Source organism: Berghia stephanieae, chromosome 4 (genome assembly GCF_034508935.2).
Source record: "Berghia stephanieae isolate SIO BIC M18660-M18661 chromosome 4, UCSD_Bste_1.3, whole genome shotgun sequence".
Taxonomy (NCBI): domain Eukaryota; kingdom Metazoa; phylum Mollusca; class Gastropoda; order Nudibranchia; family Aeolidiidae; genus Berghia; species Berghia stephanieae.
Window position 1 is genome coordinate 83,457,863 of NC_088363.1, and position 122,500 is coordinate 83,580,362.

At 35.4% G+C, this 122,500-nt stretch overlaps 4 protein-coding genes across 14 annotated transcripts in view; 2 read left to right on the forward strand and 2 right to left on the reverse strand.

The window, feature by feature from the left end:
• The first annotated feature begins 17,267 nt into the window (after positions 1-17,267).
• Positions 17,268-20,177, forward strand: LOC144971873 (uncharacterized). The gene is made up of 4 exons (XM_078912948.1): positions 17,268-17,424; positions 18,263-18,361; positions 18,478-19,153; positions 19,475-20,177. Exons 1-4 carry the CDS (start codon positions 17,268-17,270, stop codon positions 20,175-20,177), a joined length of 1,635 nt encoding a protein of 544 aa, XP_078769074.1.
• A 3,254-nt stretch (positions 20,178-23,431) lies between these two features.
• LOC144971407 (dynein axonemal assembly factor 6-like) lies at positions 23,432-34,039 on the forward strand. The gene is made up of 7 exons (XM_078912257.1): positions 23,432-23,572; positions 24,809-24,894; positions 28,096-28,171; positions 30,307-30,400; positions 31,052-31,148; positions 32,359-32,444; positions 33,313-34,039. Exons 2-7 carry the CDS (start codon positions 24,811-24,813, stop codon positions 33,437-33,439), a joined length of 564 nt encoding a protein of 187 aa, XP_078768383.1. The 5' UTR covers positions 23,432-23,572; positions 24,809-24,810; the 3' UTR covers positions 33,440-34,039.
• Positions 32,609-102,347, reverse strand: LOC144971406 (uncharacterized). Of its 3 annotated transcripts, XM_078912255.1 has the most exons (51): positions 101,883-102,347; positions 96,471-96,567; positions 96,002-96,125; positions 95,671-95,722; positions 94,427-94,490; positions 93,493-93,781; positions 92,668-92,882; positions 90,979-91,186; positions 89,478-89,577; positions 88,428-88,522; positions 87,403-87,540; positions 86,847-86,918; positions 84,799-84,857; positions 84,056-84,142; positions 82,917-83,261; positions 80,969-81,121; positions 79,894-80,028; positions 79,374-79,501; positions 78,266-78,330; positions 77,217-77,457; positions 76,999-77,083; positions 74,489-74,596; positions 73,308-73,374; positions 69,410-69,479; positions 68,947-69,099; positions 68,503-68,577; positions 67,765-67,911; positions 66,916-67,006; positions 66,448-66,546; positions 65,786-65,823; positions 61,670-61,816; positions 60,405-60,525; positions 59,171-59,277; positions 58,643-58,840; positions 57,993-58,106; positions 54,846-54,959; positions 53,593-53,686; positions 51,290-51,364; positions 50,874-51,026; positions 48,644-48,778; positions 48,269-48,415; positions 47,057-47,271; positions 46,571-46,763; positions 45,769-45,902; positions 44,796-45,067; positions 43,586-43,725; positions 42,224-42,346; positions 40,342-40,419; positions 39,475-39,622; positions 38,611-38,783; positions 32,609-32,748 (listed from the first exon to the last, which is right to left on the reverse strand). In XM_078912255.1, exons 1-50 carry the CDS (start codon positions 102,062-102,064, stop codon positions 38,635-38,637), a joined length of 6,639 nt encoding a protein of 2,212 aa, XP_078768381.1. In that variant the 5' UTR covers positions 102,065-102,347; the 3' UTR covers positions 32,609-32,748; positions 38,611-38,634. The 3 variants fall into 3 exon arrangements, with proteins under 3 accessions (XP_078768381.1, XP_078768382.1, XP_078768380.1); XM_078912256.1 differs by lacking the exon at positions 32,609-32,748 and having other exon boundaries at positions 36,452-38,783; positions 73,308-73,371; XM_078912254.1 differs by lacking the exon at positions 32,609-32,748 and having other exon boundaries at positions 36,452-38,783.
• A 13,490-nt stretch (positions 102,348-115,837) lies between these two features.
• LOC144971408 (uncharacterized) overlaps positions 115,838-122,500 on the reverse strand; it is a 47,478-nt gene continuing 40,815 nt past the window's right edge. For all 9 annotated transcript variants that reach the window (XM_078912262.1, XM_078912259.1, XM_078912260.1 and 6 more), the window contains one exon: positions 115,838-121,111. In XM_078912262.1, the coding sequence (XP_078768388.1) occupies positions 117,505-121,111 (3,607 nt within the window). In that variant the 3' untranslated portion in view covers positions 115,838-117,504. The remainder of the gene's footprint in view (positions 121,112-122,500) is intronic.

Consider the following 122,500-nt stretch of genomic DNA (forward strand, 5'->3'; position numbering starts at 1 on the left):
AAATTTACCAATCACAGTTGTGCAAAAACACAGTTGATACGATCGTCAGAGGAAAACTTTTGGAGATATTAACAGACATAGTAGACGAAGATGAGCTCCGAATAATCCGATTTCTCCTCAGCAACACAAAGATACAACCAAGATGGGGCCACAAAACAGACGCAGTTCGAAAGTAACATCGGGACCCCCCAAGGAGATAGTCTGAGCCCGATTCTGTTCACAATATACTTAGAACACGCTCTGAAAGAAGTTCGAAAAGTCATTCCAAAACCAACGACTCATATTGAGAATGCAATCCCTAGAGAAATCGCCTATGCAGATGATGTCGATTTTATTGGATCAACACCAGCAAATATAGACATCATACAAAATACCCTCATAAAATATAACCTCCAAGTCAATGCCAATAAAACCGAATTTACAACAATACCGAGGAACAAAGAGGAATGGAAAAGAACAAAGAAAGTCGGCTCACTAATTGGAGACACCGAGGATGTACAAAGAAGAAAACAGCTATCAAACGCCGCACTCAGTAAACTCACCAATGTATGGATTAGAGGTGACAAAATAAAGAGAAAAACCAAACTGAAACTGTACCGTGCTCTTGTAAAACCGGTACTTCTGTATAACTGCGGCACTTGGGCGTTGACAAAATCCAAAGAAGAACATCTGGATGCCTTCCATCGCACACAGCTAAGAAGGGTACTGGACATCAAATACCCAAAAAAGATCTCAAATGAATCACTCTATAAGATCACAAAAGAAAGACCAATCTCCCTTGACATTTTACAACAACGATGGCAACTTTTCGGTCACATACTACGCAGGGACATACCAGCTAACCAAGCCATGTCGGGATACTTCCAAAAACAATAAAATAATATAATCAAGTGGGGCAATTAAAAGTTTTACAATTTAAACTTTAAATTGAACGAAGGAGATATATGTGACTAAATAAATTCAATTCTTTTTATGTGTCCCTTCCAAAATGTCGTGGTCTAATGGGCGCTAGAGAGCTAACTCGACTATTTTGTAAAATAAAGATGTCATAGATGCCATAGAAAAGGCCCCCAGAATATACTCGTTACTTTTAAAATAAAGAACCATTGACGAGTTGGTTTATGATGATGTGGATATAGAAATGTGAAATTTAATGAAATGAATGTTCTTATAAATAAATAATGATCACAGTTACAAATGATAATAAATAGAGGTGCCTAAATGAGTCAATAAAATGGAGATAAAGATAAAGGGAGTAAATCTGACTCAGGAATGAACAACACAAAACAAACGACGTTTCGGCCCTTAGCCTTTTTCAAGTAAACACAGAATACATATATATTTATATTAGATTGTCATAATAATATAGGCGAAAAATTGTAAATGTATGTGTGTGTGTGTGTGTGTGTGTGTGTGTGTGCAATGGAAGAGAGAGAGAGAGAGAGAGAGAGAGAGAGAGAGAGAGAGAGAGAGAGAGATGACGTAATGATATAAAAACTATGTATATTTCTCAAGAATAAGGCAGGGGGATTATTGAAGAATACTAGACAGCAATAGTGTTATAAGTGGTCCCCTACCTCCGCTGTTAATATATTGAAAAAAAAAAAGAAAGAAAGAGAGAGAGAGAGAGAGAGAGAGAGAGAGAGAGAGAAAGAGATAGATAGATAAATAGAGAGAGAGATAGATAGAGAGAGAGAGAGAGAGAGAGAGACAGACAGACACAAAGAGAGAGAGAGAGAGAGAGAGAGAGAGAGAGAGAGAGAGACAGACACAAAGAGAGAGAGAGAGAGAGAGAGAGAGAGAGAGAGAGAGAGAGAGAGAGAGAGAGAATGAAAGTGGGAGAACGGGAGTGGAAGGATGCGTTTCAAAGTTATATTTAAAATAGAGGAGAGTGGTGGATTAAATTTAAAAAAATAAATAAATATATATAATAATTACTGAACACAAAACAAACTATATTATTCTAAAATAAATAAAGAAAGAAAACTTAGCTTGAAATTCCTCATCGAATCACTTTGTTGAAATTCGTGTAAATAAAAAATGATAACATGACAATATTACATACCTTCTGTGATCTTGAGGGCAATGCTGTACGGACTAGTGAAGTTCTACTTCCAAACAGAGACTACTTTCGGCAAGACCAAGATCCGACAATCTCGACAGCGTTGTTGCTAGTAAAGGTGACCAAGGAAGCCCCGGCGTCTTGATATGGGAAATCAAATACTGGAGTTTCCCACCAAATCCCGATAGTGAGATATAAATCTTTAAAATATAAGTGATATGACGATGGGAGTGGTCTGACCGTCAAGGCACAAGTTCTTGAGTGAAGTGAGTGAGGAAGATTAAATCAATCAGCTTTTATAATACGTGGCGACGTGACAAAAGGTAGAACGAAAAGTATTCACTAATTTGAAATGAATTCAAAGAGAAGGCTATTAAAGGAATGCGTATCTAATATTAGAAGGCAAAGTTTTTCTAAGCCTATAACTGGAGTGAGATGAACTCCGTTCTTATGTTTATATCATTAAAATAAAAAGTTAATAAAATAAATGTGAATCATCGTCACGTGACAGTTGTTACTGTTCTCTCTCTCTCTCTCTTTTTTTTTTTTTTAATGAGCTTTTATATAGCGCAATATCCACTAAACGTGCTCAAAGCGCTTTACAAGGGGTCCCTGGCCAACAGCAACACTTAACATCTAGAACGGGACATGACGCCTGTTAGGCGATATTACAGTTTTTCGAACAGAGACAACGCTGTTAACGGCCAGGTACTCATTTTACACCTGAGAACGGTGAGAGAATGTGAGTAAAGAGTCTTTTCCAAGGACTCATATTATATATATATATGTAATCTCTTACTTTTACTTTTACTTTTACACCCCTTCCGCATTAGGACAAGATTGTCCTGGGACAGTCCTGTCCCAAATCTGTAACATATATCATTTAGAGAAACCGACCGCACTTATTGGGACGAACCCAGGACCTTCCGATCCGAAAGCGAGTGTCATACCACTAGACCACATAGCCGCACAATGACTCAAATGATTAGAGAGGCAGCCGAGGCGTCCCGATCGGATGATTATGAAGCGAAAGGCCTTAAGTAAGTAAAGTATATATATATATATATATATATATATATATATATATATTTTCATATATATATTTTATATATATATATATACATACATATATATATATATATATATATATATATATATATATATATATATATATATATGTAATCTCTTACTTTACTGACGCCTGTGTTATACCTCGCCCTAGCTCAATTTGCGGCGCTGCATTGCGACTGACGCCTGGGTTATCCCAGTCTTCCCTTGGAATAGACCCTCGAGAAAAAATTCCCCTATGGGCTGAAAAAGGGAATTATATTTTTTAAAAATTTTAAACTGTTATCTGTCTGCTCAACGCTAGAGAAACATGGATAAGTTCCGGATTTATAAGCTTAGGAGGCAAGATGGCCCATGGGTTTGCGTGTTGTACTCTGGACTCAGAGGTTTTGTGTTCGATTCCGACCGAAGCCAATTTGTACTTTCTAGAGCAAGAAAATTTACTCCAATCACTGACTCCATTCAGGTGTAAAAGGGTACCTGTCAAGCTGGGATAGTAATCTGCGGTAGACTAGCGTCCTGTTCAAAGGTTTTCAAACAAATACGTTAATTGTCCGCTTCACGCTATTGAAACCGGAATAACTCCTGCACCATTGGCTACAAGGCTCTAAAGGACTTAATTTGTCTTACAATGAGTCCAAGTGGCTCAGAAGGACTTACTTAAAAATATTTTCATTGAGAATTCCCGAAATACATAACGATAAAGATAATTGATCCCACAAGTTACCGAATAGATGTGCGACCGGTTTTAGACACGTTACTGCTGTGTCACAAAGTGTGACACTTCTTAAATTATATTTATAAACACACGTTTTTAAATTGCCGAAAATGTTTATGTTGCTATGCCTTCTGTACGTGGTTTCATCACATGGAATTATTTTTTGAATTGTTCTTACTTTTTTATATTCAGAATTGAAATAAATAAATAAATTATAACTGTGAAATTGAATGTAAGTTTCAGTTTAATATACGAAAACAGATAAAATGGACGTTTCGGGTTTCCTCTTCATCAACAACACATGATGAATTAAAAACTACAGACGAATGAGATACTGTGGTAGTGGCGTTGTTAAGATGCATAAACAAAAACATTGATGGGCAGGAAATTGTATGCTACTTTGTGAGGAAGCGCGAATTAAAACAGAGCAATAGAAATTTATAAAAGGTGCGTAATTAATTAAGTCAAAAGAGGGGAGGCGGGGAGGAACTGTGTAATGCAGTATAGATAGTGAACTAAAATAAATTGTGGACTATTGTTGGAAAATAAATACAATGGAATTGGAAATAAATACAAAATATGAGGGATGTAGGTATTAATATATTAGTGGCATTAGCAGCAGCAGAAGCAACAGTAGAAAATAGTAGTAAGTAGTAGTAGTAGTAGTAGTAGTAGTAGTAGTAGTAGTAGTAGTAGTAGTAGTAGTAGTAGTAGTAGAGTAGATAGTAGTAGTAGTAGTAGTAGTAAGTAGTAGTAGTAGTAGTAGTATTTAGTAGTAGTAGTAGTAGTAGTAGTAGTAGTAGTAGTTAGTTGTAGTAGTAGTAGTAGTAGTAGTAGTAGTAGTAGTAGTAGTAGTAGTAGTAGTAGTAGTATGTAGTAGTAGTAGTAGGGATGCAGAAAATAAAGACAGGCATTTCAATTTTGACACGGCGCCGCCAAGTCTGGGACTTTTTTGTCCTAGTGCGGAAGGCTGCCATATTTTTCTGCTATCACAAACGATATGAACACGGGACTGGGACAGTCCTGTCCCGTTGATTTTTGTAGCATTTCACAACGGCTTGAGACACAACGGGACTGTTTTGTCCCGTCCCAATAGGTGCGGTAGGTTTCTCTAAATTCTATATGTTATAGATTTGGGACAGGAGTGTCCCAGGACAGTCCTGTCCTAGTGCGGAAGGGGTGTTACTGTACAGCTGTAGTCAGGCTAGTCGCCTTTTAGCCGGTCGGTGATGTCGTATTTTTTTTCTTCATTTACTACGTTGTCACACTTGGTTTGATATTGTTGCGTAGTGCGTGTGGCGGGGTTTTTAACCAGTCTGACGACAAGGTGTACCTGTGTTGACTCCATACTCTGTCTAACCTATCCTTGAAGGAGTTTAAGGTTGGCGCTGAGACAACATCTTCACTCAATCATGTCCCCTCTTGCTCTCCGATAGTAAAGGGAGGGCAGGTTGAGTTTCTTCAGGCGTTCAATATAGTCCAGCTTTTGTAGCTCATGATGAGTCTAGACATTCTACGCTGTACTGATTCTAGCAGTTCTTGTTTCTTTGAGTCTAGGGTGCCAGGCCACATTATTCCAGATGGGGTAGGATGATTGATTTGTATAGGGTGCTTAGTGAAGAGCTGTCCAGAGTGGTAAATCCCCTTCTGAGGTGTGCCAGTAGCTTATTTTGCTTTTTTAACTTGAATGTAGATGTGCTGCTTGAAGTTGAGGTCTTCGTCTATATTAATACCAAGATCCTTTTTCCAATTTTATTGATTCCAAAGAAATCTGTACACCCTTGGATATCATTGTATAGTTTGCATGGTCCGTATTTTTTCCTATGTGCATGACCTTACACTTTTCTGCATTGAACTTCAGCTGCCAGGAGTCAGACCATTGTTGTAACCTGTCTGAGTCAGCCTGTAGGGTGCATGACTCGTCCGGGACGCGAGTTTGGTTTTTTTTTTTTTTGCACCAGTTTGGGAACAGGCAGGTTTAAAAATGGGTCAGGGAGGTTCCTCCATGTCTACCGTCTCACGCTGATTCGTGGAGAAAAATAATCACGCGACAGTACTATTTTTACGTGTCGTTTTGACACGCAAGCGGTTTATATGAACCGTAGGGAAACTCACCTGATCAAGTCGTTGGGAACGCTGACTCCACGCGGACTCAACACTAGGATTGACCACCACTAACCTCCACTTGCAACAACTGCCACTACAGCTACTGCTGCTGCTACTACTACTACTACTACTACTACTACTACTACTACTACTACTACTACTACTACTACTACTACTTACTTCTACTACTACTACTACTACTACTACTACTACTACTACTTCTACTACTACTACTACTACTACTACTACTACTACTACTATACTACTACTATACTACTACTACTACTACTACTATTACTACTACTACTACTACTACTTTGTGCGGCTATGTGGTCTAGTGGTATGACACTCGCTTTCGGATCGGAAGGTCCTGGGTTCGAGCCTCGCTCGACGCATAGTTGAGTCCTTGGAAAAGACTCTTCACTCACATCCTCTCACCGTACTCAGGTGTAAAATGAGTACCACGCCATTAACAGCGTTGTCTTTGTCCGAAAAATTGTAATATCGCCTAACAGGCGTCATGTCTCGTCCTACATGTTAAATGTTGCTGTTGACCAGGGACCCTTGTAAAGCGCTTTGAGCACGTTAAGTGGATACTGCGCTATATAAAAGCTCAATTTTTATACTACTACTAATACTACTACTACTACTACTATACTACTACTACTACTACTACTACTACTACTACTACTACTACTACTACTACTACTACTACTACTACTACTATACTACTACTACTATACTACTACTCTACTACTACTACTACTACTACTCACTACTACTACTACTACTATACTACTACTAATACTCTACTACTACTACTACATACTACTACTACTACTACTACTACTAACACTGCCACTACTACTACTACTACTACTACTACTACTACTACTACTACTACTACTCTACTACTACTACTAATACTACTACTACTACATCTACTACTACTACTACTATTACTACTACTACTACTACTACTACTACTACTACTACTACTACTACTACTACTACGCACTGTTTTTATGCACCTCCGTTGGCGGTGAAGGTTAATTAATGAAAATGTTACTGCATACGACCATGAGGCTTAAATAATTTTAGATTGTAGTTTAGCACGCTGCTTAGTGATTACCGATGTACGTTTATACAATGATAATAAATTAAAGAATATTCACAATAATTTAAAAAATCAAAGGTAAAAAGAGACATGGCACACAAATACTGATCTTAAATAAATAAAGAATTTTAGAAAATTAATTTTTTTAAACACGATAAAAAGTTTTAGAAAAAAAAAGTATGTCTTTCTCAATAAAGTAAACTTTAAAAAAAATATATGTTTACAATGGGAATCGAACCCAGGACTTTCAAGGTTAAAAAGTCCGACAGCTTGTCCACTGCGCTACGGAGCCACCTAACTGTCCATCACATTTAATAAGGTCTTTCTAAGGCATACCTTTCGTACCTTCAATGCAACTTCTATTTTCTGGTTCTATATTTCGATTTTTTAGTTTATTATTATTTTTGTATAAATTTATTAACAAAAACATCCTACAGATGTCACAATATAACTTTCGCCATGTCCGAATAAAGAAACACAATATCGCTGATGAAATTGGGTGGAATGCGCATGCGTAACGGAGGTGCATAAAAGATACACCGTCAACGGAGGTGCATAAAAAACACTACGTTTTAAAAAAAAAAAAATTGTTGTTGTATTTTTGCAGCAGTTATAAATTTACCAATCACAGTTGTGCAAAAACACAGTTGATACGATCGACAGAGGAAAACTTTTGGAGATATTAACAGACATAGTAGACGAAGATGAGCTCCGAATAATCCGATTTCTCCTCAGCAACACAAAGATACAACCAAGATGGGGCCACAAAACAGACGCAGTTCGAAAGTAACATCGGGACCCCCCAAGGGGATAGTCTGAGCCCGATTCTGTTCACAATATACTTAGAACACGCTCTGAAAGAAGTTCGAAAAGTCATTCCAAAACCAACGACTCATATTGAGAATGCAATCCCTAGAGAAATCGCCTATGCAGATGATGTCGATTTTATTGGATCAACACCAGCAAATATAGACATCATACAAAATACCCTCATAAAATATAACCTCCAAGTCAATGCCAATAAAACCGAATTTACAACAATACCGAGGAACAAAGAGGAATGGAAAAGAACAAAGAAAGTCGGCTCACTAATTGGAGACACCGAGGATGTACAAAGAAGAAAACAGCTATCAAATGCCGCACTCAGTAAACTCACCAATGTATGGATTAGAGGTGACAAAATAAAGAGAAAAACCAAACTGAAACTGTACCGTGCTCTTGTAAAACCGGTACTTCTGTATAACTGCGGCACTTGGGCGTTGACAAAATCCAAAGAAGAACATCTGGATGCCTTCCATCGCACACAGCTAAGAAGGGTACTGGACATCAAATACCCAAAAAAGATCTCAAATGAATCACTCTATAAGATCACAAAAGAAAGACCAATCTCCCTTGACATTTTACAACAACGATGGCAACTTTTCGGTCACATACTACGCAGGGACATACCAGCTAACCAAGCCATGTCGGGATACTTCCAAAAACAATAAAATAATATAATCAAGTGGGGCAATTAAAAGTTTTACAATTTAAACTTTAAATTGAACGAAGGAGATATATGTGACTAAATAAATTCAATTCTTTTTATGTGTCCCTTCCAAAATGTCGTGGTCTAATGGGCGCTAGAGAGCTAACTCGACTATTTTGTAAAATAAAGATGTCATAGATGCCATAGAAAAGGCCCCCAGAATATACTCGTTACTTTTAAAATAAAGAACCATTGACGAGTTGGTTTATGATGATGTGGATATAGAAATGTGAAATTTAATGAAATGAATGTTCTTATAAATAAATAATGATCACAGTTACAAATGATAATAAATAGAGGTGCCTAAATGAGTCAATAAAATGGAGATAAAGATAAAGGGAGTAAATCTGACTCAGGAATGAACAACACAAAACAAACGACGTTTCGGCCCTTAGCCTTTTTCAAGTAAACACAGAATACATATATATTTATATTAGATTGTCATAATAATATAGGCGAAAAATTGTAAATGTATGTGTGTGTGTGTGTGTGTGTGTGCAATGGAAGAGAGAGAGAGAGAGAGAGAGAGAGAGAGAGAGAGAGAGAGAGAGATGACGTAATGATATAAAAACTATGTATATTTCTCAAGAATAAGGCAGGGGGATTATTGAAGAATACTAGACAGCAATAGTGTTATAAGTGGTCCCCTACCTCCGCTGTTAATATATTGAAAAAAAAAGAAAGAAAGAGAGAGAGAGAGAGAGAGAGAGAGAGAGAGAGAGAGAGAGAGAAAGAGATAGATAGATAGATAAATAGAGAGAGATAGAAGAGAGAGAGAGAGAGCAGACAGACACAAAGAGAGAGAGAGAGAGAGAGAGGAGAGAGAGAGAGAGAGAACAAAGAGAGAGAGAGAGAGAGAGAGAGAGAGAGAGAGAGAGAGAGAGAGAGAGAGAGAGAGAGAGAGAGAGAGAATGAAAGTGGGAGAACGGGAGTGGAAGGATGCGTTTCAAAGTTATATTTAAAATAGAGGAGAGTGGTGGATTAAATTTAAAAAATAAATAAATATATATATAATAATTACTGAACACAAAACAAACTATATTATTCTAAAATAAATAAAGAAAGAAAACTTAGCTTGAAATTCCTCATCGAATCACTTTGTTGAAATTCGTGTAAATAAAAAATGATAACATGACAATATTACATACCTTCTGTGATCTTGAGGGCAATGCTGTACGGACTAGTGAAGTTCTACTTCCAAACAGAGACTACTTTCGGCAAGACCAAGATCCGACAATCTCGACAGCGTTGTTGCTAGTAAAGGTGACCAAGGAAGCCCCGGCGTCTTGATATGGGAAATCAAATACTGGAGTTTCCCACCAAATCCCGATAGTGAGATATAAATCTTTAAAATATAAGTGATATGACGATGGGAGTGGTCTGACCGTCAAGGCACAAGTTCTTGAGTGAAGTGAGTGAGGAAGATTAAATCAATCAGCTTTTATAATACGTGGCGACGTGACAAAAGGTAGAACGAAAAGTATTCACTAATTTGAAATGAATTCAAAGAGAAGGCTATTAAAGGAATGCGTATCTAATATTAGAAGGCAAAGTTTTTCTAAGCCTATAACTGGAGTGAGATGAACTCCGTTCTTATGTTTATATCATTAAAATAAAAAGTTAATAAAATAAATGTGAATCATCGTCACGTGACAGTTGTTACTGTTCTCTCTCTCTCTCTCTCTCTCTCTCTTCTCTCTCTCTCTCTCTCTCTCTCTCTCTCTTTTTTTTTTTTTTTTAATGAGCTTTTATATAGCGCAATATCCACTAAACGTGCTCAAAGCGCTTTACAAGGGGTCCCTGGCCAACAGCAACACTTAACATCTAGAACGGGACATGACGCCTGTTAGGCGATATTACAGTTTTTCGAACAGAGACAACGCTGTTAACGGCCAGGTACTCATTTTAACACTGAGAACGGTGAGAGAATGTGAGTAAAGAGTCTTTTCCAAGGACTCATATTATATATATATATGTAATCTCTTACTTTTACTTTTACTTTTACACCCCTTCCGCAGTAGGACAAGATTGTCCTGGGACAGTCCTGTCCCAAATCTGTAACATATATCATTTAGAGAAACCGACCGCACTTATTGGGACGAACCCAGGACCTTCCGATCCGAAAGCGAGTGTCATACCACTAGACCACATAGCCGCACAATGACTCAAATGATTAGAGAGGCAGCCGAGGCGTCCCGATCGGATGATTATGAAGCGAAAGGCCTTAAGTAAGTAAAGTATATATATATATATATATATATATATATATATACATATATATATTTTATATACATATACATACATATATATATATATATATATATATATATATATATATATATATATATATATATGTAATCTCTTACTTTACTGACGCCTGTGTTATACCTCGCCCTAGCTCAATTTGCGGCGCTGCATTGCGACTGACGCCTGGGTTATCCCAGTCTTCCCTTGGAATAGACCCTCGAGAAAAAATTCCCCTATGGGCTGAAAAAGGGAATTATATTTTTTAAAAATATTTAAACTGTTATCTGTCTGCTCAACGCTAGAGAAACATGGATAAGTTCCGGATTTATAAGCTTAGGAGGCAAGATGGCCCATGGTTAGCGTGTTGTACTCTGGACTCAGAGGTTTTGTGTTCGATTCCGACCGAAGCCAATTTGTACTTTCTAGAGCAAGAAAATTTACTCCAATCACTGACTCCATTCAGGTGTAAAAGGGTACCTGTCAAGCTGGGATAGTAATCTGCGGTAGACTAGCGTCCTGTTCAAAGGTTTTCAAACAAATACGTTAATTGTCCGCTTCACGCTATTGAAACCGGAATAACTCCTGCACCATTGGCTACAAGGCTCTAAAGGACTTAATTTGTCTTACAATGAGTCCAAGTGGCTCAGAAGGACTTACTTAAAAATATTTTCATTGAGAATTCCCGAAATACATAACGATAAAGATAATTGATCCCACAAGTTACCGAATAGATGTGCGACCGGTTTTAGACACGTTACTGCTGTGTCACAAAGTGTGACACTTCTTAAATTATATTTATAAACACACGTTTTTAAATTGCCGAAAATGTTTATGTTGCTATGCCTTCTGTACGTGGTTTCATCACATGGAATTATTTTTTGAATTGTTCTTACTTTTTTATATTCAGAATTGAAATAAATAAATAAATTATAACTGTGAAATTGAATGTAAGTTTCAGTTTAATATACGAAAACAGATAAAATGGACGTTTCGGGTTTCCTCTTCATCAACAACACATGATGAATTAAAAACTACAGACGAATGAGATACTGTGGTAGTGGCGTTGTTAAGATGCATAAACAAAAACATTGATGGGCAGGAAATTGTATGCTACTTTGTGAGGAAGCGCGAATTAAAACAGAGCAATAGAAATTTATAAAAGGTGCGTAATTAATTAAGTCAAAAGAGGGGAGGCGGGGAGGAACTGTGTAATGCAGTATAGATAGTGAACTAAAATAAATTGTGGACTATTGTTGGAAAATAAATACAATGGAATTGGAAATAAATACAAAATATGAGGGATGTAGGTATTAATATATTAGTGGCATTAGCAGCAGCAGAAGCAACAGTAGAAATATGTAGTAGTAGTAGTTAGTAGTAGTAGTAGTAGTATGTAGTATAGTAGTAGTAGTAGTAGTAGTAGTAGTAGTATGTAGTAGTAGTAGTAGTATAGTAGTAGTAGTAGTAGTAGTAGTAGTAGTAGTAGTAGTAGTAGTAGTAGTAGTAGTAGTAGTTGTGTTGTTGTAGTAGAGTAGTAGTAGTAGTAGTAGTAGTAGTAGTAGTAGTAGTAGTAGTAGTAGTAGTAGTAGTAGTAGTAGTAGTAGTAGTAGTAGTAGTAGTAGGGATGCAGAAAATAAAGACAGGCATTTCAATTTTGACACGGCGCCGCCAAGTCTGGGACTTTTTTGTCCTAGTGCGGAAGGCTGCCATATTTTTCTGCTATCACAAACGATATGAACACGGGACTGGGACAGTCCTGTCCCGTTGATTTTGTAGCATTTCACAACGGCTTGAGACACAACGGGACTGTTTTGTCCCGTCCCAATAGGTGCGGTAGGTTTCTCTAAATTCTATATGTTATAGATTTGGGACAGGAGTGTCCCAGGACAGTCCTGTCCTAGTGCGGAAGGGGTGTTACTGTACAGCTGTAGTCAGGCTAGTCGCCTTTTAGCCGGTCGGTGATGTCGTATTTTTTTTCTTCATTTACTACGTTGCCACACTTGGTTTGATATTGTTGCGTAGTGCGTGTGGCGGGGTTTTTAACCAGTCTGACGACAAGGTGTACCTGTGTTGACTCCATACTCTGTCTAACCTATCCTTGAAGGAGTTTAAGGTTGGCGCTGAGACAACATCTTCACTCAATCATGTCCCCTCTTGCTCTCCGATAGTAAAGGGAGGGCAGGTTGAGTTTCTTCAGGCGTTCAATATAGTCCAGCTTTTGTAGCTCATGATGAGTCTAGACATTCTACGCTGTACTGATTCTAGCAGTTCTTGTTTCTTTGAGTCTAGGGTGCCAGGCCACATTATTCCAGATGGGGTAGGATGATTGATTTGTATAGGGTGCTTAGTGAAGAGCTGTCCAGAGTGGTAAATCCCCTTCTGAGGTGTGCCAGTAGCTTATTTTGCTTTTTTAACTTGAATGTAGATGTGCTGCTTGAAGTTGAGGTCTTCGTCTATATTAATACCAAGATCCTTTTTCCAATTTTATTGATTCCAAAGAAATCTGTTCACCCTTGGATATCATTGTATAGTTTGCATGGTCCGTATTTTTTCCTATGTGCATGACCTTAAACTTTTCTGCATTGAACTTCAGCTGCCAGGAGTCAGACCATTGTTGTAACCTGTCTGAGTCAGCCTGTAGGGTGCATGACTCGTCCGGGACGCGAGTTTGGTTTTTTTTTTTTTGCACCAGTTTGGGAACAGGCAGGTTTAAAAATGGGTCAGGGAGGTTCCTCCATGTCTACCGTCTCACGCTGATTCGTGGAGAAAAATAATCACGCGACAGTACTATTTTTACGTGTCGTTTTGACACGCAAGCGGTTTATATGAACCGTAGGGAAACTCACCTGATCAAGTCGTTGGGAACGCTGACTCCACGCGGACTCAACACTAGGATTGACACACACTAACCTCCACTTGCAACAACTGCCACTACAGCTACTGCTGCTTCTACTACTACTACTAATACTACTACTACTACTACTACTACTACTACTACTACTACTACTACTACTACTACTTCTACTACTACTACTACTTCTACTACTACTTCTACTACTACTACTACTACTACTTCTACTTCTACTACTACTACTACTACTACTACTACTACTACTACTACTACTACTACTATTACTACTACTACTACTACTACTTTGTGCGGCTATGTGGTCTAGTGGTATGACACTCGCTTTCGGATCGGAAGGTCCTGGGTTCGAGCCTCGCTCGACGCATAGTTGAGTCCTTGGAAAAGACTCTTTACTCACATTCTCTCACCGTACTCAGGTGTAAAATGAGTACCACGCCATTAACAGCGTTGTCTTTGTCCGAAAAATTGTAATATCGCCTAACAGGCGTCATGTCTCGTCCTACATGTTAAATGTTGCTGTTGACCAGGGATCCCTTGTAAAGCGCTTTGAGCACGTTAAGTGGATACTGCGCTATATAAAAGCTCAATTTTTTTTATACTATACTACACTATACTACTTACTACTACTACTACTACTACTACTACTACTACTATACTACTATATTACTACTACTATACTACTACTATACTACTACTACTACTACTACTACTACTACTACTACTATCTACTACTACTACTACTACTACTACTACTACTACTACTACTACTACTACTACTACTACTACTACTACTACTACTACTACTACTACTACTACTGCACTACTACTACTACTACTACTACTACTACTACTACTACTACTACTACTACTACTACTACTACTACTACTACTACTACTACTACTACTATACTACTACTACTACTATACTACTACTACTACTACTACTACTACTACTACTACTACTACTACTACTACTACTACTACTACTACTACTACTACTACTACGCACTGTTTTTATGCACCTCCGTTGGCGGTGAAGGTTAATTAATGAAAATGTTACTGCATACGACCATGAGGCTTAAATAATTTTAGATTGTAGTTTAGCACGCTGCTTAGTGATTACCGATGTACGTTTATACAATGATAATAAATTATAGAATATTCACAATAATTTAAAAAATCAAAGGTAAAAAGAGACATGGCACACAAATACTGATCTTAAATAAATAAAGAATTTTAGAAAATTAATTTTTTTAAACACGATAAAAAGTTTTAGAAAAAAAAAGTATGTCTTTCTCAATAAAGTAAACTTTAAAAAAAATATATGTTTACAATGGGAATCGAACCCAGTACTTTCAAGGTTAAAAAGTCCGACAGCTTGTCCACTGCGCTACGGAGCCACCTAACTGTCCATCACATTTAATAAGGTCTTTCTAAGGCATACCTTTCGTACCTTCAATGCAACTTCTATTTTCTGGTTCTATATTTCGATTTTTTAGTTTATTATTATTTTTGTATAAATTTATTAACAAAAACATCCTACAGATGTCACAATATAACTTTCGCCATGTCCGAATAAAGAAACACAATATCGCTGATGAAATTGGGTGGAATGCGCATGCGTAACGGAGGTGCATAAAAGATACACCGTCAACGGAGGTGCATAAAAACACTACGTTTTTTAAAAAAAAAAATTTGTTGTTGTATTTTTGCAGCAGTTATAAATTTACCAATCACAGTTGTGCAAAAACACAGTTGATACGATCGACAGAGGAAAACTTTTGGAGATATTAACAGACATAGTAGACGAAGATGAGCTCCGAATAATCCGATTTCTCCTCAGCAACACAAAGATACAACCAAGATGGGGCCACAAAACAGACGCAGTTCGAAAGTAACATCGGGACCCCCCAAGGAGATAGTCTGAGCCCGATTCTGTTCACAATATACTTAGAACACGCTCTGAAAGAAGTTCGAAAAGTCATTCCAAAACCAACGACTCATATTGAGAATGCAATCCCTAGAGAAATCGCCTATGCAGATGATGTCGATTTTATTGGATCAACACCAGCAAATATAGACATCATACAAAATACCCTCATGAAATATAACCTCCAAGTCAATGCCAATAAAACCGAATTTACAACAATACCGAGGAACAAAGAGGAATGGAAAAGAACAAAGAAAGTCGGCTCACTAATTGGAGACACCGAGAATGTACAAAGAAGAAAACAGCTATCAAACGCCGCACTCAGTAAACTCACCAATGTATGGATTAGAGGTGACAAAATAAAGAGAAAAACCAAACTGAAACTGTACCGTGCTCTTGTAAAACCGGTACTTCTGTATAACTGCGGCACTTGGGCGTTGACAAAATCCAAAGAAGAACATCTGGATGCCTTCCATCGCACACAGCTAAGAAGGGTACTGGACATCAAATACCCAAAAAAGATCTCAAATGAATCACTCTATAAGATCACAAAAGAAAGACCAATCTCCCTTGACATTTTACAACAACGATGGCAACTTTTCGGTCACATACTACGCAGGGACATACCAGCTAACCAAGCCATGTCGGGATACTTCCAAAAACACGGGAACCTTTTCAGAGGAAGACCGATCACAACACTCCCTGTGATCCTAAACAAAAACCTCACAACACTTGGACAAAGCATTAGTCTCATAACGGCAGGGGACCTTGAAAATCTGAGAACCCTAGCAGAGGACCGGCAATATTGGAGACACCTCACACAGGAAATACTGGAAACAGCCAAGGCGACCCGATCTTACGGTCGAGACGCGAAAGGCATCTAAGTCAAGTAAGTCAAGTTGTGCAATAATTTATCACCTAAATATAGTAATAGACCTACAGAGATGGACCCTACAATGCATTTGACTTGTGTAACGTACTTTTTCTGCATCTATCCACACTAGCTACCACTGTAGACACATCTCAAGACAACAATAGTGTGGTTTAATTTCTATTGCTAACTTAAATTTCAAACTTCAACTACAGTATTATAATATTATATCAAACCTTTAAAAAAAGTATGGTATCTTCTTCTCATTCTTCGTCTTCTTAACAATCAAAAATACGGTAGGCGTACATTGTGTAGTGTGTAGTGTAGGCTAGCCAACTGCACACCCCTTTGAACCTTGAACAACGCGCGCGCTGACCTATGGCCTTGTCCGACCTCTGTCATGGCTTTCCCATTGTGGCGATGCTAAAAATAGTGCAGGCTAGTTGGCGAAGAGGGTTATTCTCAGATGACATCACAAAATGGCCCAAACTGGTGCAAAAAAAAAAAAAATTAAAAAAAAAAAAAAAAAAAAAAAAAACTCGCGTCCGTGACCTTGGCAAAAATCTTCGTATCATCGGCGAATAGGAAGGTTGCTGATTTGACATTGTCAGGAAGGTCGTTTACAAAACATACGAATAATAGCGGACCAAGCACACTTCCTTATGGAATACCAGACAACACATCACCCCAATGTGGTTCTCTCTGTTTACCACCACACTTTGCTTCCTTCCAGATAGGAAATCTTTTACCCATGACAATAGATGTCCCTCAATGCCATACCCTTGCAATTTTCGAAGCAGTCACTCATGTGGCACTGTATCAAAAGCTATCGCAAAGTCCAAGTATATTGTGTCAATGTTGCCTTCTTCATCTAAAATCTGCGTCCATGTTTCAAGTACTGAAAGCAGGTTTGTGGAGCAGCTTCTGCCTCTGACAAAACTATGCTGGCAGTCACTAAGAAGCTGGTTTTCTTCAAAATGTTGGAGGAGGTGGTCTCGAATGATGGATTCCATCGTCTTACAAATTACACTTGTAAGGCTCACTGGTCTATAGTTGCCTCGGCATGTCTTCTTTCCCTTTTTGAATATTGGAGTGACATTTGCTAGCTTCCATTCGGATGGTATGGATCCTTCTTTTATCGATTGATTCATGAGTATTGCGAGTGGGAGTGCTAGTTCCTCAGCGCATTGCTTTAGTATCGCAGGTGGAATGCAATCTGGGCCACATGCCTTGCTCGGGTTAAGTTTAGATAATTTTTTTTTGACAATATCATCGGGTTCAATTTCAATAACACTGAGACTTTTTATGTTTTTTGCTTTGTTGCTGACTTCCGGTATTTTGTCAGTGGTTTCTTTGGTAAAGACAGAGCAAAAGAATTTGTTTAACGTTTCTGCTTGCCAAATCATTTATTATTATCATTATTATTATTATTATTATTATTATTATTATTATTATTATTATTATTATTATTATTATTATTATTATTATTATTATTATTATTATTATTATTATCAAATCGGACAAATCGGCAATGGGTGGTGGAGGAGAACGAAAACTCGGATACCAAACCCGGGAAGATGGATATCGTGAACCCTGGCAGGCAGTTCATCTAGAAGAAAGAAAACTTTGAAAATAAACTGACATATGGAGTTGCGCCTCCATGTATCTAAATAGCAACCGAAACCCAAATCATAAAGCTACAACCAAAATGCACCAGGGTTAAAGCCCCTGTCTATACCCATCCAGGACCTCAGGCTAGTACTAGTACTGCTCATGACGTGGCATCCCCAAACCCGCAAGGAAGGGACGTCACCGATTGCCGAAGGGTTACAGGATTCTTAAAATGTAAAGAATACAAGCAAGTTGGAACTCTCAACACAAGAACTTTAAAGGAAGAGTACAAAGAAAAGAACTCGCCAATATCTTCAACGATCTCAATCTCTCTATTCTTGCAATATCAGATCACAAGATTGTTCACACTAAGGAAGACGATATGGTCAAATACTGGAGGTTGGAGAACTGCACTCTTATCACTACCAGTGCCTGGCGAAACACTCAAGGTGCAGCTGTAGGAGGAGTAGGAATTTTAGTGAACAAACAAACAGAGAAATCTCTAGCTGAAGTCAGATCTGTCAACATGCGGATAATGGTAGCTACTTTTAATGGAAATCCGAACACAACAGTGATATCAAACTACGCGCCAATTGAGGGAAGTGTAGACTGCGAGACCCATTATAACAAACTCTCAGAAACCTGCAATAAGATTCCCAAGCACAACTTCCTAATTGAGTGTGGTGATTTCAATGCTCATATTGGTGAAAAGGATGCACCATTCACGTACCATGAAAGCACCAATAGCAACGGCTCTTTTCTCCTAGAACATGCCAACGAAAGTAACCTGGTTATCACAAACACGCCGAGGAGAAAGAAGAAAGGCAAGCTATGGACATACATGTCAGACATGAATGGTAGAAAAACACAGATTGACTACATCCTAGTGAATAGAAAGTGGAAGAACTCAGTCCACAATGTCGAAGCATTCAGTAATTTCATTAGCCTAAGAGAAGATCACCGTCTCGTATCTGCCACAATTCGCTTGAGTCTTCGAAAAAGCAAATCAACACCATCAAAAGTGAAGTATGACTGGTCCTCTCTAAAAGACTCAATTATACAGAACCAGTATACTATAGAGGTGAGGAATAGATTCACATGACTTTGTACGTGAGAAGAAGATCCAACGGAACGCTATGAGAAACTCATAAAAGCAAACCGGGACACGGCAGAGAAGCTAGTACCGAGGAGAACAAAAGTCACAAAAAGATCCACCTCTAATCACCCACTGATTGTTGAAGCTAGAAAGGAAGCTCAAGATGCATTCAACCAACACCAACAAACACCAAACTCAGTAAACGAAGAAAGGTGGAGGATATCAAAACAGAAAATACAAACTGTCTGTAGGGATAATATAGAAGAACGAGAGCTAGATAGTCTCATCCAGGAAGTGGAGAAAGCCGACGAGAGAAGCAAACATGGTGAAAGCTGGAAACTGATAAATAGAATAACTGGTAGGAAAGCAAGCCGACAAGGGATCCTCAGGGGTAAAACAAAAGAAGAAAGAAGACAGAAATGGTTCTCACTTTTCCAAACACTTCTGGGAGAAGATCCAGTCAGAGCAACAGAAGATGACGTAGACCAAGACCCAAAAGATATCTGTATAGACGAAAGTGACTTTACAGTGGATGAGATAAAGAAGGGCAAAGTGTCTCTCAGTGATGGAAAACACTCCGGACCTGATGACATCCCACCTGAAGTATTGAAGTACTGTGACTTAGATGATATCCTGTTGGAGTTTACAAATGGTTTACTAAACAGGAATGAAAAACCAAATCAGTGGTCGGAAATTGATCTTATTCCAGTCCCAAAGGGAGGAGACCTAAGTGATACCTCCAACTACAGGGGAATCAGCCCTGCCGCTATAGCTGCCAAACTCGCCAATAAGATGATCCTCAACAGAGTCCAGCCAGAGATTGACCCTCATCTACGTTCTTGTCAAAACGGCTTCAGACCAGGAAGATCCACGACTGCTCACCTCCTGGCATTGAGAAGGTTAATAGAAGGAGTAAAAAGTCACAAGAAGGCAATCATTCTATACGTGACTTAAAGAAGGCCTTTGACTCGATACATCACCCTACCATGATGAAAATCTTAAAAGCATATAGTATATCTCCTAAACTTCTCTCTGCTATTAAACTGTCCCCGCAGTTTTTCGCGCCGCAAATGGCAGCAGCCTCTTATGGTTCACACTATTATGTTATGACGATCGACCCAATCAGCAAAGTCCGGTCCGCATTCGTGCACCGTCGCAAACCCGCCTGGTAGCATCGTCACAACACACCTTTCGACTAGATGCTCTGCCGTCTCGGGTTCTTGCCCACAGCGTGGACATATTGGACAGGAAGTTAGACCCCACCGATGTAACGCACTTGCCGTTAGGCAGCTCCTCGACCGAAGTCGATTCGCAATCTTTACCTTGCAGTGGTGAGGGGGCTTGAGCCACACGGGAGGGCAAAGGTGTAAATCCCGGTCGACCGTCACGAGACCATCCCGGGTATCGAGCCAACGAGCCACATGGGCTGCTCGCCCCGGTGTGTGACTAAATTTGATCCAACCCGGTGCCCGAATAGCAGCCCTATCCCGGGCGCCACACTATTATCCTTATGCCGCAAATGGCAAATTTGCGGCCGCAAATTTCACCCTTGACCCCAAAAAGCAGCAAATTTTTATTTGGCCGCAAAAAGCCACAATTTTCGCCGTTTTTAGGCTAAATTGACGATTTTTTGTTTAAAAAAAACAAACAAACAAAAGCTATGAAAAATTGTGAAAAGACGGCGACTTTCAATGCTAGCATCCAAAATTGGCACTTAGTTTTCATGATATGATTATGATTTATCATGATTTTTTCCAGTTTTTTTCATTCAAAAACCCATTAGGCCTATATTGAAATATAAAGCAATAATAATAATGCTCAAAATTGGATAGTAAGTAGAGAATACAAATTTAATGTGTCCCCATTGGAAAATGGATTTTGTTTCTCTTTCCTTGTGAATAGTTATTTTTTTCCTCTCCTTAATTAGTTTTTCAAATTTTGAATTTTTTTATGCGATTGTTCACTTTGATTTCCCAAATTCTAAGAAGCTAAATAGTTAATTAAATATTTTGATTACTTCCTTCTTTTTTTTTTACTTACTTACGAGGAATTGTTTAATTCTATGCTTACTTATTATTATTATTATTATTATTATTATTATTATTATTATTATTATTATTATTATTATTATTATTATTATTATTATTATTATTATTATCATTATTATCATTATTATTATTATTATTATTATTATTATTATTATTATTATTATTATTATTATTATTATTATTATTATTATTATTATTATTATTATTACATCAATATTCTACAAAATGCCCTATTTGTGTCAATTTTTTTTTACCGTACATGTTGTTTTAATTGTTTGATTTTTGGGCGAATTTTGCTATTTTGATGGCAAATTTTACCATTTTTTATGGCAAATGTTGGCGTTTGAAATGGCAAAAAACCGCGGGGACAGATTAAAAGAATGTATGAGAACACACGGGCAAAGGTTATCTCTCCAGATTGTGAAACTGAGCTGTTTGAGATCAAAGCAGGGATGCTTCAAGGTGATACATTAGCCCCTATCTCTTTGCAATTGTCCTGGACTATGTGATGAGAAAGACCTACGCTGGCAGGGAGAACGAGCTGGGCTTCACGCTACATAGACAAAGAAGTAGGCGCAATTCAGCTATTATTGTCACGGATCTAGATTTCGCAGATGATCTGGCTCTACTGAACGAGGAGATGGACCAGGCACAAGAAGTCCTCAATAGACTTGAAACTGAGGCTGAACGAGTAGGACTGTGCTGTAATGCTAAGAAGACAGTTTTCCAAACCTACAACCAAGAAAGGCCAATTAGCATACAGGCAAAGAATGGAGAATGGCTGAAGGAAGTTGACAACTTCAAGTACCTAGGAGGTTGGCCCCAACGCAGTTCCTCTGATATTTCTATCAGAAAAGCATTGGCTTGGAGTGCCTGTCACAAACTCAGGAAAATCTGGAGTTCAAACCTACAGAGGGAAATAAAGAAGAGACTGTTCCTGGCAACGGTAGAGTCATTGCTTCTATATGGAGCAGCGACATGGACTCTCACTAAAGCCCTTGAGAAGCAACTGGTCGGCTGCTACACCCGTATGCTGCGGAAGGCCCTCAATGTAAGCTGGAAAGAGCACACATTATCAAATGAAGAGCTCTATAGTGACCCCCCCCCCCCCCAGTGACCTCGAAGATTCAAAAGAGAAGACTGAGACTTGCAGGGCACTGCTGGAGACACAAGGAGGAGATTGCAAGCAGTCTTGTGCTATGGGAACCACCTGAGCGAACCAGAAGCAGAGGCAGGCAGAATAAAACCTACATTGACTGTCTGCCAGATGACACAGGAATGGACAACACCCGGGAGCTGCGTACGCTTATGGAGGACACGACAGAATGGCGAAGACTTGTGGCTCATGTTGGGCGCCCCAAGGGGCGTCCTAAGTAAGTAAGTAAGTAAGTAAGTAAGTAAGTAAGTAAGTAAGTAAGTAATAATAATAATAATAATATAATAATAATAATAATAATAATAATAATAATATATATATTATATTATTTATTATTATTATTATTATTATTATTATTATTATTATTATTATTATTATTATTATTATTATTATTATTATTATTATTATTATTATTATTAGGACATGCTTCTAACCCTCCACTGGCTGCCAGTCCAGGCTAGAATTGAATACAAAATAGCCCTTGTTTGCTTTGGTGTATTTGTCTTCTGTACCCCTCTACATTCAACACTTACTCCAACCGTATTATTATTATTATTATTATTATTATTATTATTATTATTATTATTATTATTATTATTATTATTATTATTATTATTATTATTATTATTAATTATTATTATTATTATTATTATTATTATTATTATTATTATTATTATTATTATTATTATATTATTATTATTATTATTATTATTATTATTATTATTATTATTATTATTATTATTATTATTATTATTATATTAATATTATATATTATTATTATTATTATTATTATTATTATTATTATTATTATATTATCATTTTATTCTTCTATTTCTTCTTTCATTCTTCTTCTTCTTCTTCTTCTTCTTCTTATTATTATTATCATTATATAAGTGTTGAAAACTGACCTTCCCATAATTTAAAGTCGAAATATTCATTTACTTACTTGAAGAAAAATTGCGAATTAATTACCTCACTCTTTATTGTAGGAGACAAAATAATATGAGTAGACAGGTATGCGTCCTATGCAACGGACATAGACTAGCCGTATAGGATAAAACTGTTTTTTCCCGCTTACGTGAACATTTAAGTATCCGTCGAATAGAACCATTTAAAAGACATAATTTAAAAAAATATTTCGTCAGGTGAGAGTCATTTATAGTACAATAATCCCTGAGTTAGATAAAACGAAATGCTTGCTCGCAGTTCAGTGTATCTAGAAGACTAGTGGGGCCACCGTGGGCCGTGGAATCCTATTCGCAGTAATACTATTACTGCATTAATACTTACTGCTATTACTAATAGAAGCGTTCTACTATAAGTATTGGTCATTAATTATAATTTTTAACTGACTTTTGTCCCATTTAAAAGACAGTTTCTTGCTTTTACTGTTCTGCCAAAAACAGTGCCAGGAAAGTAGTTTCCATGAAGAGTGGAGGCTAAGTGAATAAAACTCTATAAATATAAATATGAAAACTGAAAACACCGAGAAAGGGGTTTTGAGATATTTTTACCTCAAAGCAGTGTCGTAGAAAGAAAATGGCATATCTCAAATATAAACAGACTAAAAAGGCAAAAGCTTCAGAGAAGCATTGTTGAGGGAGGCATTTTCGTAGAACTCTTTTTGGAATCTATAGATAAAAAAAACAACACAAATTTGATGAAGGAGAAAATTGGAAGAAGCAAATATGAGCATCACTTCCTTTCTTTTTGTCCAGAACCAGAAATATTGATATAAAATAATATTTTCATCCAAAGCACAATTCAGGACGCTCTGAGGTGTATAAATTTGTGACAACTGTTTAAATATAGGAGATGTCATAAAAAGACAAAATTAGGTATCATTATAATCCTTATTCTGCTGTAAATGGTGAACTACCTTAGCAAAAACTGCTCATCGAAATATGAAGTAACATCACTGGTTAGATCTGACTTTGAATGTTACTCACAGTCGACTAAATTCTGAGTATTTGTATCCGAGCGTGGAAAGAGTTGTTGAATGCGACAGCCATTGTTGTTATTTAGGCCGAAGAAATTTGATAATCTTTGTTTGAAGGTTTCTAAATCTGTTGTGTCCACGCATGATTCGGGAAGAGCGTTCCAGTCTTTGATGGTGTGGGTTGCAAATGAATATGTCAAGATGTTTGAGTTTGTAGATTGGTGTTTTAGTGTCTTTGATTGGGTTTTTCTTTGAATGCGTGAATGTTGTTGTATGTCTGGTTGATCTTTTGAGATGGCCGGCATTTTGTTTGTAATTTTGAACATAAGAGTCAGATCCAAGATGAAGTGACAATTAAAAAAAAAAAAAAAATGTATGTCTGCCACTTTGGTCCATAGTAAATGTAATCTTATTGTTTATATTTTAATGTATTTTGTTTCAGCCATGGATATGACACCGTCTCAATTGAATGCCATTGTTGATTTATTTAAAGAGCCAGATGATAATTATGACAGTGATGAAGACAAGGTAAGGTCCGCAAGCAGCCGGAAAAAAATAGTTGTTAAATTTAATAAACCTAAAGAGAAAAAAAAAAAAATTGGAATGCCAATTGCAATGAATATACATAGCACAAGTAAATTCACAAGTGATGGGTTCTGGGTATCTCAAACAAGACACAAAAAATGTCAAAAAATAATTTGATGACAACACAACAATAACTGTAGCAACAATAAAAGCTGCTATGTATAATTAGGTGCCACAAGAGACAATTTATAAATATTTAAAATGGGTTTATCGTTATTGAAAAAATGTTTTAGCTTGCCAATTGATGTAAGAAAATGTTCAATATGTAACTAAATACAAAAAAGATTTTTCATCCTTGTGGAACACATTTTTAGAGTACAATGACTGGATAAATAAAAGATAACAAGATTTTAAACAGACATAAATTTTTCCTAAATCTACAGTCAGTTGAAATTCCCCCAAAACACTTGCGAAAGTAAATGTTTTGGCCTCCAGAATGACGAAATAGCATATCCCATAATATACTAAATGAACGTAATGATCATACAAAATACCATGTAATTAGTACTCCTGGGAAGAGGTCCATTATTTTCAGACATTTTCTTGAAATGTTCTTTGCAAAATACAGAAGTGAACATCAGGAAACACGCAATTTTGTGCATCGGCAGAAAAATAGCTTTAATTACGATAAAAATGCATTAAAGATTAAATATCTCACAAAATAATACTGATATAAGAAAATTATCTCATGGTTAATCAAAATTGGCCTGTTCCTCCGTGACTTCTTGTTGCTATGCCTGTCAAACTATTGACATAGATGCCTTTTTACTATTATTTTATAGTATGAGTCGAGTTATTCGATCAACATAAAAAAATTAGCTTTTATATAGCGCAATATCCACTAAATGAGATGTTATGTGTAGTCGCCTAACAGGCTGTGTTTTTGTTGCTCCACAATATATGAACATTTTCTAATTTTTACTGGTGTTACACAGATTTTTATTCCGGACTTTATATATTCTTGTATTTGTGACACTGTGCTCTTTCATTCCATATAACTTTTGCTGGCTTCTAACAGGATTTTTAGTGATTTTATGTGATTGTTATTTCTGAATATTTAAAATGGATTTTATTGATATGACAATTTGTCACTAGGCCCTGTTATTACATTCAATGTTAATATTTATATTCACAACTCAATTTTTATACCAAGCAAATATTTGCCGTGAACTGTTTTTAAACAGTGACTATTTTCACCAACAATGTATTTATAGAAACCAATGAGGTGGAAGACGAATACAAAGGCCAATTATGGTGAAAACTGATCATCGGCCTACCCCTCGTCACCACCCACCAACACTGAAAACAATACAAGTAAACAACACAGTGACCAACAACGCATCCTTCGATAACTCACTTTCATCACATCAAAATCATTTCCAATATGACAACAACAGTTCATATCATCATTCACATAGTCACTCCACATTGCTGAGTAACAGTTCACACAGCAACAACTACACACAATATAATAGAGTAAACAAAGACAACCTCCACCAGACACACACGTGTAAAACACATAATTTATATATCAGATTTAAATTTTAACAATAAAGGTGATAGAGAGGAAATAAGAATAGTAAACGCCAATTCCCGAAGCCACATTAGCCACAGAAAGAAACTGCAACTGGAACAATTAATTGAAACACACAATCCTGACATCATACTGGCCATAGAAACTCACCCAATGATGACATCTAGAGTAATTACGTATTCAATGAGAATTATATGAATCCACCACCTTATTGTAAAGACTGTAAACTCGGGGAAGGTGGAGTGTTGATAGCTACAAAAAGTGACATTATAAGCACAGAAAAAGACGTTGATTCTGACTGTGTAATCATTTGGCCAAATTAACTTTTTAAAAAGGGAGACTTTCTTTTTGGCTGCTTTTATCGTCAACCAACCTGTGGTATTGAGAAAATAAACCAATTACAGCATCGTTAACAAAAATACATAGTAAAGGACCGAGTACTTGACTTAAACATAAAATTCAGCGCAAATCACCTCAGGTATTTTAAAGTAAGGGAACATGAAGGAAACATGAATTAAGAAACAGCTACAAGACTTTTGATAAACAGTGATCTGCTAAAAACATCAACAAAAACTGGGAACCTTTTAAAACAATGCTCATGAAATTGATTGACAAACACATTCCTAAGAAAAGGATAAGTGGAAGACCACATTTACCGTGGATGACCCATAACGTCTGATTAATAAAAAACAAAGGCGATACAACAAAGCCAAACTGCATAACAGAGAGGAGGACTGGAATGAGTTTCACAGACTCCATTGTGAATTACACACAGAACTTAAAAAAGAACATGACAAATATGTAAATAATATGCTTGAGCCAGAGACCATGGACGATAATCTAGATGGTAAAATTACGAACCGATTCTGGAGATACATCCGTTCTAGGCGTAAAGATGCTTCTAGTATACAAGTCCTTCAAACCCCTGATGGCCCAGATATGACAGACACAGAAGGAAAATGCAACATCAACTGAACAAACAGTATGACAGTGTGTTTACTATAGCAAACCCCTCAATGCCAATCATATGTAAAGGCATCATAACATCTGTGCCAAGAATCAACAGAACGACATACAATATACAAAAGCAGCTGCCACAACTAAACCCATCCAAGACAGCAGGGCCAGACCTCATACCAACTAGAATACTTAAAGAAGGCAAGGTGTTGGTGACATAGCCCCATTCCTGTGTACGATTTTCCAAGAATCCCTGAACAAAGGAACAGTGCCTACAGACTGGAAGCATGCTCTTATAACCCCCATCTATAAAAAGGGAAAACGAAACCTGGCTTCAAATTATAGACCTGTATCTCTAACTTCAGTTGTTGGCAAGATATTTGAACACATTATATTCCATTCTATCATGGGACACTACAGAAAAACATACTTGCATGAAGGAGAAAAAGGTGATTTTAAAAATTTGACGAATATTGTTTATATTTGAAAAATTCCTGACCTTATAGGACATGACACTTAAGCAGTGTAGAATAAACAAGAAATGATTTATTCTGTATTATGTAAATATTTACACCTCTTCTCCCCCCCCCCCCCCATTTAGTCTAGAATTGTAATTTATTGTAAGGACCAATATCAAACCATTTCTATTACAGCCAGTATCAGCCACAACAGCAACTCTAGGGCCAGGAAATATTGGGCCTGAAAAGAATAAAGAGGAAAGCAAAGAGGGTGAGTAGCGCTGCATTCGTATTTGTACATTGATTATAAGGTGTGGGATGGATAAAGCATTGTACCTTTACCCAGAGGACTTGAGATCAACCTCTAAATGTTGATATATCTTTTATTTATTTTCTTCCCTGAGCTTTTATTAGCTTAATATTCTCTGAATGAGAATGTCCAAAGCGCTTGACAGAAACCCCAAGCCAACTGCAACACATTTAGGACATGGTGATGCTTGTCAGGAGATAATCTAAGTGAGGAGCCTCCTTTAAGGACTCTGAATCTGAGCATTTGTATTTAAGGTGTCTAGATCTGTTGTGTTTGCACATGATTTGGGAAGAGCGTCCAGTCTTTGATAGTGCGGGGTGTAAATGAATAATTGAAGATGTTTGAGTTTGTAGATTGGTGTTTTAGTGTTTTTGAGTGGGTTTTTCTTTGGATGTATGAATTTCGTTGTATGTTTAGTTGTTCGGGTGGCCATCACTTTTAACATAAGAATTAGTCGTTGTTCTTTCCGTCTGTCTTGTAAGGGAGTTTATCAAACCTGTGTGAGCATATCTCTTATGGGGGCTGTAGTCCTTGTTTTGTTTGTTTTTAAGGGTTTTACGCCGCTTACAACACATTTAGGTTATATCAGCGCCAGTAAAAAGGAAGAAAATAGGATAGTAAAAAGTTATAGAATTACAATTAAAGCATCCAAGAAAAAGTAAGACAAAGGGGAACTGGGAACAAATAGGAAATAGATGTAGATTTGAATAGCATACTATCAATGTACTTAGTTTGAGATCACCAATAAGTCTCATCTGGACATATGCACGGTCCCCACTAAGAGGAATACACTCAAATGTTTACATTATAAATTCAAAATATAACAAATATAATAATACATAACAGAGAGATGATTTACAAGGAAAAAAAATATCATCTCTCAAAACAATAACAATGCATTTGACTGTTTCCCTCCCAGCCAGGACTCCGGCCAGGGCCAGGACAAAACCAAATAATCTCATTCCAAGACAAAGACAGAATGCAAGTTGGAAAACAGATATAAGGGGTTAGAAGACACAGTATGTCCCTCCCTGCCCACTATGGGAGGTCAGGAACCCCACCCAGGCTGTAGTCCTTGAAGACAAAATCTTGCAGCGCGGCGCTGGACAGATTAATTGCCTTCATATCAGATTGTTGGTGTGGGTCCCAAACTGTACAGGAGTAGTCTAAGATTGATCTTATGAGTGTTATGTAGGCAGTTTCTTTCAGGTTTGCATGGGAATGTCTGATGTTCCTTTTAATGAGCCCTAGCACGGATTTTACTTTATTTATTATTTTGCTGATATGTGCATGCCATTTTATATTTTATTGTATAATGATGCCTGAATATGGATGTTCTGTAACTGGTTCCATTGTGTGACCATTTAATGGGTAGTTGGATCTAAGTGGTGTTTTGCTACATGTTTTTCCATCTGGTCTAGGACTTTTAGTTATTGAAAATAAAAACGTTTTGTTTTTATTATTAAACAGATAAATTACAATGAAACGCTAAATGGACTGGTTTTATGTCAATCATTATCTGGATGTTGTGAGTTTCTACACACGGTAACAATTAAACTGATACAAAGCAATGGAAAAAACAATGGACCCAGTTTTATGTTAAAGCGTTTCAAGTCATTGACTGAAGCCATAGATAGCCAGAGAGTAAGTGCTAGTCCGTGTTCATGAAAACGGCCCCAGGTCTGTTTTGGACGACTCCATCACCATTAGTGAGAGTCAACCCCCCCCCCCCCCAAAAAAAAAAAAAAAAACAAAAAAAAAACGACCCTCAGGTCAGAAGCTCAGAGTCATACCACAAGACTGCAAAGCTGCACAACTTATCAATTATTGGTCACTTTGTAGAGCTGCATTGTGGCCGATGCCTGTATAAATTTGGTCAAATATTTTCAAGATAGATCCTAAAGACACATTTTTTTTGCATGGGGTTAGAAAAGTCGATTTTAATTTATCAATTTTTTAATAATTTTTTTTTAGATATAATATATTCTCAGTATCGAAATGAAGCCAAATCTGCAGCTAAGACTGAATTCTTCATGGATAAAAATAATTAATTTAAATTTTTAGCTCCAACTTTAATTTTTGTGGTATTTTTTCAGATACAAAGAAAGACAACAAAGATATATGGTGTGAGGAAGAAGTACCCGAGGGATCAGAGTTTGAGTCTTTGCATGATCCAAGACCCCAGCCAGAGTGAGCTTGATACCCAATGGGTCTTTTGTTAAACTTAAAAAAATATTTTAAAACTGAAAAATGAATGGCATTTTTATTTGACAAAAAGCATTGTGATAAAATGATTTTTTGGTGAGGTGTCAAATGCATTTTATAAAATGCTTTTTGGATCTTAATCTTAACCTTTGACTTTAAAAATCACGGCAGTCGTTTTACTTGAATGCCTTCTCTGACATTTTTTTCATGATGTGGTTTGTCGCTATGGTGTAGTAGGGTCTTGAATTTGTGATAGATTAGTGTCCTATCCAAAAGGTAGCAAGCCATTGCTATTGTTCATTTGATACAATAGAAATGGAGATAAAGTATAACTTCTTGAACCTGCTTAGATATATTTGCAAGGCAAACAACAGGTTAAGATTATAAATTTGAACAATTTTGTATCGCATGAACTAGGGAAGAATCCAACAAAATTTCACATTCAATGATCACAAGAAAAATCTCAATTTTTAAAGAATTTTGATAAACATCACTAATGACAACCTGCATTTAACAAAAGCTCGAATTCAACAAAATCAGATAGCTGGTTTGGTGACTACATTGTACATTCATTGCTTTTTTTCTTTTTTTTGTTTTTTATAAAAACGTGTTTCCTTTTTGGATTATTGTCTCCAGGTATGATGTGATGTTCAGCCAATCAGTAACAAGTGAAGATGTTTTCTTACAAATGGGAAACAAAACGCCAATGTCATCAAGTTGTGAGAACATGACGGTGAGATCACAGACAAGTCACCTATTAAGATTTGACTTCTTTTCATCTTTTGTGAAGTATAGGGCCTCAGAACAGTCTTTAACTTTCTCTGTCGTTGACCGAAGTCTTCATCTCTTCCCAAGTCAGACCTGAGGCTTTGATTTACTCTAGGTCTTCAAATTTAGTTGGTGTACATAAGTCTATTATATTATTATTGTTATTATTATTATTATTATTATTATTGTTATTATTATTATTATTATTATTATTATTATTATTATTATTATTATTATTATTATTATTATTATAAATAAATATTTTGAGGACCCAAAGTTTGCCAAATTTGAACTTTTCCTCAAAAGATTCGGATTTTTTAAATCTTAATTTTTCGGAAATTAGGTAAAACATGGTTATCTTGCTTATAAATAGATATTGATCCCATTTGCTTGTGAAAATATGGACGCCTAACAAGCAACAGTATGAAATGGAAATTTGGTTCCATATTGACTTCTGAGGGCCTACATCATGATATGCCATGAGCATGAAATTTCCGTGGAAATGCGTCATACAAGTTGTCAAATTTAGATATATTTATTTATATGCAAACAGATGTTTTTTATATATGTATTATCAAATGCAATTCCAGAACTTTCTACTCTTAACAGTTTAGTAATATTTGTAATAATGTGACGATGAAAAATGTTAGATGGATAAATCAAAGCTATTCAATACTGCTTATGTACATTGAGCTCAGACTTTAGGGAAAGCACCTACATCACATTGGTGTGCTGCGCCAATCATTCACGGATATTCTTAAGCAATGAAAATTCTTACTGGAAGCTTTTTTAACCAATGGAAATTCTTGTTTATTTGTGATTTTATTGTGGTCATGAATGATAAGATCATCAACTTAAGCGAGATCGACTTACGAGGAGTGTTTTTAAAAATACTGTTATATAGGATGAAAGCGGAGGGACCAAGAAAAAAAATCGACTTATGCAATTACGTAATTTTGAAAAACAACCACATAAAATGATCCACCAGAGTAAATAATGAAAGCAAAGCAGTCTTTCTTGAAACTTTTTCATTTCTTCTTATTATATAAATCAACGGACTCTATTGCTTCATATTAGAACATAACAAAATTGATTTGATATCATTGGGTACCATGCTGTTCTTTTTTATTGGTTTTATTTATTTAGAATTGATCTTTGGCTTCTTTTCCCTATAGGTGAAGATAAAGCTTCCAAACACAAAAATGGCTGATGTCGATCTCGATGTAAAAACCAAATTTCTTGATTGCAGAAGTCCAAAGTAGTAAGAATTTTTTTTTTCTATGTTGTCATTACTTGTTCAGATAGTGACCACAAATTCTCTCTATATCTCAGTGTATCAACATGTCAAAATGTGTCACTACATATTACCTTATTTTCATAGAATATAAAAATTCTAGATTATAACTATACATGCATTTTGTGTCAAGTGAATCCAGCGGTGAAAATAAAAGTTTCCGGTCAAATGCAATGTTTCCTTAATATCTCTCCAAACAAGACAGGAAACTTGGCAAAAAGGCAATGGCAAATAGACTGGATTAACTGTAGATCGTGATGTGTACTGCGTCCTGAAAAGAAAATTAAATAATTACACATACAAATCTTTTGGAGACTCAAATACACCAAATCAGACAAGGACTAGGAATAATAGGAAGAACACATCATGCACAAATCCCAAACACTTTAAACCTGGATCAAACAGATGTACAGCAAGAAATTTCCATGCATCCAAATTAATAAAACCTCACATTTCGACTGAAATTGATAAAAAACACTTTTATCCTGATAACTATAACTTTCCCAATAACTATAACTATCCCGATAACTATAACTATGAGAAAATGGAATTCATTGTCAAATCATGTCATCAGCAGCCTTCAGACGATTGGTCATGAGATGACCCCCTACCATCCATTATTTCGTGCCGTGCTACTACTATTAGAGATTTGCACTCCAGGGCATCTCATCTATTCAGATTCAGATTCACATGTTATATGTCTAGCCCAAAGGGTTATTTATATATCTATATATTTTAAAAATTATATCCTCCATAATATATGGCTTTTAAGTAATAATCTGTGCTTAAAATTTGGCTCTTTTTCTTTCTACAAGTGATTTTTTTTTCTTTCCAGTAAACTTGGCCTTCACCTTCCTCACCCTGTTGATCCCAAAGCAGGGAAAGCACAGTGGGATAGCAAGACGGACACACTGATTGTCACGTTACACATGAATAGAGAGTATGACATGTTTAATTTTTGATCAGACATTTGAGTTCTATTATACCCACCAAAAGTGTTTCACTCAATGGAAACGACAATAAAGCAAATTTAATTCTGGAAGGAGAAAAAAAAAAAAGAAAAGCAAAAATTATGAGTTTCACAAACTTTGTACATTTAAAAAAGAGAAATGAAACTGATAAAGAGGTTGTGTTGAAGTCAAGGATATTTGGCATAATATGGTAATGACCGAAATGCATGCTAATGTTGTAAAGTGTTAATTTTATCTGATATGTTTATTTGATTTGGTTTTTTAACATAGTTCCACAAATTGATAGATTTATTTCTGAATATATTAAATTTATTTGTATAGAGAGTTATAGTCTGACAGGCAGACAAGTAGACTGACAGACAGTAGACTAACAGACACATAAATAGATAAGATAGACAGTCAGAATTACAGATAAATGTTTAGATAGACCAACAGGCAGGTAGAAAGATATAGATATCTAATTTTAAGCAAATTAAAAAAAATGTTGTTTACTTCATTCTGAATAAGAAAATAATATTCAATTGAAATGCGATTGTACATATTTTCATGCAATATTTTATTTCTTGTCATTCAATAAAGATGTCAAGCTATTTGCAGTTTGTTATTTCCTCCTCCACCCCCCCCCCCCCCCCCCCCCCCCCAATATACAAAAAAAAACAAAACAACATGTTTTATCTGTATTTGTCTCATAAACAGTCCAAAGTGGTTGTGATCATATTGATATTGAGAATAGTATTCTTGGATTTCTAATTCAGAAGGAATTCCCAACCATGGAGCTACCACGGAACTGTGGAATGCGTTTGCGATGATTTCAAATGCAAGGTTGAAAGAATTTATTAAATAGACCTCTCTAATAGACTTAGTTATTTTTTTATTAAGATATATTGTTTTTTTTTGTTTTTTTTTAGTTTGAGTTCGAAGAATTATGAGTGTAGACACATACAAGGTGTTCATTTAATATTCCCTGATAAAGAGTTGGAATAGCTTGGCGTCTAGTTTGGATAAAAACAACGAAGGTTTAAGCAGCCCAATCGTAGATTATATACGTGGAAAAGTCCGGGAGACAGATACAGAAATCCAATCAATTACATTCTGTTAAAATCAAGATTTAAAAATAACATCACTGCAAAACGAGCCCTGGTGCCGGCATATGGGCTAAATTTTATGTAAGCGGACTAGATTTAGTTATTTCCTAGTCTAGTGACTTTAAAAAATCGGATTTTATGAACGTTTTCTAGTCTCTGACTAGCTAGGCTCTTTTCCAGAAGTGGGCGTTGTAAGGACAGTGACTAATTCAGCCAATTTTTGCTGGTAACATCAAGCTCTCTAGAGCATGATGGCAAGTAAGATATCAGCTTTTATACTTTCAATGCAAAAGATTTCCAAAGAGGAAATTAGCAACGCATCTATATAGATAATCTTTTGAACTTACTTTTGCCATGGTGAATCAAATCACGTGATATTGACTGTCAACTGATCAGACTACAATGATGTCCATGATCGACTGTCAATTCTATATTTAGGCCAATGGAAGTTTCATTGAAACTCAAATTGAACCAAAAAAACAAAACAGAAAGTGTGTTCTGATGAATCACATTATTTCAGTCTGTTACAATGCCAGCAGAATAACTTCTGTTTCCACTATACTTTCTAATCATTTTTTTTTGTTCTTTGAAACGAGCCCTTCCACTCTAAGTCTCCATTCACTCGCAACTTGTGAGCTGATTTGATTTGTTTTTTAGTTTTTACTCACAAAAATGTGTACTTTCGACGATCTGCCCTTTTCTTACAGTTTATTAATGCCAGTGTCAATAGCAACAGGACACTTTTTGCCTCTGTCATTTGTAACGATGTATTTTCCTTCCCAATTGAAGCTCTCTCAATCTAAAAACAGCTGCTATCTTGTCGACGCTAGGTGTATTTGGGTAACTAGTCTTAGACTAAGCTTGAAGTCCAGCCTCAGCATGACTAAAACTTGGCCAAACTGATTTTAGTCTGCTTGATCAACTCACATAATCGCTAGTCCGCGTTCATGAAAATAGCCCATGGTCTGATCATCACCCCATTGTAATGGAGATGAGACTTTGAAAAAAAAAATTCCCTTTATTCATCCCATAGGGGAAATTTGTCTCTTGAGTCTATTCCCAGGGAAGACTGGAATAACCCAGCCAAATAACCCATTGAACTAGGGCAAGGTGACTTACTCAAGGCCACATAGCACAGCAGCAGGTGATCAAACTTGGTACCTTTTGGGTACGAAGCAAAGACCGTACCGCTGAGCCATGCTCAGGGACCTTTCAATCAAACCAAATAGGAAAACAAGAGACAACACGGATATACTGAGGGACCAGGAAGTTAGCAGCTTATACTCAGTCGAAGGTATGAACAGCTATACGTTGAAGATGAAATCATTAAGGAAAAATCTGAAATTGAAAAGATTGATAACAACTGGAAGGCTTTCAAGACTTCCATAACAAAAGCAAATGAAATCGTATTGCCAAATCAAAGAAATGAAGCAAAACAACCATGGCTGAAGGATGACATAGTGGAGTTAATGAAGGAAAGGAAAGAAAAGAATAAGGATAAACTACCATATGGAAATAGATTGGGAAATAAAGAAGAGATATAAAGGAGGAAAGGCTAAATGAGAAATGCTTGGAGATCGAAAAACTCCAAAGAGATCTTTGTTCTGTGCTTTTCTTGTAGTCTTTGTGTATTTGGTTGGTGATGAGTGTGTTATATGTGTCGGGTTTTCGTTTGTAGTAGTCGATAGATTTGTCTGCGGGGACCAGTGTGTCTTGTTGTTTATCTTTTTCATGTCTGTGGCAAGTTGCTTTTGGATTTTGTTATGCGTTGTCCTGAAAAACAATATATATATAAAATCTTTTTACTGGTATAAAGTTACTGAATGACAAATTGTGTTAAACCTATAAGGACGAGACGAGAAAGTGTTAATTAATAAAAGGAGGAAACTTCAAAGATGGATGTTACAACAAATAAAAAGATAATGTATTCTCCAAATGTTTATTTTGTTTCTTCATCTTTCATAAAAAATCTCATATATGATGTAAATATGTAGTCGATAAAGTCTATTCAGAAGTAATAATCATATATATATAAATATACGGTATATGTATATGAAAAGTGTTTGGAGACAGAATATATCCACATTGCATACATATACAGACTCATGCACATCAGACACTCATTCACAAACGCACAATTTATGCCCTAAACAGTCATAGAAATTGTTTAAAAAACCAAACATAGTACAGCACTATATATAACTCCATTGAATTAGTTAAGCAGGAATAAATAAATTATTGAATTACTTCTACAACGTCTTATTTCACTTCCATGCTGCTTTATGGACTTGTTTGGGAATTATATTGCTTGGTTTTGCCTTGGCCCACTCTATGATCCTTAACCGAGTGGGTGCAGTAAAATGTATTATTCCTTTTATGTAGGATGATTTTTCCATTGTAAATCGTCTCTTTATATTTTATTAGGGGTATCGATATATCCGTTGGCATGAGAGTTCTCTCTTATATGGGATCATGCGCTTATGCCCGGAGATGTGCCTCAACCCCCTATCACCCCAAAGTCGTTTAGCACCTTAAGGCCTATGATCCGTGACTGTATCCTGATTTTTGTGTTACTGAATGAACAATATAACTGGTTTCTACCCTTTAGATAGGATGCTAGTCTGAAATAAAGACCTAGCCACCCATTATTTTTTATTAACTCCCTTTGCATGAGAGGTGAGTATTGTACAACCTGAGGTATCACAAATCTCACCAAAACCAAAACTGAAAAAAAACAAAAAACATTGATCTCTTTATTTGTTTTGTTTTTCTCGTCTTAAATTTACATCTCCGTTATGAGTGGCACATTCACAAATTAATCAGGGGAATAAGATTTGTCTCTCATTTGTTTTTATTAATACGAGAAATGTCACTGTCTGATAACAGTTGAAATAACTGACATTAAAGTGATTACGAGATTTAAACATTGATGAAGGCAGTCAGTAAAGAAAAATCGCTACATTGAAACCCAATCATCCATTCTACAGATCTTGGACAATTCATCAATGAACATGGCTTCATCAACAAGAAAAAACCTTACAGTATGGATAAAAGTAGAGTGAACTATGGTAAATCTGAAAAATTGCTCAATTTCATGGCCGCCGCTTAATTAGGATGATTTCTCGGGAACTGAGCCATCCCAATAAACCAGCTTGGACTGTACTTGACTTAGGCGTTGTATTTTATCCCATAATGAAAAGCACAAATGTACTTTACATCAACAATAAACTTAAGCTCTAAAAGATTGAAAAATCATACACATCTACACAGACAAAAACACGTACTCCTTCATATGAAACAACTAATTTAGTCATACTGATTTAAACAAAAAAGTGAATGCCTGTACTAAAATTAAAGAAATCTTAAATTTAAATATAAAAAAATAAACAGCAAACAAAGCAAATGATCTTAAACGTTTATCACAGATGAGGCAGTTTATGAATTACATTTCTGTCATTAAATATCACTTTTCAATTCTCAAATAAAACGATTAAAACAGTTATGCCCTTAAAATAAGATTTATACCAAAGTGGTAGATGTTGGATCAATTAAATTATTATTAATTGATTTCAAAAACTTCCAAATCGATTGATGTGCTTTTGAAACATAAAGACTATAATTTAAGAATATTATTGTTAAATGAAAATTATAATATAACAATACATTCTATGGGAAAAAAAAAATCACCATTGTTTTTCACCAGACATGAAATAATAGAAAAAAATCATATTAACTATAATCTGGCTTGAATATCAGCAATTTGAATTATTAATGTTTACCATTTTGCATACAGACAATAAACACAGGGTCAGAGTAACAGCGATATAGGAATCGCTTTGCAACTCACATCATAAATGAGGTGCTGTGTTTCTCCTCAGCTCACGAGATCATGTTCTTATTGTTACTAAGAATGGAGCTTACTACTTGAAAGAAAAAATCCTTCATAGGAATAAACAAATTTACAAAAAAAGCAAAAAACAAAAACAAAACATAAAATAAAAGAAAATACACAAACGTGAAAATACATGAATAAATCAATAAAAAACCGAAACAAATAATGGTCAATAAATAAATCACCAGAGACACTGTGAGATTTAAAATTTATGATTTCTTGACAACTTTGTTCGGTCTGCTTTGAATGTGAACAGCACGCTTGTAATCATCAATGGCTTCAGTCTGTTTTCCCAGCTTGCCTCGAACATCCGCTCTTCGCTTCAGCATCAATGGGTCATCGGGCTGCAGTTCTAGCGCTGTTAAACAAAAATACATAAAAAAAAGAAGTAAATAAGATAGAGTCAGCAGAAACTCAGACATTAAAACACTTGCCAAATATTGTTTCAAGATTTACATATAAAAATAAAAGGTATGGTTTTATAATAAATTATGTTATCCATTATGTTATTCATTATTTGTGAATCCAGAATAAAACCTTGTGAACCTTACACTAAAATATTAATTAAAAAGGTCTAAATTATATAAATTGAGTTTTATAAAATTTTGATAGAGGAGATATAAAGATATGATATTGATATGGTGCCATAAAAATCATAAATTTCATCGATAATTTTCATGTTCAATTCAATCACTTTATCTGGTTCATCCTGATACTTGATTGATGCACTGGATCACATACGATAAATTGAGAAGTAAATAATATTTGATATTGGACTATATCCACTAAATGTGCTCAAAGCGTTTTAGTAGGGGTCCCTAGCTAACAGCAACACTTAACACGCGGCACAAGACATGATGTCTGTAAGGTGCTATTACAATTTCTGTTCAGATCAGGTACCTACTCGTTTTACATTTGAGTACAGTAGGAGTAGGAGAATGTGAGTAAAGGTCGCCACTTTGTGTCACCCACAACAGGACTCAAACCAAGGACCTTCTGGTCTGAAGTGAGTGAAGTACCACAAGACCACAAAGCTGCACACTACTAACCTTTAGTATACTCTTTTTCTGCCTTGTCAAACTGTTGCAACGATGCATAGACATTGGCTCTGTTGAAATAAATATGAGCTGAGTATGGGCTTAGTTTGGCTGCGATCTTGAAGTCGGCTAGAGCTCCTTGGGTGTCGTGGAGGAGAACCTGGAATTTAAACAGATCAAATTGCAATGATGATCACCAACTGAGGCCACTTTTTAAAAAATTGAATGTAAAAACAAATGCATATGCAAAAATTGAGTTGAAGTTGATGGAGATAAATAGAAATTCATGACCAAAAGAACTGGTTATAGGTCATTGCCAGACCAAAAAAAAAAAACACAAATAAACCCCCAAACCCAACAGAAATGGCAATAGATACAACAGTTAAAAGTTACAACACCACAAGAAGTAATTAACAAAAATGAATATAACAGCTTCAAAAAAGAGCAAAATACCAAACACAGAACGTTTCAGGCTGAAAACCCTTCTTCAGCCAACAACAAAAAACTAAAGTAAGGCATTTCACCCATATATTCCTCATCCTTTCAGAAGCTTACATTAAATTTAAACGTGTAAAGCAATTTTGTCTATTTCCAAAAATAGCACTTCGCCTAACAGGCTACAGATCCCATTCTGTCTTAAATGTATACTGCTCCAAGGAGACTATTAAAACATAAAATTGTAAAGCACTTAAAACATGGTGATTACCGTAAATAACCAATATATAAATGTAATATTTCCCTTCAATTTTTCTTTCTGAAAGTAAGCAATACAAATTAAGTTATTTTCAATTTGGTCGTGCCATGGACATGGATAAAAATACCATAACAAAGCCCCCCATTCCCCTAAGATAAACCAATCATCGTTTGCCAGCAACTTACCTTAGTGATGGCTCTGTTCAAGAACGTTGATTCATCCTGTGGGTTGTACTCGGCAGCTTTCTTGTAGTATTCCAATGCCTTGAACAGTCAAAAACAAATAACTAAACATGTCATCCTTATTCATTCTCATCATAATGCAAACCATTCATTTGAGATGAATTAAAATGAAAAAAAAAACCTTTTAATTTTAAAATATGAATTTATCGGACTTGTCCACTTGCCCAGGACAACAATTAATCAAATCTTTCGAAATAAATAATTTTAAAATCATCATTTAAAAAAAAAAGACAAATCCATGAGATTAGAAAAAGCAAAAACGAGAAAAAATAGACAAATAAATAAATAAATAAACAAACAAATGAATAAATAAGAGAATAATTAATAAATCAATCAATAATTATATAAATAAATTAATAAGTAAATAAATGCATTACTAATTAAATGAAATTTTTTTTTAATGAAATAAAAAATCTGTAAATGAAAAAAATAATTACTATCTGTTCATTTTTTTCTCTCTAAAACTGATTTTATAGTTCTTAAAACATATGAAAGAAAGTGTAAGTGTTTACACAATATGCCGACACATTAATGAAAGAATTACAATGCAACACATGACAACACCATGCTTATTTTTCAATTGCCTGTGACAAGCACTGGATAGCCATGGACTCAGGCTATAGTTTTACAAAGGATAAGGGTAAACGTGTGCAGACAAGTGCTTGTCCCCCTCCATTCGTACCACTTCCCCACATCCTATCATGTTATCCCACGTGCTGTGGTGGTGTGTTTTGTTTTCTAAGGGAGTAACTCATGAGTGAATGATATTCATTATGTTGCCAACAAAAAGGCATGAATCTACGACATGGGTGCCAGCAGGAAGAAGTGCTGAAACCTGAAACTAAAATCTCGACACTTTGCCAAATCTGAAAATGTTCCTACTGAAAATGCAGCCTAAACTTTACTCTTATTTCATCACCTTTTTTATACCATTATTAAATGATTACACAGCAAACATATTGACACAATGAGGAAATTGATTGACAATTTTGATTTTAAAACGTTTTCGAATTTTTACCGATGCTATTAGGTTATTTTACTCAAAACACTGAAACCGGAGGTGTTTGACTTTGAGATATCGCGAAACCGGAAATCCGTCATGAACAAGAAAACTGGCACCCATGATCTACAAAATCAGAATGTGCAAACATTGAGATCATATACTTAGTCAGAAGACTGCATCACAGTTTGTGTCTCGTGTCTTTATAGCCACGTTCATGCATTTGCCGAAACATGAATTCGATAAAGTTTTCCGACTGTCCCAATTAGTTTGTCAAATGTGTTTTGCACTGTAATCAAAAAACAAATAACAACCCCCCCCCCCCAAAAAAAAAAAAAACCCAAACCCCCCCCCCCCCCCCCCCCAAAAAAAAAAAAAGAAACGAAACAAAACAAAATAAATAACAAACATCCCCCTCTCCCTATATAACAGATATATAAAATTCAATAATATATCTATCAAGACAATGTTTGTATTAAGACCAATACCATAATATACGTTGCATCCAAATAACATGATAACATCATTATGATATATGTGGCATCAGAGTGCAAAATTTCATCTTGTTATAAATTCAAGTGATGATAAGCATGGTCAATTATTGGATAAGTGACAATGATTACAAAATTCTGGCTTTAGCCTCACTCGAATCATGTTTTAATGTTAGAGTGCTGATGAAATGTCAAATATGACAAGGACATTTTGTTTATTTGGTCTGCTGGGAGAAAGTAAATGAAACATTGTGAAACCCATTGAGCATGGTAAATCCTTGGAAATATACGATATAAATATTCATAAATTTATTTTAAAAACTGCCTTACGTACCTGTTTGAAATGCCTTGTGTGGAAATACACATTTCCAGCATTGAAATAGGCCAGTGCATAGGTAGGATCAAGCTTGATAGCCCTCTGATAGTCTTGCATGGCCATGACCGGGTCTCCCATGAACTGAAACAAATTATAACTCAATATAAATTGTAGATGATGGTCTAATGAGATAAACCAGTTGCTGGTTTTTGAGTATTTTAGAGTGATCAGATTGTACAATTGATGTCTTTCTATATTCGGTTACATAATCTGTAGTCAGAATGTAATGTATGCATAGTGATGGTTTCTTCCTGCCTACATCTACATTGATAAAAGAAAGATAAAATTTTTGTGTCTCTTTGTGGGTCATCTACAGGGAAAACCAGACTGCCGTCTGCTATGAAAATTAACCAGTTCATTAGCATTTCTATCTTTCTGATGCAAGACATTGAGATTTCTGCAATTTAGGTTTATTTTACAATGGCCATATGAATTTTTAAATCCATTTTCTTTGATCCCTAAGATTTACAACACCGTTTTGACTGGAAATCATGTATCGGAGTACATAATATATTTTTCACTCCATTGAGTTTGGTGTGCATATATTTATTGCACCATTTGTTGTTCATTTTGTTTATGTTTATATTTATATTATTTTTTTTTGGATACGTTTATTTGGATGCCTGTGGTAGAGAGAGGAGGAAGGAGAAAGTAGTGACAAAGGGTGGGGATGTCAATGATTAGTTTTACATTGAAGATGTAGCATGTTTGCAATATTATATCTAAGTGATACTCGGCTGCTAGAAACTGTGGACAGTAAAAAGCAATAAACAAAAATGAATATAGCAGCTTCAAAAAAGAACAAAATATCAAACACTGAACGATTTGGGCTTAAAACCCTTCTTCAGGCAACAACAAAAAAAACAATAATATCAGCACTTAACAGAATATAAATAAATATAAATCGTACTGTTGGAAATCTGACAATTGTCGGAAGATTTACAGGCCTGATTATTATTATTATTATTATTATTATTATATATTATTATTATTATTATTATTATTATTATTTTTATTATTATTATTATTATTATTATTATTATTATTATTATTATTATTATTATTATTATTATTATTATTATTATCATTAAAAGTACCAAAAAATCCTTCTAGAGCTTTGGATAGGATGTGAGTCTATCCCAAAGTACTTTCCACCCAATCTAACAGATCTAGCCATCTTAAAATTGCTGGGTAAACAGTGGGGTCAGTAAAAATATCAACTACACTTGGAATTGGCACCTAGTTCATTGAGGGTGAGGCAAATGCTCTACCAACTGAGCTGTTGGGAATTTTTAAAACGAAGTTAGTAGAGGAACCCACCTGATTGATGACCCCTCTGTTTGTCAATAGTTCGGCTGTAGCTCCACAATTGATAGACCTGCTAATGTCTTGATAGGCAGCAAATGTGCTGCTCATTTGGAGATTGATGATTGCTCTCCCTTCCAGAGCTGGTTTGTAATCTGAGGAGGATAAAATGTCGCGATAATATCCTACTTTTACACACAGATCAAGCAATGCCTGCATATCACGTTAACATCTGTTACTTAACATTATTGGAGATGTTTGACTTTGGTCGATAAGAAATTGGATTAAAGTTGAAATTGACCTTTTCACTCCATTCCAAAACAAAGAAAATATCAAAACTTTTGCGACATAAAATTTCATTTAATGTTGTTACCTACAATTTTTCATTTTGCATGACTAAAAATAAGGTGTTTATTGAAAGTGATAAAAATACAGATTTTTGGGTCCTTTGAAATAAACCCCAGTAAGGTGAAGTTTTGAAGACCTTTCAAAGGGTAGACAAAAGCTTCTGAGTGAGATGGACATTTTGTAAAGGAATAGTAACTTTGGCCTCTCTCTCTCTCTCTCTCTCTCTCTCTCTCTCTCTCTCTCTCTCACACTCTCTCTTTCTCTTTGCCACAAGCAGATACATTACCATACTAGTCAACTATGACCATAAGAACAAAACGTAATAGATTTTTAAAAAAGAGGTGCCTATTGGATGTTCCATCGCAGTTATTTAATAGAGAAAAAAGGGTGTTGAGAATGTCTTGAGGTTATGAAATCCAAGTCTCCAGACTATTTATACCTATGTGACTGTATTCGTTTCAATGCCTTAATAAAGATGCGGTTACCCCCCCCCCCCCCCCTACATTCTTCATCAACTAAATTCAAATACTTTATCAAAAAAACAAAATTGGAGGACTTCATCATCACCATCATCATTGCCTTTTTCACCCTGGGTCAGGATATAGGCCATAGACAAACAGTTTCCATCCTCCTCTATCTTGAGCTAACTTTTGTATCTCGATCCATGTCTTCTTTAATCAGCTTTTTTTTAATCAGCTTTTTTTTAATCAGCTTTTTATCAGCTTCTTTAATTCTTCTCCATGTTCCCCGTGGCCTTCTCCTTGAGAGTTCCAGTCCAATACTTTCTTTGTTATAGTGGATGGAAGACTTAGTAAAGAAGGAATAATCAACACATATAATTAAAGATTTAGCACAATATCTCATCAATAAAACCTACTTGGTTTTACTTCGATCACAGCTGTGAAATGCTTCCAAGCCTGCATGAGCTTGCCTGAAACTTGTGCAGTGTAAGCCAGATTGATGCGAGCTGGTAGACACAAGGGATCCAGTCGCAGGGCTCTTTGGTAATCCCGTCTAGCAAACTCAAGGCCTCTCTCGTGGCCGTAATCCATGAACACATTTCCTCTGGCGATGATCCCGTCCAGGAAGTATGGCTTCAATTGTAAACAGTGAGTGAATGTGGCCACTGCCTCCTTCAACCTATTCAGTCTAATAAATGGTTATAAACATTCAAGTGATTACCAAGCTGATAGAAGCAGAGGCTTGTAAAAGGTAATCCGACAAAAATGAACATAACAGATTCGAAAATAAAAGAACAAAATACTAAACACACATTTCTAGTTATTGTCTTTTCTTCAGCAAATACATGGCAGAAAAGTCTTTGCATGTCAAGTTCATCTGGATTAAACATGATGTGTTATTGTATTAACTGTCTTTGTTATTGGCTGACGAATGGTTTTGAGCCTGAACCATTCTGTATTTAGTATAACAAAGCTGTTATATTCATTTTGTACAGTATTACAAAAAATAACAATAACTAATAATTAATAAATAAGTAGTCTTACGTCTGGTGGAAAATAAATATATCTTGCATTTATTTTAAGTGCTTACAATTGTTTAACTGCTTTGAAAGCTATTATAAGTTCTGTTTGACAAAACACCTTTAACAAGACGCAGCCATTTTTTTGTTGTTGACACATGTGACCAAATATCTCAATCGGGTATCATGTCCAGGTAAACCATGAGACTGAAAATTCTATTCAAATTCTTAATAAAATAATTTCTCAAAAATCAAATGTTTAATTTAGCTTATCAGACATCAATATTTCATATTCTTGCTATGAAAGCATTCAATTTTCTAAGAAATTTTCTTACAATTGGAAACATTTAATTTTTTTATTTGATCTTACTTATGGAAGCATAATCCCAGGGTGTGGTGAATTCGATGATCCTTTGAGCTCAGCTTTGCAGCAGCTTGGAAGTCAAATAAAGCATTCATGTAATCTTGTCTCTCAAAGTACAGTAGGCCACGGTTGATAAGAACCTTGAATGATACAACCACAGCAGTTTAAAGTGGGATGTTTCCATTATTTCTATTTTTTATTTTAGATGTGATATATTTTTAAGAGAATTTGCTGAATATTACATAAAAAGAGCATAATCTAGTCATGCATTGACAAAACATATCTTTTTTTCCCCATTTTGATACGAAAACTATTTACTTCATGAATAAAGATTAAGATGATCCCTAAATTTGTCAAAAAGTTTCATATTTCAATGAAGTCGTTGGTTCAAGAATTTTTGATCAGTTGCTTGCCATCTTAATACATAGATATGTATTTAAAACTTTTCTGACAAAAATGATAAAAATGTGTTTTGCTAGTGTAGAACAGAATATTAAAATATCAATTAAAAAATATATAAATCTATATATATATATATATATATATATATATATATATATATATATATATATATATATACACATATACAGATTTTTGTACTAGCATTCTTATAATATGTTACTGCCAATAGCCTGATTTAAGTGTCTAAAGTGCCTTGCACAAGGATGCAATGCTGGGGCTATTCATTTTGTCAACCATCTGGTCAATGACCATGCTTAACATTGCTTTATAAATTAAAGATGAGACACTGTACCGCTGAGCCAGTGACACCACAAACTGTATTACCAATACATGACATTAAACTTACTTTTAAACTAAGCATGGAGCCAAGGAGCAAAACAATCCCATAGTCGGTCAATGCTTTATCATACTGTCCATTCTCGTGATAACATACAGCCCTGTTGAAGAATGGCAGTGGGCACTGCGTATCGATGGCTGCAGCCTTGCTAAGATCAAGGATGGCTAGTTCATAGGCCTTGATGTGATACTTGAGGGACCCTCTGAAAGACAAGGAAAAAATATTAAAACAAATTTAAGACTTGAAAGAGACGATTAATATAAAATTTAAACTTTAGGAACAACATTAGACTGAAGAGTTTAGAATAATACAAACTTCTTTTTATAATACTTTGAATCAGTCTAAAAAATGTCAATGTGAAAGTCATGCAACGTTTTGTAGAGAAAGACAAGCTGAATATTATTTTCCTTTTTTTTCTCTCTCGCTTTCAAAACATAACCAAATTTTTACTAGGATGCAATTAACATTAGGATTTTTAAAATATCCTAATTTTACCGGTATAAGAAAGCTCTGACACTCTTTGGCTGTAGTTTGATGGCTTCGTTACAGTTAAGGATAGCCTTGGCGTATTTCCCTTTCATGCCATAGTAACAGGCACGACTAAGATAGGCTTGAAAGATCTTGGCATTGATGGCGAGGGCACGGTTAAAGTCTTGGATTCCTTTCATCTGTCTCATTTTGACTGCAGCTAAGCCTCGCTGGTAATAAGCCTGTACAAAAAAAGGGAATATAGAAGTGCAGTTGACAAAATAATCGACAAATTTGTCTCATATAAAATTGATTGAGACAAGTATGATAATTGCGATCTTGATAATGATAAACCAGTCAAATAATATAACATAAAAAATATCATTTTGAAAGATCAAATAAAATTAATAATAATAATAATAATAATAATAATAATAATAATAATAATAATAATAATAATAATAATAATAATAATAATAATAATAATAATAATAATGATAATAGTAGTAGTAGTAATAGTAGTAGTGGTAGTAGTAGGAGTAGTAGTATTTTTTTCATATTTTTCTATATCGACGTAGGGGTGTAAAACCACCCCATTAGATAGGAATAGGGTAACTCACATTTTTTCTTATCATTGGAGTAAGGGTGTAAAACCACCCCATTGGATATGAATAGGAATATGAAAATTGTGATAGACATCTCGTCTGCTATCTCTCTGCTTAAAAAAAAAAGAACATGTCAACTTCTACAAAATTGATCTTTCAATGTACATGTCTGAGGCCTTCAATATCATTGACCATTGCATCCTATTAACGAGAATTCAACGTTTATTTAGGGTAAGCGGGATTTGCCTTGATTGATTTATATCACACTTGATGGACTGCAAGCAAGCCGTAGGGTTCAAAAGGTCAAGGTTCGTCAGCAATAATGATGATGATAATTATTATTATTATTATTATTATTATTAAATCATTATTATTATCATTATTATTATTATTATTATTATTATTATTATTATTATTATTATTATTATTATTATTATTATTATTATTATTATTATTATTATTATTATTATTATATTTATTATTATTATTATTTTTATTATTATTATTATTATTATTATTATTATTATTAGTTATTTTTATTATTATTATTATAAATTTTCTTTTTCTTTTTTTTTTCCAGATTATTAATTCTTATGACTTCTAAAAGTAGACAATTAAAAAAAAAAAAACTGACGTCAGCGTGAGAAGGGTTGAATTTGATGGCAAAATTGAACTGCAGTAGAGCTTCGCTGTAGTTCCTCAGCTCCATATGACAGAGACCAGACAGGTAGTGGGCGTCGGCTGTCTCAGGTGGCCAGGGGTCTCGTTTTCTCCATGGTCTCTGAAGATGAGATGACATTAGAAAAATAAACCCCTCCAAAGAAATGGAAGTGTTGAATTGAGTTTTTTGATGACAATTATAATCGAAAATTGATCGACAAGTGATTAATAGAATAAGTATTTCAAGAAGATGATTCATGTTGCTTTAGTCAAGAGACAAGATGTAAAATTTTGATATCACAAATATGACAGTTGGGACTTCTACCATATCTTTGGTATCTTTACATACCATTTTTTCAAGAGCAGCCTTGAAGCTAGTAACAGCATCCTTGAATTGTTTGGCTTTCATATTCGTTTTTCCAAGCATCATGAAATAAGGAGCAATAGGTTTCAATCTGGACGCTTGGACGAGGGCGTCAATGGCCTGGTACAGAAATATGTTAAAAACAATATGAAAATAGTAACGATCGTATTCGTTGACATCACAAAATATTTTGGCAGTCATTTTTAACTTATCACAGAGACTTAAAATATAGAGGCAGGCAGAACTGGTTAGCATTTTTATTATATGCATATCAGCTATGTAACATAGCATCATTTGAGTTTAAGATCAGATCAAACAATTCTTTTGATCTGTTGTTATAAAATGCAATGCAGTTATTCAAATTGTTTTTAAAAAAGTCTTTCAAACCCAAAAGAAAGGAGCGAGAATCTATCCTGATTTTTACAGTATAAAATGAAAAGTAACGACTTTTTATACTTTTGACATCGTCAAGTACTTTCCACCTGATCCAAAACACTCAGTTACCAAATAACTGCTGGGTAAAGAAGGAACAGAAAAAAAACAAAAAACGTGACACAATCCAAGATCAAAACTAATATCTTTGCTTGTGAGAGCTATTCTTTACTAATTGCCATATATCAAAACCCTCACCCATGTAAAAGAATGATACTATTTCTGCTATAAAAAGATTGGATAGGTAGAGTGGTTAAGGCATTGCACTACGACCCGGAAGGTCCTGGTTTGAGCCCCACTTCAGGCACTTTGGTTTTGTTTTTCTTGGACAAAATTATTTAGCTACAATTTGTTCACTTTGGATAACAAGGGTGATCACTGTTGGCATCAGATGCTTGTTTGATGGGTTTTATATAATCCTTTATGGAATGCCTAGGCGATGGCACCTAGACAATGCCGCGCAGAAGGACGTAATTTAAAAAAAACATTTTTTTAATAAAAGAATCAGTCATCGACACATTTCTAAGATCTAAGTTCCTTATCAATTGCATTCATGAAAACATGTTTTTGTGCTCATGTTTTTGTTTAAAGTTTCAGGTACTTCATGGTTTGACTAAACATAAAAAAGAATGATACCAAATTGAAGTCAAATATCTTGAAATAAAATTCTAAATACTATAATCTAGAGTGTACGGAACAAGATGATATTTAAAGAGATTTTTGTTGATTTATTTATCAAGCTCTCTTACTCTTACTCTATATCATGAGGCACATGTTTACACTTGTTGTACACAATGGTTTTAGTAGCTTTGCTATAAACATTTAATTTTATTAGACTCTTTTATAATTGATTTGTTTCAAATGAAGGAAAACAATAAAAATAAGAAATAAAAAATATATCATTGTTGCAGAATACCCTCTAAACATTTTGACTACATTTTGGTTGAAAATCATATAAAACTGTGTGAAAGAATACCATTACTATTAGCAAAGAAAAGTGCCAGAAGACAATAGAGAATAAAAATTTTTCGCGGCGGTGGTGGGGTTTGAACCTGCGACCTTATTGGTACGACAACTCCGCCTGGCAGGTGAGAGCGTGGCTCTACCGTGTGAGCTATCCACGAACACAAAAATATTCGTTTAAAACTCAAAGTCATTACTAGATCCCTCTCTCACCCACTTCTTGAGACCGCCGATTCGTTCGTACACCACCATCGCGAATAATTTTGACCAGCAGTTAAGCTTAATAGCCAATATTCTCAACACAAACATATAGCATAAAAAATTTTTTATTCTCTATTGTCTTCTGGCACTTTTCTATTCACTTCATATCTTGTTGTTACCAACATAAGTGCCTGCTCCACTCACTTTTCTGAATTAAAAATTCACCCCATACACCGGAGCATACTCAATGTCTCAATCGTTTCTATGTTATATGTTTGTGTTGAGAATATTGGCTATTAAGCTTAACTGCTGGTCAAAATTATTCGCGATGGTGGTGTACGAACGAATCGGCGGTCTCAAGAAGTGGGCGAGAGAGGGATCTAGTAATGACTTTGAGTTTGAAACGAATATTTTTGTGTTCGTGGATAGCTCACACGGTAGAGCCACGCTCTCACCTGCCAGGCGGAGTTGTCGTACCAATAAGGTCGCAGGTTCAAACCCCACCACCGCCGCGAAAAATTTTTATTCTCTATTGTCTTCTGGCACTTTTCTATTCACTTCATATCTTGTCATTACTATTAGCACAACATTCCTGTAATGACAACATTATCTTTTTTACCTTGTCGTAATTTTTCAAGAAAGACTGTACCACCGCCTGCTGTGTCGGGGATCCTCCAAAAGTACTTGTGGGACTATCCATTCCTAATTCTGAAGCATGCCGAACACAGAATGCTGCAAGGTCAAGGTTACCCATCTCCAACACCAGCTGACCCTTTACAAAGAAACCAAGAATGAGTCGATTAGCACAAGAGAAAAAAAAAAGCACCATTAAAACAGTACAGTTCTTCTTTTTGTAAAAAAAAAAAAGGAGTAACAGATTTCGGTATTGAATGATTAGTAAAATCAACTTATATTTGTTTTTGTTTTTTTATTATCATAGTCAAAAGAAGAACAACCCCCCCCCCCCCCCCCCACCCCCATCCCCAAAATAAACTAATGGAAAAATAAAAAAAAACAAAAACAGAAACTTCTTACTCTGAACATGTAGTAATGGTGGATGTCGGGTCTCAAATGAATTGCTCTCGTATAGTCTTTTAAAGCATTTTTTGTCTGGAAGAAAAAACATAAACATAAACAAACAAACATGAATCAATAAGTTCTTATCATTAAAGTTTGAAAAAGATAGAATTCCCTTTATTCATGCCCACGGGAAATTTGTTTTGACGGTATATTTTTAGAGATGGCTGAAGTGCAGTGATGCTAATGAGCTAGAGCTAGGTGACTTGCTCAAAGCCATAGAATACGATGAGTGGTAATTGAATCCAGTAACAACTTGGTATGAAGCAAAGACTATTCTGCTTCGCCAGTTTTGTCTTTAAAAAAATCTTCATTAGGACATTACAATAAAAAAAAACAAATAAAACAAATGAAAGAAATAAATACTGAAACTAAAATATCAATCACTCTTTTCAGCTTCTTAGTTGATTAATTCTTTTCAGCTACAAACATTTGAGTTTGAATATAAATTACCAAATTGGAAAAAACTTGTGAGATGCATATCCTTATCTTTCCAAAAATTCTCCTCACTTGATTAAATGTGTAATTTAATAGTATTAAATGTGTAATTTATTAGTATTAAATTTGTAATTCAATAGTATTAAAGGTGTAATTTAATAGTAAATACTTATCAAAAATACGTATCTATTTACATTGCAGTCTGTAAAAAGCATTGATTAAAAAATGAATAGAACAACTTAAAAAAAATATTTGCAAACAACAAAAGCAATTAATATGGTAATACTTTACGTAGAAAAAAACAGCTGGAGAAAAAAAGCTCATCACATCTTTATAAATTCGACGTAAGAAATTATCATTTTTATTGATATTTCTAACAGTTAAAGAAAGGTTTCAGTCTAGATATTCCAGGTTAAGTTTTGCTTTGCTTTCATTAACTACTCCAAACTGATTTTTCAAATCATACATGCAGAAAATATGTTGCCTGTTATGGACAGAACAGAAAATTCTAAGACTTTTGAAACGGCAATCAACATGATAGGGCAATTAGTTTAATAGTTATACAAATTTGAACTTTGGACTTTTTTGATCGCATTTCAAATGGGCCAAAACCCCATTTTCAAATCCCGCTGACAGCATAAATTAGAATCCCAAACAACTCAAATTTCTTGTACTTACACTACACTACACTGAACATATACTACACTTCACTGAACATACACTACACTACACTGGCCAATCACCTAATTTTTTCAAGACTGTGACTGTATTGAAAAGTTAGAAATTATTGCATTAAAAATGCTAAAAAATAAAATTTGCACAATATTCGAACATGACCTAAAAATTGCAACAATAACCAGGTTTCAAAAATTCATTAAAAATTTAAATAAAGCCACACAAATTTAAATAAGACATCAAATGAAAAGCCAAGAATAAGTCCTATTGAATCAAATCAAATTAATTAATCAAAATTAGCATCTTCAACAGAATATCACTGATTCAATTTTGATAGTGGAAAAAAAGTGAGGAAGAACAAGGAAATTCAAAAATTCACAGAAACTTAAAGAATACAGTTACAGACATCAAAAACCAGTAAAATTAAAGCTTGTAATAAAAACTAACGGTTAGTGAATATTTAAATGAAAAATAACATAGTAGCATCTTTATTTGGTTGATCTCAAAATTTTGGAATGTTGATGAAATAAGGTGTTGTTCGTGACACAACTTTACAAAACAGTGTTGGAATGAAGGATTTCAAAGTTGAAGCGTTCCGTAAGTCAACTAGTTGAATGCCACCAATCAAGGGATCAGACTAAAATTTTGACACAAAACAAAACAGAGGATGGACTTTTATTTGATACAACTTTAAACGTTAAAAATAATAAAAACTTGTTATTTTGGTTTTTATTTTTTAAAAATGATATTTAAAAACTTAACTCCTGCAACCACAATTTTTAGTTATAATAAAAGATATGTCTTTTTTGCCATCATTTTGGTACCACTTGTGAATAAATCCAATCAATGGGGTGGTCCAACCTCCCTGGCGAGTGCCAGATGGGGTAAAATTTGGCTATCAAAACACTGTAATTTCTGATGAAGATTGTCTAAAGTGAATCAATTTAACATATATTTCCAATAACATTAATCAAACAAATTAGCACTTTTAAACTGTGATAGAAACATGTTTCTAGCTCAATTATGAAGCAAATGCCGGCAGTTTTAAAAGACCAATCAATATTTTGAGAGAAAAACTCCCGCTGACATCAAAATCACACAGTTTGGAGTAGCTACTTTTATATAATTTTTATTCACTACTGTCTTACCTCATGTATTTTATGATATGCCTCAGCTCGACACACATAGGCCCTGACATATGTTGGATCAACTTTGATTGCTGAGCTAAATTTCTTTATTGCTCTATAAAAGAAGGGGAGAAACAATTGAAAATAAAATCTGATGTAAATTATAAAATAAGGTATTTGCCCTCGGCACAGAATCACATCTGACTTAAAGTATATGTTTTCAGTTTCCTTTTTTCGGTTAAACAGAACCATCATCATCATCATCATCATCATTGCCTTTTTCACCCTGGATCAAGGTATAGGCCACAGACAAACAGTTTCCATCCTTCTCTATCCTGAGCTAACTTTTTTTTTTATCTCATTCCAGGTCTTACCACTTCTCTGCATATCAGCTTCTTTAATTCTTCTCTATGTTCCTCGTGGCCTTCCCCTTGATCTTCTGCCCTGAGGGTTCCAGTCCAATACTTTCTTTGTTATAGTGGAGTCATTCTTTCTAAGCGTGTGTCCAATCCACCTCCATCATCTTCTTCCTATTTCCTCTCCCACTGGTTTCTGCTGTGTTCTTTCCCATACTTCTTCATTTTTTATTCTATCCATCCATTTTATTCTGAGTAGCTTACGCATGCACCTGTTTACGAAAATCTGTACCCTCCTTATACATGCCTGTGATGCGTTCCAAGTTTCACATCCATACAATAGGACAGAACCATATATTAGGCCTATTGATCATTTTAGAATGATTAGTCAGATACAAGGTGAGCAGATGGTGACTAATAATACATTGTGCTGTCTTTATTTCCCGACTCAACCATCTCCTCTCCCTGCACCCATACACAAACTAACTAAAATAACATGGAACATGCACAAGACTAATGAAGGCCTACACAGTTTGATGCCCGATAACAAAATGGTGTAATAGATGGATAGAAATCCATGTACTTCACACATTACTAAGATTTTGTAAAAATAAGGACTTTGTGATATCAAAAATATGAAGTTGACCAAGTTGGAGCAGGACTTGGTGCATTCTGCACATTGCTGATAGCAAATCTAAGACTAGCCTCGAGGTATAGTTTGTCTAGAAATCGTAGCCTTGAGGTAGATTTTGTCCAGAAATCCAGAAATACCATTTAAATTTTTATCCATTTCAGGTTCAATTTAAAGAATGAATCTTTTTATTATTTTGTTTTCTCTTCATTTTTTCACTGATAAACGTTTTATAGACACAATTTACCCTTTTAAAAAAGCTGACAAAAACTTAAAACTCTCCGTACCTGTGATAGTTGAGATGTTTCATCATGTAAATAAGTCCAAGATTTACATGAGCGGCAGCAATATCCTTGTTGAGTTTCAGAACGCTTTCAAAGTCAGGTATAGAATCTTCAGGCCTAAAGTAAATAAAAAGAAGAAAAAAAATCTTTTTAATATGTGATCCGCTGCCTCAATAGTCACCGTTGACCTCAACACAAAGCTGCCAACGATGCACCAGTTATTGCATTGCATTGAAGAGGAATTCAAGTGTCAAACTTCGAAATCATTGAGTCGCCTCCACCTGCACCTCACCATCACTGCCAAAATTTGCTCCCTTAAGGTGTCTCTAAAGTCTTAAGAAAAGTAAAAAGTCACATGGAGCTAAATTGAAACTGCATGAGGGGGGGGGGGGGGGGGGGGGGGGGGGGAGGGGGTGTTCTACAACGTCAATAAAACTTCCTCTTTCATGCATTTGTCTATGCATTCTTGGTATCTAACGAGCACATACATTTCCAAGGTTTCTCAAATCATTTATCCGTCTTCTCCATATGAAATTCTAAGCCTTTGCAAAGTGTCTGATTGGATTATCCAAGATTGGCTCGATTTAGTTTGTCATTATTTTTTGTTGATTTGCTGATGCACTTAGTGAATGACCATGACAAGCCTGGGGTCGTTAATGTTGGTCAAATACACTGACATGGCGTTTTTTTGCAAAAATAAATCCCAAATTTTGCAAGCTAAAAACAGCAAAATTTGCAAAAATTTTGCAAAAAGTTGCGATTAATTTTCCTAAAAACCCATAATTCGTTCATGAAAGAGAAACGTATTTGTTTGTTTTTAAGGGTTTCACGGCGCTTGCAACAAATGTAAGGTCATATCAGCGCCAGTAAAAAGGAAGAAAATGGGATCTAGTAAAAAGTTCTAGAATTACAATTAAAGTACCCAAGAAAAAGGAAGAACACGCTATCAGTGTACTTATTTTGAGATTATCTAACTGTTTCATCCTGACACAAGCACAGGTCCCACAGTGATGAAAATGAAAATTTGTCAAAAAGGAGGAAAATCTACCGGCCCGTCAGTCAAACCCAAATCTAATGCAAATATAACATAGCTATTCATAATTATTTAATATATTATTAGTCCTAAAGCACTTCTGATCATTAGACACATCCTGACCTTTTGCAAATATAATTTAATGAATTGTCATTTCCAATTAAACATTTTAGAGGCCTATAATGTCGCCAACTATATCAAGTGATTATGACAAACTTTTGGCCAAAAGACCAGGAGGTATTTGTTTTTACATAACAAACCCGGTTAGTGTCTGTGTTATTGAAACCTTGTGATGATGCAGCTTATAAATAAGAATCTTTAATTAATTGCAAAACATTTTCCATCAAGAAATCAAATTTAAATTAGCCTTTAAACAATCATTTCTTAAATCGATCAGCCTAACTTATTATCTCTCTATTACCAAATGATATCTATAAACATAATATGAAGATAGAAGGGTGGATGAGAGAGAAAGATATGAGAGAGAGAGAGAGAGAGAGAGAGAGAGAGAGAGAGAGAGAGAGAGAGAGAGAGAGAGAGAGGGGGGGCGGGGAGAATTGATGAATTGTTTTATAATTAGACACACGTTGTACTGTTAACAAATTAAGAATAATCAAACAAAAACAAAACAATCAAAAAAAAAGAAAAAAAAAAAGACAGGCTTATAAAACTTATAAAATCGCCAAATGTACTATCATGCTACAGCTAAAAGGTACATAAATATTTACACCCATTTGCTCCATCCCCTTCCCTTTCGATCATCTTCTCATCCATGGCCACTATGTGTCTTGTCCCACTTTTGACATTTGGCGGCAGTGTGTCTAGACTAACGTCATAAGTAAAGGAGTGTCACCAAAATTCATGCAACTGAGCAGAGGTGTCAAAAAATGATAGAAGGCAGATTTTTTTTCATGAACTACCACTTAGCAGAAAATGTTTGACATGACAAAAACAACGGAACATTTATGAAAAAATCCACGGAAGATTATCATCAATGGTACCGACTAATTTTTTAAAAATATATATCTATAGATATTTTTATTTTGGTGCAAAATCTCGAAAATTTGCAAAAATTTGCCATAAATTGCAAATTTTGTGGCCGCAATGCAAATCAGCGATTTTTTGCAATTTTGCGTTGCGCCCGCAAGCGATGCAAAAAACTGCCATCTCAGGATACAGCATCAGTTCCAGCAAAGCCCTTAGCTCACCTTTTAACTTTTCGAATGCCAACACAGGAGTTGCCATAAACAAGTCTCAGCCATTCATGAATGTTTACAGGTGCACCACATCCCTCTCCGCCGTAAGGAAATCAATTACAGACCGCTGCATAATTCCTTTTAAGTGATTTCTTAGACTGACATGTTGGGTTAGAGGTTCTTTCAAATGAAATAATTTAAAAACACAAAATAGCAGCTAACTCAAATTTGGTGACATCATGATAGAATAAATTGCACACATTTTGATCTAAGGTATACACTGTGCGTTAAATACTATGATAAATATCTGATAGGCGTCAAGCCTATGTTGGGGTAAAGAAGATAAAGAAAATAAAGTTTTAAGTCAGAATCATCTGGATAAGTAAAAACAACTCACCTAATGAAAACCAGGCAAACCTAGGTGCCAGGAATTTAAGATGACCTCCCCCCACCCCCCTTTCTCCCCCAAATAAAAATATATTCATTTCTTTTGCAAACCTGATTTACTCATGCATATTTTAATGTCTATTTTAAAAAAAAGATAAAAGGCAACAGACAGCCGCCATTTTGGCAAAACTTTATCATACAAATAAAAGGAGAAGCAGAAATTAGACCAAAGATATCTCCATGAAATCAAACTATTTAAAAATAACAAACAAAAGAAAACAAAAAGACAAAAAAAAAACAACAAAACAAATATAAACAATATAAATTATAATGTACAACTATCGGGCAAGAATTGAATATATACAAATATCATCCGAGCACCAATTTGTCTAGAAATTCAATAATCAACTATGTCTGGTTGTTGTAGAATGTTGTCAAAAAAATTAACCAACCCAGCAAAATAAAAATAAAAAACAAAACCAAGATGGCTAAAAAATAACCCCAAACCCACAAGTATTACACGTCGGTACTTACTTTCCCAATGTATCGTACAGAATCCCTCGATGCAAGTAAGACATGACATTTTCCTCTGTATCGTTCAACAACAAAGACACACTGTAGTCTTGTAGAGCTCTTTTTGGATGGGCTCTGAGATATGAAAGAGGGAGCTGGCTGTCATATTTTACTTCACACATACTGTAGCAATAAGGTCATGAGTCAAAATGCACTTGGCATTAAACCGAAGACTGAACAGCAAAAGATACCATATCATAAAAACTCACCCCATTTCCTACTTGTTATAATATATATATATATATATATATATATATATATATATATATATATATATAATATATATATATATATATATATATATATATATACATACATAATGTTTTCCCCTTTTTTTCCTTATGTGTTGAAATCATTTATAAATTATAATACAGTTGTGAAATTCCTATATGCTATACATCATTATAATAGTAATAATAAATAACAATAGAAATTTCCATCCTTTCCATCAAATAGACTCATCTCCCAAATTATTGTCGGGTAGACAGAAAAGCCAGAAAAAAACATCACCCAAGATTGATACATTTTTTGCTATGTGAGTGATCTTCTGTGTTACAGCGATCACATTGTTTCACCAGGCAAAATAAAAAAAAAATGTTTATCATCTTTACTTTCGCAAGATGCATGCTCTTTGGTAGAAAGCCTGCCAGTTGTACGGGTCCAGATGTATAGCAGCACTGAGATCTTCCACTGCCGGCACCCAAGAGTTCATTTTGGCATAGGCTCTGCCTCGAAACAGTCTGGCTGTGGCGTTGAGAGGGTCCACCTTAAGTAGTTCTGTAAAGTCATTGATGGCATTTTGCCAGGTTCTATGTAAACGATAGAAAAATAAAATAAATGAAAAAATATGAGGCAAAATCTTAGGGTAATTGAAATCAGCAAAGTAGTACACTGAATGTTGAATAAGAGAAAAGTAAATATGACACGCACATCGAAGGTTAGTATTAAGGTGAATTCAGATTTTTATTCATAGTAATGGTAACATCAAATAAAATCATAGAAATAAACAGGAGACCCAAAAACACTTTTCTGTTTTAGTTCCATATAAAAAAAACCCCAACAAAACACAGGGACTGATCTTCTTTCATAGGGGCATCTACATTATGGCGATGGAGGAGAAGAAACAAAAAATGACTAACTCATTTTCAAAGTAGTACATCCCATGTTTCATGATGGCGTCGGTCCTTTGGGGTGATATTTTCATAGCTTTAGTGTAGTCTTCCATGGCCAGCAACATTTCACCTCTCTGGAAAAACAAAAGGAGCAAGGGGCAGGGCAGGGAAGGTATAGTTCAAGAATTATGAATCATCCAAATGAAATAGCTGGTGAACAGAAAAGAAAAAAAAAAAAAATCTTTATTGTCCAAAAAAGTGGCAATTTGTCATTTGGTTTACAGTGTTTGAAATTAAAAATACGATACATAGATAGATAGACAAAAATACACTAATAAAAAAAATAATATATAAACATCAAAATGAAGATGCAGTTTCATATCAGTTTCGAAACCCTATACATACTCTCACTTACTCACACTTACACACATCTACACATACACACACACACACACACACACACACACACATACGGACACAAGCAGAAGCATAAAAGCTTGGAAAGCTGTAGATTTATAACATTGATATTAATGGTCTTCTATACTGTGTTTCAAAAGCTCTGTCCAATATTGATTATTTAATTTTTTCACTCACGCTTTTTTAACACGTTTTCTATAGTTACAATGAGTTTCTCAAGCAATTTTCTACCAGTTTGTTGTCTTTAAAAATGAAAAACCTCACCTAGTCATGCGATGTAGTAAAGTCGATAAAATCATATTTTGACTTATAAGATAAAACTGTGCTCATCCAGAGTGTTGTTTTTAGCACAAAACACACTTGTGAGTACACGATCCAAATGCAGTATTACGTTTGAGATTCTAATGAAAACTTTTATTGTGGCTTTATTATTCAAAATGGTAAAGTTGGATAATTCAGCGCAAGATCGTGCAATTGGTATGATTAATTCTGGGATTGAAGTTTCTGTTGTTTGGCGTGTGAATAAATTTATAAGGATAAAGAATTAGGCTTATATAGCTTTATTTATTGCTTTAATCACGGGGGGTATGAAAGTAAATTTATATCTATTTGTTCTCTACTACTAGGAGTGAACCAGGGACTATGGGAAGAGGATATCAGAGGGAAATGAACCTGGTGCCCACTTCACATAGTCCGGCATCAATCCCCAGTGGTACCTATCTCCTATGGTCCCCAGTTAATTTCCCAGAGAAAGAGAGAGAGAGAGAGAGAAAGAGAGAGAGAGAGAGAGAGAGAGAGAGAGAGAGAGAGAGAGAGAGAGAGAGAGAGAGAGAGATGTTACTACCTCCTCATAGAGTCCAGCCCTTTGGTAATATGCCTCGTGATCCACTGGATTAAATTTGATGGCAGATGAATAGTTGATGATAGCCATAGTGATGTCCCCTTGTCTCTTGTAAATCTCTGCCCTGTTTTCAAATGCACAGATAAAATCTTTATTAGGGAGAATGAATTTCTTTCAGTTAATAATTTCTTTCACAATTTATCAATGATGGTCGCAATCCTGAGTGTTTTCACAAAAAGTATTTATGTGACCGTATGGGCCTTGGAATCAGGCTGGTTTCTGAATGGATGACAACAAACGTTAAATGGAGGTGCTGTATTCGGGGAACAAGAATTGTTCCATCACAATTATCCCAGGTCTAATCCAGGAAGGATTGACAGACCTGGACTTTGTGTGTATTTTGTATTGCTCAAATCCGCGATCGTCACATGGGACTTAAAAGATTTTCTTAAATAAGTTCATCATCATCATCATCATCATCATCATCATCATCATCATCATCATCAACATCATCATCGTAGTCTTCATTATCATTATCAACATCATCATCATCAACATCACCACCACCATTTTCACCACCATCATCATTTTTGCCATTACCATCACCTTAATTATCTTCATGATTATTCATCAGCACCAACATCACTGCCATCACCTTTCACCACTAAATATACTACCACCACCACCACCACCACCATCAAGACTAATATCACTATCAGTAACATCATTACATCACCACTTTGACCACCATCATCATCTTCAGCATCACCACTACCGTCATCTTCATTAACATGACCTAAACCACCATCACTATTGTCATCACCACCATCATGCCTATAAGTCTTGTTGACCCAGCTTAGACATGTAAGTCTTTGCCAGTGTCCTACCTCGGGTCTGTCTGTAAAAAGGCGCTCAGATTCAAGATGATTAGATTCAATTACAATAAATTGAGAATTGCCAATTCAGGAAAAAAGTAAAGCCTGTACTCTCGCACTGCTACACCAACATATTTACCACCAAAGCCTACATCACTTATCAGCAAATTTTACAGTTTCAAAACTATACTGAAATCCAAAATTTTACAGAAAATCAGCAAACTAGTAAATTATTATTATTCCATCTAAATGACCTTCTTTCAAATAGCATTAAATAACAGCGAATCAGTGATGATGATAATAATGATGAGGATGGCAGTGGCAGATCATGAGAACAGAACTCTGACGTAGCATCATAACCAGATGATAGCATTTGTTGAAAGTGATTTTTACATGGATCTGTAGGCTCCTGCATGATTCTTGTTCTTTTTCATGATAAAGTTGAGATCATCCAAAGCAGCTGACTTCCTATCCTGCAGAATGTACAATAAATGCCTGTGCCAGTACGCGTCGAGCAGCTCTGGTTCCATGTTGATGGCTCTGAAATGGAGGTGTGTCACGCTAAGTTGTTTAAGTGAAATGAAAAGTATTTAGCAACACATCTGAAATGGAGGTGTGTCATGCTAAGTTGGTTAATTGAAAAAAGAAACACAAAGCGAGAGTAGAAGAGCCTATCATAATTATGTTAAGGAACTTGTGAGTGAAGACACAAACAAAAAGCTCTGGAAATTTATAAAAAGTAGGAGGTGCGATTTGGTTGGTATTGCGCCCCTTGAGCATGATCATGTATTATACTCTGCCGGAAAGTCAAAAGCAGACATACTTAATAACCAATTCTGCTCTGTTTTTGCTTCAAAAGCTCATACCAAAATTTCCACTCAACAATTACAAAGTGAAGAAAACAATCACTACACTATGGCCGAAAAAATGTGACAGTAGAGGGCGTTTCCAAAATCCTCACCACTCTAGATCCAAAGAAAGCACATGGCCCTGACAAAATACCATCCGGTCTCTTAAAGAAAATCTATCCATGTCATTCCATGTAAACAATGTCTGCAGATCTTTGAGTTTTGAAATCAAAAGAATATTCCTTGTTAGAAAGTTTTTAACTAAAAATATCACAAAAAAATTAATGGTTTCTTTGGTTTTATCAACACCTGATTATTGCAACTTCCTTTTGTTAGGTCTCCAACTGGATTTGACTGGTAAATTACAACGGGTACAAAAGAAATTCGCCCCACTTTTGGAAAATGTGCACTGGATTCCTGTCCGCTATAGAATTGATTATAAAATTGCTTTATTAGTTTTCAAATGCATTAACAATTTAGCTCCTCTTTATTTTTCTGAACTAAAAAACCTTGAGCCTCGAACCAGAAGCCTTCGATCATTACGCGTTATCACTTTATTATCTATACCAAAAAGTAAGTTAAAATCTTTTGGTGATCACTTTTTTCAATATTATGGCCCTAAGCTCTGGAATACCCTACCGTAACCCATTAGAGAAATCGAGAATATCTCGAACTTCAAATCTGCTTAAAAAACCCACTTTATCAAAATTCATTTTACACCATGCCGGCTGTAATGTTTGAATACTATTATTTAATAAACTAGTAAAAAGCCCGCAATTTCGCGGGGAAAGAACTATTTTCATTCAATAATGTACCCACCATCATTTAATGAGGGCATATTGGTAAACAACGTTGTCTGTGTAACTTGGTACATCCCCCTGTTGATTTGGCCCAACATGAAGTGTAAGCTACTATAGCCTCTGACCCGTGACACAGCAACATATAGTTGTCCGTGTGTGAAAACAGGTTGTGGTAAGAAAGTCAACTGCGAAAATAAACCTGAAGTAGCAGACGAGAGCAGACTTGAAAGACGATCCTGGGATCGAGAACTTACCTTACAGTACAGTACTCTGGTGATCATGTTTGGTGGCGTTTGGCACCGTTTTTATGCACCTCCACTGGAGGTATACAAAAACGCACCATTTTTATGCACCTCCTTTGGCGCTGCTGGTTGATTAATGAAAATGTTTCTGCTTCAAGCTCGAAGGAAAAAATAACGATAAGTGTTGAATTGTAAGCCTCAATTAAATAGACGAAGACATATTGTGGACGTTTCTGATTTCCCCTTTATCAACAAAACACGACGAAAAAGACACTAAGAACGAATGAGAGATGTGTAGTGTGAATGGCGTAGATAAGGTAAATAGACACAAACAATGATGGGACGGGAAGTTTTTGAAAAACAACAAAAACAAACCAAAAAAAAAAAAGAAGAAGAAGAAGAAAAAAAGAAAAAAAAAACCCAATAAAATTACAAAGACGCGTTAAAACGAATACACTGATGATAATGATAAAATATTATAAAATGATAACAATCAATGTTTACATATAAATGCACATCAATAACACATTGAATGGTACCGATGTTGTTTTTTTTTTCAATATAATAATAAATAATAATAATAATAGATTAATTTAAGGTTTTAAATATATGTCCAGTAACTATAACAACGAAAATGATGTCTTTCTCAATAAAGTAAACTTTAAAAAAATGTCCACAATGGGATTGAACCCAGTACTTTCAAGGTTAGAGTCTGACAGCTTATCCACTGCACTACGGAGCCACCTGACTATTCATAACATTTAATAAGGTCTTTCTAAAACCTTATTTTACCTTCAATGCTACTTCTATTTTCTTGTTTTAAATTTCCATTTTTTTAGATTATTATTATTTTTAAAAATCTATTACCAAAGAAGTTAAACCTGGGTATTATCCACCCGAAACCATCACCTTGAAAGCATCAAAGGGGCAATAATAATACTTGATGTCATAAATAGAGGAAAACTGTTGAAAACTTAGTGTAGATCTGAAATCCTTAAAGTAATTAAGTGAATACATTATTTCGAATGCGACGATTTGCGTAAAAACGCCAAACTGACAACTTTTTACAGTGTCGAAATTGGTTGCTTTTGAGAGTGTTAGTTTGACTCAACGAAGTTTCAAACTGACTTTAAATTATAAAAGGAAATCAAATTATCTGTTTATCTATCTCTAAAAAATACATTTCTAATTTTCAAATCTTTCGGTAGAGTTGTGCGCCGTATAATTTTTTTTATTGACTCAAATGGCACAATGTTCTCCACAAGGCTAGAATATATTTTTTAAAGACAACAGTCTATACGTTTTTATATTTCATGTTCTAAACTGCATTACACAGTTCCTCCCCGCCTCCCCTCTTTTCAATTAATTAATTGCGCACCTTTTAGAATTATCTAGCATTCTATTTTAATTCGTGCTTCCTTACAACAAAGGAGCATACCAATTTCCTGCCAACCAATGTTTTGTTTATTCATCTTAACTACGCCACTACCACAGTATCTCATTCATCATTCATCTGTGGTGTTTCATTCATCCTGTTTTGTTGATAAAGGGGAAACCTGAAACGTTCATTTGATCTGTTTTTGTAATTAAATTGAAGCTTACATTCAATTTCACATTATTACTTATTTCTTCGAGCAGCAACATTTACATTAAATGAATACATTATACTGGGGATGTAGGAGCTTTCGGAATGTCTCCCCTTTACTTAACTTATGGAAAAACAAACATCCTAGCACCTTTACTAAGACTTATGACTAATCCTAATAGAAAAAAAAAATCCTCTGATCTCGAGCTAACCTTAATAGAAAAAATGATGACAAATTGAATAAATAAACGCCTGACAAAAGATCAACTGTGAAAATACAAATTGAATGAATACTGGGGATGTAGGAGCTTTCGGAATGTCTCTCCTTTACTTAACTTATGGAAAAACAAACACCCTAGCACCTTTACTAAGACTTATGACTAACCCTAATAGAAAAAAATCCTTCGATCTCGAGCTAACCCTTATAGTAAAAAAGACCCTCGGACTCAAAATGGAGACTGAAAATCAAAACAATGGTCAAAATCCATGTCAACTTTTGGTTGTTCTTCCTGTCGTAAAAACGCCAGACAACTTTTTACAGTGACGAAATTGGTTGATTTTGAGAGTGTTTAGTGTCGTCTGTACGTATTTTATGATATCTGCATGACTCAACGAACTTTCAAACTGACTTTAAATTATAAAAGGAAATCAAGTTATCTGTTTATATATCTGTAAAAAATACATTTCTAATTTTCAAATCTTTCAGTAGAGTTGTGCACCCTATCAATTTTTTTATTGACTCAAATAAGCACAATGTTCTCCACAATGCTATATTTTTTAAAGAAAGATTGCGTATTTTGTTTCAATATTTCATTTTGACCACCTGTCTTCGTCACATAATTCATTATATGGCTGTAAAGCACATTGAGATGTTTGATTCATGAAAAGTGCTCAACAGGTGTCATTCATTATCATTATTATTCAAACTATAACCCCGATTTTCAAAAGACTGATATCTAATTGACTTGATTATTTCTATAACTATAGCGACAGGGTCTTCAATTGTTGATAACTATCATGCAGTTTTAACCCACCTGTCTAAGTCTTCTTCTGCTTTCTTCAGCAATCCAATCTGCGTGCAAAGGAAAAAAAATAGGAAAACAATTTCTTAGTCAAAGCAAATTTTGGGCATGGAAATAAATTGCTTTTTTGTTTTTTTAAAAATCGAGTTGCCTCAGTTAATTATAGAAAATCAGTTGCTATCAGTAGTATAGACCTTAGGAGTATTATAATATTCTTTAAAATGTATGGTCCAACCCCAAAGAGCCTATCAGAACAGAAAATTGATGTGAATTTTGAATTAAAGTTGAATTACTTTCCAAATAATTGCTCAACAAGGTCAATGATGACATCAACATATTCATAATTTAACAATATTATCTTCCCATGTTGCCTTTATGATGGCAATTGACAATACTAAATTTAAGGCATTTAGCTTTATAAGCTAGTAGAGGTTTTATAAAGCACAATATCCACAAAACATACTCACATTGCTTTAAAAGGATCCCTAGCCACAGCAACACAAAACATGTAGGACAAGACTTTGCCTTTGAGGCAAAATTACAATTTCCAAAGACTCAACTATGAGCTGCTCAGAGCGGGACCCAAACCCAGGACCTTTCAAACTAATGTATTTCCTCTCTACAGCAAAGGACCAGCTGCAGGGGATGTCAAACAGTTAACTAAAATGACTCACTTTTCTGAGAAGAGCTCCACGCCGACAAAAGTCAAAAGCATTTTTGTTGTGTTTCATGTCAATCATCTGTGTCAGCTTGTCAATTTCCTCTGTCAAAATCTAAACAGAACAATAAAATAACACTTGTTTGTAAGAATTTTAGTAACCGACGCATTGAAGTTTCATTAAGTTTTATCAAATTATTGGGTGGTTGTTTGCTCAATATGTAGAGCACCCTTATCATCATCATCATCATCATCATCATCGTCATATTGTCATCATCACCATTGCCCGGTGCCAAGTCTGTTGTAAACATCAAAACCAAGACTGTAATGATTGACTTTTATTTATAGAACTATTTTGTGAATGACCAAAGGAAGATAATCATATAATATTTTCATTGAGATAGCTCACAATAGACTCCGAATAAGACATTGTCCAGGGGAATGTAATATTGATATGATAATCTTAATCCCGATTAATGCTTACATGATATATCTCTGAATTTTCTGGCGTATCCATTATTGGGGCTATTGCCTCAACATCCTGTGAAAGGATGTCTGAAATGGGATCCTTTTTCCTGTGCAATTAAAAAATTCATTATAATGTTAAATAATAAAAGCACAATTGAAGTACAATACCACTTCCATTAAGTACATGAAACAAAAGAGAAACGTTCCAGTATGCATCATGTAAATAATTTAAAAAATTATTTTGTATCCACAATAATTTAAATTTTACGATTGAACTGAAACAATAAACCATGAATTTCACTGATATTTAGAATACTTCTTAGACTAATGAAATGGCAATCAAAACATCACATTCCTTTTGTATAGAATTGGCTTATAAAAAAATATTATGACATTTTTGGTATAAATGATACCGTGTTTATCGCTTAGGTATTCTCAGTAAGACTATCAAATGTCAGATAACAACAAGAGTGACAAAGGTTAAAGGTTGTTCATATTATAAATGATACAGTGAATTAAGTGAATCGATCAATATTCACAGATAAGAGCACCTTAGATATTGGCATTAATGTGAGCATCTTAGATATTGGCATTAATGTGAGCACCTTAGATATTGGCATTAATGTGAGCACTTAAGATATTGGCATAAATGTATAGTAGAGCTTGGATATGGTAAACTACTCCAAGCAAAAAACAATAGTTTTCCATATCAGTAGTTCTTTATTCCATTGAAAGAATAGGGGAGTGGGGAGAAATGAGTCATAGACATGTGTTCGTCATTTCCATGAAATTGTTTTATGAGTATTTGTTACAAGCTTGCCCTATCTATAGTTTCAATATTTTCTGTAAAAACTTCAATACTGACGATTTTTTTTCTTTCTTCTCTTCCTTGTCCTCCCCTTCAACCTCTGCCTCTTCCTCTCCATCTGACACGTCTGGTGTAGGTGGGAAGACCTGGTCAAACCACGTGTTCCAAATTCCTCTCACCCACTCTCTCTCATCGTCGTTCTTCCTGAAACAGATTGGACAGTAGAAATCACTGGCTTGTATTTGTCTCTTATTTTTCAAAAATTAACTATTCCCAACAGCTTTCAACTTGGAATTTCCATATTTGACAAAGATAAATGCAAGGACCATTTGTGCCCACCCATCGTCTAATGTTATGTCGAGGTGAAGAAAATGTTTTTAAAAAAAAGGATATTCCTGATCCTATCCGTCTTTTAAACCTTAAATCAAATCAAATGATATCCGATGCACAATCAACTTTTAAACCTTAAATCAAATGATATCCGATGCACAATCAACTTTTAAAGCTTAAATCAAATGATATCCGATGCACAATCAACTTTTAAACCTTAAATCAAATGATATCAGATGCACAATCAACTTTTAAAGCTTAAATCAAATGATATTCGATGCACAATCAACTTTTAAACCTTAAATCAAATGATATCAGATGCACAATCAACTTCAAGTAAACAAAAATTAATATTAATATCACTCGGCCCAGATAACAATTTATAATACAAAGAAGTGAATTCAATTTGTTATTCATTTAATCAATTAATTATTTTTTTCTAAAGACAAGCATCCTACGACTTACGGCATTCTCTTTCTTGTCTTGTATTCATCAAAATTCAAAAGATCAGGTATGCTGGACTGGTGAGTTCTGATATGCCTGAAAAATAAATAGCAAAATATGGAGCAACCATTAATGTAGTCAAAGCAATTAAGTGATGCGTTATAAAAATATCTAATTTGAGTCATTTTGTGGCAAATACAAAAATCACTGACCTCGACGTATAAAAAAATTTGAAATTTATGTTTTAAAATGTTATGAAAACATATTCTTTTCATTAATGTCACTGAAAAAAGCGGCAATTTTTTAAATGCCTTTTCCAAAATTATTTATGTATCTTGTGAAAATTTTAAATGCCTATTAAAAATAATCAGCTATCTTCTAAAAAAAACATAAAAATTCAGAGATTTCAAACAATATTAAAGAAAAAATATGAAATACATTGGCACTTTCAGAGTCTAATCTCACCATGGAACCCGCAAGTCTCTTTCTAAAGCCCTGTGTAGTTTTGGCATGGACTCATGACGTGTCAGTTTCACCATTGGCTTGGAGACCAAAAATTTCTCTGCTGCTTCAATTCGAGCCATATCCAGAGGTCTGCCTCCCTTCTTTTTCTTTTTCCTATAAATTAGTATAAATCAGAGAAGGGTTAGCCCAATGAATTTTAATCATTATTCAAAGTAAAACTAGAGGTATTATACTTATCAAATACATCTAATGAAATACAAGCTATTGTCCATTTCAATATCAAAATATAACAATAAAACATTAAGTATCACAGACCTAGCCTTTGGAATTCACATAAAATTAAATCAAAACTTGTGATTGTGTAGAAGTTTCAAAACTTTGCACCACTCCATCACATTTTGATAAACAATAGTTAAGTACTTGACTAAATTGATATTGATAGCTTACAAATTTGAATATTTACTTTTTGGGGAGTATTACATAATTTCTTCCTGCTTTTAATGCTTGTTCAGCAGGAGTCAACTCTTCCTCAACTGTGGAATAAAATAAGCAATACTTTTTAAATGGGGTATTTCAAACAGATTTATTAATTCACAGAAAAACTATGGCATGCACTTGAGTAACTTTTTAAACTTGAAATCTAACACAAATATTCTACGGATTTGTATAACAAAATTAAAGACATTTGGTGATGGATCGCTTTAAAAAATACAGGCCGACCATTTTGATGGTGTCCAATGTGAAGCACTAGAAGGCCTTGGCAATGATGTTCAATAATTTCAAACATGATGATTTAAAGAAATCAACATAATTGAACATCCTAAATATCAAACTTGTAATACAGCAAGTGTTCACAATAGCCATGGCCACCAACCATGAATTGACTGATGAAAAAAATTCCCGAAAAACAAATTGAGTTGCCTAAACAACCATTTCAAACTAATGTATCAAAATACATTAATACAGTGAAGTTAGAAAATGTTAAGAAGTTGCTTTTGTTATGGGGGTAGCTATTTACTGAAAATCATGACAAAAATACTATTTTTTAATTTTTTCTCTCTCCAAATTTCGTAGCTGTATTTTGAGGATAGAGATCATCATCATCATCATCATTGCCTTTTTCACCCTGGGTCAGGGTATAGGCCACAGACAAACAGTGTCAATCCTTCTCTATCTTGAGCTAACTTTTTTATCTCTTTCCATGCCTTATGATTTCTCTGTATATCAGTTTCTTTAATCCTTCTCCATGTTCCTCGTGGCCTTCCCCTTGATCTTCTGCCCTGGGGGTCCAGTCCAATACTTTCTTTGTTATTGTGGAGTCATTCTTTCTAAGGGTGTGTCCAATCCACCTCCATCGTCTTCTTCCTATTTCCTCTTCCACTGGTTTCTGCTGTGTTCTTTTCCATACTTCGTCATTCGTAATTTTATCCATCCATTTTATTCTGAGAAGCTTATGCATGCACCTGTTTACGAAAATTTGTATCTTCCTTATACACATGCCTGCGATGCATTCCAAGTTTCACATCCATACAGTAGAATAGACTTCATGTATGAGTTGAAAAGTCTTAGCTTTAGTCGAAGGGAGATATCTTTAGTTCTCTGTTCAAAGACGTGAATGCAGCTTGTGCCTTTCCTATCCGTGCTTTCACTTCTGCGTCTGTGCCTCTATCCTTATCAATTATACTCCCAAGATAACAGAAAGTGTCTATATCTTCAAGTTCCTGATCTTTTACTTTGATCTGCTCTCTTTGACGCGTACCTATCCTCAAGACCTTTGACTTTGCATGGTAATATCTCAAACCAATTGATTCCAAGAGTCTATTTATAATTGTGGTTTTTGCTTGCATCTGGTCCTGGGTGTTCGACAGATGAGCCAGATCATCTGCAAAAATCTAGATCATCCAACTGTGTCCAGGGGTCCACTGTATCCCATTTCTTTGCCCTTTGGAGGTTTCCTTCATTAGCCAATCAATGGCAAGGATGAACAGGAATGGGAGAGCAAGCATCCCTGCTTGACACCGGTCTTAAATTCAAAGCTGTCCGTAAGCTGATATTCATGTACAACCCTGCAACTTGATCCTTCATACATTCCTTGATGAGGTTTACTAACTTCTTAGGTATTTCATAATGTGTCAGAATTTTCCACAATGTTGCTCTGTCAATATTGTTGTAAGCTTTCTCGTAATCCAGAAAGTTGACAATAAGAGGAGAGTTCCATTCTATAGACTGTTCCACTATGACTTGCTGAGAAGTAATCTGGTCGGTGGTTGAACGGTTTTTCCGAAAACCTGCCTGTTTGTCCTGCAGTTTAGCATCTGTTGCATTCTTAATTCTCTCGAGAATAATACGATTGAAAACCTTTCCTGGGATAGAGAGAAGAGTGATTCCTCGATAATTATTACAATTACTGTGGTCCCCTTTCTTTGGAAGCTTGATGACATCCCTCCTTCCAATCCTTTGGGAATATCCTGTCATTCCAGATCCTCTCAAACAGTGGGTGAAGGGCCTCAGCATTTCTTTAAGTATCAACTTTTAGAGCCTCCGGTGGAATCTGGTCTGGTCCAGCAGCTTTCCCCAATTTCATCTTGTTAATTGCACTCACAATCTCTGCTATCAATGGTGGATCACAGCTAATTGGTAGCTCGTTCCTTGCAGGCAAAATGTCAGGTGGGTTGTTTAGTGGTGCTTTGTTCAGAAGGCAGTTGTTCCCTCCATCGCTCAGATTGAGCCTCTTTTCCAAAAATAGTTTTCCCATCTTTGTCTTTGACTGGTACCTCTGGTTTCCCATCTTTTCCAGTAAGTATTTTGGTAGTTTGATAAAGGATCCTCATGCGTCCTCCTGTCGCTGCTGCTTCTGCTTTCTCTGCAAGTCTGTTCAAGAATGCTTCCTTGTCTTTCTTCACAGATCTTTTGACGTCCTTAGCTGTGGTTCGATACTGCTCTTGTGCATCCAGTCTTGAGGCCCTTGTTCAACTTGCATTCACTTGTTCCTTCCTTGTTCTCCTCTTTTCAATAAGGTCCAAGGTGATTGGACTTAGCCATTATTTATGTTCCGATTTCTTTACACCACATACCTCTAGGCAAGTTGTTATGTAGACTTCCTTGATCTTTGCCCAATGTGACTCTATATCTATGTCCTCCTCAAGATCAGTTGGAGGTTGGAATATATTACTCAATTGCAGTTTGAACTCCTCATTTTTTCCCCATCTAGTGCATTCACCTGGAATTTTCTTGTGTATGATATGGTCCCATGTTTTGTGGGTCGGAGCTTAAGCTTTGCCAATAGCAGGTGGTGGTCTGATCTGCCCCTCTCCGCACTGTCACATCCTCTAATGAGCATCTGAATCTTCGGGAGATACAAAATGATCAATCTGATTCTCTGTCACACTGTCTGGTGAGACCCAAGTTTCCATGTGTATCCTTTTATGGGGAAACACTGATCCTCTGATCACCAAACTGTTGAATGCACAAAAATTTGCAAATCTCTTACCATTGTCGTTCATCTCTCCCATGCCACGACAGCCCATGATACCTTCATAACCCACGTTATCCTGTCCCACTTTAGCATTGGCATCTCCCATCAATATGTTGACGTCTTTCCTTGGCAACTTATCAATGACTTGTAGCAGACTATAAAATATATCTTTGTCCTAATCTGTTACATCATTTGTTGGGCCATAGATCTGTACAATGTTCGTGTTGATATTCTTACTCCATACTGTAAAGGACGCCATGATGACCCTTTCTCTGTGTTGTTCCCATCCTTGTTTAGAATTATTCCTACTCCCTGTGTATGAATCCCTTCCCCTCTCCCTGAATATAAAAACTTCTTCCCAGATTGGAGGTGTTTCTGTGAGGATTGTATCCAGAGGGTTTCACTTACTCCAAGTATATGCAGCCTGTATCTTCTCATCTCAGTCACAACTTGCTTCATACATGGTACGAACATTCCACGACGCAATTCAAAGCTGCTTGTTTGGCGAAGACATCATCGGGTCAGCAGAATCCTTTAAGCTTTGTCAGTTGTCTTTCATAAATTCTGTCATTGCAGAAAGTGTTCGGTCACCCAAGCTGAAAAAAGAATTTGATTTGTCTGCCTAGATTTCTGTAACAATTTGACTTTTACGGAAGGGGTGTTAACCCTTCGACAACCCCCAACCTGGAGGACCAGGTGACTCAAAAAGGGGGAGTCACATACCATTAGTCGCCTTTTATGACCTGCTGGCTTGGCGTTGAGCTATTCTTGCACCCTCTCTGTTGAAGGACCCTGGACATCACACAGGGGCAGGACAGAGATAAAAAATCTTAATTTTTTAGGATGAAAAGCTAAGCTATTATTATCGAATGCATCAAAATGTTACCATTTGCAACAGGCTCCATCATAAATTCTTCTTCCGCATTTTCTGTAACAGGTGTAGGCTCGTCCTGCTGGAATGGTACATGAAAAAAAAACAAATGATGCTATGATAACGTGAATATGATGGAGGAAAGCATCAACCCTGATCATGCAGCTGTATACAGACTTTCCACATGGAGGAAATGGGACAATCATGCAAATGAAGCTGTTGAAGACCCGAGAGATGAATTGCCCTACGGAACTGAGCTCCCCAGGAATGACTGGGTAACACTGAACAGAGCATGAGCAAAACTCGGGAGAACAGCTGGAAGCATGAAAAAGTGGGGGGGGGGGGGGGGGGTGAAACTAGCTTGTGGACATGTCGATGCCCAGAGCAGATGATGGAACACATCCTTAGAGAATGCCAGGACAGGCTCAGCTGCACTGACCATGACCTAATAGTCTGCTCCCCAGATGCTGTGGAGTGGGTTTGGTGTTGGAGCGACAAGATATGATGATGAATGTGAATATAAATCACATGAATCTGTCAAGACATTTAATCCACAGCTTATTTTTTATAGGGGCAGGCCTGATAACTAGTTCAGTAGAATATTCTAGAGGGACCGGTATCAGTCTGGATACAGTCAAATTTTTATTCTTACCGTCCTCCACCTTGTTCACCCAGCAGATTGGGTAAATGAGTCTATCAGATCTGGCAGAAAGCACTTTGCAATAGACTCACATCCTTTCCAAAAGGTGGCTATCATCTGCTTTTGTCCTATTAATGCTACAGAAAATGGAATTAACTCAGACTCCAAAAGTCTCATGGCACTAAGTGACAATTTTTCATTCTTTAAAATGTAATTTGTAACTTTCTTTATCAATTTCACATTGTTATTTATTTTTTCGAGCTTCGAGCAGTAACTTTTACATTATAATGGAAATAGTAAAGCACTCATTGCAGTCAGGGCATGGTCCTCACTCGCTCACAAAGGCAATCCTCAAACCTGGGATCAAAAAGAAAGACCTAAAAAACTACTGACCCGTCTCCAATTTGTCATTTATCTCAAAAATTCTGGAAAAGGTGACGTTGCGACAGTTATCTGCCCATATCATCAATAAAGAAATGGATAAGGATATATACCAAAAAATTGTAACCATTTTGTGCAGTATCATAATGATTGCACTTACAGTAAATAAGTTTACCTCTTTCTTCTCTCTCTCTTCTTGTTCAAGTTTTTCTAGCTCATCAAAAGCCTCCTGGACTCTCATCTGTTTTTTTGCCTTTTCCAGAAGTCCTTTCTGTTCAGAAATCTACAACACAAAACAGAACATACTTTTAATAAGTGTGCACTTTTTCATACAAAGAGAAATAAGAATCAAACTGAAATATCAAAGACATGGATCTAAAGTCCATTATATACATGAGTTATTAATTGCTTATTAATATTTAGTTTCATTATACCATTTGCTGTATGGACACTAACAAAAAACTATTATCAAGTATAAAATAATGAACATTTGCTCATACGATTTATTTGAATAATTGTTCATGAATAATCCGCAATATTCTACAACATCCTCTTACCATTTAAGATTGCAAGAATGGTGGAATAGTTAAAAATCATAGTTTGGGAGAGAGGGAGTAATAGGCTTTTAACGAAATCGGGCCGAACGAGACGCCGAACGCCGAACCCGAACGGATATAGCCTTCTCACGTGACCATGAACGAGATCTGGATAGTGAAGACTCTCAAGCGGTATGCAGCATTGGATCTAAGGTCACGTGATAGAGGATAGCTTGAGTTGCTGTTGGCTTCAGCTGACAAGAAACGGAGAAGGAAAGAATGGAGACTACCTCAGGCCTCCCCCTGCCATGTGTTAGGGGAGGGGCAAGGTCAGTGTCATTCAATAGTATATAATTGTGCATGTGGCGCTCTATACGGAGAGAAAATATAAATTGATTACGGGGGAAGGTGGGGGAAGGGGGGGAGGTGGGTTTGACCCACAAACGACCGAGGTGTTGGGCTTCGGGTCACAGACGAGGTCCTGTATTCTCTATGCTTCGGGTAGACCATGATACGACATCAAAGGGAAAAGGCCGCTGGTACTTGGATGGTGGAAATGGTTGGGGGGGGGGGGGGGGGGGGGGGGGGGGTAGTGACAATCAGCATGGGATGTATTCATTAACATTAATAATATAGGCAATAGATGACCAGGGATGTGTATTGTTTGTGTATTGTTTGTATATGTTTATGTTTGTGTGTGTGTGTGTGTGTGTGCGCACGCGCGTGTGTGTGAAAGGGATTACACAAAAACACCTTTCTCTGTAGCTTCCAAATGATTACGTATACGATAAATTTGAAAACCACATTGTTTGAATCAGCTTGCAAAAAGGAGAACATTTATCGTTGTTTCACAAAAATAGGTGTAGAAATAAAAATTTTTTCTAGTAGATTGATTTTGAAAAAAATATTGCTCAATTTTTAAAAATTTAATGATAGTTTCTTTATTTTCTGGTCGATTTTCTTGATTTATATCTCATTTTTCAATTCTCAATGCGATGAGCACACTGATGTATCTCGTGTGATTCAAAAGCGTTGTTTGTTTTTTTATGCTGAGAGTCCTGCCTCACTAATTAATTCCTGAGCGTTGAGATGGTGACGCAACTATTACATACAAGACCTTGCAGTCGAGATGGCAGGGCTTTTGGGTTACACAACCACTATTTACCCATCGGTCAGCGGTACTCTTTGATGTATACAACACTCACCGCCTTTACATAAAGCCGCCTGCCCATAAATCAAGAGATGATCTCATAACTGTTCACAAGCGAACTGTCAAACGAACAATCGATGATTGGATAAGAATCTCAAGATCTCATATAATAAGGTAAGTTTTGGAGAGGTGATATCCCCCCACCCGTCATCGGACAGAACTTTCATTGCGTTATATCATTTAAGCTCCGCCTCCTCTTTCTATTCCGGAGCGACGAGATTAGACGAGAGGACGCGAGAAAAAAATGGTCACGTGTTGGGTAAGTCGATCTGTCGGTCTGCTTCGGCGTGTAACTATAACTCTGTATTATTATTCTTTGTGACCCAAATCTTAATTGTTTCATGTGAATCGCTGTATTTTTATTTTTAAATGCATGTCTTGGACAGAGAGAAAAATAAAGTGAGTAAATGTAACTCATATAAAAGGGGACACAAATAACGTTTCGGCCATTGGCGTTTGTCAAGAGACAAACAACAAGTCACAAAAATATAAGGCTACAAAAAAATCACATTTTGTCAGTGGTAATTTGTGGAGAGGGGTTGGATGTGGATGCAAGAGGAGGCGCAAAGTAAAGGAGAGGAGGATAAATGGGAGAGAGAGAGAGAGAGAGAGAGAGAGAGAGAGAGAGAGAGAGAGAGAGAGAGAGAGAGAGAGAGAGAGAGAGAGAGAGAGTGGAAATTCCTGTCTTGGACACCACTAGTATTTTGCTCATGGATTGATTCAATGTTTACGACAGTGTATAGAAAAGATAATAGAGTACTAATTAAGTATTTTGATTTCCTGCACTTAAAAGGATATACTAAATATATTTCTTGTGGAACTATCAAAGTATCGTCATCATCAAACTTCAGAAAATATGAATTCCAGATAAGACTATTCTCAAAAGTGAAATACAAACGTCCTTAAACGTTTAAAAGGTGTAAAATATCTGATACTGACTTCATGCATGGCACTGTTGAAGTCTTGTGGTACTATCAAAGTATCGTCATCATCAAACTTCAGATTGGGGGCTGTCCCTGGTCGTCTGCATGAATTAGAAAATAAAATATTTTATAACATTCGTGGAATCAGACAGTTAAATAAATATCAATCATACATACATGCAACATTTACAATCTTTACAACATAATTATAAAGTTAACTTTAATGGAACTCACTCTTGTTTTTCTTCTCTTTTCTTCTTTGCAACTTGCTGTGACTGAAACTCAGCCTCAAAATTTCCCTGAGTATCCAAAGTGTCCTCCCTGTCCACGGCTCCACCCCTGTCTGTAGCTGTTATAGTTGTCGACTCTTGGTCATCCCGACCCTCAAGACCAGCCAGATCTACATCATATGGCATGCCTTCTGCTAGAGTCTCGTCAATCTGGTCATCATCAGGAGTCTCCTCGGGGAAGTTAACTTTATAAAAAAAGATATTGTTACAACATTTAGATAATAAATAATATGAAATCAAATGTAAGCTTAAATTTAATTACAAAAACAGATCAAATGAACGTTTCAGATTTCCCCTTTATCAACAAAACAGGATGAATGAAACACTACAGATGAATGAGATAATGTGGTAGTGGTAGTGGTGAGGATATAAAGTATTATTTTATAATACAGAAGGCAGTAAACAATAATAATAATAATAATAATAATAATAATAATAATAATAATAATAATAATAATAATAATAATAATAATAATAATAATAATAATAATAATAATAATAGATGGCATTTATTTCGCACATTTTCATCACTGCACGTTACATATAAATATACAAAATTGACATATAAAATATATACCACAATGATATCAATAGCAGCAGTGTATGTAATATCGTATTAGTATCATGAAAATGTTACGGTAAAAAAGTAGTGCTTTGACAATGATTTAAATCTATAAATAGATTGTGCTTCTCTTATCCTTGTGGGCAGGTCCTTCCACACAAGGGTAAAGTGTGGGTAAAGGTACAATTGCCATAAAATTTACAATTATAATCATTTCTAAGAGTAAGCTTCGTTTTGTCTGTCGAGGATTGTAAATTCCTATTTGGTACATATATTTCTATCATGCTATAAATGTAGTCATGTGCTTCATCATTTAGGCTTTTAAAACAAAACAGATCAATTTTTAAAAGACTCCTTCCTTGACAGGCAGCCAGGGCAGCTCATACAGAATAGGCAGGGAGTGGAAACTTTTAAAAATTTCTCTTACTTACTTTTCATTCTTTCTCTGCTGTATAACGTCAAAGTCTCGGCTGAATTGTGTCGTTTCAATACAGTCCTGGAATTTATACAAGGAGCAAAAACTAGTAGAAAATCATGAATCAACATTTTTTTTTCATAAAAAAATCAAAACGAGTGTATGATATTCAATGTAAATATTTTCACTCAAAGTTTCCATTTAATTGCAAATCTTATCACATCTGAGGCATTCCATAAATCTGTTGTTGCTTTCTTGTTAATTCTATTTCCTCACAACTCTGCTTATCCGAATGTCTTTACAATCTTATTGAATATTATCTTTTTACATCGTTTATAGCATTCCATTTATATATTCATTTAGTATACATTATTTATTACACCAGAAGATTTACGTCTCTAAGGACAACAAGTTAATTAAGAAGGCGACTGATAAAATTATTGCCCATCTCAATCGGCTCTGTTCATTCTATTTGGACAATCTTGCTCCAAAATCTCATCTCATTCTATCACAATATAATGGTATTTGTCCCTTCAATGTAAATTTTAATATCAATACAAAATACAATTTTAAATAATCTGTCAAAATATTTTTACTCTGAAGGTAGTCAGTGTTTGTCTACCTGTTCAAGTGTTTTTGGTTCCCGTACTTTTAATCATTTTATCACCAAGGATGAATGAAATATAACATAACTATGTTTATATCTGAGTAAACATAAACATGGTATAAAAGGGTTACTTATTAATTAGCTCATCATGATGTGTATGAAATATACAATATAATAATAATAATAATAATAATAATAATAATAATAATAATAAATAATAATAATAATAATAATAATAATAATAATAATAATAATAATAATAATAATAATAATAATAATAATAATAATAATAATAATAATAATAATAATAATAATAATACATAACTCAATTTATGAAATTTGCGCATCCTCCCTGTTTTTTCAGCCAGCCACACATATGTCAGTTGTAAATATTGACACTATAAAAATCACTAAAAGGTTTATTGAAGGCTGCGTATCATGTCATCGCATGGTAACCAAATAAAATAATCTAGGAAGAATGGCAAGACATTAACATTAACAATGAGTTCATCCAAACCTCTGAATAGCCTCTAGATGATCTTTAGATATTGCTTCCGGTTCCTCTTCTTCACTACTGTCACTCTCCTCGTCCACTTTGACTGGGGCCTTGACTCGTCCAAACTCATCTAACTCTTCCACATTGTACTGTATTATAATACAAACAAACAGATATAATAAAACATAACATATTTATATAATACAAACATATATAATAAAACATAACATATTTATATAATACAACTCGATATAATAAAACATAACATATTTATATAATACAACCAGATAATAAAACACATAACATATTTATTACTTGTTGTCCACAAAATAATCAAAACCATGAGAATTTGCCTAAATAATCAACAATTTTCAACTTTTTTATGAAGTAAAATACATACAGTGCTTTGCTGAATAATAGGATTACATTGCACATGTGAAGTCCCCTTGTGTTAACCCTTAAACAGCAAGATTAATTCGTCTAGTTTGTGAAAATATCAAAAGATGGTTTTATTTTTTTTTAATTTGAAGACAAATCTTACCTGAGTAAACAACAACTCCCTGACCTTGAAAGAGGCTGCACCAAGTTTGGGAGGAGCTGGGTTCCAATATACTTGGGATTCGTCACTTTTGATTTGAACAGCGTCCCCAGCCAGCGTCATGTCAAGGTCACCCAACTGTGATGAATAGCAATGTGAAATTGAATGTAAGCTTCAATCTAATTACGAAAACAGATAGAATGGACGTTTCGGGTTTCCTCTTTAACAACAAACAGGATGAATGAAGCACTACAGATGAAAGAGATGATGTGGTAGTGGCGTTGTTCTCTGCTTAACAAGACAGTAATAAGGATAAACTCGGGTTTCAAAAAACAGTGTGGTTCTGAAGGACGATATCTCTCTTCAGTTGAATTTGGGGCAACTACTGTCAAAAAGGAGTAACATTGCCTCGAGGGAAAACTTTGCCCTCTGTAGACTTCAAGCATTTAAAGCATTCTCAGCCTTGTTTCAGTTATGTTCCTGTTAAAAGACTTGATTTCTCATTAAACGAAAACATCTGCTACAAAAATAAATATACTCTAAATAGTCAAAAGCCAAAGTGGTGAAATTGCCTCATTTGCTAGAATGTCATACTTTGGTTGACGGTCGGTATACACTTTGAAATAAACCATCCTCCACCCTAAAAGAGAGCAAGTAATTGTTTCACTCAATTTAATTCCAAAGAATCCTTTCAATCTATAGCTTAATCAAAGGCCCACACTAATGTCTGTATTTCATTATCATTGTGTCAAATATATATTTAATTCAGCTTTAACTGGTAATGTATCTTGTCAGCTTGGATGTGGATTTCATGTGATCAGTGTGAATATTTTATACAAAAAAAAAAAACAAAGAACGAAACAAAAGCGAATTCATTTATATGTATCAATGTATCGCACTGAAGTTCACCACAAGTGTAACATTAAAAATAACTCTATATGCTTCAAAATAAAATTTAAATGTTTTTCAGATGAGAAATGAAACAGACAGAAAAGAAATATCAAAGGACAAAGAGAGAGGTGGAATTTCTCTTCTTCTTGATTTTTTTTTTTAAATCTAAATTTTTCTCCATTCTCACCATTTTCTCAGCCTTCCCTTGCCAATCCGTCAGGTTATCCTCACCAACCACTTGATTTGCCTCCGTGATGACTCTTTGAGCAGCTATTTCTATTCTTGTCTCTGTATCAGCGGTTGATGCCCTCTCCTCATGGATGGGTTCTCCTGGTTTGAACTTTAAAAGTTAAAATAGAGGAAATCGAATTTATAGAATTCCAAAGGTACTTTCAGTGTATTTAATAACAATAAATATAGAAATGATTAAATGAGAGACGTGATAGCACAGAGCAGGACAAAGAGGAGGGGATTCATCGACAGCCTATGCTGTGAAAGAAGTGACAGAAAAGATAAGCCATAGAAAGAAACAATATTGATGGTTGCACTTTACATTAATTCTTAATATTCATTTATATATATATATATATATATATATATATATATATATATATATATATATATATTATATATATATATATATATATATATATAAATGCACATTAAAGGAAATGAAGTAAGTAGAAAAGTGCCAGGAGACAATAGAGAATAAAAACTTGGTGATGATGGGGATCGAGTCCATGACCTTACTGTTACGACAACTCCACCTGGCCGTGAGAGAGACGCTATACAGTCGACGCCGTCCATCACTCAAAAAAACAAAACAAAATAAAAGTCGTTTCAAATGTAGTGTCCTTCCAGTGTCTGGTTTTCAACGTTTAGAGGCCACGGGTTCAACACACACAATTTCCACAAAGTTTGTTTACATGCCAGCAGTAATGCCTAAGTTCTATTCTCAACACAAACATATAACATAAAGTTGATTGAGACATTGAGTAGGCTCCAATATTGGGGGTGAATATTAATTCAGAAAAGTGAGTGGAGCAGGCACTTATATTGACAATAACAGGGAATGAGGTGAGTAGAAAAGTGCCATAAGACAATAGAGAATAAAAACTCGAACCCACGACCTATATATGCAATCCTGTATAATACAGGTTATCTTTAGTGGAGGAGTTCGTACATTGACCTGAGTGAAGGTCACAGGGTCAAGCTACCTTTCGACGCATGGTGAGCGAGAAGCCTGATAGAGCAGGTGGATATATTAAAAAGGCTGTTTTATAATAATTGGAATAAATTGAAATCATGATACAATTTTCTGATGACCAACATAGTATGCTGATAATTGTTTTTTCCATAATTGACATATCATTTTTATGTTGCTACAGTATCATTATAATAAATGAGCTTTATTTTTATGGCATTTACAAGTATATATAACCCTAAAAAAACAGGAAATTAGAAGCAATCCAAACCCTTAATCTCTATAAGGTTTTGGCACATAACAGACATAACAATTAACAACTCACTCTGAACGTTTCGTAATTTTGACAACCAAATAAGCTTGGAAACAACTGTATTTCATTAGCTCTTGGTCAGTTGGGTCACTGTCTATCACCACCCCTTGTTCTGATGATGATTCACCCAGACAATGATAGTCGTAGTACAATATCAACTCTCCCCAATAACCACTAGCACTCGTTCTTATAAACAATCTTGTTTTATACTTGTAGTGTTGAAAAGGTACTAATGATGAATAGTAAGCTTTCACTAATAGTTTTATATATTGTAATTATAGTAGTAGAATGTTAAGTACTCTGTTCAGTTGTATTACACATTAGTAAAGTAAAATGATTAAATGCACGCTATTTGATTATCTGATGATAGAGATTCCATGACATTCCTCTGTCTGACGTGAGGAATGTTTTATTTGTGTAAACAGTAGAGACTTGGAGAAAATGGGGTTCCAGAAGAGTTTTCATTTTCCTTTCCTCATGTCGCATGCCAGCTGCTCTCTTCTCGAGTTTATGAATACTTGAATGGATTAACTCCCTACCCAAACAAAATCAAAGTAAATGAAACAAGTAAATTAAGCTTCTTGCGACCAATAAAAATAAAATCAAACACAAACTCACCCTATAAGGTTGCTGAGGCATGACACTGGCATACTTGTCAGGATGGTGGTACTTTCTACCAACATTCATCAATTCTTCAGGCAATTGGAATTCTGTTGTCATCTTGCAGAAGTGGTGAATGTTGTTGGGAGCGAATTGCTTTCCCTTCTTGACAACAGGCGTCTCTCGTTTTGCTCCAGCTGGAGCCCATGAAGACAGGAATGAGAGGGAAGGTGCATGGATATTTGGTTTGGATTTTGTGTCTGGTACAGGAACTGTCTTTTCATGCATATCTTTTATTTGCCCATGAACACTTAAAATGTCCTCTGCAGATGCTTCTGGTGGAGACAAGAGGTCCTCCCAAGCCTTTGAAGTCAAAATGAAATCGAGTTAATTTAATGAATATATTTTTCTAAAACCACAAACCAGTGGCATATATTAATTGGATCCTTATAACTCAGTTGGCACAGCATCTCCCATACAAACAAATGGACTGGTATCAGTCCCAGATGAAATTAAGCCTTATTTCTTTCCACCTTGCAGTAATTAAAATGAATAAATGAAAAATAAAATTCTTATTAATCATCCATATTGGGTAATTTGCCTTTAGAGTGTATTTCAAGAAGAGATTGAAATATTCCAGTTCACTAGAACAAGTGACCTAATGCAAGGTGGACTTGCTCACGGCCACACAGCATGGAGGATGAAACAACGATAACTCTGCCCACGCTACTCCCTTGTATCAAAATGCCCACATTCTGTTAGATCTGGTGGACATTACTTTGTAATACAGACTATCATCCTATAAAAAGGGTAGCAAGCAATTGTTCCTGACCGTTTAACATTAAAGAAAATGAGACATATTCCAGCTCAATGAGCCTAATGAATCTGAAGGACTGCTACCATTTCGTGACTCAGATGTGAAGAGATTGTCTATGTAATCTAGTGGTATGACAATCGCCTTCAGATATTGGAAGGTCCAGGGATCGAGTCCTTGGAAAATAATCTTTACTGACATTCGCCTAAGTATGGTGAGAAAATGGGAGTAAAGGCCTTTTCTAAGGACTCAAACCTTTCACATCCAGTTCACAAGTCAAGTATTTTATTACAATAATAAATATTTTTGAAAGTTGACCTGAGGACCCCACGAATATCTTTACCTGTTGTATATCCCAGGGCATCAACATATTGGCCTCTTCCTCATCATCGTCATCCCCTTCCTCGATTCCTTCCCCATCTGTAGCATCCTGTAATACCAAATTACAGGCAGTTAAAAACATTCCAAGCTTTTATTTTAGAAAAAAAAACAAGAAATAGAATTGTAATATTTACAGGGTTGACATGGAGACAAAGTCCAATTTGATTTTGGATAATTAAAAAAATGGTTGAACAAGACAATAGAACAGAACCCATCCTTGTACATCTAGTTTTAAAGCTTCAGGTTAATCCTGTGACAAAAAGTGAATTAAAAAAGAGATGACATTTGACTTTTAAATCCTAAAGAATCGATAACTTTCCTCCTAGACAAAACAGAAATGTTGGCGTGTCTCATATTTCTGGCTATAAATTCAATTTTTTCTACTCAAACTGTCCCGACATAGTTCTATTTTGAGATAATGGATCACGTTTTGAATTCCATAAAATCATGAAATTTGAATCATATCAAAAGAAAAACAAATTATTTCAAACAACTGGTACCATAATATAAATAAACTACAAAATATTAGCAATATTAAGCAAGAAAAAAAAAAAGAACAAGATAATAGAAAATAAAGGTTTTTCAACAACCATTATTTCAAAGTTATAAATAATGCAAAATATCGACCTGCCAAGCAATGAGTAAGATAACATAATCCATGGCGTTAATAGAAAGATAATGAGATTTTAAAAAGTGAATGCAAACCTCTGCAGCTTGTAAAACAGCACTGATAGTTTCTGTGGTCCTTGTGGTCATAGACATACCTGGAGGGAGGGAGCATTTAGGACAAACTTCATTCGAGAAATCATATACAGTCTGCTAAAATCAAATTTAACCAAATCAAAATGTAGTACAAATACAAGCAAACATACCCATATTCAACCTATCCAACAACATCGTCCATATAATGTATCTTCCTTGATATATGAGTATAATGTTACCAAAAAAAACCAAAACTGTTCATTATTTGGTAACTTTTGAAGTGGGAATAAATAGTTCTTCTTGGAGAACACAGAAAGACACAGAAAACTGTCACCAAAAAACAGCAAAAATAGAGAAAAGGGCATCAGGCATTGTCAATATCATGGATGAAACGTGATTTATCATCAACGCAATGCAGTTAAAGACCAGCCCCAAACTTTGTTGATGAATTTGATTGCCATGAGTGGATACACTTTTGCTGAAGACAAAACAGTTATTTGTGAGTAGACATATGTATATCTTATCTTACAATACATACAATTCAGTCAAAACCATAGCAATGTTTTTGTTTTTCTTTAAGTTTTGAAATGTTGCAACCACTTAATTTTTTATGTAATTTGTTAGTTTATTTGATAACTTGAGCTTGAGCTTTTTTATTTAGAACAATATCCACTAAACGTGCTCAAAGCACTTTAAAAGTGTCCCAGCAACACAAAACATGTAGAACGAGACATTACACCTGTTATGCAATATTACAATTTTTTTCCAACAGACAAAACTGTTAACAGCCAGGTTCTCATTTTACACCTGAGTACGGTAAGAGAATATGAGTAAAGAGCCTTTTCCAAGGACTCAACTATGAGTGAGGCTCGAAGCCAGGACCTTCTGATCCGAAAGCAAGTGTCACACCATAAGGCCACATAGCGCATCTTCTACTGAGAAATCTATGAATGCTATGAAAATATAAAAAACACACCATAAAAGTAGAAATTATAAACTTTCAAACAACGTAGTGACATTTCAATTCATTCAAGATGGGTATCTTACAGACAATAAAACAGAACATTGTTAAATTGAGCGAAACGGCAATCCCTGGTAAATTACTCTTGGTGACCAAGTGACAGGAACTGCATGATACTGCCTCAACTAAGCTGTTTTCGTTATGTACACTGTGACCAAGACAGACAGGGAAGACATGGCCAGTTAATAAGATAGATTAGGGTAAAGCCAGGTGACTTCACCACTTTTTCCAATGTCTCACTTCTATAAGTAGCAAATTTGCCAATTGGTCAACCCATACACTAACAACTGGTTTACCTGGCCAATTAATTGTATTTTTTATGAAGTGTTAATATAGTTTTATATCATAATCTATTCACAGGACGAGTTCTATTTTTTTTTTACTGCCATTGTTATCGGGTATATTCGCAACCACTGGCGGATAACTTTGCAGCAGGTTTTTATACCTAACATTTTTCCATACCAGACAATATCCAGAACAATTTCCATTTCTTAAACACTTTTGTCTCCAAATTTCTCGATATTATCCAATACTGCCTATTGCCAGATATTTATTCGCACTTGAATCAAGTAGAGAGAAATGAAGATGCCCTAAAAGAGAAAAATAGTTGACACAATACGTAAACTCCTAGGTCATGTGATGAGAAGAGAGGTAGTGGAAATATTGAGTGTGACTGGAAAGTTAACGGGAAAAAGAGCCCCTGGAAGACAGAAAGTGAAAATGATGAATTCTCTGACAGACTGGCTGGGAACAGAAAGAAACAGCAACACCATCAAAGCAATGGAAAAAACAGAGGAGTGGAGAGCCATGCATAACTGCCAACGCTACCAAGCATGGCACAAGATGGTGATGGGTTAACTAACAATACGACTTGAATGTAATCATAAAATATAATAAATTGTGGTGTTATTTAGAAGTATTTAAATGTAATTAAGTGTATTATTCATATGGATACAATACTAGTACTAAATTTGCTAAGGGTAATAACTCAATAATAACAATACACCATAATACATGTATTCAAACTTACCCTCCCCTTCACTTTCTTCCACAATCTGATCTTGTGGCAATGTCATATCTGTCATCGATTGCTTAAATGTATCTGTCAGAAATTGTAAAATAAAATAAAATTATCTTTAAAATCCGTCACGTCATCATGCACCACGTGCATGTCTGACATGTCACTGGGGATTAAGAGGTATGATATCTGATTTGTAACAAATTCAAGCAATGCTGAGCATAGTCAGTGACCTGATGGATGACGTTGACTGAAAAACCATGTTCCTGGTCGTTTTCTTGGGTAAAACATTTCACACACTCGAAAAGTGCTATTGAGGCATACGTCAAGCAGCGGTATGAAATAGAAAAACAGGTCTTTTTGACACACAGTTGGCAGTTCAGTATATGTTTAACCACAAGACTTAATCAACTGTTTTAAGAATGACATTATATAAGAATTGAGTTTATCATCCAACCAAAGTATAAGGTTCTGTTCAAAAAAATAACTCACCTCGGCCAAGAAATGCTAATGACATATTTTAAATTGCAGTGATAAAAGCAAACCAAATGACAAATCCAATATTTACCTGTTGCATCTCCAATACTGGCCTCTCTGGGACTGTCTTGTGTCTGCAGGTCATCGGCACCACCTTCATGGTCAGACGCTATCGCACCATCTTGTGCCAGACTCATCTCGTCTTCGTCCACTGCTGATTCAGGGTTATCTATTTTTTAAAAAAAATAAGATCATAAAAATCAATTATCAGCCATAAATTAATTACCTGAGAATAGGTGTTGAAATAAAAATTCCATTTGTAATGCAAGTAAACTGAATCTGCATGATTCACCACTGCAATACATTAACAACTTATAGATACATAACAATGCTTTTCTACTTGATCAAAAATGTGATCCGTATATTTTGCATTTATTTCCAATTCCATTGTATTTATTTTCCATCAATAGTCTACACTTTATTTTAATTCACTTTCTATACTGCATTACACAGTCCCTCCCCGCCTCCCCTCTTTTGATTTAATTAATTGTATACCTTTTATAAATTTCTATTGCTCTATCTTAATATGTGCTTCCTCACAAAGTAGCAAACAATTTCCTGCCCATCAATGTTTATGTTTATGCATCTTAACAACGCCACAACCACATTATTTCATTTGTCTCTATGTTTCATTCATCCTATTTTGTTGATAAAGGGGAAACCCGAAACGTCCATTTTATCTGTTTTTTTATATATTAAATTGAAGCTTACATTCAATTCCACATTGTTATTTACCTGAGGAGACAACATCAGGCTCAAAAATTTAAAAGATCACTGTCACCCATTAGGCCACTGACCACCCATAACATTACTTTATTTTGTGATAAGACAAAACACTGTACCACTTAGCCACAGAGCCTCACAATCTTTTGTTTTTGAAGGTTATCCAGGAACTCATTCACACCTGAATAGAGTGGGGTAATGTGTGTCAATCTTTTGTTTGTAAGTGTTCTACTACAAGGATATTGGGACCCAAATCTCAAAAGTGAGATAATGCATGGAGAGTGTTATAAATAGAATTAAAATACTTATGATAACAACAATGGAATGCCAAACCTTCTGTTTCTTCTAAATTTGAGTCCAATACAGCTGTTGATCTTGATATCACACGATTCATGATCTCTTTAATCTTTCGATCAGCTTCCGTCTCTCTGGATTAATCAACAAAAAAGTATGAAAATTTAGAAATTATAGTTAAATACTTTCCGGGACAACAGAAAAAGTTTGTCACTTGTGATCAGATGCACGTGTGAAAGTGAAAGTACGAAATATAAATTAGGATTAGACTCAAGTTTGTTGGTTCTGTGAATAAGATGAAGACAATTTCAACAAATTTGTGTTGAACTGTATATTATAATAATAATAATAATAATAATAATAATAATAATAATAATAATAATAATAATAATAATAATAATAATAATAATAATAATAATAATAATAATAATAATAATAATAATAATAAAAATAAAATTTCCCAGTTATTTCTTTTTTTTGTACCCGATATATTTTTTAAAAAACCTACGATATTGACTAAAAGGGAGGACATTTTTTAGTTGGTGACGTTTTCATTAAATAAGAACTTATATAAATACAAGAAATGAAGTGAGTAGGAAAGTTCCAAAAGACAACAGAGAATAAAAACTTTGCAGCGGCGATGGGGGTTCGAACCAGCGACGTCATTGGTAAGACAACTCTGCCTGAACTATAGTGCATTTACACATTCTGACTTGCTCAATGCAATTTACAATGTCTCATTAAATTTCAAAGCAAGCAATATGGAACCTCATTTCCATTTTATAATTTACAAATTACTTGATAGTAAATTTTGTACTAACACTCTAACATTATCCAGCATTGACTACAGTCAGGTACTAATTAACTCATGAGTAGAGGATGGAAGAATAATAGTGACTTATCCAAGGGCACAATGCTGGGGCCAGAGTTTTGTAATCATAATTTTCCATCCAGTCATTGACCATGGCCAACATTGCTTGACTTTGCTACAAGAAGAGAAATGGTAATGCCAAAATAATATTGTATTTATAGCAAAGTTAATAAATTAGATCATTCACTCCATCATGTTGAAACTGAATTGACACTTACATATTGTAAGCACTTTGATCCTTCAGACTAGCTATGATTTCATCCACTGTTCTCTCCTCTCGTTTTTTCTCTATAGCTTCAACAGCAGACTTCTTGCGATCTGTATAAAGAGATTTAAAAATATAACCCCGTAAACCTTATTCAGAATATCACTTAAATTTTGCAGACAGTTTTAGTATAATATAATTTCATTAACTAAGCCACAACTCAAATTTTAAAAAAGTTATGTTGGTGTTAAGGAGAAAAAAATTTAACAACACATAATGAAATTGTATTGATGACGTTAAATGGGAAAGATTAAATAGAAAATAAGACAAGTAATCCTTCAGAGACATAAGGTCCAAGGGGATGGAATTTATTCCAATTAATCACATCGTAGCAATTGCTTGCTACCTTTAAGACAGAATGCTAATCAATTGAAAAGTATTTTTTGCCAAATCCAACAGACCCAGCAACACAACCACTGCTGTGTGAACAAAGAGGTCATAAAAAATGTCGATTGCACCTTGTAGCAATCTCAGTCTCTTCCCTTGTGAGACGAGTGCTCACCACAGAATCACCTGGATCCCCCAGATATAGCACTCAGTAATAAGTGAAAAGGGATTTAATCAACTATAGTAAACATAAAATTCTATAAAAATAAATATTTCCTTTATTCATCTTCAGTGGAAAATTTTCTTTTGGGTATTTCTCCAACAACAACCAACATAACCCAAGCATAGCACCACAAAGTAAGGAACAGGGGTTAAGTTTCTTGATTGTTTGAATCCTAGTCAATCTGTGGAAAGTGGAGTGCCTTGTGTAATGGGCTATCTCACCATTATCATAATAATAATAATAATAATAGATCTTTATTGTCCATAAATATGGCAATTTGTCATTTAGTTACACTTGTCATAACGTTATATGATAACTATAACATTGAACAGACACCTCACTCCTACCCATTCTCTCTCTCTCTCTCTCTCTCTCTCTCTCTCTCTCTCTCTCTCTCTCTCCCTCTCTCTTCCTCTCTTTCTTTCACGCATGCGACATACACAACATTAACATTTTCATTTCATTTTCAATTCGTTACATTCTTGGCAATTCAACACCAAATATTATCATCATTATCAATTGGTTACTTCATCTAGCCTAACATTAAACAAATTAATCAGTCAATCAGTCAATGGGCTATCTCACCATTATCCCTTGTCTAATGGGCTATCTCACCATTATCCCTTGTCTAATGGGCTATCTCACCATTATCCCTTGTCTAATGGGCTATCTCACCATTATCCCTTGTGTAATGGGCTATCTCACCATTATCCCTTGTCTAATGGGCTATCTCACCATTATCCCTTGTGTAATGGGCTATCTCACCATTATCCTTTGTCTAATGGGCTATCTCACCATTATCCCTTGTCTAATGGGCTATCTCACCATTATCCCTTGTCTAATGGGCTATCTCACCATTATCAATTCAGAAACCAATGATCTACCACCAAATAATTAAACATACCTCTAGTTTTTCCGTCTTTGCTAGATTTAGCTGATTTGGAAGATCGTGAAGACTTAGCACTTTTCCTTCCTGATTTCTTATCAGTGACTGTCAAGGTGTCCATTTCCGATTTCTTTTCTGTATCTCCTTCTCCTCGCTTATACAATGGATCCGAGTCAGATCTTGATATACGTTTTGCCTCATCCAATAGTTCCTTCACAGATTTTATCTTTGAAATTAAAGTCAAATAAGTTTCAGAATGTTGACAATATTTGCGAGACTCTTACCATACAGCATCCTTTTGGTATTCAGAATGTACTCGACAATCAAATTCTTCAATTTAATTTTTTGGAAGCTGAAGAAATAATACTCACTCAACTCAATAATAGCATTTAAAAAAAAAAATCATATCTTAAACGATGGGCTTAAAATCAAATTTTAAGGATTGGGTTTAATAAATACTGTGTTGAGATGATTCGTTTCATTTTAGACCATTTCAATGTCGAAGACTTCGAAAAAGGAAGATTATTCAGTCAGAACACACAACACAATTAGATTATTTAGAATGCGTAGCACATGACAATTTAGAATGCATAGCATATGAATATTTTTGGTCAGTGCCATGGAAAGAGATGATTTAAAGAGTAGAGCTAAGGACAACAAAAATCTCACAGAATTACCAGCATGACGTTACCATGAGTCATGGAATCAAGTATCGAACTGCATCACAGAAACAGCAAAAGAGACTTTTCCATTTGTGAGAAAACATTAACCAAAACAAAAACAGATGAATGACAAGATCTTGGAAATGGTGGATTAAAGAAGAAAACTGGAACGCAACAGCAATGAATAGAAAGAAGCTAATAAGAATATAAAACATGAGTGTAAGACAGCAAAGCAAGATTATATTGAACACGAATGTCACAGAATTGAAAGACTAAAACAATCTAACACCAAACAATTCTACCAGTCAATACAAGATCTAAGTGGAAAACGACCAACCACGGCAAGAAAAAAATGCAAACAGTAATATACTCATCAACAACACAGAAATTTTAAAACATTGGACAGTGTACGTAGAAAATGCACACATGACAAAAGAGGCACATGCTTGGATACAGAAACCTCTACTGTGAACACAGGTCCCCAGATTATGAGAGAAGAAGTGGAAGCTGCTTGCAAAGAGATGAAAAAGGGGAAAGCGGTAGGCCAAGATAGTTTCTCAATAGAATTTATTGACTACAAAGTTCTGCATCGATGACTACGCACAAAATTTGAGATGTGGATGTATAGAAGAATGTTGAGGTTATCATGGACAGACAAGTATACGAAGTAAGGAAGTGCTGGCAAAGGTGAGAAAAGGAAGAATATTGGTAGATATAATCAGAAAGAGGCAGTAACTGTTTCTGGGGCATGTGTGGAGGAGAGATAGAAAAGAAAAGTTGGTAGCATCTAGGATGACATATCTAAATAACCTAAGAATGGCCAAAAGTGATTTTTAAAAACAACGCAGACTTCATGCGCTCCTCAGAGGATTGTGATAGGTGGAGACAGCTGACCAGCAACGTGCTCAAGATCGTACAAGCCACGATGGATGATGATGATGGCAAAGAAATGACACAATGGAAAAAAACAAGATAAATATGGAAATAACTTAAAATTAAATTTCAACAAAGAATACATATTACAAAATTGCCTCAAACTTCTTACTGATCCATCCATTGACTGCACGCTAGCCCGAGACTTAGCCATTGCACCAACAGCTGTTTCTACATCATCAGGGCCGTAGTCATTATTGATATGTTCAATGGCCTCATCGTAGCGACTGAAGATGGCCTCATCTGGTAGAGTTATCTCCCCACTCATCAAAGAAGACTGGAAACTCTGGGCTGTGTCTGCACGACTTGTATCTCTCATCAAAGATTCTGTAAAAATAAAAAATACCCCACAAATTTAATCATTTGAAATCTCAAACAAAACAGATTATCATAAATAATTAGCATGCTCTCTTTTTTCATTTTGTGAGGTATGGGAAAAACGTTTATTTCATTTATATAGTGCAATATCCACTAAAAGTGCTCAAAGCACTTTATAAGTTGTCCCTGATGAACAGCAACATGTAACATGTAGAATGAGACATGACGCCTGTAAGGCGATATTACAATTTTCTCCAACAATGCTGTTAACGAACAGGTACTCATTTTACACCTGAGTATGGTGAGAGAATGTCAGTAAAGAGCCTTTTTCAAGGATTCAACTATGCGCCGCCGAGCGAGGCTCGATCCCAGGACCTTCCGATCTGAAAGCGAGTGTCTTACCACAAGACCACATAGCTGCACAAGACAAAAGCAGAGAAACTGGGATAAACACCAGCTCTATACACAGTTTGGCTATGATGAACTACATAATTTATTTACTTAACAAACTGACTAAGTTGAAAACTTTAACTCCTAAAAACCCAAATTTCTGTTCATTTTTACTTTAGAATCAAACCTCTTCAAATCGACTTATTATCAAAAACGAAAATGTTCTTACTAGCTGACTTCTTCCTCAACGAAAAGAGATAAGAGGGTTTGGAAGCTGGTTTCACTCTTTCACTAAAGTGGACACTTGTAGTGGTTCCAACTCCAGGGAGAATGGCAGGTTTTTTCAGAGGAATATCGGCTTCTTTCCCCTCTTTATCGTCCAGCTCCCGCTTGGTCTTCTCTGATGCATTTTCCTTTGTTTTCTGGCTACTTTCATCCCCTGATTCCTCTTGTAATTGGAGTTTGGGAACAAAGAAGGAAGTTGCAGGTGTGTTGTATAATTTTGGTCTGGCGTGAGTCTGTGTTTGTGAAAAACAAAAAGGCAGTTTTCAACCAATTGATACAGCAAGAGAAGTGTAGTGTAAGCAAAAAATAAATGTTAAAAACGAAGTAAAATAAATTTCTTTTGATATTCAACCATGAGTAAACTGATTTGTCAAAAGAATTTATCCACAAAGTTTTCAAACATTTTGAAATGCAAAATATTATACAAAAACTACAACAACAACAACAACAACAACAACAACAACATCAACAATAATAATAATATTAATAATAATAATAATAACAACAATAATAATAATAATAATATTAATAATAATAATAATAATAATAATAATAATAATAATAATAATAATAATAATAATAATAATTTAAAAATAATAATAATAATATAATAATAATAATAATAATAATAATAATAATAATAAAAGTAATAATAATAATAATAATAATAATCATGGTAACACTAATAACAACAACATAGAATTGAAAAGGTATCGTTCTTTTACTCCAATGTCTTTAAAAAAAACTATATATGTTTTATAGCTATTCAAAGAAAAAGTGAAAGAGTAAAAAACCCAAACAAAACATTAAAGTATGACAACTTCTAAATACTACTATTAAGACTATTATATAATTGTTATAAAACAAAATGTGTTTACCGATTCTGTGTCCACTGGGGCAGGATCTCCTTCCAACACAACTCTCAGCTCAGGAATCTCCAAACTGATTTTCAAAAAGAAAATTCAAAGTTAATAAAAACAATCACCTTAACCAGGTCGAAGAAATATGAAGAATCCGTAGAACTGCAAATTTTCGGATATGATTATAGAACTTCAATAGCTTCTTTCATTCAATAAAATTTGTTGACTATCTAAATATATATATGTGCGGCTATGTGGTCTTGTGGTATGACACTCGTTTTCGGATCAGAAGGTCCCGGGTTCGAGCCTTGTGCTCGGCGCATAGTTGAGTCGTTGGAAAAGGCTCTTTACTCACACTCTCTCACCATACTCAGGTGTAAAATGAGTACCTGGCCATTAACAACGTTGTCTTTGTCCGAAAAATTGTAATATCGCCTAACAGGCAGCATGTACCGTCCTACATGTTAAATGTTGCTGTTGACCAGGGACCCCTTGGAAAGCGCTTTGAGCACATTTAGTGGATATTGCACTATATAAAGCTCAATTTTGAATTTATATATATATATATATATATATATATATATATATATATATATATATATATATATATATACACATATTGACGCAAGAGCAAATAAATTCATGACTTAAAGGGTTGATTGAGCTTTTGAGCTTTTATAAAGCGCAATATCCAGTAAATGTGCTCAGAACGATTTACAAAGGGTCCCTGACCACAGCAACACGTAACATGTAAAACAAGACATGACGCCTGTCAGGCGATATAATAATTTTTTACTGGACAGAGACAATGCCGTAAATGGCCAGGTTCTCATTATACACCTGAGTATGGTGAGAAAATGTGAGTAAAGAGTCTTTTCCAAGAACTCAACTATGTGCAGAGCAAGACTCGCACTCAGGACCTTCCAATCCAAAAGCGAGTGTCATACCAGTAGACCACATAGGCACACGATAAAGGGTTGATTCTGCTGAAGGCAAATTATTAAAGTCTTAAAGTTAACTATGTGGAATAATAACCAGTTTGTTTATTTTTTTGTTTGTTTGTTTTTTTTTAATTTTATGTAGACAATTCTATCTTCACAGAAATAAATGCAAGAAAAACAAGACTTTTACTTCAATTCTTATTTATTATAATTTACATTAAAAAAAACAAACCAACAAGAGTATAATAAAAAAAAATTAAACCCAAAAAAAATAAAAAGAAAAAAAAGCAACAAATAGTTGTTTTTTTTTTAATGCCTTACCTTTCTCTGACAGGAAGTACACCGAGCGTAGATACACGGGGCTTTTTCATATCTAAAGAAGAATAGTTGGTTATTGAAAAAAATATTATTGAAACCCTTTTAAAAAAGAAAAACAAAATGAAAAGATAACAATGAAAACCAAACACCAAAATAATTATAGCCAAGTTTAAAAGTAAATATAATAAGTAAAGTATATATATATAAATACACATACATACACACACACACACACACAAACACAAACACTCACCCATACACACACAAACACATTCACAACCTTTTTCATTACTAATTGTTTGATGTCGGGAGAAAAATGTCAATATAAATTTACCTTCTGTTGTTGTTAGCTGTTTCTTGACATATGGAAATTTTCTTGATCTTGAATTCAACACCACCTTGGCTCCGGTATCCACAGGAGAATATGCAGGAATGCTTGGCATTACCAGATACTGGTCCTATCAGAATGCAAGGCAGATTTTAAAACTCATTCTAGTCATGACTATGTATGGTTTTACAATTTATGTTGATCTCTCAAAGACATGGAGTATAGATTTAATTATTTCGAATTTTCAATTCATGCTAATTTGCATCGCTTTGAATACCTCCCCCCCCAAAAAAAAAAACAAACAAACATGTGCCCACATGTTACAAGTACACCTGCCTTTAGGATAAAGGCCACGTGTGCCTATATGTTACAAGTACAACTTATCGATAAAGGCAGCATATACCTATACTTTACAAGTACACCTAAAGAGATATTTGATTGGATTACAGTTAAAGTGATTACAATACAATCTTACTGGCTTGACATCTTTAGTTTTAATGTTTTCGTGATACACTGGCTGGGACTTTCTCTCTTTTTTTGGAGGTTCTGGTATAAACTGAGCCTGCATTGACCTGAAACAGATAGATTCATTTGACAATGACATTTATGAAACAATGGTCATCAGCGTGTCTATTCAACCAGCCTGTCACTTTTTAAACATCTTATGTTACCTTTACATTCATGGGAATAGCCCAATTCTACTATTTACAACACTGATTGGGAATAGGTAAATTTAAATTTTACTGTTCCCAACACCGGTTTGGAATAGACACTATGTTATCAATTTCAACATTCTCTTGAAGGCAAAAAAAAAAAGGCGCAGACATCTTACAGATTTAACCATGCTATCCACATGAATCACAACGCATATTATTTATGCATACATAGCAGGTTACCACCCCTCGCCTGATTTGTTGCTTGGTTACTTGACTTAACTTGACTTAGATGCCTTTCGCGTCTCGACCGAAAGATCGGGTCGCCTTGGCTGTTTCCAGTATTTCCTGTGTGAGGTGTCTCCAATATTGCTGGTCCTCTGCTAGGGTTCTCAGATTTTCAAGGTCCCCTGCCGTTATGAGACTAATGCTTTGTCCAAGTGTTGTGAGGTTTTTGTTTAGGATCACAGGGAGTGTTGTGATCGGTCTTCCTCTGAAAAGGTTCCCGTGTTTTTGGAAGTATCCCGACATGGCTTGGTTAGCTGGTATGTTTTTGTCCCTGCGTAGTATGTGACCGAAAAGTTGCCATCGTTGTTGTTAAATGTCAAGGGAGATTGGTCTTTCTTTTGTGATCTTATAGAGTGATTCATTTGAGATCTTTTTTGGGTATTTGATGTCCAGTACCCTTCTTAGCTGTGTGCGATGGAAGGCATCCAGATGTTCTTCTTCAGATTTTGTCAACGCCCAAGTGCCGCAGTTATACAGAAGTACCGGTTTTACAAGAGCACGGTACAGTTTCAGTTTGGTTTTTCTCTTTATTTTGTCACCTCCAATCCATACATTGGTGAGTTTACTGAGTGCGGCGTTTGATAGCTGTTTTCTTCTTTGTACATCCTCGGTGTCTCCAATTAGTGAGCCGACTTTCTTTGTTTTTTTCCATTCCTCTTTGTTCCTCGATATTGTTGTAAATTCGGTTTTATTGGCATTGACTTGGAGGTTATATTTCATGAGGGTATTTTGTATGATGTCTATATTTGCTGGTGTTGATCCAATAAAATCGACATCATCTGCATAGGCGATTTCTCTAGGGATTGCATTCTCAATATGAGTCATTGGTTTTGGAATGACTTTTCGAACTTCTTTCAGAGCGTGTTCTAAGTATATTGTGAACAGAATCGGGCTCAGACTATCCCCTTGGGGGGTCCCGATGTTACTTTCGAACTGCGTCTGTTTTGTGGCCCCGTATATCCTTGGTTGTATCTTTGTGTTGCTGAGGAGAAATCGGATTATTCGGAGCTCGTCTTCGTCAACTATGTCTGTTAATATCTCCAAAAGTTTTCCTCTGTCGATCGTATCAAAGGCTGCGGACATATCGATTCCAGTTATTGTTATGGATATGTTTTCTTTGAGTGCCTTTGCTGCCAACCATTTATGTGTCCATACAATGTCCGATGTGCTCATACGGTGGTACACTGCTAACATCCGATCACAAACTTGTAAAAACGAATTTCAACATAAATGTGTACAGACAACGAAGACAGAAAGGTAAAACGGCAGTCAAAATAAACACGGCAAAAATAGTAAATGAGCGAGAATGTCGCATTCATTACCAATATGAACTTAACTCAAGTCTTTGGAAAATAAAGCAAAACAGCAATCCAAACAATGAATGGAAAGAGACGCAAGCGGCAATGAAATATGCGGGGGAAGAAAGTGCAGGCTCTATTAATACAACTAAGAACATACCAAATCGAACGCCTAACATCGCTATTAACGATCTATCGCGGCAACAAAAAGAACTTAGGATCAGGATACAAAACACGAAAGACTCGGAAGAAATAATAAACCTGAAAACGGAACGAAATAAAATACTGCATTCAATTCGATCACTTACAATAAAACACAGAAACGAGGAATTAGACAAAAAAGTGGAAGACATAGAAAAGTCCAAAAATAACGCATCGTCTATGTTCAAAGCGAAGAAATCTCTGAACCGAAAACCATTCGAGAACCCAAAACTACAGGATAAATTTGGCAAACAGACAACAAATCCCAACGATATCCTTGACATTGTAACTGACCACTTCCAGCAGAAATTTCACAAACAAGTCTCACAAATATCGCCCTTCTCAGGAAACCCTAGAGACCTAAACAACCGCATCACAACAACTGAAGTTAGAAATAGCATAAAGTGCCTAAACAATAACAGATCCCCAGGCGAAGATGAAATTCCCGCTGAATTGCTGAAATGCGGTACCCTCTCCCTGGATCTGAGCATTGCAAACATAATGAACAAAACATTCTCAACACACAAAGACTGGGACATAAACAGCGGTGTCCTAATTACAATACAAAAACCAGGAAAACGAAAGGACCCGTAAACAGCCTGTGCCCAATAACATTACTGAATACCATAAGAAAAACACTGTCAACTATTGTCCTCAACAGAATTAGACCGAAAATAGAAAAATATCTATCACATAGCCAAAGCGGGTTTCGCCAAGACCGAAGCACATCGGACGTTGCTTGGTTAATTAACAGGAAAAGGCAATTCGGACCCCGAGTCTGAATTGCTTCCCGTGACAATTCGGACTTGATCTAAACTAAATAGAACTCCGTTATTAACCAGGGTCGAGTCTGAATAGTCTCCGATTGCTCTTCGATTCGGAATACTGCAATGCAATGCGCCCAAATGATGAACTTATCATAATAATATCATTAGTGAAAATCTCAGTTACTATTCCGTTTGCAGTTATAGAAACCATATTGGTCTTCCTAAACACACACACTCATGAGTATCTCTAAGTAATTAAAAACAGAATAATCACACACACAAGCACACACACACACACACACACACACTCCCCCCCCCTCCCCCAACAACCATTTCCACAACCCAAGAGCTGGCGGCTTTTTCTCTTTGATCTCGTATCACCCTGTTCTCCCCTGCATCCAGCGCCTCGGTCGTTTGTGGGTTACCCCCCAATCCCATTAACAGTTGATCTTTTTCTCTTTGTATTCAACCATAATATTAATATTAGACGTATATTAGTACTCTGCCCCTACCCCAGTGGCGGGGCTCTATTGCATGGTTTGCTGCCAAGAATCTCCTCTATTATAATTTTTAGAAATAAAACAGCATATTATTTTTAATTAAAAAAGAATTAAGATAATGCCTTTTGTCGAAGCCCGACCCATACTGCCTTTTAAATGAAACGCTCAATGCCCAAAGTCATATTATTCTCCTTTCTGCCCAAAGTCATATTATTCTCCTTTCCCCGCACTTTTTCGCGGCCGCAAATGGCAAAATATATAATGTAAATATGTCATGCATGTATCTTTTGCAACATGCTCATGGCAAATCAAATAAATCTTCCAATCATTACACAAAGACACTTTTATCTATGCGAGGGCAAATTGATTGTTAACGTTGTCAATAGCGACTACAATTGTAATCTTCCAAAGACCACGAATATTTAGATCTATGTTTTAAGTTTGTTTGTTTTTTTTTGTTTTTTTTGTTTTTGTTTTTTAAGGCGCTTGCAACACATTTGTCATATCAGTGCCAGTAAAAAGGGAGAAATTGGATAGTAAAAAGTTCTAGAATTACAATTAAAAAGTACCCAAGAAAAAGTAAGACAAAGGGAAATAATAGATCACCGCTTTTAAAGGTATAGTCATCTTCGGGAGTTCTATAACGTGACTTGCTCGCTCACTCGCCCTCCTACCGATTGACAACTGACAACTGAGAACGAGCAGCTTCCCCCCACACTACCACGCTTCACTTTCGACACAGCTTCCACTTCCGACACTTCCAGTGATTGTGCAGGCGCATTGTGGCAGGAGTCTGAATTGCCACGGGAAGCAATTCAGACTCGGGTCCGAATTGCCACTTCGTAATTAAAAATAAAATTATTGATATCTTTTTGACATTACTTATTTATTTACATGTCTCTGTGAGCAATCACTGAGAATTTTTTTTGTTTTTTTTATTTTAAAAAATTTTTTTTGGTATTCTCCAAATCGAAAGTGTATGAATGTGAAAGTTAAATAAAAAAGAATGATGCTTCAAAGAACGTCAGTGAATAATCACAGGCCGTTATTGGCAGATACGTTTGTCAATAATCACAGCTGAATAAGAAAATCTGATATGTGAACAAGGACAGCATTACAGACTTATTACTTAAGACATAATGAATATTACTACAATGTTACTATTACTATTACTATCACTACTATTTTAGGGAATTTAATAGAAATTCTAAATGTACCTCACACACTTGAAACCAATGTCATATGAAAGAGCTGGCAACACAGATTACAAAACAGTTTGAATTTTGTTTCCATCTTGATTAGAAATGTAGTTACGGCAGTTCAAAGTCTGAAATTTCAGACCGATTTTTACCCCAAAATTACCATTGCAAAGTTGTGACCGAAATCGCGTGATGTTAATAAAAAATGGTTAAAACAGTCAATATGGAGTTCTTATCATATATTGTATACCAAAATGTTCGTCTTATCGAGGACAATGCATTTACATTAATAAAGAGGAAGATAAGCATTTCAAATTAACACATTATTACATAATATGGCGCAAATGTTACATAATCAAAAACTCGGCTAGACGTAAGAAAACAATTTGCTAATATCACTTTTGGATTATCCCCAATATCTCACTGAAACAATTGCAAATAATTCCCCTCTTTGACTAATACATAGAGAAATTTAAAATATCGATATGAATATCGATATCGTCCGGCAGCCATGATGAGAAGATAATGTAAACATGGCATTTCGGCGCAGAGTTAAAAGGTGTCTGCGCATCGATATAAAGCCCTGAAATTTGGCATGAATAAAGTTTAGATGTTATTCTAAAAACAAGCGTTTAAATTTTAAAAACACACGCGGTAAATAAATAAATAAATGCATTTGAAAATTGCCAAATTTTAACTTCATATAACTTCTGGAATTATTAATGGATTTTTCCTTAAAGGAAATTGAAAGACGAAAATAATGATACCAACATATCTGCGATATTCCTCTTTATAACGAAGTTATGCATCTTTAATTGAACCCCCCAAAACGCGAACGGCAATTTCCAGTCACAACTTTCCTATGGGCGAGTTGGGTCAAAATTTGACTGCCACTGCTGCTGCTCAATAATTTTATTAGATATTATTTCTTGCAAACAATGTGACGAAGTTTGCTTATCCATCATAACATCGTTTCAATACCTTAGATACAACTCATCATCGGTCAGTGGTTCAAGCTTTTTCAGCAGCCTCTTTGAATTGATATCAGCTATTGTCTTTACATTGACATCATCAAGTTCTTGCTGCATGCAGATATCCTCCCTTCTATTGGTGTTCATGCGAATGGTTCGCTTTCCATCGCGAAAAGATTTTGAGCCTTCCATTCTGAGGCCTAAGGTTAAAATATTTCTCTTATATCTAATTCAGTTGTATTTTTCATGTTTGACACGTCATTACGAGTTTGTTATTTTGTGATGAAATTATTATTCAAACCGAATATTTTTGCCCAAGCTAAGCGAAGCCATATTGTTTATAGTGGGTTGGTAAGCAAGCAGGATTACCAGATCCAAAAAAAATTAAAAAGCTAAATTTGCTTTGAAAAAAATGCCAAAAAAAAAAAACGAACAAAACAACACACCACGAATGGTCCGGCACTCACACCACTCACTTTTTATTAACAACAAGATATGAAGTGAATAGAAAAGTGCCAGAAGACAATAGAGAATAAAAATTTTTTTTTTTTTTTTTCGCGGCGGTGGTGGGGTTTGAACCTGCGACCTTATTGGTACGACAACTCCGCCTGGCAGGTGAGAGTGTGGCTCTACCGTGTGAGCTATCCACGAACACAAAAATATTCGTTTCAAACTCAAAGTCATTACTAGATCCCTCTCTCACCCACTTCTTGAGACCGCCGATTCGTTCGTACACCACCATCGCGAATAATTTTGACCAGCAGTTAAGCTTAATAGCCAATATTCTCAACACAAACATATAACATAGAAACGATTGAGACATTGAGTATGCTCCGGTGTATGGGGTGAATTTTTAATTCAGAAAAGTGAGTGGAGCAGGCACTTATGTTGGTAACAACAAGATATGAAGTGAATAGAAAAGTGCCAGAAGACAATAGAGAATAAAAATTTTTTTGCAGGTTCAAACCCCACCACCGCCGCGGAAAAAAAAAAAAAAAAAAAAAAAAAAAAAAAAAAAAAAAAAAAAAAAAAAAAAAAAAAAAAATTTTATTCTCTATTGTCTTCTGGCACTTTCTATTCACTTCATATCTTGTTGTTACCAACATAAGTGCCTGCTCCACTCACTTTTCTGAATTAAAAATTCACCCCATACACCGAGCATACTCAATGTCTCAATCGTTTCTATGTTATATGTTTGTGTTGAGAATATTGGCTATTAAGCTTAACTGCTGGTCAAAATTATTCGCGATGGTGGTGTACGAACGAATCGGCGGTCTCAAGAAGTGGGTGAGAGAGGGATCTAGTAATGACTTTGAGTTTGAAACGAATATTTTTGTGTTCGTGGATAGCTCACACGGTAGAGCCACACTCTCACCTGCCAGGCGGAGTTGTCGTACCAATAAGGTCGCAGGTTCAAACCCCACCACCGCCGCGGGAAAAAAAAAAAAAAAAAAAAAAAAATTTATTCTCTATTGTCTTCTGGCACTTTTCTATTCACTTCATATCTTGTTGTTACCAACATAAGTGCCTGCTCCACTCACTTTTCTGAATTAAAAATTCACCCCATACACCGGAGCATACTCAATGTCTCAATCGTTTCTATGTTATATGTTTGTGTTGAGAATATTGGCTATTAAGCTTAACTGCTGGTCAAAATTATTCGCGATGGTGGTGTACGAACGAATCGGCGGTCTCAAGAAGTGGGTGAGAGAGGGATCTAGTAATGACTTTGAGTTTGAAACGAATATTTTTGTGTTCGTGGATAGCTCACACGGTAGAGCCACACTCTCACCTGCCAGGCGGAGTTGTCGTACCAATAAGGTCGCAGGTTCAAACCCCACCACCGCCGCGAAAAAAAAAAATTTTTATTCTCTATTGTCTTCTGGCACTTTTCTATTCACTTCATATCTTGTTGTTACCAACATAAGTGCCTGCTCCACTCACTTTTCTGAATTAAAAACTCACTTTTTATTGCATCTTAACCATGGGATGTATACCAATCTTCCACCTCCCACCCCCCGTTTAAAAAATGATTACAAGAAAGAAAAAAAAAAGATTCCGCTCCTCCCCCTAACGCTTCACTCTTTGGGTAGCATGGAGGAAATAAACTAGGTGTTTCATGACTCTATGTTGGGTAGACAGGTGGGGAGGAAGTTTTGGACCCCAAATTATCGTACTAAAATCATTCAGAAACTTGACTTATTTTGGTATTCAAACCATGTATTATTATTCTTAAGATAAAAAAAATATATATCCAAAGCGATGGCAAAATATTCCCCCCCCCCCCCAAAAAAAAAAAAAAAGATTTAAAATCTGACAAAAGTCAAACGAAAAATTTGAAGCCAGTTGCCATGAAAAACAAAAAACAACCCCAGATTTCTAAAATTTGGCTTTAAAAAGGCCAAATTTGCAATCATGTAAACACTATGAAATCGCGCCTCTCGCGAGAATGAAAAGGGTGAAGAAAGTGATTCCGCACAATTCTTCCCCCCCCCCCCCCTCTCCCCCCCCCCCCCCCCCAGAACTAAGGTCTAAAGATAACTTTCACCTTCATTCTTATTCAAGGAATTTACCTCGTTTAATTCTTTTACTCATCACTTTTCTTTGTCAAAACATCACATTCGGAATACGCAGAATTGAACTGAGATATTTGTAAATATTACAACAATTCTTCAATTTTAATTTCCCCAAAATCCCCCCCCCCCCCCCCCACCTGCTCCTCCTCCTCCTCCTCCTCCTCCTCCTCCTCCTCCTCCTCCTCCTCCTCATTAGCATTATTATCATAATATATATTTTGACCTCAGGAATGGGAGACACCCAAAGTTTGTCGTTGCTTTGCCAATTTAGAATTATCTCCGTCTTTTAAATACGACAATAAACAGGTTTAGGTATATTGACCTTAGAAAAAAGAAAAAAAAAATTATTTGATATCGATCATAATAATAATAATAATAATAATAATAATAATAATAATAATAATAATAATAATAATAATAATAATAATAATAATAATAATGATAATGATAATAATAATAATAATAATAATAATAATAATAATAATAATAATAATAATAATAATAATAATAATAATAATAATAATAATAATAATAATAATAATAATAATGATAATAAAAATATATAAGACCCATCACCACAGATGTTTCACAATGCTACAATCGCATAATGGGTAAATATAAAAAAGAATAATAATGCAAAAGATATATGACCCTAGTACACTCAAAGAAGGAGCAAAATTAAGAAAGTGATATAAGAAAAACATCGCCGCCTCTGAATTATGATATTAATCGTACAGTCAAATGCAATGCATTTTGACATATGGGGCACTTGGAACGTGGCCCGAAGATGCACATATATACATACATATACACATACATATACATACATATGCATACATACATATCACATACATGCACCTATGTGCATACACACATTTTTACATGGTGTATGTTTAGTGACCGTACGTGTATGGAGTGTACACTTAAAGGCGGGCGACAGAGGCTAAAAAATATATATATATAGGATTGCCAATTGTGAGCAAACTCGGGACCTATTTTCAAGGTCAAGTTGAGTTCGATGCGAGCCCTGTACACTTCCTAAAATAAATAAGTAATGAAATAAATAGGAAATGCGATCGTAGCACGGGCTGAAAATATTGTGATAGCAGGGATTATGGACGTGTTGGTTCTAAAATAGTCATGATGATGATATTAATAATAATAATAATAATAATAATAATAATAATAAATAATAATAATAATAATAATAATAATAATAATAATATATAATAATAATAATAATAATAGTAATAATAATAATAAAGATAATAATAATAATAATAATAATAATAATAATAATAATAATAATAATAATAATAATAATAATAATAATAATAATAATAATAATAATAATAATAATAATAATAATAATAATAATAATAATAATAATAATAATAATAATTTTAAAAAAAATCAAAGGTCGTTGGTTCCGCCTGTCGATTGTGCATATAGATAAGTGTATCTAGTTGTGCATTCACATGTATTTGTGATGTCTTTACTTCTTTTCTTTTTTTTTCTTTCTAATTATTAGATATTATAAAAGCGGATGCCAACAAATTGAACGACATTGTAATATCGGATATAACGTCTCCATCTTCATCACAGGTTTTTTATTTTTTAAATTTTTTTGGGGGTTTTTTTGTTGTTGTTTTTTTTTTTGGTTTTTAATAAGATAAGATTGGTTTATTGCTTTAATGTAACTGATAGTTTTTTCATAACTATGGGTATACAAATTGTATAATCAATATACCCATCTTCAGAAACACAGGTCCAAGTAATTAATTATAGTAATAATAATAACAATAATAGCAACAATACAACAATAACACTAATAACAACAACACCAACAACAATAATAATAAAAACACCAACAACAATAATAACAATAACAACAACAACAACAAAAGAAAAAATAATACTGATAGAGCATATAAACTTAATGATAAAACTACTAAAAATTATTATAACAGCCACGTTAGCAAAAACAGGAACCATAATATCTAATAATAATAACAACCATCATAACTACAACTACGATAATAACAACTACAAAAACAGTAATAATAACAATAATAATATTTTATTTTATTTAATTTTATTTTATATCAATTTTCTGATCCTCATATAGGTTCTTAATATCGCTAATGGATATTTTTTTGGGCCATATTTGATTTTAGAGACAACCATTTTTCCAACGAGAATCAAATAATTTATCCACATACGATCCGATTCATTGATTCCGGGATAATCAATCAATCCCACCATTACTTTTTGCAAATCTATATGTATTTGTTTCCCTATCTTACTGTTAATTATGCTTTCTATCTCCCGCCATACAGATTTTACTGCTTTACAATAAAAAAAATAGAAATGCTCCGAATAGTCTATTTCATCACAATATTGACATTTATTTGAACTTGCAACTTTCATTTTATGAAGCAATATATTGGTAGGGTAAATATTGTGCATAATCTTCCATTGTAAAATCCTTAATCTTGATTCTTTTGTACAAACATAAGGTAAAATCCAATGTTTTGCTTGTAACTCTACGCTTTTTTCCCACCAAAAGCCCTTAACATGTTCTATTGATCCTTCTCCTCTAACATTTTGGTATAACTCTTTTCTGGAAAGATTTTGAATAATATTCTTTTTTTGAAATTTTATTAAATCTTCTGATTTCGAAACTTTTAGGCGTGATAAAGCGCTTTTGACTACACTATAATCAAGATCTATTCCATTATAATTCCCATATATATCTTTGAATTCCCCAATTGACATGATACGTCTTGAATTGATGTAATTTTGCAAAACGTAAAACACTTTTTTTGCGATTAGATTAGTTGAAAACAGTACTTTACTTTTGAATTTAATTTTATTATTGTTAAAAATTGGTTCATCTGGGTGAATTTCCATATTTTGATCTTCATGAGGAAAGTTAAGATACTCTATTAAAACATTTTTCCAAAATATGTTTTTCACCAATTTTAACCCTTTGAATTGCGCACTGTTTATATTTGCTTCCAATGCTTTTTTTCCCCCAATGCGTCTAAAAAAGTAATTAGATACTACTTTCCAATCGCAACTTTCATCTGAATAAAACTTTTTTCCCCAATTAATCAGAAAGGATTTTTGTAAAGAAATTATGTCAATCATGTTCAGGCCTCCATTACTTCTATCGTTACACATGGTCTTTCTTTTTACTTTCTCAAAAGCTCTCCTATTTGATGTTTTCTTTTGCCACAAAAATTTAAAGAACAATCTATTTATTTCCTCTAATACAGTCAACGGGATTGAAATACTCTGCATAATATAAATTAACATAGAAATACCAAAGGTTTTGATTATGTTTATTTTTCCTATCAAAGAAAGGTCCCTTTTTTCCCATAACTTTAGCATTTTCTTTATGCTTTCAATTTTATGTATCCAATTATTTTTATTTTCCGTAGCTGTCATTTTGAAACTGAATATTACTCCTAATTTTTTATATCATCAACAATTGGAATGTTGAACAATGAATCTTTCTTAAGGATTTGATTTTTGTTCAGTTGCATAATTTTAGATTTACTCTTATTCAAAGTAAGTCCAGAGAATATCGAAAACTCATTAATTTTCTGTAACACATGTTTTAAGTCTTTTTGATCTTTTAGAAAAAAAGTTGTATCGTCAGCATATGTTTAATAATAAATCTTGTGTTATCTATTATTATTCCTTGAATGTTTTTCTCCTGTCTTACTTTAGATGCCATTATTTCTACTCCTAGAATAAAAATTAAAGGAGATATTGGACAACCTTGTCTAACGCCTCTTTGCATATCAAAATCACCCGATATATGTCCCCCATTTTTGACACAAACCTTCCTATTGTTGAGAATGGTGATAATACAACCTTTGAAATAATTTCCGAAAGTTTTTAATAGAAATGTTGTTGATATAGTGTCGAAAGCCTTTTTATAATCAGTTGATAACATTAACGAGGATAAGTTTATTTCTTTTTCATATTCTATTAAATCATCGATTTCCCTCAAAATTTCTGCAATGTTTCTTCCAAGAATAAATCCTTTTTGGTCCTTACTAATTATATTACTTATAACCGTTTTAAGTCTGTTTGCTAAGGTTTTTGCCAGTATTTTATAATCAGCATTTGTTAATGTTATAGGCCTCCAATTCCCTAAGTCTTCCCTATCGATAAATTGATTTTTCGGTATTAACGCTATTACCCCCATCCTTTGACTGTAACTAAGCATATTTTAAAAAATACTAAATTCAAAACAGTTGAACATCGCCGTTTTGATCTCATCCCAAAAAAACTTTGTAAAATTCTATTGGAATTCCATCTGGCCCTGGGGAGGATCCATTTTTCATTTTTTCCATAGCACTCCTAATTTCATCTAACGGTATAGTGATATTTTTTACATATTCATCACTCAACATTTCTATTGTTTCGTCTTCTTTCAATTCGGTGTAAAGTTCTGAATAATATTTACTAATAGTTTCTAGAATTTCCAATTCATTAGTAACATAATTATTTTCATCAATTTTCAATTTATAAATTGTATTGTTTACAGCCCTGGTCTTTTCTAATGATAGAAAGAATCGATTACATTTCTCTCCCTCTTCTATCCACTTGATGCCTGCTCTTACTCTGGTCCCCATTGTTTCTTCTATTTGTTTTATTTCAATTCTTTTCCGTAATTCCAATATTCGTGATAAAATATCGTTGTCGTTAGGGTAATATACTAATTGTTCTTCTAATTCATTAAGGGCTCTTATTTCTTCATTATAAGTATCTGATTTCTTACGACATTTATATTTGCAGTAATAGTCTTGTGTAAATTCCTTGATGTCTATTTTAACACATTCCCACCTAAGGTGAGGATCCAACCTTTTGTTTTCTTCTAAGCAACTTTGGATTTTTTCTTTCATTAATGTTATATATTTTAAGTCACTCAATATTGATACATTCATTTTAAATAAGGAGGGTCCTTTTTTGAAGGATGTGAATTTAAATTTTGATATAACTGCTCTATGATCAGTAAAGGCAATGCCTTTAATTTCTGCTTCTTGTAAAAAAGGTATAAGCATGTTATATATAAAGATATAATCTAGACGTCTAGCTATCAAAGGAGATCCTCTACTCCATGTAAAACATTTTTCTTTTTATATTTTATTCTCCATGTATCTGTAAAGGCTAATCTATTGATAAAATCATTAAGATTTTCAACATTTTCTTTATCATGTGGATTGCCAGATATTATGTCCAACTCATTATTTACCACAGTGTTAAAGTCCCCTAAACAAATCATTGGTAAATCTAGATTTAACTCCGATTTTGATATTAAAATCTTTCCTAAATGAGAAAAGAAATAATTTATCTCCTGTGTAATACATGGAGCGTAAATATTAGCTATTAAAATACCTCTATCTTTGTTATTGTATGTATTTAATTTTATCAATAATATTCTGGAGTCTTTGTACAATGTATTAATTTCTACTTTATCGTTTAATTGTTTGGAAATAAGAAATAATTGTCCTTTACTTTTGGATGTCCCCTGAGATAAGATAATTTTCCCACCCCATTCTTTTTCAACTAAATTTGAATCCTCCTCCAATAAATGTGTTTCCTGTAATCCTACTATGTCTATTTTATTTTGCTTGATATTTTTAAAAATTGCATTCCTTTTTTTCCTGTTTCTTAATCCACAAACATTTAGTGAAAGGATACTTAAATATTCTAAACCCCCCTCTGAAAAAAACCGTGCTAAAATTGTTTGGATTCATTTTAATTGAAGTATTTTGAAATTAATAATATTTTATGTTTTAACATTATTACTTTTACTACAATCTCTTTTTAACACCATTTTTACTCGGATAGTTTTGGGCGACCTCTTTTTCCTTCCTCTTCTGGTGACCCTACTCTCTTTCTACTAGAAGATCTTGTCATAACATAATCCTCCATTGTTTTAAACTTTTTTTTGCCTCCCTCACAACTTGTCTCCCCCTCTCTCTTTTTTCTTCTCTTTCTCTTTCTGTCTCTATCTTTTCTTTTTCTTTCCGACCTCTCCTTACTTTTTCCTTATCCTCTTCCATGAATTCATTTGATTTTCCTTTTCCACCAATCTCACCTTCTTGCATCTCTCTTACCTGTTCATCGTTACCTCGCTTCTTCTTTCCATTTCCTTCTTTTACCATTTCCATATCTTTTCTTACTTCCTCTCCTCCCCGTCTATTAATTCTATCATGTGGTTTTTTTTGTCCTTATCTCCCACCTCCCGATTCTCTCCACTTTTTATCTCCTTTCTTCTCTCTCCTTCTCCTCTACTTCTTCCTCATCCTCCACCTCCCTCTCTCCCTCCTCCTCCGTCTCCTCTCTCTCCCCCTCCATTTCTTCTTCCGACTCCTTTTCCGACTCCTCCTCTTTCTCCTCCTCCCTCTCAAAGTTTTCAACTCTATCCTCCGCTGTATCCATTTCTTTTTCCTTCAGAAGCATTGGACAATCGACTTCCCTATGTCCCCCTGTTTTGCAGACGACTTGTTTTCTACATGCTGTGGCACTATGGCCTTGCTCCATGCAATTCCTGCATCTATTGTCCTGCATTTCCTTATTGTACAGGAACCCTTTAAAGATGCCTACGTCTATTATTCTTGGTGTTGGGGCAGTAAGGATACAAATCCAAACCATCCTTCTTCCAGTTAACCAAGTCATCATCTTGCCCTGCGGGTCCCTTACCCGCTCCATGACCATTCTACTCGTCATTTTAAGTCCAAGCATCTTGACCTTTTTTTCGATCTCTTCATCGGAGAATGATATTGGGATGCCACCGATAAACAATTTAGTGACCGCTATCTCCTTCCCCTCTTCGTCAACCAGAATAAATGGGTTTCTTCCATTCAGATCAAGTTTTCTCCCTCGAAGGACGATCCCTCTGCACATCCTTACCCTGGCCTCGTTATTGGAGGGATAAATCCTCCACAGCCGCCCTATTCTTTGGGCCCCTATGAGGGATCCATCCCCTCCCGCCTTTTCCGCCGCAAAACATATCTCGAATGTATTGAAGCGGCTGTCTTCTTCCACCTTTAAAAATACAGACAAGACTGCAGACATATTCATTAATTATATATAAATTAAATTACTACTAATGTGAGACTTTTTGCAAAATGATTGTGTATATAGGTGTGTACGTGTGTGTTTGTGTGTGTGTGTGTGTGTGTGCGTGTGTATGTGTGTGTGCTAAATTAAAAAAACAAAACAAAAAAAAAACAGAGAAAGACAGAGAGGGGGGGGATGGAGAGAGAGAGAGAGAGAGAGAGAGAGAGAGAGAGAGAGAGAGAGAGAGAGAGAGAGCGCGAGGGAGATAGATAGAGAGATAAAGAGAAAGAAAGAAAAAGAAAGAAAAAGGGAGATAGAAAGTGTGTATGTGTGTGTGTGTGTGTGTGTGTGTGTTTGTGTGTAATTGTTTCGGCCTGGATACGTGAATATAACTTTATTATTACCTTATTTATTTTAATACAACTCACTAAAAAAAAAAATTAAAAAAAAAAAAAGGGAAGAGAGATAGAGAGGAGGGGGGGGGAGAAGGGGGAGGTTTTCCGAACCCTCCCAGCGTTAAGAGAAACGACTCAAATATAAAGAAATGCAGCGCTTGGAGCCCCCGGAAGGTCTCCCAAAGAATGTAAAGCCCCCCCCCCCATAGACGCCGACATCCGCTGATAGCGGGACGGATGACCTATCGCTGTGACCCGATCCCTGCGTTTATCGCAGATGATTTTTGCCCACATACGGGGAGATATTTTTTTAGGCGATCGGCGATCGGGGGCGTGGCAGTATAAAAAAGTGGACAATTTTTTTCGGATTTTCGCTGTTTTCACGTCGGATTCGTGATCAGCGTCAAATTTACAATAGGTTTGATACTAAGAACTGTGTGTTTACTCCAAAAATTGGTGAAATTAGAAATAAATTTTAATTGATAGTGAGGCTACGATCCCAGTTACTGTCTGTTATTCTATCTTTCGTCTTGCGCACAATAGTGATTACTTCTCACTAAATTATATCAATTAGACTGTTGAAGGAACGAAATTGACATCATTCCACTCTTTGTTATTGTATTAAGGCAGTCATTTTGGTAAATAGTTCTCACTAAATTATATCAATCAGACTTTTAACGTTCAAGGTTACTTGTAGTTTTGTGTGACGGTACGTTATTTCCGACTGGTGGATGTTGTGAGCATTTTACCTAAACTCATAGCATCAATAACCGTCCAAGATATTCCCATCATATGTAGCAATAGCTATAAGAGAGAGAGAGAGAGAGAGAGAGAGAGAGAGAGAGAGAGAGAGAGAGAGAGAGAGAGAGAAAGAGAGAAAAATTTACTTGCGCTATATATACCGCTATATTCAATAAAGGTGCTCAAATCACTTTATAAGGGTCTTTGGCCAACATAAAAACATTTTTTGTTTGTTTGTTTGTTTGTTGTTTTTTTTTTCCTTTAAAAAAATTTGTTTGTTTTTATTTTCTTGCTTTTTTTTTTTTTTTCTTTTCTTTAAAAAAAAACAACTTTTAACGATTGAAATAGTTGAATAGATAGACTCATTAATGTTGGCTGGGGAGTTCATGGGAGGGGAAAGGGTTAATTGGTCAATTATTAGGGGATATATTGGACTGGTAGTTTGTAACGATATTATTCTTTTAGATAATCATGCAATCAATGGGCACCATTGGGGAGTAAACCGGAAACTCTGGGAGGTGGACACCAGTGGGAATTGAACCAGAGACTATGGGATGAGAGTACCCGTTGGGATTGAACCAGGGCTATGGGAGGTGGGCACCAGTGGGGAGCGAACAAAGAACTGTATGAGGTGCTCACTGGGGGAGGGGGGGGGGGGTGAGCCACAACTATAGGAGCAGGGCATCAGTGGGGATTGAACTGGAGGCAATGGGAGGTGGGTACCTGTGGGGAGTGAACCCAGAATTATGTGAATGGGCACCAGTGAGGAGTGAACCAGAGACGATGGGAGTAGGGCATCAGTTGAGATTGAACCAGAGACCATGGGATGAGACCGCCAGTTGGGATTGAACCATAGACTATGGGAGGTGGGCACCAGTAGGGAGTGAACCGAGAACTGTGTGAAGTGTACATCAGAGAGAGTGGACCAGAGACTATAGGAGCAGGGCATCAGTGGGGATTGAGCTGGCCACGATGGGAGGTGGGTACCTGTGGGGAGTGAACCAGATCTATGTGAGCGGATACATGTGGGGAGTGAACTAGAAACTATGGGAGGTGGGCACTAGTGGGGAGTGAACCCAGAACTGAATGAGGTGGACACCAGTGGGGATTGAACCAGAGACTATTGGAGATAAGCACGAATGGGGAGTGAATCCAGAAATGTGTGAGGTGGGTACCAATGAAGAGAAATCAGAGATTGTGGGAGCTGAACACCAGTGGGGAGTGAACCAGAGACTATGGGAGGTGGGCAGCAATGGGAGAGAACCCAGAACTGTAAGAGGTGGACACCAGTGAGGAGGGAACCAATTGATGGACACTGGTGAAGAGCAAACCCGGGACTATAAAGGATAGACACCAATAGCTGGATGGCCAAGATAACAGGATGTAGTCACATTGTTCCCATTTCACTCCTCATTGGTGTTCGCTAGAGAGAGTCCCGGGTTCACTCTCCAATGTGTATCTTCTTCCGTATCCCTGGGATCAGTCACCATTAGTGTCCACATCTCACAGTCCCAGGTTTATTCCCACTTGAGTCCACCTCCTCTGGTACGGGGTTAACTTCTCATTGGTATCCACATCTCATAGCCTGGGCTCACTCACTCTCCACTGGTATCCACATCTCATAGCCCTGGGCTCACTCACTCTCCACTGGCATCCACATCTCATAGCCCTGGATTCACTCACTCTCCACTGGCATCCACCGCTCTGCTCCCATTGTCTCTGGTTCACTCCCCTTTGGTGTCCACCTCGCACAATTCTGGGTTCACTCCCCACTGGTGCTCACCTCCCATAGTCCAAGCTCGACTCCCTACTGGTACCCACCTTGGGTTCACTCCCCACTGGTGCCCACTTCCCATTGTCTCTCGATCACTTCCCACATGTCCACTCCAGACATTTCTGGGTTCACTCTCCACTGGTGCCCACCTCCCATATTATCTGGTTCTCTACCAACTGGTGCCCATCTCTCAGTCTCTGGTTCACTCCCCACTGGTGCCCACCTCCCACGGTCTCTGGTTCAATCCACACTAGTGCCCTGCTCTCATAGTCTTTGGTTCAACATCTGCTATTGAGTACATTAAAAAAAAAAAAACAAAAAAAAAAAACAAAAAAAAAAAGAATAGAAAGTAAATAGAAAGAATAAAAAATAAATAAAATTCCCTTTATTCCTTCATTCCATCGGGGAAATTTGTCCCTAGGGTCCATTCCAAGGGAAGACCGGAATAACCCAGGCGTGAGCCGCAGTGCAGCGCCGCAAACTGAGCTAGGGCGAGGTGACTTGCTCATGGCCACACAGCGCAGCGGCAGGTGATCGAACTCGGTACCTTTCGGGTACGAAGCAAAGACCGTACCACTGAGCCACGCAACGTATTAGAGAGAGAAAGATAAAGGGAATTTATAAAAAGATTTATCTCAGAGCCAGAAACTCAAGTGGCGTCCACTGAGAAAAGTCTTGGCTAGAGTATTTATACCTTATTTATCGATCGATTTCAATGATAGTCGACCTCAGGGGGATTCGTAAGAAGGAGAATTCTTTGAAGTTCACGTTTTCTGGCCAATTTATTGTTTTGATTTGAAGGTTTTACGGCGCTCGCGACACATTCATTTCATTTCAGCGCAAGGACGGGAATGGGGTAGTAAAAAGGTTATAGATTTACAATTAAAAGCGTACAAGAAGGGTAGAACAAAGGGGAATGGCACAAATAGGGAACAAATACAGATTCCAAGAGCATACTATCACTGTGCATGGTTTGAGACAATCTACTAAAAGTCTCATCCTGACACAAGCACCGGTCCACTCAAATGTTTACAAATCATATGTTTTTTTATTTAAAAAAAAACAAAAACAATATATAAGAGAGAGATTATTTACAAGGAAAAATATCATCTCCCAGACTATAACTATACATTAGACTGTTTCCCTCCAAGCCAAGGACTGGTTAGGGTCAGGACAAAACTAAGTTATTTCATTCCAAGACAAAGACAGAAAGCAATTGGAAAATAGTTATAGGGGGATAGAGGACACATTAAGTACCTCCCTGCCCTCTATGGGAGGTCAGGAATCCCACCCAGTTTTCTAGCCAAAACATGTGAACAAATTTTATTACAAGTATCAAACTCTTGCCAACAAAAATTAAAAGCATGAAATCCATACTTGTAAAACTAACCCATTTGATGTTTAAGAAATGAATTTTATTTTTAGTGAAAATCTTACAATTCATCAAAATAATTAATTTCCAAACACAAAGCGAAATAGAGAAATAAGATCGCTGCATTAATCAATATTTTGCATTGATTAAGCATGAACAATGATGACATTGATAAAACGATGAATCAATCTTGTCAAAGTACGAAGATTGATGCCCTTTACAACAGTAAACTCAATGAGGCATTTCATGGAACTCAATTGTTATCATTTATACGTTAAATTATATTTTTAGTGCCAGAATCAATGACAGAAAATCGGAACGAGACAGCAAGCCATACAATTAAAGTAACTTAATAACAAATAACACATCACTGAAAAATTGTTCTTTTATAAATATACCACAGGATCAACGTTAATATAAATCACTAAGCTAAAATGAATGAGAATGAAAATGTAAAAAAAAATGTGAAGAACATTAAGCAATAGTGGACATGGTGGACGATTTAATTTATTCCATCAAAAGCTTTCGGGCATATCCTTCAAATGTGTTGAATTTCTGAAATAATCAAATGTTGTTTTCTTGCTTATCATCTTGCTTGAAGTGTTTTGAGTCTTATAAAAGGTTGCTAAATGTTTGCCGGATTTGAAGTTATCAGATTCTTCTATCTATGCCTTTTTATCTTTCTAGCTTACAAAAACCCTATCACAGTAGTGGTTGAATTCCATGACAGAATTTAGTCCAAGCATGACGCTATTTTTCAAAAGGACATAACATCAACTTAAAACACACACACACAAACACAAACACACACACACACACACACACACACACACGCACACACACACAACCCCCCCCCCCCCACACACACACACACATACAAAATCCCAACTCGATATGGCCTTCATATCAGCCACTGTTTTGTAGTCTGAAGAAAAAAAAAATTAGAATAGAATTGTAAGTCATTTTAATCTGTATGATAAAATTTTATTTCATATTTGTCTCAAAAATCTAAATTTATTACTCTCTAAATGCGTATTGAATTAATTTCTATTATTGCACAATTCTGACTTGAAATTAGATTTATCATCAACTGGCTCACTTCGGCAGAACTGACCAGATTTAAGCGTGTGTCACATATCATTGTCCTTTAAACAACATTATTACTTTTAAAAAATATATGACAGCCATTTCCACAGTTTAATTTATCCCGCAGTCTAACTCCAAGCAATGAAGAATAAACTATTTATTTATATCCCCCAAAATCCCATTGCACACGGGAATCGTCCGTTGATCGTTTAATGTCTTAACTCTCTCCTTACCAGCCATTTTCAGTATTTTCCCCAAAACCTCACACCCAACTAACACAAAAATAGATTTTTTATCACTCAAACACAATAGCAGTAAGTTCTTGCGAAAAATAATTTCTTTCGCAAAATATGCTCTACAATACTCTGTTCATTTTCTTTAAATTGTATGATGTACAAAAGAAATTTGAATAAGAAAAATGTTGGTTGTATCGTAACAAACATGACGATTTTACTATAGTTGGTAAAGGAGAGAGTTAAATGTCCACTCCATTCGATTACTGCAATCGCAAATGGGAAAAAGTTATGTGATTAGCATTGCGTCAACGCAGAATACGCAAAATAACATGTGAACACTTAAGATGCCTCCGTTAAGTCTGACAGTTACAAACTTAATCTTAAATCGTGCCGCTTGAGAGAACTCTTAATGAGAGTACTTCGGACCTCTTTGGTTATATAATTATCACCCAGCATGAGTGAGGACATATGTTTGGATTCTTCCATGAGACAAATTACGTCATCCATCACGTCATCGTTAATCATGTTTCCTGTGAGGTCAAGCGCACTAAGCGTTGGGCTGTAAATGATTGCATTGAGGATTATATGCGCTTTCTCACTGGTGATTCCGTTATTGGCTAATACCAAGTCTTTCAGCGATAACAGACCTTTCACAATTTCAGACAGAGCTTTACACACATCTTGCGTGATAGAGGACTTGAATGAAGGCTTCTTAACTTCTGTCTTTGAAAACCGTCTGCAAGATGACAATAAGGTCAGTTCCAGTTTAACTAATCTGATTATTTGTGAGTTGTCTCGTATATGTTTTAAAATCGACATCAATGTACTACTAGGTATGTAACAGTTGTCGATGGACAATTGTTCGAGGGTAGACGATTTAGAAATCCTTTGGTTTATCTTATCAGCGATGTTCTCAAGATTACATTTCCTTAAATGGAGATTTTTGAGCACTCCAGGCCAACAGTTTAGGATATAACCAACTCGATGGTGGTAACTGAAATGATCCAGTATCAAGGTCTTTAGTGGACCATTATGCTGACTAAATAATTTGTCGATTCTTTTGTGGTCTTCCTGTGTCAAATTTTCAGCAACGTTCATTGGGCCCTCAAGTTTGACTGTCTCGATGTGTTTGTTGTTGTCCAGAAAGTCACAAATGAAATCGACCACAAAAGAAGTTTCAATAACACATTTCATACTGATGGTTACTGTGGTGATGCTTTGGAGTTCCTGAACAGACTCAGCAAGTTTCAGCCCCAGATCCCATTGTGTGTAGAAGCCGCTCATGTACAATACAACTTCTTGAATCACAGGACTGCTTCGTTTTACAAGACACACAAAATGCTCAATGGTTTGAGATGGACAATCTTGATATGAAATGACTAAAATATCAGGAAACCTATTTGCAACGGCGCCTATATAAGGCTCACTGTTGTCTGTCTCGGCAAGCCAAATCAAGACCTCTTTAAAGTCATCCAAGTAACCTCTTGTTGGCTCTTGAGGGGATGCATTGATGGAATATGGAGACAAGGTGGTTGAACTTAAAAGTAATTTATTGAAACTAGAAGAAGTTTTGAGTTCTTGATCACCTTCAAAACATGTTCCTAGAACGGATGTCGATGATCTCCTTTGCTTTTGATCTTCTCTCTTTGCTCGAAAGGGGCAATCTGAATTTGATATACGATATCTATGCCTCAATCTGCCTCTCATGGGAGACTCTGTTGTTGTGTTGATTGGTGAGGAACTTCTGGATGCAGGTAAAATTCGGTTACTATGGAAATTCAGTTCTTGAGTTGTCATGAGCATATCCATCAAATCTAGTACAAGATCGGATCGTTCTAAGATATATAGGCTTCTTACCGTGAGCCTCAATACCGGGTAGAACTGAGGTTTGGAAATGAGTCGTTGAATGAAAGCTTCACAATCTCTATCCGATTGCAAATAACGACAAACTCGCTTGGAAGCTAAGAAGTCCCGAATACATCGACTGGTGAAAGATATGACATCCACGTTACTTTGATTTGAATTTGGAGCGGGCTTGGGTTGTGCCTTTTTTGAATCAAGATGTAATGTCTTTGGTCTCTCCACATTTTTCTTAACTTGGTCTGAAGGTGTGTGGATAATAGGTACTTGTAGAAGTGGGCCTGAGGATGCTGACAGGTCATTCGTTTTAGGACTGCCATGGAGATCTGGTGACTCGTTTTCTCTCTTTGGAGCCTCTTTATCTGCTTCGGTGGAGGCTAAACTTTGATTGCTTGAGCTAATATCTGACACAGTGTTCAAATCTAATATCGAGGAATTACTACTATGAACGGAATCGCTGTCAGGCGTTAAGCTGTAATTAGTAATAGGTGAGACAGCTCTTTCATGGATTGGCCCAAAGTTTGCAATTTCGTGAACTTCATGAAGAACTCGGCAATCGCAGAGGTGACGCGTCCAAAATTGAACAGGAAACTTTTTTTTCGAAAAATAATTTGTTCCATTTTCCAAACATTCAAATGCCAAGGTTTCACATACATTTTGTAAAGAAAATGTTCGTCTTTTACCATTAATTTTACTTTTCAAGCTGACTTCATGAGCCATTGCTTGCTGGATGAGGTGTTCCAAAAGTTCGGACAAGTGGTCTGGGATCTGATCTTTCTTTTTGACGCTTCGAAAATAGGCAGAAAGAAGAGACAAACTCAATGGGTTGCAAAGCAACTCTTGGGTATGACTAGAACTGAGAAGGAATTGAATTCTGTCATTCATCTCTGGAGCTTCATTTTTTAATCGATTTTTTATAATCTTGTTACTGTATTCAGACGAAAGCCCGTAACAATAAAATAAAGAATCCACATCACGCTTCGGTATTCTACCCGGGGTAGCAGCAACAATGATTTTGCCAAAACCATCAATGTCGTGGAAAGCATCAGTAATTAGTTTTTCCCAAGCCGATGAAGTGTCAACGTTGTCAAATATGATACATATGTCATCACGATTGGCAAGGACCCAGTGGTAAACTGCGTCAAAGGGAAGAGGCCTGTGAACGACGTCACTGAATGAGAGAAGATCCAACAAAACCGACGCTGCCAAATAATAATGGCGGACTCTAGGATTGTTGCATTTTGCAAGAAGTTCTGAAAGTGCCAAACGGACACAGGGAAGGTAGATCATCGCTTTGTAGTCTTTAAGATTGCTGGTTAATCTCGACGGTCGTTGTCTTCGGGGCTCCCGAAAAGTCCGTGACCTTGAAACACTCGGAGACTCAAAGATTCCCTCGCCGGGAGAAGATATATTTAAGAGAGATAAATATTTCTGAGGAATTCCATCACAGATTAGCTTATCTTTACTCCTTCTTCTATTTCTGCTTTCTCTTTCTGTTTCACTGGCACTTCGACTTCGACTTCCTGTTCGATTTGACTTGTTGGATCTAGATCTTTTTCGATTCTCTGTCTTTTCTGTTCTTTCATCAAATAAAGTCCTTCTCGACTGATGCGATAGACTAGTATCGTTCTCATTTTGTGTGTCAATGGAAATTCCATTGGTTGAACCTTCAACGCCGTCCTTACTTGTACCATTTCCCTCACACGGCTTACATCCTTCAATATCGTTACTGCACAAAGCGTGTTGGCTACTGGAATTGACATTCATTCCTGACTCTTTATTTACCGTAGGCTTTGATGTGTTTGATATATCGTCATGTTTGTTTTTGTAATGATTTCCATTTCTTCCCGAATTGTGGGATGACACATCTATATCGACGTTTTTGGACGAATGAGAGTCAGGTTTGCTAGAAAGTTCCTCGTCATTGTAATCAACTGTAATATAAGGATGTTCGATCTTTACATTATGGAAGAATTGCATCGCTTTGGCCCACTCGTGTAAAAGGCGATGGCAAATAAGTGTTTTGCCCGTTCCGAGATCACCTTCTAATAAAACTCGTCGGCATCCTGCACGTGACTTCTGGGACAAACTTTCCAGAGAGGCATTCTCCAATCTGTAGTGAAAAAGGCAAATGGGTAAATGAATATTTATTCATAATAAGCCGTAGGTGATTAAATAAATGAGTAAATAGATGATAGATAAATAAATAAATCAATCAATGATGAATAGATAAATAGATGAATGAAAAAAAATAAAAAAATAAAGTTTTTAAAATTTCTCAACAACAACAAAAAAATTCCAACAAAAACAAACAAAAGTCCGCAAGAAAACCACACCATGTATAACTTCAAAACAAACAGGAATAAAGCAGTTTCATATATCAAAAATACCGACCATGGAATAGTACGGACTTAAAGCTCTTCCTCATTCAAGATGAAATAGAATAGTAACTCAGTAAATAAAATTACATTCATTCTTTCGAATCACAATATCAAACTTTTAATCCACAATTCAAGAAAAAAATTCATTATCCACTTTTTAAAAATCTGAACATTATACTTCTAGCCAGTGGATTCCATATTGGCGAACCCTCACATATTGGAGAACCCTTACATATTGGAGAACCCTTACATATTGGAGAACTCTCACTTATTGGCGAACCCTCACTTATTAGAGAACCCTCACATATTGGAGAACCCTCACATATTGGAGAACCCTTACATATTGGAGAACTCTCACTTATTGGCGAACCCTCACTTATTAGAGAACTCTCACATATTGGAGAACCCTTACATATTGGAGAACCCTTACATATTGGAGAACCTTATTGGAGAACTCTCACTTATTGCGAACCTCACTTATTAGAGAACCCTCACATATTGGAGAACCCTCACATATTGGAGAACCCTTACATATTGGAGAACTCTCACTTATTGGCGAACCCTCACTTATTAGAGAACCCTCACATATTGGAGAACCCTTACAAATTATTGGAGAACCCTCACATATTGGAGAACCCTTACATATTGGAGAACTCTCACATATTGGAGAACCCTTACAAATTATTGGAGAACCCTCACATATTGGAGAACCCTTACATATTGGAGAACCCTTACATATAGGAGAACTCTCACTTATTGGCGAACCCTCACTTATTAGAGAACCCTCACATATTGGAGAACCCTTACATATTGGAGAATCCTTACAAATTATTGGAGAACCCTCACATATTGGAGAACCTTCACATATTGGAGAACCTTCACATATTTGAGAACCCTTACATATTGGAGAACCTTCACATATTGGAGAACCCTCACATATTGGAGAAGCCTTACATATTGGAAAACCCTTACATATTGGAGAACCCTCACATATTGGAGAACCCTCACATATTGGAGAACCCTTACATATTGGAGAACCCTTACATATTGGAGAACCCTCACATATTGGAAAACCCTTACATATTGGAGAACCCTCACATAGTGGAGAACCCTCACATATT

Coding starts and splice junctions, on each gene's coding strand:
- LOC144971406 (XM_078912255.1), bottom strand. CDS start 102,064: ATGGAAGGCTCAAAATCTTTTCGCGATGGAAAGCGAACCATTCGCATG. Junction 65,824..66,447: donor GTGGAGCTCTTCTCAGAAAA/GTGAGTCATTTT, acceptor CTTTGCACGCAG/ATTGGATTGCTGAAGAAAGC. Junction 45,068..45,768: donor CTGGGATTATGCTTCCATAA/GTAAGATCAAAT, acceptor ACCATTTATTAG/ACTGAATAGGTTGAAGGAGG.
- LOC144971873 (XM_078912948.1), top strand. CDS start 17,268: ATGACAATAGATGTCCCTCAATGCCATACCCTTGCAATTTTCGAAGCA. Junction 17,425..18,262: donor GTTTCAAGTACTGAAAGCAG/GTTTGTGGAGCA, acceptor ATACCCATCCAG/GACCTCAGGCTAGTACTAGT. Junction 18,362..18,477: donor GGTTACAGGATTCTTAAAAT/GTAAAGAATACA, acceptor TTGCAATATCAG/ATCACAAGATTGTTCACACT.
- LOC144971407 (XM_078912257.1), top strand. CDS start 24,811: ATGGATATGACACCGTCTCAATTGAATGCCATTGTTGATTTATTTAAA. Junction 28,172..30,306: donor TAAAGAGGAAAGCAAAGAGG/GTGAGTAGCGCT, acceptor GTATTTTTTCAG/ATACAAAGAAAGACAACAAA. Junction 32,445..33,312: donor GATTGCAGAAGTCCAAAGTA/GTAAGAATTTTT, acceptor TTTTCTTTCCAG/TAAACTTGGCCTTCACCTTC.